This window comes from Zingiber officinale, chromosome 3A, assembly GCF_018446385.1.
Source record: "Zingiber officinale cultivar Zhangliang chromosome 3A, Zo_v1.1, whole genome shotgun sequence".
Lineage (NCBI taxonomy): Eukaryota > Viridiplantae > Streptophyta > Magnoliopsida > Zingiberales > Zingiberaceae > Zingiber > Zingiber officinale.
The window spans coordinates 139,149,313-139,293,491 of NC_055990.1; the positions used below are offsets into that span (position 1 = coordinate 139,149,313).

Consider the following 144,179-nt stretch of genomic DNA (forward strand, 5'->3'; position numbering starts at 1 on the left):
TAGGACTTTCAACTTAGAATTTTCTTATTATTTCAATTTCCAGAGCACAATCTCATATAAATAAGGATATATCAATATTGGAGCAGAAAAATGTAGTATTGTTCAGGAAAAAGAGATAGTCATAAAGTTCGACAATTTAGTAAGAGAAACCATGAATTATAATGTATAATTTAATTTTCATATTGATAAACACAAAATTAGAGCAAACAAAGTACCGACAACCGATCAAGGAGGGAAGGGCACACCTGTGAGGCTTCGTGGCGGCCAAGAACCGAGGCACGGGGAGAGAGAAGGAGGGGAATTGAGCTGCGACGAGAGAGGTGACGAGGGAAGGAGGTCACGACGTTCGTATGTGAGAGAGGGAGGTGCAGCTGGCTGATATATCGCGGCCAGAGGGAGGTGATGGAGAGGAACTAAGCTGTAGCAAGGAACTGCGGCGAGAGAGGCGACGAGAGAAGGAAGTGCGGCTGGCTGATTGCGGCTAGGGATTTTTGGGAGAGCGGCGCTAGGGTTGAAGTAGAGGCAGGAAGGAGAGAGAAAGTGGATGCACTTGTTTTTTAAGACTTTGAAGCTTATTCTCACGATGTTGTGGAATCCAACTCAGCTGCACTACACCAAATCACAGCAAACGCACGGCAGGAGAGTGTTTATATATATATAAAAAGGAAAGAAATAGAGAAAAAAAACGAGAGTTTTTCTTTCTTCTCCTCTTTCTCTCTCGGTTTTCTCTCTTCCTCTCGCGTAGCCGACCAAGAGAGCATTCTCGCCCTTCTTCGTGTGTGCCGACACCAACGAGAAGCGCTGCCCAAGAAGAATTCGCCGTGGGTGGATGCCAACGCCGCCGACCAAGAAGTTGCTCCCTTCGGTGAGTACTCCATGTGAACAGTTGTTCCCAATTGCTTTGCTCTATGTGCTACCGGTTGTTGAGTTGCCGGCGTGTCAAGCAACACGCGTTGCTGTAAGTAACGTGTTGCTTTGAGTCAGCAACTCAACGTGAGAAGCAACTCATGTTGCTTTGTTGTCAACATGAGAAGCAACTCACGTTGGCCGTGCGTTTGTGAGTTGATCTCACATGAACGGCAACTCAAGCAATATATGTTCAAAATAGGGAGCTTTCCGATCTCCAAACAGTGGCAACAAAAGTTGTTGTTACCTATTGATTTATGTCACTTGGTTGTAATTATTGCCGGATATAAATCAGATTATGATCCTTCTTTCGGATCAAACCATCTTCCGCCTTTAGCTAGTACCGAAGTGGAGACACGATTGATTTGGACTTACTGAAGTTGTCTCGAAGATAGCTCGGCGTGAATACAAATAGAGGCAAGATTTTAAAGTATCGCTTGGTTGATCTCCTTCCCACTCCGAATCATCGGATAAAATCTTCTACGCATCATCCGACAGGTATACCTAGCGTAAATTTACTTCCCGTAAAATTTTTATTATGTGATCATGTCTGGCATGTTGTATCCTTGTATGCGTGTGGTGTGTGTGATGTAATAATTAGGAATTGTTATTGTTTTTATTTTCCGCTGCGCATGTTTACAAAACGTGTTCTAGCATGCACTTTTATCGGGCATATCCCAACAGATGACATACTGATAAAATCCCTCCGAGCTACTGATATTTGTGTAGTTATAGAAGAGATGTGCTGAACCTTGAGGAAGTATGGAGTCAAGCTCAACCCTAGCAAATGATTATTTGGGGATAGAAGCGGGCGCTTCCTCGGCTACATCGTGACCGAGTGGGGGATTGAAGCTAACTCCAGCAAGATGAAAGCGCTCTAAGACATGCCCCCGCCACACAATTTAAAGGAGGTTCAATGTCTGACCAAAAGAATTATAGCCTATCAAGATTCATCTCAAAGTCGTCCGATCGGACCCTTTCGTTTTTCAAAATTTTACACTGAGCCACCAAGTTTCAATGGGGCACTGAATCCGACAAGGCACTGGAGAAACTCAAAAATTATTTATCTTCTTTACCTGTACTTGCAACGCCCATCACCAACGAATCGCTCTGGATCTACTTGTCTCCTACAGAGCGGGTAGTCGGATCGGTGTTGGTGTCATAGGACGACAATGAACAACAACACGTTTACTTCTTGAGCCATTTATTGAAAGATATTAAATGTCGTTATAACTGTCTCGAGAAGTTGGCGTACGAACTAGTTTTGGCCGCTTGGAGGTCAAGTCCTTATTTTCTATTTACATCCTATAATTATGTTAACTAATAGTATGTTAGTCCGAGTTCTCCTCAACCCAGAGGCGTCGAGACGGCTAATCAAGTGGACCACGGAGTTAAGCGAATTTGATATACAATACTAACCAAATCGGCCATCAAAGCCTAAGTCTTAGTCGATTTTATGACAGAAATACATAATCCTAAGCTAGAGGAAACCTAGAAAGTCTATGTGGATGGATCATCTACTCAGCTGGGCAGTGAAGTGGGGATCTTCTTAATATCGCCACTCGAATATAAAATACAATTATTCGTTCGGCTAGATTATAGGGCTACCAATAATGAAGCAGAGTATGAAGTTTTGATCATTGGTTTGCAGGCAGCCAAGCACGTGAGAGACGTATAAGTTTTTATTTATTTGAATTCACAACTGGCGGCCCAACAACTCTCAGACAATTTTGAAATAAATAATGCTAGGTTGAAATTATATGTTGAGGCTTTTGAAAAATTAAAGGTGGGATTCCAAGAAGTAACAGTGCAAAAAATCTCTCAAGTGGACAATCGATATGCAGACAAGATTGTTGGAGTGTATACTGAAAGCCTAAGCTTTGTAAACATTCATTTTGAATAAAGAACCACATTTGGTCAAATTGTCTACATTTAGTTGTAGTTGTTCAATTAATTTATACTGTAGATAACATAGTATGTGGTGTCACATACAGAAGATAATGTTATCAGTACCTTATAAATTATAAATAGTAGCTCACGACCAAAATGGAAAGGAACAAACCATTAGAAGGTCGTAGTGTAATTAGATATCAGTTTATCTTGACTGTATAATTACACTAGTACACTTAGAGTGTATTGAGTAGGACCATTTGAGGTCGTTTCTTTTATACTGACTTTATAAAGAAACAAAGACCTCGGTTATTATGGAAGTGTGTGCTCTTAATCCTGATATAATAACAAGCACATATATTTGATATTTATTTCTTTAATTTATCAATGGGTGAGATTTAGTTCGATGAATCAATAAGCCCGATAAGTTGGGAAATGGTATCACTTATAGTGTGTGTTGTTGATTATAGAAGGAAACTGTGTCCTAGAGATACTAGGTTGATAATGTCCTCAAGAGGAGCTCAAAAAGATTGTCATGTTAAACCCTGCAGGTGGACTTAGTCCGACATGATAATAAGGTTGAGTGGTACTACTCTTGGACTTAGATATTAATTAAATGAGTTGTCAGTAACTCACTTAATTAGTGGACATTCGATATCTTAAACACAGGGAGACTAACACACTCATAATAAGAAGGAGCCCAAAAATATAATTTAGGATTGGTGCGGTAGTTCAATGATAGTTCTCTAGTGGAATGAATTATCATTGATAAAATTAAGTTGTGTGTTCGGGGCGAACACGGGATGCTTAATTTTATCGGGAGAGCAAAACCAATTCCTCCTCTCGGTCCCTATCGTAGCCTCATATGTATAGAGTTCTATACCAACCTATGCCCACCTTGTATACCAACCTAATAGGGGCCGCCAAGCTAGCTTGGGAACAAGCTAGGGCCGGCCTAGGTATAATATTGGCCTAGCTTGAACCCAAGCTAGTAGGGCCGGCCAAATTAAATTAAAAAAGAAATTTAATTTTAATTTTTATTATTATGTGGAAGATATAATTTAAAGAGAATTAAAATTAAAATATCTCTCTTGTAAAAGATCTACAAAAGATTAAAGAAAGAGATTAGATCTCTTTCCTTATTTGTAGATTGGAGAGATGTTTTATTTTCTCTTTTAAAATTATTCACATGTTGATAAAATTAAAATTATAGAAATTTCCTTTTATCAACCATGAAGAGATTTTAAAGAGAAATTTTATTTTTTAAAATTTCCGGAAACAAATTAGGAAGTTTTAATTGTTGATTAAAACTTGTCTAATTTTTTCCTTCATTGATGTGGCCGGCCATTGGTTTTAATTTGGGAAATTTTATTTTATTTTTCTCAATAAAATCATGTCAAGGAAATTGAGGAAATTTTATTGTAATTAAATTTCCTAATTTGCCTAGGCCAAGGAATATAAAAGAAGGGGTGAGGGTGTCTTCATGAGACACAACATCTATTATTCCTCTCCCTCTTTTGTTCCTTGGTGTGGCCGGCCATCCTCTCCCTCTCTTCCTCTTGTGGTGGCCGAACCTCTCTCCCTTCCTTGGAGCTCTTGTGGTGGCCGGATACTACTTGGAGAAGAAGAAGAAGAAGGAGAGAAAGCTAGCATCTCTTGGAGCTTGGTTAGTATTTTGGTTTTTCTCCTTGGTGAAGTTTTCCTTTTGTGGCCGAACCTTGCTTGGAGGAGAAGAAGGTGGTTGGTGGTTTTTCATCTCGGTAGATCGTTGCCCACACAACGTCCGAGGTTAGAAGAGGAATACGGTAGAAGATCAAGAGGTTTTTCTACAAGGTATAATTAGTAATTTTTATTTCCGCATCATGCTAATTATTTATGGAAATAATACCAAATACAAGAGGCTTACGTTCTAGAATTTCGAATATGTTTTTTCAATGCTGTGTTCTTTTATTTTTTCTTTTCCTTATGATTTGATTGTTCTCTTTGGTTAACCTAAAGTTATTTTAGGAAATTAAATATTAACTTTCTATAAAAGGTTTTGTCTAGTCGGTGGTGGTTGCTCCCATATCCAAGAAGGCCATGTGCCTGGCCACGTCAGTACTGGGAACCAATTATGGAAATTAATATTTAATGGAATTAATAACTTAAGGAGACTTGGGTCGAACGTGTAAAGTTCCGCAGGAGATCCAAGTCAAAACCTAAAAGAACAAATAGATTAAGTTTTGGATCAAACGTGTTAAGTTCCGCAGGCGATCCAAAATTTAATTTAAAAGAACACATGGTAGCTAGGAAAAGGTTCAGACCTTTGTACAAAATTTTTGTACAGTGGAACCTATAGGTTTTCCGAGTAGCAACCAACAAAGATGACCAAGTTAACTAGTTCTTTAAGTCTGTTGGCACTAGACAAGTCGATTGAGCAGACATTATTAGTGGCCCACATTGAAAGACCAGTTGAAGAAGCATTGCTGAGTGATTGGAGAACGCTAATGACAGAGTTTCTCTTATCAGGAACCATACCCATCGACCGAGAGCAAGCTTGCTTGATAAAGAAGAGAGTCGGTTGATTCACATTAATCGGAGATCATCTATACAAGACAACCTTTTCAAGGCCCCTTGCTTAAATACATCAGGGCGGAGGACATTAAATACATTTTACAAGAAGTGCAACAAGGTTCATGTGGAAGTCACCCGTGCAGCCAATCGCTCGCCCGGAAAATCCTACTCGCTAGATATTTTTTGCCTACTCTATAGGAAGAAGCAGCCCGGATCATTGCTACTTGCCTGTTATGCCAGAGACACCAAAATATACTGCACCAACCCACAGAAGAATTGAAGACATCGATTGTTTCATGTCTGTTCGACCTATGGGGTATGGATATCGTAAGACATTTCCCCATGGCGACTGGTCAGAGAAAATTCTTACTCGTGGTGGTAGAGTACTACTTCTCTAAATGTGTGGAAGACAAGCTGCTCGCCAAAATAACGAAATATATGGTATTAAATTTCTATGGTAAAATATGTATGCCAATTTGGCATCCCTCACAAGCTTTTTCTAATAATGAGAGACAATTTCAAGGGAAGATGATTAAAGAGTGATGCGTAAGCTAAGGCATCCTACAACCCTTCACTTCTATGCCTTATCCTCAAAGCAACGGCCAAGTGGAAGTCACCAATAGAGAAATTATCAGAGGACTCAGGACTCAGCTCAACCACCTTAGAGGAAGCTAGGTCGATGTGTTAGTATTAGCCCTAGTACCAATTATGAGATGATTGTAAAGGGCTCATTTTGTATCATATATCATTATTAATAAAAAGCAAAGTTGGTTATTATATTTATTTCAGTTCAGTGCCAATTGAATAAGTATAATAATGTCCTTGGATAGTAGGTTCTTATCTATAGTATATCAATTGGCTGAATTGATAGTGAGATATTATAGAGAACACTACTCTTAACTGTTCCTAGTCGAGCATTAATATACAAGGATAATATTAATGCGTTGAGATTAGCATATAGGTCAACGCATGACTTGATCTCACAAGTCATGGATATGAGATATCAGGTTGACACATTGGTATATATTAGAGAATATATACTGAATGGCCCGCCATGAGAATGTTTCATGGATCGTTATATGAGTGTCATAAACATTCTCATGTGACTATTGGTATGAATAGTCCTTAGACCTAAAGTCGCTATGGTTCCCTACATAAGGAGTTGTGTACTTTGGTATCAGCAAACGTCACATGTAACAAGGTGGACAATAAAGTCAATCACTGGGTATGCAATGAATTATGTGGAGGGATGTGAGGGATATAGATGGGGTATATCCCTTCTATATGACGAAAGCGATATCTGTGGGCCCCTTGATTAATAGGACACAAGAAACCATGGTCATGCGCAACTGAGTCAATATGAGATATTGAGCTTATTTGATTGAGTGTGTCTACTTAGAGATCAAGAAACATAAAGGTTAATAAGAAGATGACATGGTCTATACCTCATTGATCAACCTAGATATCAAGGATAGAGGGACCAAGTCATACAAGATAATAGCCACGGACATGTTAGGTTGGATCTTGACCTTTTCGTCACTTGGGTAGCAATGATGCCTTGCTAGATGCCACTCATTGCTTATGTATCTAAATGTTGATTTGGGTACATTGCCAATGTTACGAGAACTTATTGAGTCTCATACAAAGAACAAGTATATTTGGAGATGAGTTCATATGATGAATCATTGGATTAAGTCTAATCCTAATTGGACTTATTGAGTTGGACTCAATTGGATCTAATTATTGAATTAAGTCCAATTCAAATTAGACTCAAGGAGTCAATTTGAATTAATGAAATAGTGATTCATTGAATTTGAATTGCATGAGGATTAATTGAGTAAGACTCGATTGAATTAGACTTGAGTTAGACTCAAGTGAATTAGACTTGAGTTAGACTCAAGTGAGGAGGCTTGAGTTAGACTCAAGTGAGGAGACTTGAGTTAGACTCAAGTGAGGATTAATGGAGATAATTATTGAATTTTGAAATTTAACTATTCATTTCATTCAATTTTCGAAATTGAATTTGAAATGAGGAGTTACACTCATTTGAAATGAGGAGTTACAAGTGTGATCCTTAATGGAGTGTAAATATTCATTAAGGTCATTAATGCTAATTAAGTGTTTTCATTGGATGAAAATACTTAAGCAATTTTCTCTTCATTTTGGGTAGATCTTCATTCTCATTGCTCCTCTCCTCTCTTGGTTGAAATCCACTCCATAGGTTGCTAGCACAACCTTTCTCCATTTTGTGAGTTTGTGAGACAAACGAACGCTTGTTCATGTGGATACCGTAGGGGCGCGAACATGAGATCGTGCTGTGATCCGAGCTGTCGGGAGTCAGTGAGCACGCACCAAAGGTATAATCTCTCATGCTATGTTAGAAAACTTAGTATATGTTGGAATTTCTCTTTCCCTTCGCATGGATCTTCTAGAGGAACTAGTGGTTTCCGCTGCGCGTTTGCGTGTTTAGCACATCTAGTTCCTTACACGATGAGCTACTGAGTGTGCTATGGGCTTATCGCACCATACCCCGAGAAGTCACTGGCTTGACCCCATTACACTTAGTGTATGGGGAAGAAGCTATGGCGCCGATCAAGGTCAGTGTTGACTCCGATTAGAGACAATTATATGATTAGCAAGAATTTCAATTGGACTTAGTAGAAGAAATTCGATTGGACTTAGTAGAAGAAATCATAGATAAAGCAACTGCTCGGATGATGGCGTACCGACAAAGGATGAAGTAGAATTATAACAAGAGGGTTATCCCAAGATATTTTCAGGTCAGTAACCTAGTGTGAAAAAGAGTTAAGTCAGTTAACGATGTCAGCAAGCTAGAGCCATAGTTGGGTGGATCGTATAAAGTGGCAAAAAGGCTCATCTCGAGATCTTACTACCTACAAGATAAAATGGGAAGGACTTAGATCAACTTTGAAGCACAAATCATCTACAACCCTATCAGGCTTGATAGTAAGTTTGTGTTGAATTCATATAATTTGTAAAAATATACATTCAATGAATGTAGGTCGATTCAAGTATAAAACACCTAAGTATTCAAACTCTCGTGTCATTCAGCCAAGTTATAAGTGGACTTGCTCTCACGCCTCCAAAATCTTGTGTCGTTCGACCGAGTTATAAGTGAGCTTGCTCTCATGCCTCCAGAATCTCGTACCATTCAGTTGAGTTATAAGTGAGCTTGCTCTCATGCCTCCAGACTCTCGTGTCATTCGGCTGAGTTATAATTGAGCTTGCTCTCACTCTTAAGCATCTAGACTCTTGTGTTGCTCAGTTGAGTTATAAGTGAGCTTGCTCTCATGTCTCTAGACTCTTGCACCATTCTACAGAGTTATAAGTGTTGGAATCTCATGGTAGTTTTGATGTGATCAACCAAGTCAGGTTATGTCCTGTTGTGTTTGATCCTTGTGTCTAAGTGTGCAGGAACTCAGGAACACAAGAAGTCAAGCGGAAGATGTAGCTAGTGAGAAGGATGGCACGGGAAGGGAGCCGACGGGCTCGGTGCATCCGAAGGACGAGATGCTATGGAAGAGTACACCGGTGGACGAGAAGGGCATGTGCGGAGAAGTCGGAGTGGAAGTCTTCTCGAGGAGAAGGCTGGAAAATGGGTTCAGGTGAGCCCTATTCCGGTTGGCCTAAATCACCCGAGTGAGAGGAGCAGCAAAAGAGCAAGAGAAGAAGCTTGGAGCTCAGCAGCTACTAAAACCTTCTACTGGAAGGCGCCTTCAAGCACTTGAAAGCGCCTTCAAGTTTTCATGGAAGGTGCCTTCAAGCACTTGAAGGCGCCTTCAAACCCTTCATAGAAGGCACCTTCAATGTGCATGGAAGGCGCCTTCGACAAGGCAAATTTTGCCATTGAAAATGGATAAAATTTTATCCAATGGTGCTTTGCTGGAGGCGCCTTTCACCATGTTGAAGGCACCTTCCAACCCCAGATAAGGTTTCTCAAGGGCTATAAAAAGACCTCTAGGCCTAGGGAATAGAAGTCAACTCATGTATTCTTTTCCTTGCGCATTTCTGAGCGTTCAACGACTATAATATGCTTCTCTACCTACACGAAGGAGATCTTTTAAGTGCTTTCTTCTATCTTAGATTAACAACCACGTAGGTTATAACCAAGTAACTCCTTTATATCTTTTACTTATTAGTTACTTAATTTTCTATTTATAAGTGTGATACTAATTTGAGTTCAAAGATCGAAAAGGGTTTTTGTTTATACTTTTTCACAGACAATTCACCCCCTCTTGCTGGTCCCACTGCGCCAACAAGTGGTATCAAAGCCCAATTACCTCATAAGGATTAATCGCCAACTGAAGCATTGAAACGATGGCTGGACCGACAATCTTTCCATCGAAGTTTGAGAGAGAATTTGCATCATAGAAGAAATGCATGGAGGTATTTTTTAAAACTGATTTTGAAATTTTATTAATAATTAAATATGATTTTGTAGCTCCTAAAGACCCCCAAGGAAATGAAAAAGAATAGTACCAATGGACCAAGAAGGAGTAACCAAATTTCGTAGCAAACGGATGAGCTGAGTTCCATCTACTCAGCATACTTTCACCTCAGGAAGTAAATCAGATTGGAGATTATGAATCCGTAAAGGAACTTTGGGAGAAGTTCCTGGAGCTACACGAAGGAACTTATGAAGCAAAGCTCGTGAGACAGGACCTACTCCGGAACCAACTGACAAACCTCCGAATGGAAGAAAGCGAAACAGTTTCACATCTACACTTGAGGATTAAAGAACTCATCACCAGACTCATGAATCTCGGAGAAAAGGTAACGAACCGAGATTCATTAAGGTATGCTTTCAACACATTTCCTAGGACACCTAAGTGAACATCTTTAGTCGATTCATTTTACATATCTAAAGACCTCGAAGTTAGTTCATTAGAAAGTCTTTTTTTCCACTTTTGAACTTTATGAATCAAGATGTGCAGACTTGTGAAACAAAGGAGAAAAGACAGCTCACAACATAGCACTAAAAATCAACCAAAATGACGAACCAGATTCAGACTCTGAAACATCCATCGACGCAAATGAAGCGACACTATTAGTAAGGAATTTTAATAAATTTATTCGATCTAATAAATTTAAGTCGCAGATAAAAAGGGACTATCAGAATAAAAGGAAAGTCCGATGCTACAACTGCAATGAAGAAGGACACATCAAGGATGACTGCCCCAAACTAAAGAAAAAGGAGAATGGCAAGGGCAACAGACCAAAGCACAAGAATTTGAAGGCCACATTAGATGAATTGTCATCCTCCGAGTCTGAGATCAAAGCTTACACTGGACTAGCTCTACTGGCTCACCACTAAGAAGAAGACGAAAGTAGCTAAGAAATGAGCATCGATGAAGGGGAGGATCATCAGAGGAAAGCTCCGATGAAGGGGGAACATCAGTTCACGAGATAAATGAGGTACGTGCTCTTTCACCCGAACAATCTTTCTAATTTATCAAAATACTTTCTAAAAATTTATGCAAATTAGAAAGTGAGAATACTGATTTGAAAAAATAATTAGCCAAGGCATGCCCATTAGATTATTTGATAGTTTAAAGTTAGAAAATGAAAAATTAAAAGAAAAAATAAAAGTATTCAAACAAAATTCTGCATGCACAAATACCTATAATCATTCAAATGTTAGACCTATCAGTGGCCTAAACTGGTATTTACAATTTCATAGGAGTCAACTTAAAAAAAACCACAGAAGTTATATACCCCCAAATTTTTAATTAACCCAGTAGGAAGCAACCTATATTGGGTTCCAAAATCATATTTGGATTGAATTTTCTTTTGAGTTTTCAGAGAGAAAATTAAATGTTTAATTTCTTTAAGAGACTTTGTCTAGAAAGTGGTTGTTGCTCCAATAACCAAGAAGGCCTAGTACCTCTCCATAACCTGGAAGCTAATTAATGAAATGAATGTTTTATTGACTAACTGTTAAATATTTAAATTAACTAATGCTTTCAATGTTTGTTAAAAATTCTATCAGAAATTATTTAGAAATTTCATCACTTATATTTTTTTAATAGTTAGAAAAATTTTCAAAGTGTTTTCTTTTAACTCAATTTTTTGGGCTTACACCTTAATATCTGATCCTGTCTAAGAAGCTTGACAAAATGGAAAGTTGGGGAGAGAACTTACTCCTGATGAAGAAGAATACCTGAGGACGCTTGATCCGAGAAAACCAAAGTGGATCAGAAAGAATAAAGTCACAGAACACCTCCTTGTGTAAAGACCCAAGGACAGAAGGAAGGATCCTGTGAAAAATACCAAGATCTAGAGCTCCGATGACTTCCTGTGCACAAGAGATCAACCAACACTATCGTCAGTGACCTAGGACCGGGGTGGGAATCCCTGGCTAGGCCCTCTGACGCTCAAGTCAGTAATCTCTCTTAGTGTGGAAGGAAGAAGATGAAGAAGATGAACAGTGATTGAAATTAGGGTTTGTAATGGATGGTTGTAAGTGTGGTGAGCGTGAGCATACCTGGCCAACGAAGATGATTCCCCTTTTTATACCACTTCATATAACCTTCGTAGTCATGAAGTGGACCCCGGTTTGTTAGAGTTTATTATGAGATGACGTAAGCCATATACTTACATAAAATAACTTTTAAGGAATCTTTTCTGTACTCTAGATGTACCTTCTTTGTTGCCTAGTACCTGCAGAAGAGTCTAGAAACATTCTTCCCACCAAATTAGAAAACCTGTTATACAATCACATACTACAGATATCTTCATTAAGCTATTTATAAATATTCTTGAAATATTTGTTCTTGCCCTGTCTTATAAGCTATATGGAGATATATTTATTGTCCATACTTACTTACCCTGTTTTTATTATGTTACAGACAGTCCGATCTTATACTATGATTTGTATCGGACGGAATTGAACCTAAGTTATGTCCGGGCGTGTTACTACTATTGTTCAACATACGTCCTAATCATCCAATAATCTACTATAGATCTTGTAAGGCCTTGTATCTTTTCACATCCAGGTGATCATATAAGTCCGCCCAATGCCAATATACATCCAGATGTACTAGTTCAAACAATCTTAGTTTATCTATCTTAAACGTGTAAACCCGGTCGATACTTGACCCATCTTTCTTAAGGTCTTATACTGGCCGATATTGACCTATTTTCCTTAAGCGTATTATCTCGGTCGATATTGACCTATATTTTCTTAAGCATGTTACCCTGGTCGATATTGACCTATATTTTCTTAAGTTTGTTACCTCGGCCGATATTGGCCTATATTTTCTTAAGCATGTTACCCCGGCCGATATTGGCCTATATTTTCTTAAGCATGTTACCCTAGCCGATATTGACCTATATTTTCTTAAGCATGTTATCCCGGCCGATATTGACCTATATTTTCTTAAGCCTGTTACCCCGGCCGATATTAACCTATATTTTCTTAAGCCCGTTACCCCGACCGATATTGACCTATATTTTCTTAAGCCCGTTACCCCGGTTGATATTGACCTATATTTTCTTAAGCATGTTACCCCGGCCGATATTGGCCTATATTTTCTTAAGCATGTTACCCCGGCCGATATTGGCCTATATTTTCTTAAGCATGTTATCCCAGTCGATATTCATACTTGCTTAATTCTGCTATCTCTTTTCCCCTTTTCATCGGGGACCTACTAAACCTAACCCATATCAATATCTATCTGAAATTTTTTCCTTAGACTTTTTAATGACCCCTATTTTTTTAACGTGATCAAAAAGGGGAGAAGTGAAGAACAAGTCTAGCGGGAGGGTACTTGCAAAGTTTTTTGCTCAGATTTTTTTTTTACTTGTAAATTTTTTACTTGCAAATTTTTACTTGTAAAATTTTTTTTACAAAAATTAAAACTATTTCTTTTTGTGGTTTACCCTAACTTAACTTGGGTTTGATCACATCAAAAAGGGAGAGATTATTGGAACCCCGTGGTAGTTTTGATGTGATCAACCAAGTCAGGTTAGGTCCTGTTGTGTTTGATTCTTGTGTCTAACTGTGCAAGAGCTTAGGAACATAAGAAGTCGAGCGGAAGATGCAGCTAGCGAGAATGATGGCACGAGAAGGGAGCCAACGGGCTCGGTGCATCCGATGGATGAGATGATGTGGAAGAGTACACCGGTGGACGAGAAGAACATGCATGACGTTCCGAGGGACAAGAAGTCGGAGTGGAAGTCTACTCAAGGAGAATGACAGAAAATGGGTTCGGGTGAAAGAGCAAGAGAAGAAGCTTGGAGCTTGGCAGCTGCTGAAGCCTTCTACCGGAAGGCGCCTTCAAATGTAGATCTGCTACATTAACGACCCCCCTAGTGCCGATCCCATGTATATGGAGGGAGGTGCATGCAGGTGCACATGCGTCAGGCACATGGTGGGGTAAACCCCAAGTCATCAGTTCCTGAGAATCGACCCCTAACCATTACGCTGGAGATGTCATGCGCCCACCGTCTGTGCTACGTCCTAGGGGCGCTTGAAGGCACCTTCAAGCTTTCATAGAAGGCGCCTTTAAGCACTTGAAGGCGCCTTCAACCAGGTAAATTTTGTCACTGGCAGTGGATAAATTTTCTATCATGCCTCGAGGGAGTCCCTACCAGAGGAAATTTCGACAGCATCTCCCCTGTACGGGTGACAATCTGAATCTTATCTACAAAGCCCTCAGGGCCCCTCAATCCATGGCCAACACGGCCAGAACATATACAATAAAATATTATAAGAATTCTACGCAGTTTATATACTTCAGCGTCCGGCTGACACAACCACGCAGTTATAATGGTAAAAACCTACTCCACTACAACAAGGAAAAACACAATCCAATGAAAAACCTTCGCAGCGAAAAATATGGGCATCATACCCGACGCACAACATAGAATCCATAAGTACAAGAACTATACATCATAAGTATGTAGACATAACAAAACAAGGAAACAACGAAAGTCCGAAACCAGAAAGTCATCTCGACACCTAGTGGTGGACTAGCGACTGGAACCTCCTGATAGCTTCAACCTGAAATAGAAAATATATCAACGGTGTGAGTCCAACACTCAGCGGGTATCAAGCTGACATACATAGTACAATATATCCAATAATAGTAATTATGTCGTACAGTCTCCTGGACAATAGTTGGAAATGCAAAACTGAAAAGACAGGAGAAAACTATACTCACCTGTGCCTCCTATCCTGACATAAAGGTCATCAGACCCAACTCATCATGTCTCCTGTATGCATGTCAATCATATGCAACCCCAGAAATGCAGCATCCAATTTGCAGCAATCACAAGCAATAAATGCAATCCATGCATATGATGCAAAATGTCCTGGTCACTCCTGACGCCAGTCAGCCATCTCACATGCGATGGTGAGACCGAGTGGATAGGGCTATGACAACTGTACACTCTGCCATCACTACTCCTGAGTGACCGAGTGAATATGATGTTGTCAGAGTACACCTATCCTCCTATCTCAAATCATAAGTGGGGGAGCTCAATGCTCTCATCTCCCTGAGACAATCTAGAGGAGGGATCCCTGTCCTGCTACCACGTTGCATCACCACTACCCATGAGTGGGCCAGCGGAGCTCTTGATAAAGCAACCTGTTGCAACACACCCTGCCTGATATACCACTAACCCATGAGTGGTTGTGTGTGCAGATCCATAAAATTAAAGTGATGTGCTCAACAATAATGGAACCGACAATCGCTCAGTATGCAATCATGCAAAATGATGCATGTTACTAAGCATGTAAATCATGACACCTCCATAATATATACCAAAAGGTAAAGAAATCCAACAAGGATCTAAGCATTATGAACCTAGGTACATATGTCAGATATGTCTAGTAACTAGTCTTATACACAATAAGGCAATGCGTGTCACTACTTATATGCTTATAAGTACACATGGCAAGGACAAAAGAATATAAGTCTAAATGCATACAGATAATAACAAACAAAGGCATGCTATATGTATCAAGTAGTGACATACCAAAATAAAGATAAACATAATTATTACTAGTGGCTATAACCTACTACGCATATCAAAATGACATTATCAAAAGAGATAAGTCAAGGTACCCGCCGCAAAAAGAAGATCGAATCAAACCAATCTGACGTCAAGACGTTTGTCTCGAATCAGAGTCCTGCATCAATATATATATATATATATATATATATATATATATATATATATATATATATATATATATATATATATATATATATATATATATATATATATATATATATATATATTATTTAGCTAAATTCAAATGAATTAAATAGCTAAATAAAATTCCCAAAACAAATTAGGGAAAACCCTAATCGATATAATCATGTAACCACTCTACTAATCCTCAATCCATATAAACCTTTCCACACATGAACAACCAATTACAATATCCAACTCAATCCATAATCTACAGTAGAGATCCAATTCTCTACACCTTACCTAAATCTCACAGCCACTCTTGATCGATCCATAGCCCGGGCAAGGAAGAGTAGCTGCCAGAAAATGCTAACAGAAGGCGCCTGCTGCCGGAGCTCTGTGGCTAGAATTACTACGAAGCCACCAAATATAGATACTCCCCTGTTGATTCACTGTCGAAGGAGATGGCAGGGATGAATCACAAAGTAAGGGGTCTGGTGATGCAATCGGAAGAGGGGCAGTGGATCCAAGCTAGGGCACGATGGTGTCGTCCTTTTTGCATGTCACGTGGCACCCTAAATTGATAAAGATTGAAACTCATTAAAATTAAGACAAGTGTTGTAGTAACGAGTCCCAAGTCATATTTTTTTCCCAAGGGTAACTAATAAATGTGTGAGTTCTCTAGAAGCGATTCAAATGAAATTATCCCATTCACAATTCAATCACAGCATATGCAATCACCAATCAACTTGTAGATACCAAATTTACATTCCATTCTCATTTGTAATCAAAGTCAACAATTAAACTCAATTGTTCATTCACAATAACATTGTACAAAGATAAACAATCAAATCATCAGGTTAAGCTTTCAACCAGTAAACTAAATTACAGCAACAATTAATCTCAAGAGCTCAACCACAAAAATGTTAAACAAAGACAACACTCAAGAGCTCAAGTTTAATATCCAACATACAAGCAAGTTAACCATCACAAGATCGATTGTATTGAGCAAGAAATTGCCAAACTAAGTAACCAAACTAACAAGTTAGCAGTAACTAATCTACAATTCCAAAGTGAACATAAATTGCAAATTAATAAGATGTAGAAACAAGATTTGGATTTCAGAAATTCAAATAAAAACTGAATTGCAAAAGTAAAAATCAGATCATAGGATCTAAGCATATTCAAGAACAAATCAAGGACAAAAATGAAGAAAACTAAACCCTAAATATTCCACAAACCAAATCCGGATCAGATCTTCTTCATTCTGCCAGAAAAACAGAGTCACCTTTGAGAATGCCCTTCGGGTAACCACTGGCAATGAATCAAGCTTCCAACTAGTGCAACCTTTCAATCACAGCTTCTGGGAAATGCCCTTCGAGCTTCGTTGGCTAATGGAGATCGCAGATCTTGGGGAAACACCCTCTGCCTGGATCGCAGACGGGAATCAGAATCGAACTCACGGATTGGGGAAACGCCCTCCGCCGCGATCTGACCTCGAACGATGAACGCTGGTAGCTCAATGATCGCCGACGATGAAGAAGGTAAGCTCTCGTATCTGAAGGTGGAATGGGAACTCGGTCGTCACTGTGAAGAAGAAGAAGCTACTGTAGAAGAAATCACGAAGCCGAGCCCAGGAAGCACTGTAGCTTCTCAAAGCTTTTATATCCCTTTCAAATTTGATCCAATGGTCCAAAATGTTTCGGGCTGGATCAACGGCTGGATGAACTTAGATCTGGATCAAAACCTCTGGATCTTCATCTACGGTCTAGATCTACTCCTCATTAGGTTGGATGAGCCAGATCTTCAATGGATGGTGTTGATCTGCTTTAATCTTGAATGAACGATTACGATTGTTCTAGAGCTTGATCGTCTCGTTAAAACTCCGATCCGAGCACAAATTTTGTTCAAATTCATCCTAATCCAAGAACCTTTGATGCCTACAAAATAAGAAACAAATATTAGCATCAAATAAAGTCATAATATAATAATTTATAATTAAGCCCAAAATCGACACATTGCATAAAATATGATGTAAATATGGGTTCTATCTATAAAAACTATATCAAACCATGATTATATGAATGAAAATAGTGTAGTAAAATCATGGTTATCACACGACGTTGACAGGGGTGGTGGCGCACAAGGATCAGATCTAGGGCACGGGGAAAGAAACTAGGGGTTGACCACAGTGAGAAAGATTACCCAATCAAGAACATCCGCTCATCGTTAGGGCATGGATCATCGGTGTTGGTGAGGAGAACCTCGGCAATCGTCGGTGTCGAGTCGTCTGCGTGAGAGGAAGGGAAAACAGGAACAGAGGTGAGAAGAAATCGAGAGCTTCGGGAGAGGATGGCTCGGGTTTCCCTTGGCCGACGGTTTTTTATGCGCGGGAGGGGGAGGAGAGGCATCGCGAGCGACTGCGGCGACGACACATCAGTTGGGGAAGAGAAGGAGAGTCGGCGTCGCGAGAGGGGAGGAGGAGAGGGATCGGCTCGGGAGAGAAAAGAAAATACTTATATAAATATATACTTAGGTTTTGCTTAATCAAACCCTAAGTACATTCCTCAATGAACTCCTACTTATTGCTATTCCAAAATGCATCCCCTCTAAATACATCATGCAAGCTCTAATTAAATCCCAGAAAATTCCAAAAAATTCCATTAAAGTTATTCCTCAAATAACCTTATTATTTTATTATTATTTGAGTGTCATATTTTATATTTTTATTCAATGGTGCTTTGCTGGAGGCGCCTTCCACCATGTTGAAGGCACCTTCCAGCCCCAAATAAGATTTCCCATGGACTATAAAAAAACCCCTGGACCTAAGAAATAGAAATCAACTCCTGTATTCTTTTCCTAGCACATTTTTTAGTGTTCAATGATTGTAATAGGCTTCTCCGCCTACACGAAGGAGATCTTTTTAGCGCTTTCTTTTGTCTTGGATTAACAATTGCCTAAATTGCAACCAAGTAACTCCTTTGTATCTTTTACTTATTAGTTGCTTAATTTTCTGTTTATAAGTGTGCTACTAATTTGAGTTCAAAGATCGAGAAGGGTTTTTATTTTTATTTTTTCACAAACAATTCACCCCCTCTTGCCGGTCCCGCTGCGCCAATAATAAGTAAGCTTGCTCTCACATATCCGGATTCTCATGTCGCTCGGTCGAGTTATAAGTGAGCTTGCTCTCATGCCTCCAGATTCTCGTGCTATTTGACTGAGTTATAAGTAAGCTTGCTCTCATGCTTAAGTATCCAGACTCTCGCATCACTTGACCTAGTTATAAGTGAGTTTGCTTTCATGGCTCCAAACTCTCACACCATTCGACCGAGTTATAAGTGAGCTTGCTCTTATGCCTCTAGACTCTCACGTTGTTCAGTCGAGTTATAAGTGAGCTTGCTCTCACACCTCCAGACTCTTATGTCATTCGACTGACTTATAAGTGAGCTTGCTCTCATGTCTAAGTATCCAAACTCTCATGCCATCAGCCAAGTTATAAGTGAGCTTATTCTCACGTCTAAGTATCTAGACTCTCATGTAATTAGATTGAGTTATAAGTGAGCTTGCCCTCACGCCTAAGTATCCAAACTTTTATGTCGTTCAACCGAGTAATAAGTGAGTTTGCTCTCATGCATCTAGACTCTTATGTCATTCGGTCAAGTTATAAGTGAGCTTGCTCTCACGCCTCTAGACTCTCGCGCTGCTCGACCTAGTTATATGCACCATTTAGCTTAGTTATAAGTGATCTTGCTCTCATGCCTCCAGACTCTCGTACAATTTGACGATGTTATAAGTGAGCTTGCTCTCATGCCTTCAGACTCTTGCACTGTTCGATCGAGTTATAAGTGAGCTTGCTCTCATGCCTCCAGACTCTCATGCCGTTCGACTGAGTTATAAGTGAGCTTGCTCTCACACCTAAGTATCTAGACTCTGGTTGTCATTCGACCGAGTTATAAATGAGTTTGCTCTCATGCCTAAGTATCCAGACTCTTGTGCCATTTGGCCGAGTTATAAGTGAGCTTGCTCTTATGCCTCCAGACTCTCAAGTTGTTTAACTGAGTTATAAGTGAGCTTAGTCTCACTCCTCCAAATTCTCGCGCCATTTGGCCGATTTATAATTGAGCTTACTCTCATGCCTCTAGAATCTCATGTTGATCAGCCAAGTTATAAGTGAGCATGCTCTTATGCTTGAAATCCTAATAAGCGAGTTGATCAACCATCTTATAATAAGGCTTGTTTCATGACTAAGTCTTAAAGATTCAGTCGAATGGCTGGCTTACAAGTAAATTTGCTCTCACCACTAAGTGTTTATTCTCCTTGAATTTAGGGAAACCAAGACTATAAAGGTTCTTTATAGTATTGCTCAAGTAAACCAAGAAAGAAAGGTCTAAGAAATGAAATAACACTAAAGGGTAAGTCATTAAAAGGAAGAAAGTTTTTTAGCCAGAGAGTAGACATACATAGCATTAAAACTTGAAAAAAGTTGTTCAACTTTTACAAACTTAAAAGGAACGCTATGCAAAGTTAACTACAACATCATCTGAGATCACCTCTAAGATTTTCTACTTCCTGATAAAAGTTGGGGGAACCTCAGACGAGAGATAACCGCCCTCCTTCAGCAGCATGAGGGTTCCCTCAATGCCATAGCCGAACATTTTGATAGTCCGATCGGTTAGCATCTGGTTAAAGTCTCTCAAGTGAAGATACTCGACTTTGTGAGCTTCTAACTGAACAGGCTCCTCCTCCTTGAATTTAACAAGTTGGGCCTTTGAGGCCTCCAGCTCGGCCCTTAGGGTTTACAGCTCAGCGTCTTTTTCAGCTACTAATATTTGACGCTCCTCGAGCTAAAGTTCATGACTCGCCTGCTCTGTGACCAGTGATGCTTCCACTTTCTCCAGCTTCTTGGTTAGAACCCAAGCTTCTTTGTTCTAGAGGTCCAAATCTTCAATGGATTTGAGCTTCTGAGCATTCTTCGAGTTGATCTTCAACTCGAAGTTTTGGGCCTACTTCTTTAACTATTCGAGTTGAACGACTTAATCATGATTTATGTCTTTCTCCAACATCTGTGCATGCTCGAACCCAAGAAGTTGCTTCGACTGCTTCTCCAAGTCTTCCTTTAATTAAGTTACCTCAACAGTTAATCGATCGACCAAGACTTGGGATGTGCCCGCTCCTCTGATCGGGGCTTTTGTCTGTTTAAGATCATGATTTAGCTGAGCCAACCATTGGCACATGGCTAGGTCCTCAATCCAAAACTATTAAAATAAGTGAGAAGTTAAGTAGGTTCGATCGGGAAAGGTAAAAAGCAAACACGCTTACCCCTGTGGAATTTAAAATAAAGCGATCGACCAGTTCTTCGGGTGGAATAGTCACCGCTCTGGCCTTGGCATCCGACCAGGTCTGGGCCAAGGGTCCCTGGATCCTAATTTTGTGCTTAGGGGCATGTGCCTCGTCCAGGTTAGGTTAACACGATTCATTGATGGGCAATCTGAGTATGGCCATAATGTGCTTGTGCGAGCCCGTACTAGTGGGCTCCGAGCTGGATTTGCTCTTGGACTTGGACATTGGTGTGGAATAGATTATAGAAAGAGGAGGTGTTGGGTCGATCGGTGGAGGCGGCATGGAAGATATTGGTTGAGCAATAATAGTGCCAGCCTGCAGGTTGGACAAGGATGGCGTCTGGTCGGATGAAGAGAGGGTCGGTAGACCGGTCTTCCTCTCTAGAACCACCGACGTAGAGCTTTCACCCTGCTTGGATGGTGGTCGTGGGGCCAATGTAGCTGTAGAGGTTTGAGGAATAGAACTTGTCGAGTAGGTAGAGGCTTCTAGTTAGTGTCTTTTGCGGCACTGACGCTGGGCTAGTGGTTCGACTGAAGTGGACTCCGAGGGAACCGCTTTGGGTGCCAAGGAAGGACGCACTACAAAAAAAACACCCATATAGGAGCATTTTTTTTTTACTTTTAAAAGCGGTTTTCAAGCGCTCCTACACTTTTACCAACGGTTGTAAAACCACTCCTCTTGTTGTCGTCCCTATATCCTATAGTAGCGGTTTTTGTAACCGTTGGTACAAGGTGAAAAACCGCTCCTATTATTCTATGTAGGTACGGTTTGAAACCAATCTTACACATTGTGCATATAACAATGGTTTCAAACCACTTCTATAGGTATAAATCCAGGAGCGGTTTAAACTGCTCTACAACCCTTTAGGTGTAAGAACAATTTTAAACCGCTCCTACACGCCATGAATATAAGAGCAATTTCCAAATACTATTGATACTAGAAATTTAGGAGCGGTTCAAACCACTTCTAAATGCCATGGGTATAGGAGCACTTCAAAACGTTATTAAAGCTAGAAATATAGGAGTGGTTCAAATTGCTCTAGAACTCATAAGGTTTAATAACAGTTTTCACAATATATGAGTGATTTCAAACCACTTCTAAATGTCATGGATAAAGGAGTATTATTAAATTCTTTAAGAGCACTACAAACCACTCTTGAACCCGTGCTCTTACATGTTATGAAAATAAGAGTAATTTCAAAATTGATGTTAGAAATTTTAGATTTGTTTTAAACTATGCTTAAAAGTACAACCTATTGATTGATTAAAAGTGATCTAAATAATTTTACGGATTAAGCTACCTTATTAATTATATAAATCAAAATTATCATATTAATCGTGCCTAATGATGAATAAATCAATATGATTTAAGATTAGATACTTGCGAATACTACAATTAAAAGATGTTTTTAATTACAACTCTAAAGATTCTTTTACAATCAAAACATGAAGATGAACAAAAAAAAAAAGCCTAGAATTCTTGTGAGGGTGATCTGATCTTTGGTTTACTCTTCCCTCTGCCTTGCTTCTTGGACAGTAAAGCCCGATGGATGTTGGGCATGACCCATCATTGGAAATCGTCGCACACGCTAGAAGCCTGCCAAACTCCTCATTGTTTTTCATGAGCAATTGAATGTGCTTTGGGATGACGCGCCATTTTTGACCAACTCTAACACCTTGAACAATAAAGAAATGTAAATTTAGGTAGAGAAGGGGATCCCTAGTGAAAGAACAAAACAACGAAGCTTACGCCAACATCTATGTACTCGAGGACTATAGAGAGAGACCGGTGCACCGGAACCAACGTGCTAAGAGTATCGATCGACCCCAAGGTAGTGAGTGATGCACCCCATCGGAAACTAGAGGCCAGCCTTCTGCAACCAAGAAACAACCTTCGTCCCCTTGGCCTTGCTATGGCCACTCTTAGTCGTCGTCGCCCCCACTATCGTCAAACTCATCACAAGAGATCGAAGCTATTCGACGGGAACAAAAATAGCAGTAACGATGGATGCTAGATGGGTAGGATTTGCACATGATTTTATTGAATGGATCGTCACTCGGATTGCCAGCGTGGAACAACTAAAGGTGTTAGATGATGTGAGAAATTTAGATATGACTGTCACGATTAGCTTTCACATAATGATAATCCCCTTTCTAATTAAGTAAAACATGCTCCACAAATCTTCCATTATCAATAATGCAATAAATGACAATAGTACGATGTAATCAATCATTGATTTTTTTATTTTTTTATTTTTTAAATGTTTTTATTTTTTTAATATTTTTTACACGTATTCCCTTTTTTATTATTTACACGGTTTTCCTTTTTTATTTTTTTACACGCTATTCCTTTTTTTAAAATTTTTTACGCATTTTTCCTATTTTAAATTTTTACACGTTTTTCCTTTTATATTTTTAAATATATTTTATTTTTTATTATTTACACGATTTTTATTTTAAATTTTTTACACGTTTTTCTTTTTTAAAAAAAAAATTTACACGTTTTTCCTTTTTAATTTTTTACAAGTTTTTTTATATTATTTATTTATGCACTACTATAATTTAGACGAGTGCAGTTTGAAACATGTATAATTTGCAAATCAATTCTTATCCATTAGAAAAAAATAGATCCGCTAAGTCCCTCGTGTCGGCCCCATGAATATAAAAGAAGGTAAATGTAGATACACAGGTATTAAACGTATGGTGGGTGACCATAGGTCATCAGTTCCTGGTAATCAACTCCTGATCATTACACTAGAGATGTCATGCGTCCACCATCTATGTTATGCCATAGGAGCATTACCCATTAGAGGAGAGAATATAAGTGGTTTATTGCCGCACTAATTCTTATCCATTAGAAGAGAGAATGATTTATAGCAGCACTTTATATAAAATGTTGTTAGTGATTTGAAAATTATTCCTAGAAGTTAAGCAATAAAAACGGTGAGTAGCAGTATTTGACACAAAACCGTTACTACGTAGATAATTTCAATGTTTTGTGATCCACTGCACCATTTCCTCGGGATAGAGCTATCAATTTAAGTTAGGTCCGTTAAGTTGGGTTCGTCGGATTGATACACTTTAATTGTTATTTTTTAAAAATATTATTGATCAATATTAACTTCGATAAATTATTAACTAAATTTATCTGGTAAAAATATTTAATTAGTAATTAATTCATTTTTAGCATCCAGATAAAAAAAATATTTATAACAATTAGTGGATAAATGAGAATATGAAAATAATAGTATAAAAATTGGTAACAAAAGATAGAAATTGTGAAAGAAATAAAATTTAAAGAGAAATAATCTATTTTAATATTAAATATATTTTTATTAAAAAAATTAAACATAAAAATGCTATGTCCAAATTTTTAAAAAAATTATAAAAAATTAATAATAAGTATAACCAATAAATATTTTAATTTATTAGTGAAACCTAACTTACACTAGTAAAAAAAATTGAATATTACCGTTCAAATCTAATTTTGATAAACAATAAATTAAATATTACCAAAAAAATAAATTTGGTTAGTAAAAAATTATATATTACATGTTAAATCTAACTTTGATTATAAAAATAAATTAAATATTACCGACCAAAGTTTAAATGATTTAATAGCGGTTTATAGCAACATTTTACACAAAACGATATTAAAAGTATTCAGTATGAATGATTTGATAATTGTTCTTAGAAGTTAGAGCAATAAAAATGATTAGTAGCAACATTTGACATAGAACCATTAGTAAAATTATCCAATATAAGTAGTTTCAAGATTATTTATAATATTTATATCATTAAGAGCGGTTTACAATGATGGTTTATTCAAATTGATGTTAAAACTATATAATAGGAGAACTTTGAAAATTAATTCTAAAACAATGGAGCAATAGAAGCCTTTTATAATGGCACTTTACACAAAATGATGTTAAAAGTATTTAGTAGGAATAGTTTGATGATTGTTCTTAGAAGTTAGAGCAATAGAAACGGTTACTAGCAGTGTTTGACATAAAACCATTGTTAAAGATACCCAATATCAGTAGCTTCAAGATTGCTTCTAAAAGTTATATCATTAAGAGTGGTTTATAGCGGTGGTTTAATCAAATTAGTGCTAAAGTTATTCAACAAGAGTGATTGCAAAACCGTTCTGAAAATGTAAGACAGTAGAAACAGTTTAGTTCAAATTGATTCTGTTGTTGGATTTCCAAGAGCGGTGTTACAACCACTCCTAATAAACCGCTTCTATATGGGTGTTTTTTTTGTAGTGACGCTCGGGTAGCAGCTCCCCTGTGTTAGCAGCAACATCTCTCCCCACCACCTGGCTTGCTTCTTCTTCACCGGTCTGCTCTTCAGAGGGCCTAACCTGCAGGAGCCCATGACTTTCTAGCTCGGCAGCTCCACGAGCCTCCACTTCTTCATCAATTAATTTGGTGGATCCATTGAGCAGGGCCTTAAACACCACTGTAGCTGTAAAAAAGAAAATGAAATCAATTAGATTCAAAAATGACAGAAGGAAAAATGGCTCACCAAAAGGGCCGAGTAGTTGGGTGCAGATAGGACTCAACTCGAATATGTACAAAACGTCTTCTAGCAGCAACTTGTGGATGTGGTATTTCAGGTCGGTCAGTTGTGCAACGGCTTGAAGGTAAACTAGGTCCAACCTATATTTGCCCAGCTCCGGAGAGTGGGGTAGTTCCATCTACTAGCCGATTGAGAAGAATGCCTAATCGGGAAGTCTGAGATAGAAATAGTGTGACTTCCAATGCTTATTGGATGAGGGCGTCTTGTCAAAATATATAGCGCCCACTCGGGCTTGAAAGAGGAAGATTACCAGCTTGGATAATTTAGGATAAAAAAGTAATGGGAAATATGCAGATGCAAAAGGATTTTGTACAATTTGAGGAGCACTATGACTCTACACAGTAACCTAAATGAGTTTGGTACTAGTTGTTGTATAGGAATATGAAAATATCTACAGACCTCTGAGAAAAATGATGTATCGAAAAGCGAAGGTCAACATAGACTTGGTCCTTAAAAAAAGTCAGAAAGCCCTAAGGAGGGGTGTGGAGATGATCGTAGGTAGAAGGTATGACAAGTTGGTGATTGGAGGGGATATGGTAGGTAAGTTTCATTTGATCCACCTTATTACCGTTGAAATCTGACAAGGTGGAGGTATACCACAGTCCAAGGACAGGCGGAGGAGGAGAAGGGGAAACAACCATGGAAAAAGACGTTTGAAAGCCAAGAAGGAAGATTAAATTTACTAGAACTCGGATCGTTGGCGGCAGTGAGCAGAGGATGAAGAGGAAGAAGAAAAAGCAAGAAGGAAGAAGACGAAGGCAAACTTGAAAGTAATACAGTGTCGATAAAAACAAAGGTCGTAAAAACTCTATCACCGGTTGTCCATGGTCGTCCGATCAATGGTTTAGGGAAATGGGATGTGATTTAGTCTGTAAAATTTGAAAAGGCAGCTATCACATCGAATCCTAACAGTCATCTGTCACATTGAACATTCGGCAGCAGGAAAGTGTGACACATGGCAGTCAATCACAGACGCATTTATGATGAATGGAGGTAATCAATAGGCTCATGATGAAAAAACATGCTCGGCATGCTTTGCATTAATGGCAAGGGATTTAGACATTTAGTTGATTTCCAAGAAATTAAGATAGCATTAGCTGTAAGCCCAAGGTATTAGGTAGAGTTAAGGTCCGCTCGGGAAAGATGGGTCGAATGGTCGTACACTAAGAGAGTTGATGTCTTCTTGGGGAAAAGAGGCCGAATGGCCATGTACTATGAATTCTCTAGTTAGGTAGACAAACATTCACAGAGCAACTACCACTAAGGGCAGCGTTCATTGTATCTAAGCGGTTGCCAAGTAAGCAAAGCCCCCATTGAAAATGAGAGCTGAAGATAATACTAAGTGTCCAGTCGGTCAGGCTTGTAGCCTCCTTTGAATAGACTTGAAGGGGAAACTTATGATATGGTGATAAAGATGCCCCCCCCCCTAAAAGCATGTCAAAGTAAGGAGGACCAGCTAACGTGGAAGTCAAAGTCACATGGTTAGACGGGCGGACTTGGAACTGCTAACCAAGATAGGTTGGCCGAGTGGACCTCACCTCGCCAGTCGGACATGAGAGACCGACCAGACCTTCCGGGCGGCCCTTCCGAGAGGCCCTTTCAGGTGGCCATCCTTTGCAACTTACAGATAGGGTTTTGAAACTAAGTAATAATTTACCTGGTCCACCGCTCTATCCAATCAAACCTAAGGGCCAATCGGATATATTGTGCCTCCTTGATAAAATGAAGGGCCGAATAAAGAACAAGTTGCTGACTGCATTCCGTGAGGCCTGTTGGCGCACCAGGGCAAACAAGAGGGGGGTGAATTGCCTGAAATAGAAAAATAAAACCCTTTCACGATCCTTGGACTTAGACTAGAAATGTAATTAAAAACAGAATTAACAACTTAAAGAAATAAGTAAAAGGATAATATTTACTTGGTTACAACCTAGTTGGTTGTTAATCCAAGGTGGTTGAAAAGCTCACTAAGAATCTCCTTCTCTGAAGACGGAGAAGCCTTTTACACACACTAAAAGCTCAAAAATAACTAGGAAAGTGATTACATAAGTTGTTGTACTATTTCCTAGCTTCAGGGGCCTTTTAATAGCTTCTGGAAATCCTATCCGTAGCTTGAGGGCACCTCCAAAGGACTTAGAGGCGCCTCCAGCGAGGTGCCAAGGGATAGAGTTTTATCCCTTGGCAACGATCAATTTTCTTGGTCGAAGGCACCTTCCATGCTCATGGAGGACGCCTTCCATGCATACGGAGGGTGTCTTCCATGCTCATGGGAGGCGCCTTCCGCCTAAAGGTGGCAGAGGCACGCGGGCACCTTGGAGGTGCCTTCAACTCCTGTTGAGGGCACCTCCAGCAGTCTTCATCAGCTTTTTTCACTTTTCTGCTGCTCCGATCGCCTGGGTTATTGCGGTCAACCGAAATAAGGCTCACCCGAACCCAATTTCCGACCTTCTTCTTGAGCAGGCTTCCGCTCCAGCTTCTCATTGCTCGAACGTTGTGTACGTTCTTCTCGTCCATCGGTGCACTCTTCCGCAGCACCTCATCCGTCGGATGCACCGAGCCCGTCAACTCCCTTCCTGTGCCATACTTCTTGCTAGCTGCGTCTTTCGCTTGACTTCCTATGCTCCTAAGCTCCTGCACACTTAGACATAAGGATCAAATCATAACAGGGTCTAACTTTAACTTAGTTAATCACACCAAAATAATCACGGGGTCCAACAATCTCTCTCTTTTTGATGTGCATCAACTCAAGTTCAAGTTAGGGTAATAACGAACAAGATGCAATAAAAGAATTTGCAAAACAAACATTTTAAGCATAAAGTTGCAAATAAAAGAAATGTCAACATCTGATAAAATAGAGTTAGTAGAATTCAAAAAATTCTAACTTCCTCTAAACTTAAAAATTCTAACTCTCCCTAAACTTGTACCTATTCCTCCTCCTTTGATCACATAAAAAAAACACGGGGTCCAAAAAAACATAATAGAGTTAGCAAAATTCAAAAAATTCTAACTCCTCCTAAACTTGTACCTATTCCTCCCCCTTTGATCACATAAAAAAATAGGATACAATAAGAAAATAACTAAAATTTAAAATAATTTCTAAGTTATGAAGTTTTCAAATAATTGACAAAGATTGCAAATATTTCATTAATTTCACAAGATTATCAGTTTGTCAATTAAATATTCAATTCAGTAATTGGCTTCCAAGCTGTGGCGAGACACTAAGTCTTCTTGGTTATTGGATCATCAACTACTTCTAGACAAAGCCTCTTAAAGAATTTAAACATTTAACTTTTCTGAAAGTCTTAGATTTAAAGAAAAAATATTAATCTAAGTATAATTTTGGAACCCAATATAGGTTCCTTCCTACTTGGTTAGCTAAGAATCTAGGGGGTACATATCATTTGGAAATTCTTCTAAGTTGTCCCTAATGTTTTTTAATGTACCAATTTAACCTTCCATAAATTCTAAGTTTTGATTTTTGAAAGTTATTTGGTTTTAAGCATGCACCTTTTTTTAAACTTTCGATTTGCATTTTCAATTTATCATTTTCTAACTTTAAATTGTTAAATAATTCTAAGGGGCATGTCTTATCTAAGTTCAATTTTAACTCAGCATTTTTCTTTTCTAACTTCACTAAATCTTTAGAAAGAATTTTGATAAAGTTAAAAGACTGCTTAAGAGATAGAGCATATACCTTACTTACCTCAATTTCTGATGCTCCTCATTCATCACTGCTTTCTTCTTATGACCCTCCCCCTTCATCGATGTTTATCTCTGAGCTGGTTTCATCTTCTACTTGATGGTTGACCATTAGGGCTAGTCCTGAGAAGACCTCAACCTTAGACTCAGAGGATGATGATTCATCCAATGTGACCTTCAGGTTCTTGTGTTTGGAGGATGTTGGTCGTTTGTACTTTTTCTTTTCCTTCTTTTTTAGTTTAGGGCATTCATCCTTGATGTGCCCTTCTTCAGTGTAGTTGTAACAGCGAACCTTCCTTTTACTTCGATAATCCTTATTCGTCTGCGATTTAAATTTATTATATCGAATAAACTTATTAAACTTTCTTACCATTAGGGTAGCTTCGTCTTCATCAATTAATTTTTCAGAGTCGGAATCGTTCTTTTTTGCATTTAGGGCAATGTTCTGGCTCGGTCTCTTTTGTCTTGCACATCGAGATTCGTGTAATTCGAAAATGAAAAAGAGATTGTCTAGTATACTTACCTCGAGATCCTTTGAGATATAGTAGGAGTCTACTATAGATGTCCATTCCAGTGTTCTTGAGAATGCATTTAATGCATACCTTTGTACATCTCGATTCGTTACCGTTTCTCCGAGGTTTGATAATATGATGATTAGCTCCTTAAGTCTTCCATGTAATTTTGCTACTGACTCTTCTTCTTCCATCCGGAGGTTTGTTAGTTAATTCCGGAGCACGTCCCGTCTTGCAAGCTTTGTTTCGGAAGTTCCTTCGTGCAGTTCCATGAACTTCTCCCAAAGTTCCTTTGTTGAGTCGTAATCTCCGATTCGATTTACTTCTTGGGGTAGAAGTACGCTGAGTAGGTGGAACTCAGCTCGTCTGTTTGCTCCGAATTCTGCTTGCCCCTCCTTGGTCTACTGATATTCTTCTTTTTCTTCTCCTTGGGGGGTTTTTGGAGCTACAAAACTGTATTTAATTATTAGTAGAATTTTGAAGTCAGTTTTGAAGAATACCTCCATGTGTTTCTTCCATGACGCAAATTCTCCTTCGAATTTTAGTGGATAGATTGTTGGTCAGGCCATCATCTTGATCTTGATGCTTCAATCGGCGGTTAGTCCTTCTAAGGCGGTTGAACTCTGATACCACTTGTTGGCGCGGTGGGCCGCAAGAGGGGGGGTGAATTGTCTGAAATAGAAAATAAAACCCCTTCTCGATCCTTGGACTTGACTAGAAAAACAATTTAAAATAGAATTAACGACTTAAAGAAATAAGTAAAAAAATATTATTTACTTGGTTACAACCTAGTTGGTTGTTAATCCAAGGAGGTTGAAAAGTTCACTAAGAATCTCCTTCGCTGAAGGTGGAGAAGCCTTTTACACACATTGAAAGCTCATAAATAACTAAACAAGTGATTACATAAGTTGTTGTACTATTTCCTAGCTTCAGGGGCCTTTTTATAGCTCCTGGAAATCTTATCCATATCTTGAGGGCGCCTCCAAAGGACTTAGAGGGCGCCTCCAGCGAGGCACTAAGGGATAGAGTTTTATCCCTTGGCAATGGCCAGTTTTCTTGGTCGAAGGCACATTCCATTCTCATGGAGGGTGCCTTCCATGCTTACGGAGGGCGCTTTTCATGCTTACGGAGGGCGCCTTCCATGCTCATGGGAGGCGCCTTCCGCCTTAAGGTGATAGAGGCGCACGGGCGCCTTAGAGGCGCCTTCAACTCTTGTTTAGGGCACCTCCAGCAGTCTTCATTAGCTTCTTTCGCTCTTCTGCTGCTCCGATCGCCTGGGTGATTACAGCCAACCGAAATAGTATCACGCCCCGAGGAGTCTCAACCAGATGAAAATCCAGCAGCATCTCCCCTGTATTAGTGACAATCTGAATCATTTTTACACCCACAGATATACATCAGCCATACATGGCTGAAATATATACACAACCACGTAGTTTATATTCAGCCCACTCTGCTATAATAACTAAAATACAACCATGTAGTTATATATATATCTAACAACCCACTCGGTTGTACTAAAAAGAAGAAACACAACGGAAATATGATAGAAACCATCACAAACAAAAAAATAAGGATTGCTAGCCGGCTAGGCTTACACAACACAACAAACAACACAAAATACCACATAACAATACTTCGAAACCAAAACATAAATTTACATTGATAAGTAAACCAAAAACATAGACCAAATAAAGTACAAATGAAAATCAGAAACAGGTCTTCGGATGTGACGTGGGAACCGGCAGACAGGATACTCCAAATGACTCCAAAAATCTACCTGCTACCTGAAATAGAAATAGCTCAACGGTGTGAGTTTAAAGAACTTAGCGAATATCAAGCTGGCATGCCTAGTGATCCAGTGGCAAAGGGGGGGGCCCGTTCGACAGGAGGTCAAGGTGGTCAACACCCTGTAGGTGCCCGACCGGGCAAATCACCTCCCCGATCGGTGGAAAGACGACCTAGCCCGACAGCTCGGATCGACTCGGGTTCGAGCTCCTGATGACCAGTGAGTGACTAGCATGGCTTAACAGCAGGGGGACGAAGGCTAAGCGGTTTTCGTCTCACCCGAATGAGAACCATGTCCACCGAGGTTCTCCCGTTCGTACGAGCAGCGCCAGGGCCGCCATATGATTGGCTGAGCAGATGCCCCGCTCGGCCAACCGCGACGTTAGCCGAACTGTTCTTCCGTCCGGCTTGGCATGAGATAAAAGGGGCAGGTAACTATATCTTCCTCGAGACAAGTGTCGCTGACAGGCAGCATGGTAGGCGGTCGGATCAGACAGAGAATCGTACGACAGAAGTTTCCACTGGCACGTCAGGGATATGCTTGCGCTATTGAGGTATGGTGCTAGGCATGCTTTTCTGACACACTCATTACAGGTATGCTTTGAGAAGCGTGCATGTCTTGGTAAGCATCCACACACCTTCAAGGAGCCCTATATAAGGAGCCCCAGACTCCAATGGAGGTATGCGCTATTCACCACTATAGCTATAGTTCTCGTCACTCTCTTTCGATTTCTTGCCGCTGGGAGCTGATTTGAGCGCCGGAGGGTCGTCGCCGAGATCCCCTTCCCTGCTCGATTTTGTGCTTGCAAGTTCTCGCCGGAGATCGGCGTCACTCAGAGGGCCACACAGAGTCAATGAGAGCGCCACGTCCCCAGCGACCATCGACTCAGCACTCGGACAGAATCAAATTGGCACCGTCTGTGGGAACGCACCTGAATCCAAGTCTAGTAGAAGATAGAGGAAGCTAGAAGACCTCACACCATGATGCTCTCTTAAGAAGAGCTCGATGCGCTCATCCAAGCACATGCGGTAAAAATCATAAAGAAGTAGCAACAAAGGGCATTAGCCGAACGAATGGCGCAACAAGCGACTTCAGTGTCGGGAGGCCGAGCGGCGCACGAGGACCGGCCAGAGCAACTCTCCATATGGGGGGCAAAACAAAGGCCCGACCGACACTCAGGCAAAAGCGTCGCCCGCCCCGATACCGTTCTATAGGGCTCTGTTCCAGACGCCCTCAGAAATTGCACAAGCCCATCAAGACCAAAGATCTTCGTTAGATGAAGCTTTAGCTCGGGATACAAGGAAGGGGAAAGCTCCCCAAGCTGACTTGTCACCCGAGCGGATCAACCGCCAATTCTTTGAAATAATTTTGCAAGATCCGCTACCCAGGCATTATGCTCCTCTGGCGATCGGGGAGTATAATGGATCGACGGACCCGGACGACCACTTGGGCAAGTTCAATAATGCGGCAACTCTTCATCAATACACGGATAGAGTCAAATGCAGGGTCTTCCTCACAACGTTATCGGGCTCGGCACAATGCTGGTTCCGAAGGCTGCCGGACAGATCTATCAAAAGCTTCAAGGACTTCCGACCGGCCTTCCTCCACCACTTCGCTAGCAGCTGACGTTATCAGAAGACAAGTGTTAGCCTATTTTCTATGAAGCAAGGGCCGAGAGAGACCCTTCGAGCCTACATTCAGCGCTTCAACTAGGTTGCAATGGGCATCCCCACGGCCTCCTCCGAAACCATGATGCATACCTTCACCCAAGGGCTTACCGATGGTGACTTCTTCCGTTCGCTCATCTGGAAACCACCTCGCGATTATGATCATATGCTGAAGAAGGCGAGCAAGTATATCAATGTGGAGGAGGCCCAGGTGGCCCGAAGGAAGGAGGTTCCGACCGAGCCTGCTGCGCCGACCGAGCGAAGGTCGCCGATTAATCATCAACCACCCAGAGGACCCCGAACTGAAGGGATAAGGCCCCATCAAGAAGCCAGGCCACACGTCATTCAACAGGTGACTTCTGAGCGACCAAAGCCAAGGGGAAAGGTATGGACTCCCATGTTTTGTTCTTTCCACCAGTCTGCTAGCCACAATACACGAGACTGTCGGGGGTTCGCCACGGGCGTCCAGCCAGCCCCGAGGAACTATCGTCGCTGATCACCCTCGCCCGAGCAGCGACATCCAGATATCGGGCGGCGATCGGTTAGACGGTCGCCCGATCGGAAGCACCATCGTTCGCCCAGGAGTGGTGATTTGTTAGTTAGAGACCTAGAGCCAATCATATGATAATTGTTGTTTAGACTCGTTGTATCATATTCCTATATATTAATAAAGGTATTTCTTTATGATTATTATACTTACTTGTATTGGTGCCAAATAACTAAGTATAATAGCGTCCTTGAGTAGAAGGTTCTTATCTATATCAATCAATTGGTTGAATTGATAGTGAGATGATATAGAGAACACTACTCTTAATCATTCCTAGTCAAGTATTAACATTCAGGGGCAATGTTAATGCGTTGAGACTAGCATGTAGGTCGACTCGATGACTTGATCTCACAAGTCATGGATATAGAGATATCAAGTTGACACATGGGTATGCATTGGAGAATGTATACTGAATGACCCGCCATGAGAAAGTATCATGGATCGTTATATGAGTGTCATATACTTTCTCATGTGACTATTAGTATAACTATCAGTCCTTGGACCTGAAGTCACCATGGTTCCCTACATAAGGAGTTGCATACTTTGGCTTCGTCAAACGTCACCCGTAACTGGGTGGACTATAAAGGCAATTACTGGGTATGTAACAAATTATGCGAATGGATGTGAGTGATGGAGATGGGATCTATCCCTCCTATATGACGGGAGTGACATCATGATTCTTGATAAAGTGAGACCACTAAGTGCATGACCATGCCCAAATGAGTCAATATGAGATATTGAGCTCATTTGATTAGAGTGAGTCTACTTGGAGTTCAAGACATAGATTGATTAGAGGATGACACGGTCTATGCCTCAATTGATTAATCTAGATGTCAATGATAGAAGGACATTGTCACATATTGTGAGAGTCACAATTAGTAGTCACAAAGGTGATGTTGGATCTCAATATTCTTGTAACTGGGTAGTAATGATGTGTTGCTAGATACCGCTCATTACTTATGCTTCTAAATGAATTTAGGAGCATTGCCAACGTTGCAAGAACCTATAGGGTCACACACAAAGGACAATTAGATGGAGATTAGGTTCATATGATGAACCAAGAGGATTAGTTCATATAATGAACCAAATTGGATTAAGAGTAATCCAAATTAGATTAATTGAGTAAGACTCGATTAAGTTAGACTTGAGTTAGACTCAAGTGAGGCTAGACTTGAGTTAGACTCAAGTGAGGCTTAATGATGATATTCATTGAATTTTGAATTCAATGATAAATGATGACATTCATTGAATTATGAATTCAATTTGAATATTAGATTCAAATTTCGATTCAAATTATGAAGAGAAGAGGAGTTTCAAAATGGTCATTTAATGAAGAATGAATATTCATTAAATACTCATTAAGACTCATTAATGAGGCTCATTAATGGAGTTAATGAGCATTAAGTATTTTCATTAGATGAAAATACTTAAGCCATTTTTACTCTTATTTTTCATGATGAACGGATCATCATTATTCTTCCTCTCTTCTAGCTCTCTCTCCCTCTCCTCTATTGCCGAGCCACCCAAGAGTGCTAGCACACTCTAAGTGGTTCTTCTCTACCTATTGTCGGTGTGAATACATATAGAGGAGTGTACGCTTGACACTCTCGAGATCCGGCATCCTTTTGGACGAGCGGGATAAGTGAAGGGCTTCTCAACAAGGGTAACACTTCTTATTCATGTAGATCTAAGGTAGATCTAGGTCAGAAACATGTACATGATTTATTTTTATATCGTCGCACGGATCCGTGGCAAGACTTCGAGATTTTCGCAACGCAAAAAGTGATTTTTGCGGCTCGAAAGTCCCAACAGTGGTATCAGAGCCACGTGCGAAGCATGTACAAGTTTGTATTTTATTTTTATGAAAATATTTCAGATCTGTAAGTTTCTGTAAGTTTTCTATTTTTATAGATTTTTTAAGTATTTTTCTCGTAGAAGCGAAGCAACAAGTGCTTGGACACTTATAGGCTTCGACTACCGAGAAAAACCTTCCGAAACGGTAAGATCTCACCCAAATCATTTTGGGACAGTGACTTAAGGCGCTATTAGATCAAGATGGGGCACTCGCGATATTCATTTCGCAAGAAGGGGTGTTGTCCCTAACCCCGCAAGGGCCATTGTCCCACGATCGCGCCCGAAAACGGCTAAACGGGACTGCCGGCAATTTGTGACTCATAAAATCAATAAAATCAGTAGTAAAATTATAGAAATTTATATAAAATACATAATTTAGAATTATATATGATTTTTTGATGGTCATGGCCCAAAACCCCAGTATGATTGATTAAAATGTGTTGTAATTCATAATATGGCCTACGCGTCATTTTTGTGTTGTGCGTGTTGTATTGATATGCGACCTGCACGTTGTACCTTCTCTTTTATATTCTTGTTGTAAATAGAATTTAGACTCGAATGTAACTCGAGTTTCAAATTTGTAATGTATAAAAATGAAACGGTGGAAAGTCCACTCAAGAAGGAGTTACGAGAAGGGTGATTTCAACGCATAGCGGTCAAAGGGAGGCGCTTGAAGAAGTCGTTGAACCTAGGTTGACCATCCGATCTTTTCATTGGCTTGAAAAGATCGTAGTAGGGTCATGACCTCATCACAAAATAATTAGTTATCTATCATTGCTTGTGTATGTGATGCATGATAATGTAGGATAATTAGTGCCTTGATGCGTATAAGATACGAATCCACAATTAGATTAGATCTTAATCAAGTCAACTCGATATGCCTACCAAGTTTTGATACCCATCACTACCTCAATCATTTGTTGTTGTTGAATCTGCCAAAGTAGAGCAACACATATTATCTTGGTAGGGTGCGGAGGCACAACCTTGGTCCCGCCTATCAAAGCTTGGGTGAGTACAAACATTAGATTGAGCATAACTAGTTAACTCAATTGGATTGGGTAAAACTATAGGCATTTTCCAACGGTTGGACGATAGGATAAAAATCACATTTATACTAAATTTTGGGTGATTTAGCTAAAGCTAACTCAAGTTTTAATATAAATGAGATTTTTGATCCTATAAACAAGAGTTGCATAGAGATGTAATTGATAATTAGTTATCTACCCATCATACTAAGTCTTGGGTGTTTTAGCCAAAGCTAACTCAAGTCATAGTATGATATGGATCTTGTCCCACGAAAATTATAGCTAATTGGTAAGAATCTAGTAGTGTAGTTTGACCACATCCATGACTTGATTCTACAAAAGCTCTATAATTCAGTGGGAGCATCATTTAGTTAAAGGCCTAATTAAATGATTAAAGGAATATGATATTTACTTTCTGCATTATTTCTGTTGTAGATTGTCATGTCGACAAACACGAACACCTTCTCCCTACGTTCTGTCCTTGACAAGGACAAGCTCAATGTAGCTAATTTCCTGGACTGGTACAGGAATTTGAGAATTATTCTCACACAAGAAAGAAAATTGTATATCCTGGAGTAACCCATTCCGAAGGCACCTCCTGCCACAGCCACGCGAGCTGACCGAGATGCTTATAAGAAGCATCAAGATAATGTATTAGATGTGGCATGCCTCATGCTCGCAACCATGAACTCTGAGCTTCAAAAGCAACACGAGTTGATGACTGCTTATGACATGGTTGAACATCTTCATCAACTATATCAAGGACAAGCAGGGCACTGGAAGAGGAACTGTAAAAGATACCTAGAAGATCTTAAGAAGAAGAGAAATAAGATTTCTACTTCAGGTATACATGTTATAGAAGTCAATCTCTCTATTTCTTCATCGTGGGTATTAGATACCGGATGTGCTTCTCACATTTGTACTAATGTACAGGCGCTGAGAAATAGCAGGGCATTGACGAAGGGCGAGATAGACCTACGAGTAGGCAATGGAGCATGGGTTGCTGTTGTTGCTGTAGGAACTTGCTTTCTATCTCTGCCTTTGGGCTTGTACTAGAATTAGATGAATGTTGTTATGTGTCTGCTCTTACAAAGAACATCATTTCAGTCTCTTGTTTGGACAAGAAAGGCTTTTCTTTTGTAATAAAGAACAAATATTGTTCTGTTTATTTAAAAGATATGTTCTATTGTAGTGCACCTCTGATGAACGGACTCTATATTCTAGACTTAGAGAACCTCATCTATAACATAAGTACCAAAAGGTTCAAGTCAAATGAAATAAACTAAACTTATCTCTGACATTGTCGCTTAGGTCATATAAATGAGAATCGCTTATCCCAGCTCCATAAAGATGGTTTGCTGGACTCATTTGATTTTGAATCATATGAGACATGCGAGTCATGCCTACTTGGCAAGATGACCAAGACTCCCTTTAGTGGACACGACGAAAGAGCGACTGACTTGTTAGGACTTATACATAGTGATGTATGTGGCCCTTTCAATGTCGCTGCCAGAGGTGGTTATAGGTACTTCATTACATTTACTGATGACTTCAATAGATATGGTTATGTGTATCTGATGACACATAAGTCACAATCCTTTGAAAAGTTCAAAGAATTCAAGAATGAAGTACAAAACCAGCTTGGCAAGAGTATTAAGATACTTCGATCAGATCGAGGTGGTGAATACCTTAGCCATGAGTTTCATGACTATCTAGCTGAGTGTGGGATTCTATCCCAACTCACACCTCCTGGAACACCACAGTTGAATGGTGTATCCGAAAGGAGGAATCGTACCCTATTAGATATGGTACGATCTATGATGAGTCACGCAGATCTTCCTATATCCTTTTGGGGATATGCTCTAGACACAGCAACCTTCACACTTAACCGTGTTCCATCTAAGACTGTGATAAAGACACCATATAGGATATGGACTGGGAGAGATGCCCAGGTGTCTTTTATGAGGATTTGGGGTTGTGAGGCTTACGTTTGACGTCAAGTCTCGGACAAACTGGGACCCAAATTTGATAAGTGCTATTTTATAGGATATCCCAAGGAAACGAAGGGATATTAGTTCTACATTCCCAGTCAACACAAAGTGTTTGTGGCTAAGACTGGGGTATTTCTAGAAAGGGACTTTGTTTCTAGAAAAACTAGTGGGAGTACGTTCGATCTTGAAGAAGTTCAAGATATGGACCATAGCACTGAAGCCTTGATGGAAGTTGAACTGGAACTACAAATTGTTGTGGATGATGAGATTGTTCCACAAGGAGTTAAGGAACAACAACCAGTTCAAGTAGACCTACCTCTTCGTAGGTCTGATAGGGTACGTCGTCAGCCTGAGAGATACTCATTTCTCTTGTCTGACCATGATGACGTTATGCTCATTAAGAATGAGCCTGCCTCCTATCAGGAAGCTGTGATAAGACTAGATTCTGAGTCATGGCTAGAGGCCATGAGATCCGAGATGGAATCCATGTACACCAACCAAGTATGGACTTTGGTTGATCCACCTGAAGGGGTAAAACCCATTGGGTGTAAGTGGATCTTTAAGAAAAAGACTAACATGGATGGACTTATTACCTATATGGGTCGCTTGTAGCTAAAGGTTTCAAGTAAATTCATGGTATTGACTATGATGAAACTTTTTCTCCAGTAGCGATGTTTAAGTTCATTCGGATCATGCTTGCTATTGCAGCATACCACGATTATGAGATCTGGCAAATGGATGTCAAAACCGCGTTTCTGAATGGAAACTTGCTCGAGGATGTGTGCATGACACAACCTGAGGGTTTTGTAGATCCACTGCATACTGGCAGAGTATGCAAGCTGCATAAGTCCATTTATGGACTAAAGCAAACTTCTCGGAGATGGAATCTTCGATTCGATGATGCGATCAAACAGTTTGGTTTCATGAAGAATGAAGATGAACCTTGTGTCTACAAAAAGGTTGTTGGGAACACAGTTGTCTTTCTTGTATTGTATGTGGATGACATACTACTCATTGAGAACGACATCCCTTTGTTGCAGTCTGTAAAGACTTGGCTAGAGAATTGTTTCTCAATGAAGGACTTAGGTGAAGCAGCCTGTATTCTAGGCATAAAGATCTATAGAGATAGATCTAAGAGATTGCTTGGCCTAAGTCAAAGTACATATATTGCACGGTTTTACTACGGTTTGCTATGCAGAATTCCAAGAAAGGATTTCTGCCAATGTCATGTGGTGTGAGTCTTTCGAAGACTCAAAGTCCTTCTTCTATAGAGGAGAGAGACCGCATGGATAAGATCTCTTATGCTTCAGTCATAGGATCTATCATGTACGCCATGCTATGTACTCGTCCTGATGTTTCGTATGCTTTGAGCATGACGAGCAGATACCAATCAGATCCAGGTGAGCGTCACTGGATAGCGGTCAAGAATATTCTTAAGTACCTGAGAAGGACTAAAGACTATTTCTTGATATTTAGAGGCGATGACGAGCTAGCTGTAAAGGGTTACAATGATGCCAGCTTCCAAACTAACTAGGATGATTATAGATCGCAGTTTGGGTTCGTGTTTTGCTTAAATGGTGGTGCTGTGAGCTGGAAGAGTTCACAGAGGCTAACGTCACTGATCCCTTGACCAAGGCTTTGGCACAGAGAAAGCATGATGGTCACACTAGGTCATTGGGCTTAGAGCCTACACTGATTGGCACTAGTGCTAATGGGAGATTGTTAGTTAGAGCCCTAGAGCCAATCATATGATGATTGTTGTATGGACTCGTTGTATCATATTCCTATATATTAATAAAGTAATTTCTTTATGGTTATTATACTTGCTTGTATTGGTGCCAAATAACTAAGTATAATAGCGTCCTTGAGTAGAAGGTTCTTATCTATATCAATCAATTGGTTGAATTGATAGTGAAATGATATAGAGAACACTACTCTTAATCATTCCTAGTCAAGTATTAACATTCAGGGTCAATGTTAATGCGTTGAGACTAGCATGTAGGTCGACTCGATGACTTGATCTCACAAGTCATGGATATAGAGATATCAAGTTGACACATGGGTATGCATTGGAGAATGTATACTGAATGACCCGCACTACAACAAAATCGCTCATAGACATCAGTGGAACAACATCGGTTTTAGGCTAAAACCGAAGTCTTTGAGTATTTTATACCGGTTTTTCTAAAAACCGGTGTCTATGAGCGCAGATTTTAGCTCATAGACATCGGTTTTTTAGGCGATGTCTATGAGTGCCCCTTTTTTGGTTAATAGACACCAATTTTAACATCGGTTTTTAAAATCCGATATTAATAAACCCCTTCTTAAATAATTTAATTTTTTCACCGGCCAAAATTTACAAGACTTCACAAAATTCCCTCCAAACCTAAACCAATATCGTGCCCCTTCTCTCAACATAAACCTAAACCTAAACCTCAGCCTCATCTCCCTCTTCCCCTTCCGCCGTCTCGCCCTCGGAGATCTCGCCGTCGCCGTCCCCTTCGTCTGCAAGTCCTGGTACTGCGCCTCCCTCGACCCTAGCTACTGGCGCCGCCTCAACTTCCGCTCCCTCAATTTCTCGCCGTTGTCGTCCCCTTTGAACAGTGGGTTCATTTCCTCGTCACATCTCCCCGCCCGATTCCGCCGACCCTTCTCTTCTTTCCATTTTTCCCGAGTCGACAGAGCCATTTCGCTGCCTAGCTGAGCTTCGCAGGCGGCGCCACAGCTGACGGGGCACAACGCGAGGACGAGTGGAGGCGAGACGAAGAAGAAAGAGGCAAGTGTATCTACCTGTGATAACTCGAAATCCATGAGGTATAGTGGGGTGGAAAACCTATAGAAAGTGAGGATTTGGTATGGATTTCGACTGGTTTTCTTCTGGTAAAGGCTTTGATTGTTCTTCCTGGAGATGTTTTGATTTACTTCTTTTGTAGACGCTTTCGATATGTTTTCCTCTTCTGTGGATGTGTTTGATTGGTTTTTCTTTGTATACGATTCGGGTTGGATTCTTCTCGGTGGGATGTGTTCTTGTTGGAGGTTTCGGTTGAAGGTTACTGCTTGGTTTGCATATGTTACCCAAAATTGTTTGACAGTGATTTCTGATGTGTTCACAGTAGGTTTTCCTAGAGATTTTGGCTGGTGTTCGATGATTTGAGGTTGAGTTGTGTTGTGTTTTCCATGATGAACAAGTTGTAGAGAGTTGCACGTTACCTGTTTGTTAGAATGGGTCACAGAGAGGTCAGAAGTGATTCGAGCTTTCCTTGAAGTTTTGGTTCCTAATTGGAGGGTTTCGGAATGATTTAGAGTCGAATTTGTGTCTTCGTGAGAAGTTGATTTGAAATCTTTGGGTAATTTCCACTCAATGAATTTTCCCCTGCAGCATCGTTTACGGATTTCTTTTGATTTGGTTTCTGGTTTAGCTCACTTAGAATGTGATAGCAGATCAGGAAAATTAATGATGCATTGTCAGGACTGGTGGGTGGAAGACCTTTCTATGCTAAAAATTGATCTTTATCAACGAGTTATTGCTGCAATGAGGAGAGCTGGTGACTACGTATATTCTTGATGTTTATTTGTTCCCATTCTATAACCTCTGCTGGTTCTTAGGCAGTATTTTGTTACTTTCTCCTATAAACATGATGTCTTGAGTTTGTGAGTCAGTGATTATATGCAGCCTTAGCATTTCTTTATCTATGATCATATTTTTTCTCAGGTTTGTTGATAAGTCTGTGCATATGTTTGATCAACGTAACCTAACTTCTGGTGGTGTTGGTGCACCAGTACACAAACTTGATGGTCACAAGGTTGTTGTTCTCTATGTTCAGGCATGCTATATTACTATATTATTAGCATTGGAATACTTCTGTTAAGTGCTGCTATAACTTACTGTCCTTTTAACTTTATTCCAGTGGTTTCTTGACAAAGCATCAATTTTTAGAAGAGCTGCTGAGGATGGCTTCCTCAATATATGGGATTATGAAGGTATTTGTTTATCTATAATGAAGGTTATGGAAAGTCATTTTCCCATATATTTTTTTGAAGCGAGTCTTTAAAGACAATAGAGGACCACACTCGTCTTCTGTCCATGTGATGATGCCATTCATGCCCAACACTAAAGGCATTTTTTTTTGGTGAAATAAGCATCACTGCAATCTTCCATCGCCTTGAGCAAGATTGAAGAAATCTCTGGTAGGATCTTCTTTGTGTTGTGTTTTCACAATTGGTAATTAGGGTTTCGAGAGGACGGAGGGCGCGAAAGGTGTGGTTTTGGTTCATCCGGGGCAGTTTTGTGGTTGTTCGAATTGCTCTTTGTGTTGGGATCCGGGCTTTTGAGGTGTTTGATTGTTAATCTTCTTTCTTGGTTTCATATTTTCCTTTTTCCCTGAGATAGATAGTAAGTCTGCGTTATAAACTTTTGTTTTGTATTGTTCGATCTCTCAGCTTTTCTAAGTTTCATCAGTGCTTTAGTCTTTTGTTTTCTTGTCTCATACCCTTCGCAGATTGTCAAGGTTGCAAAGTTTTCTATGGTAAATTAAGCCAAAAGTTGAATTCTTGGATAGGTCCCTAACACTGGATTCATCATGCGTTTTGAGTGTCTGTTTGTGTGTGATATTCCATCTTTTATTTTGTCTGTTTATGAGGAATTTCACAACAGTTCAATGGAGTTCGAATTGATTTGCTTGCTGTCAGTTGGGATACCACTCATCAGTGGTTCTTTAACACTCCTTCCTTTTCTGTATATGCTAGGTATCTCTCAAAAGTAGATGGTACAGAGTCTTCTTCAAGCTGCGTGAATGATTAGAAATGAATGAAGAGGAGAGGTTCCTTCTCTGTCCTTATGAGGAACACAATGAACTGCTTGTGTTCTGGTGAACAAATGCAAGTCAACGAAATGACCCAATCAACTGAGTTCTTGTCCACAAAGGATGTCTCGGTAGACCAATATACTCAACAAAATAGTGAGATTGAACAAAGGGTTGACATTGGAAACATTGAAGAAGCGGAGTCATCTCTTCGTGAAGGTCTCTGCTTGAATTATGAGGTTGGTGTCAGTCTTTTTAGGCACCAGTTTATGGTGGCGATGAGCCCTTCATAAAGTTCTGATGCACATGCATGTCTATATACTTTCAATTCTAGAATTAGGATTGTCTTTATGATATTAAGAAACAATACATGCAATTCTCTGTTACTTTGTGAGCTTATTTTGCCATGCTGCTGTGCATGAGGGTATACATAGTCAAGCTCAAGACATGGACAGTGATGCTTAGATCATTCCTCTATGAGTTCAAGATTACTTTTTTTTTAACACCGATCAGAAATAAATCTACATATTTCCCAGAAAATAGAGAGGTTTCATCTTTCTAAGTGATATGAACTTGTTATCTCTGATAGTTTTTGTGATCATAACATAGACCAAGGAAGAAATCTTCAAGAAATGAGTTTTTCTTTTATTTAATGGATCATGCAAATAATTGTTTTGATATCTGAAATTATTTTCTTCTTGTCCAATTGATTTACATAGATTTTTTCTTCTTTTAATAATTGATAGAAGATTGATTTTTCAAACCTTTGATAATGTGATATTCCATAATGAAACTCATAAAAGAGGAGCTCAGAGATTATAGTCTTCATTTCCATGTGTTATTTATGTTTCCTAGTATTGTTATGTTCTTTGGAAATCTCCTTGTAAGAGTTTGCAAAAGTGTTCTGTTTGTCCATCCCTGAAGCCTTGTCCCTTTGAAGCCTAATGTCTAGCAATGGGTTCATCAAGGCCTCATATAATGTCATTGTGCATAAGAGAGATGCAAGTTCTTCTACAGTGTATTTCGATACCTTGCTCAGATACACTAGTTTTGAATAGCATATATAAATTTATGAAGAAATAGTGAAGCAAAATTTGTATAAGCTAAATAGCCTTACCGCGACATCTACATGTGTCAGGATGGGGAACTAATGAGAAGACACTGATCAACATTTTAGCGCATAGAAATGCCACCCAAAGAAAGCAGATTCAGTTGGCTTACGAGGAATTGTACAACGAGAGTCTCACCAAAAAGCTCGAATCAGAACTGAAAGGAAACTTTGAGGTGGTTATTTTTCTCAACCTTTATTGTCCAATGAATGTTTTTATCTGTAGGGGCAACATCATTTGCAGAAGCTAATATTAATTATTTGAAAAATTTATAAATGTGAAGAGATCGACATGAACTTAGATATGACTTGAACCAATACTATGAATGTAAGTACATAATTAATGGTAGATTGATAGGACTTGTGGCTTGTTATGCGTGATATGCTTATGTACACTATCACATTGTAGCGGTGTATCTGATTATGTTTGATTCTTCAGAAAGCTGTATACCGCTGGAAACATCCACACTTCCAATCAAAACTTGACACTCTTAATTTGATAGCATGTAAACGTTTACAAAAAGCATTAGATGTTTTGTTTCACAAGAGTGAAAACTAGTTGCTTCTACTTAATATGTACATGGTTTATGCATATGGCTTAGGTGAAAAGGAGAAAAGAACCCACACAAATTGGGACGAATTTAGCTCTGACATAGCATGTACAGTAGCTTAGGGATGACCTTAAGCAATTCACACAACATAAAACACATGAATTAAACAACCCATATTAATTGACCTACATCCCATTAAAGAAAATTTATATGTTGACTTAAGCAATCCTTATGCAACCATTAATGAGTGTAGCATTCTCTCATTTCATAAGCTTATATGGTTGCTTTATTTGCCTAAAATAAGTTACAAACCGGATGCTATGCTTTTGTTACAAACCAGATACTAGTTGGAGACTAAATGATTGCCTAAGAAGAAAGGAATTAGAGATTAGGAGCTGCAGTGAGTAGAGTGGCTGGATAAGCTATCTTAAATGGTAACCTTAGGATTAAAGTATTGATTACATTTTTAACCTGCTCAACTTCCTCTAAATATCTAACACATTGATACTCGAATTTAACCTAACCTATTAAGATAAATGGGTAATCAAACTTAAAGGGTACCCATTACCATATTTAGCTATACCAATGAATTTCAAGTTCAACTAGAAGTAAGAGTGAGTGTCAATATGCCTGTGGGTACCTCAAGAATAGGGAACTCTTTGTTTTTATGATTTAACCCCTCTTCATTATTTTACTCACCTCTTTTATTTTTACCTATATTCATGTTTTTCATTAATCAGATAGAGACCCCTAACTACATTATTTAGGCTACAAGCTCGACCTCTACCACATGGCTATAGGGAGGAAATGATCATGTTGATCCCTAATCTTATCCCTAGCCGATCATTAAACATTAAATGTGTGGGAATTTACTAGAATCTACTCCTACATGAAGCAAATGAATAAAAACTACAAGTAAAGTTTACCTACCTTGTTATGACTTCAGAAGAACATGCTGAATTTTCCATGTATGCTGGCCTTTAATATAGAGGGCTACAAGAGGATTATATCTTAGGTCAAGACACTCCAAATCCATCATAAACCAAAGGGAAAATAGTTTCTACTTACTAGAGGATTGAATGGACCCAAAAGGAAGCTCTAACTTGCTGTTTTGGGTGCTGAACTAAGGAGGCAGCTGCCTTCTTGCCGCATTCCTTGCTGCTGTGGTTGGTAGCAGAAATCACAGAAAATAGGGGGCTTAGTGCAGGATATTCAGGATACCAAGATGGCATCAGAGGTAGTACAATAAATAGTATATCTCTTCATCAGAGGTAGCTTTGTTCTTCTATGCTTCCTTCACTGGATTTGTTGTGTAGTCATATTTCTTTGTTCAACCATTATCATGCCTAGTAAGTTGTTGTATGATGCTGTCGGTTCTTATCAATCTGTACACTTGAATTAGAAGGAGCAAATTATCTATGTTATATTCTAAGCAGCATATACTAAGTGTCATATATGAAAGTTTTAGATTCTATGTTATCTTGCACAGCAGCCTTTAAAAACTCAGTATTCTATTTTATTTGATACATGTACACATTTGTTTTAGTTATTTGACATATGGTGGATTTATGTGTTTTTACAGTTTACAAATCTCAAGTACTCCAGAGTTGAAATTGATGAAGTGCGGTTCGAGTGGGCTGAATGCATGCTAGATTACATTTGAAGTGCGGTTCTACCTTGATGTGTTAAAAGAATATTCTACCTTGATTTTGATATTTATTAGCTAGCTTTTGATGTAAAAAGAATGTTTGGGTATTTTATGGATATTGTTGTAAGAAGATTATTTATATAATTTGTGAATATTTGTGTATTTTATTGATATTATTGAATGAAGAATATTTGTACAATTTGTGAATATTTGTGTATTTTTTTTGTTATTGTCGGTTTTAAAATCAAATCTGTGCTGTTAGAAAAAATACATATTACATCGGTTTTCCACCGATGTAAAACCGGTGTTATAAAGTAATATTACATCGGTCATTTACCGCTGCCAAAACTGGTGTTATTAACATACAATATTACATCGGTTTTACACCGTGTATGAAATGGTGTCGTTAAGTGATACTACACCGGTTAATAACCGATTCGAAAAACTACACCGGTTTTAACCCGATGTCTAAAATGACAGACTTTTAACATCGGCTTCATAGACATCGGTCGAAAATCAAATAGACACCGGTGGAAAACCGATGTCTATGAGCGATTTTGTTGTAGTGCCGCCATGAGAAAGTATCATGGATCGTTATATGAGTGTCATATACTTTCTCATGTGACTATTAGTATGACTATTAGTCTTTTGACCTGAAGTCACCATGGTTCCCTACACAAGGAGTTGCATACTTTGGCTTCGTCAAACGTCACCCGTAATTGGGTGGACTATAAAGGCGATTACTGGGTATGTAACAAATTATGTGGAGGGATGTGAGTGATGTAGATGAGATCTATCCCTCCTATATGACGGGAGTGACATCATGATTCTTGATAGAGTGAGACCACTAAGTGCATGGTCATGCCCAAATGAGTCAATATGAGATATTGAGCTCATTTGATTAGAGTGACTCTACTTGGAATTCAAGACATAGATTGATTAGAGGATGACACGGCCTATGCCTCAATTGATTAATCTAGATGTCAAGGATAGAAGGACATTGTCACATATTGTGAGAGTCACAATTAGTAGTCACAAAGGTGATGTTGGATCTCAACATTCTTGTAACTTGGGTAGTAATGATGTGTTGCTAGATACCGCTCATTACTTATGCTTCTAAATGAGTTTAGGAGCATTGCCAACGTTACAAGAACCTATAGGGTCACACACAAAGGATAATTAGATGGAGATTAGGTTCATATGATGAACCAAGAGGATTAATTCATATGATGAACCAAATTAGATTAAGAGTAATCCAAATTAGATTAATTGAGTAAGACTCGATTGAGTTAGACTTGAGTTAGACTCAAGTGAGGCTAGACTTGAGTTAGACTCAAGTGAGGCTTAATGATGATATTCATTGAATTTTGAATTCAATGATAAATGATGACATTCATTGAATTATGAATTCAATTTGAATATTAGATTCAAATTTCGATTCAAATTATGAAGAGAAGAGGAGTTTCAAAATGATCATTTAATGAAGAATGAATATTCATTAAATACTTATTAAGACTCATTAATGAGGCTCATTAATGGAGTTAATGAGCATTAAGTATTTTCATTAGATGAAAATACTTAAGTCATTTTTACTCTTATTTTTCATGATGAGCAGATCATCATTATTCTTCCTCTCTTCTAGCTCTCTCCCTCTCCTCCATTGCCGAGCCACCCAAGAGTGCTAGCACACTCTAAGTGGTTCTTCTCTACCTATTGTCGGTGTGAATACATATAGAGGAGTGTACGCTTGACACTCTCGAGATCCGACATCCTTTTGGATGAGCGGGATAAGCGAAGGGCTTCGCAATAAGGGTAACGCTTCTTATTCATGTAGATCTAAGGTAGATCTAGGTGAGAAACATGTACATGATTTATTTTTATATCGTTGCACGGATCCGTGGCAAGACTTCGAGGTTTCCGCAACGCAAAAAGCGATTTTTGCGGCTCGAAAGTCTCAATACGATTGACCCCGGGCCTCGCACAAGCGAGCTAGACCCTCCACTTAGGAAGAAGAAAACAGGAGCAATGCCGCTCGAGGGGAGATTAACATCATAGTGGGTGGGCCGACCAGCGGGGACTTCAATTGAGCCCGCAAGTCACATGCCCGGCGGCTGGAGATCCATGCCATCAGTTGCAGTAAGGAGAAGGCGAGTGGGCCCGAGATCAGTTTCGGCCCTAGGGATCTCAAGGGAGTCGAAGTGCCGCACGACGATGCCCTCATCATCTGAGCGGTAATAGCGAATTATACTATTTATCGCATCTTCATTGACACAGGGAGTTCGGTTAACATCATCTTCAAGAAGGCGTTCGACCAACTCCAGATCGACTGCACCGGGCTGCTGCCAATGACAACCCCCCCTGTACGGGTTCACGGGCAACGAGGTCCAGCCGCTCGGCCAGATCAAATTGGTCGTGTCGCTCGGAGAGGATCCCTTTCGGAGGACAAGAGTAACTAACTTCATCGTAGTGGAGGCTCTCTCAGCATTCAATGTCATTTTGGGCTAACCGGCCCTCAATGAGTTCCGCGTGGTCATCTCGACTTTTTGCTAGAAGATCAAATTCTCGGTCGAGGATCGAGTAGGAGAAGTGAAGGGGGACCAGCTGACGGCTCGGCGATGCTATGTTGAGATGGTCAGGACGGAAGGTAGGTCTGCCCGGAAGACCTCGCGAATTGAGGTAAACGTCATAACTGAGAAGCCCCCTACTTTTGTTTATGAAGAAAAGGAGGAAGTGCAGATACATCCTTGCCGACCAGAGGCGACGACTTTCATAGCATCTGATCTAGGAGTCGATCAGAAAGTCGAGACGATCATATGCCTCCAGCATAACCATGATGTCTTTGCGTGGTCAACACACGAGCTGCCTAGCATCTCCCCCAGCGTCGCGCAGCATGAGCTTCATGTCCGCTCAGATGCTTGGCCAGTAAAGCAAAGAAAAAGAGAATTCAGCGCCGAGCAGAATCAGATTATCCGGGCAGAAGTCGAGAAGTTCCTGGAGGCCGGCTACATACGGGAGGTCCAATTCCCGAGCTGGTTAGCGAACGTAGTACTCGTCTCTAAGCCGAGCAACAAGTGGACGGTCTGTATCGACTTTCGAGACTTGAACAAAGCGTGCCCGAAGGACTTCTATCCCTTGCCCAGAATCGATAAGATGGTAGACTCAACCGCTGGGTGCGAGCTGATATGCATGCTGGATTCATACCAGGGATACCATCAGGTGCCACTCGCCCAGGAGGATCAGGAGAAGGTGAGTTTCAATGGGACGAACAATGTGATCGGGCGTTCGAAGAACTCAAGTCTTATCTCAATTCTTTGCCTGTGCTTGCCAAGCCGGTTGCTGGTGAACCCCTAAGGATCTACCTATCCTCAACCGAGCATGCGGTCGACTCGGCTCTTGTAAGGTCGAACGGCGAGGAGCAGCCTGTATACTTCTTGAGTCATATATTGAAAGACACTGAATCTCTCTACACCAGCCTCGAAAAGCTCGCATTCGCGTTAATACTGGCCGCTCAGAGGCTTCGCCCATACTTCCTCGCGCACACTATCATTGTGAGGACCAACCGCCCCCTAGGACGAGTCCTCCTCAATCCGGAAGCGTTCGGATGGTTGATCAAGTGGACAGTAGAGCTTAGCGAATTCGACATCCAGTATCAACCCCAAACTGCTATTAAGGCGTAATCTTTGGCAGATTTCGTCACCGAAGTGCAGAACCCCGAGCCTGAGGCCACGTGGCGGATATATGTGGATGGATCATCCACTCGGTGAGGTGGTGGAATTGGTGTACTGCTAGTTTCTCCTTAGGATGAATGGATGCATCTGGCCGTCCGGCTGGACTATCAGGCCACCAATAATAAGGCCGAGTATGAGGCCCTCATAGCCGGCTTACAGGCCGCTCGACATGTGGGAGCAGTCAAGGTTTTGATCTATTCAGATTCTCATCTAGCTGCTCAGCAACTTGCCGGAAACTTTGAGATAAGCAACCCAAGGCTCAAACTCTACGCCGAGGCATTTGAGAGGCTAAAGGGCAATTTCGAGGAAGTGATCATACAGAAGATTCCCCGATCAGAAAATCAAGCTGCTGATGATTTAGCCAAGCTCGCCAGTTCCATATCACCAGTCGTCATTCAGCAACCGGTCGAATAGGATGGAAGGGCTCAACTTTCCCCATTACTGGTGGACGGTCATAACGGAATTCTTGAAGTCCGGGGCCACACCCTCTGATCGGTAGGAAGCGCATCTGCTTCAAAGAAGGGCTGGTCATTTCGTCCTGATCGGAGAACAGCTTTATAAGAAAGCATTCTCTAGGCCTTTACTTAAGTGTGTCGGTCCGGAAGACATCGACTATATACTACAAGAGGTGCATTAAGGGTCCTGCGGAGGACATCTGGGTGGCCGCTCATTAGCAAGAAATGTCCTTTTAGCCGGGTATTTTTGGCCGACACTCCAGGAAGACGCCGCTCGGATAGTCTGCATGTGCCTATCCTGCCAAAATACCATAGCTTCTCGCATCGCCTGACGGAAGAGATGAAGTCCTCCACCGTGTCTTGCTCGTTCGACCAATGGGGGATGGACATTGTGGGGTCATTTCCTATGGCACTCGAGCAGCGAAAATTCTTATTGGTGGCAGTTAACTATTTCTCCAAGTGGGTTAAGGCCGAGCCGTTAGCGAAGATAACGGAGTAGATGGTCATGAAGTTCATCTAGCAGCATATCATCTGTCGGTTCGGCATTCCCCGTCGGCTCATTTCAGACAACGGGAAGCAGTTCTCAGGTCAACAACTGAAGGAATGGTGCGAAGGGTACGACATCCAATAAGCCTTCATCTCTGTGGCATACCCGCAGAGTAACGGGCAAGCCGAGGTAGTGAATCGGGAAATCTTACGGATTCTTCGAGCTCGGCTCGATCATGAAGGAGGAAGATGGGTGGACGAGCTGCTGGGTGTATTGTGGGTGATTCGCACAACGCCTAAGGAAGGAACGGGGGTCACCCCGTTCCACTTGGTATACAGAGGAGTAGCCGTCGTTCCGGTCGAAGTCGGAATAGAGTCCGACCGAATCCAATGCTACAACGAGGACAACGCCGAACGGAGGCAATTGGAGCTAGACCTGATGGACGAGACGCGAGCCAAGGCAGCATCCGGCTGATGGCGTATTGACAAAGAATGAAACAGAACTACAACAGGCGAGTGGTACCCAGATCATTTCAGGTCGACGACTTCGTTTGGAAGAAAGTCAAGTCGGTCGGCGACATCACCAAGCTGGAGGCCCCATGGGCTGGGCCATTCAAGGTTGTGGAAAAACTCCGCTCGGGGGCATATTATCTGGAAGACAAGAACGGGCGACGATTGGAGCGCCCGTGGAGCGCCAAACACCTGCAGCCATACCGAGGTGGATGAAAGGTGAGATAATGTAACTAATATTATGTACCTTTGCATTCCCCCTCGCCTTTTCATTATAGGCTGAAAACCAAAAGCGGTGTTCGTTGAATTTATCGCCAAACGGTCAGTCCTCAAGACCTCACCAGACCGTCGAGCGATGACATTAAACTCAAGAGTCGAGCGACGACGTTAAACCCCAGGGTCGGAGCGGCGACCATAAATACTCCACCTTGAAGACCGTCGAGCGGCGACGTTAAACCCCAGGGTCGGAGCGGCGACCATAAATACTCCGCCTTGAAGACCGTCAGCGGCAACGTTAAACCCTAGGGTCGGAGTGGCGACTATAAATACTCCGCCTTGAAGACCGTCGAGCGGCGACGTTAAACCCTAGAGTCGACGCGACGACTATAAAAACCCCGCTCGGAATACCGTCGAGCGACGACATTAAACCCAAGAGTCGAGCGGCGACGTTAAACCCCAGGGTCGGAGCGGCGACCATAAATACTCCACTTTGAAGACCGTCGAGCGGCGACATTAAACCTCAGGGTCGGAGCGACGACCATAAATACTCCGCCTTGAAAACTGTCAAGCGACGACGTTAAACTCCACGGTTGGAGTGGCGACCATAAATACTCGGCCTTGAAGACCGTCGAGCGGCGACGTTAAACCCAAGAGTCGACGTGGCGACTATAAAAACTCCGCTCGGAAGACCGTCGAGCGGCGACCATAAATACTCCGCCTTGAAGACCGTCAAGCGGCGATGTTAAACCCCAGGGTTGGAGCGGCGACCATAAATACTCCGCCTTGAAGACCGTCGAGCGGCAACGTTAAACCCCAGGGTCGGAGCGGTGACCATAAATACTCCGCCTTGAAGACCGTCGAGCGGTGATGTTAAACCCCAGAGTCGACGCAACGACTATAAAAACCGCGCTCAGAAGACCGTTGAGCGGCGACGTTAAACCCAATAGTCAAGCGGTGACTATAAACCTCAGGGTTGGAGCGGCGACCATAAATACTCCGCCTTGAAGACCGTCGTGTAGCGACGTTAAACCCCAGAGTCGACGCGGCGACTATAAAAACCCCGCTCGAAAGACCATCGAGCGGCGACGTTAAACCCTAGAGTCAACGCGGCGACTATAAATACCTCGCCTAGAAGATCGTCTAGCGACGACGTTAAACCCCGGTCTTGAAAAATCTCCTAACACAAACACTAAAGCTGAAGTCAGACAGCGATTCTAAACCCCGGAGGTATAATCCTAAGAGAATCTTTCAGTAATATCCTGGGCGTCATTGCCGATTGGGACTACGCGACCACATACACAGCAAACTGACAACATATCAAAGAGATAAGATTTCATTCATAGACATTACCGAACGACAGGAAAGCCATTAGGGCTTACAAAAAACAAGGCTTTTAAAAAATAGTGACTCCTTGCTCACTCGATATATTCAAATGCCTCGTTAGGGATACCCTCCAGGAGCTAGACTCGGTTGACATCCCTGTCAGAAAAACCTTTAGAGAGGTGGTCGTTCATCTTCAGTTGGGTGAGCGTGGCGGTAATGGTCAGCTCGAATGAATGGACGATACGGTCTGTCGCCTTCTCCAGAAAGGGCTCCGAGCGAAGGTATTAATGCTTCATGGCGGCAAAGCGAACTGCTCAGCCTCCTGGTAGGTCTTCAAAGCAGCACGCGACGCCGGCAGCTCATCTTCAAGGCGCTTCACGTGGCCTTGTAGTTCAGTCTCCTTGGCCGAGTGGCTCTCCCGCTCAGCAATCAGGGAGTTCTCCGCTGCCTTCAGCTTCTTGGCCAGTCGCCTCGCTTCCTTGTTCTTTTCTTCTAAGTCGGCGGCGGCCTGTTGCTTCCTCGTGGAGGCCAACTCCAACATCCTATCGTAGGTCTTCAATTGAGCCTCGATCTGACTCAGCCTATTGGCCTATTCAGCCGACTTCTGTTGCTCCTCCGTCAGAAGTTGTTGGGCCTTCTCCAGCTCTGCCTTTAGCCGAGCGGGTGATGGCCCCCGAGAGGAAGAGCCTTGTCCTGAAAGTTTGAGCTTCTTCAGCTCATCCTCCACCTGTGCAAGCCGTTGGCACATGGCGATGCTTTCCACCCAGTACTGCAAAATGAATATTAGTACCAATCAGAGGTAAGTTATAACCAAAAGTACTAACCCCGGTGGACATCTCCAGGCGACTGTCGGCCAGCGCGCCCAGGGGTTTCATGGCCGCTTGAGCCCTCGCCTCTTCCCATACACGGCCGAGCAGACCCCGGATGTAGACTTGCTGTTGGGGAGATTCAGCCTGATCGCCTGGCGAGCAAAGATCCTCGGTCTACAGACGAAGGATGGCGGTGACGAATTGTCTCCCGCCTGCATTGATTGGGCAGAGGCAGACGGACTGGAGGACTGGGCAGGACAAATGGGATGAATGGCTGAGCGAGTTATCCTCCTCCCAGCCAGAGGAAGGGAGGTAAGTGGCTGCACGGGAAGTGGCTCCTACTACTCATCCACAGATGGGGTCCGATCGGAGGAGGTAGCCTCCACTGTTGTGGGGGTTGTAGATGGGACACCTCCCGCAGAAGTTTGCACAACGGACGTGGCAGACCGGGAGGGCACGTCGGCTCGGTGCCTCTTGCGGGAGAGCGGAACTTCATCGCCCGAGGATCCTGATCCCTCGGCGGGAATGACTGGAGGCACCTCTGGTGCCACTCCTGGGTCAGTAGTCCCTCCCACTCTTGGCGTTTGTTCGGCGGTCCCCTCGTCCACAGCTGTAGTTTCTCCAGCTGTGCCCTCCTATGAGCCGACAGGGGTCAAGCCAAGCCGTTCCAACTCCTTGGCTGCAGCTGCCTCAATCTCGGCCTGCTTGGCCTTCATTATACTGGCAGCTCGGGCTCGCATCATAATGTCAGCTGCAAAAGAAGAACAGAATCAGTTAAATTCAAAGGAAGAAGGTTTAAGAATTTTTTACCTAGGCTGCTCGGAAGCTTCACTCGGCTCGTACTCAACCCGAAGATGTACATTGCTCCCTCTGGAAGCAATTTGTGGATATTGAACTTCAGACCGGCCAACATGTTAGTGGCATGGAGATAATCTGGCTGGGTCTTGTACCTCTTCAGTTCGGGCGGAGGTGGCAGAGTGGTCTGCCATCGAGTGCGGAAGTATGGCTGCTCGGGGAGTCTGATGTAGAAGAAATGCTCCTTCCAATGCTTGTTGGAGGAAGGCATCCTATCGAAAAACACTAAGCCGATCCAGGAGTGGAAGAGATACGTGGCCATCTCAGATTGTTTGGGATAGTAAAAGTAGTGGAAGACCCGAGGGGTCAGTGGGATGTTGTGCACTCGGAACAACACCACCACGCCGCACAGCAGGCGGAAAGAATTAGGGACGAGCTGGGTGAGTGGGATTCAGAAAAAATTGCAAACTTCAGTTATAAATGGATGGAAAGGGAACCGGAGACCGGCCACGAACTGGTCTCGAAAGAAACAAATAGTGTCGGTCAGGGGGTTGTGTGGTCGATCTGTTGGTCAGACCAGGACAAGCTCGTGGTCGAACGGGAGGTTAAAGGCATTTATGAGATGTGTCGCGTCACCGGCATCAAACCTGGTCTCCATGGTTGTGTACCAAGGACCAGGGGTCGTGTCGGCCGATTGGGAGGAACTGGCCATAGTCGGAAAACAAAGAGGCGGAAGAATTTGCTAAGAGAGTTGATGGAAGAATAAGGCAGGATCGACAAGGGGTTCACTAAACAGAATAAAGGAATGTCGAAGGACGATGAAGGCCAAAAGAAAAGAAACGGAAGTTAGAGCTTATAAGAAAATGAAGCGCCGAAGGAGAAAGCTGGGAGTCGCGGAGCACTAGAAGCAAGCAAAGTCGCCGGAGCAAACGGGGGAGAAGCGGAAATAGAGTGCCAAGGAAGCAACGACGCCAAAGCTTTATAAAGATGGGCACGGCTGAGCTGAGCCGTCCGATCTAGGGCACAAGGATCGAAGTGCACATCTGGTCGTTGAATTTAAACCGTCAAACGTCACATCAGCAGCTATCACCTCGGACGTGTGGCGGTTGCACCAGCGACACGTGGCATCCCCCCACGGGTCAACATTTAATGGGCGCGTGCTCGACCTTAATGGAAGCGATCTACACGTATCACGAGGAGATTCGGACGATGTCAGCAGTAGCTGACCGACCCGCGCCCCCTCAACAGCGGTGAGGAAAAGTATCCAAAAATGACCAAGTATAAAGGCATGAAGCACCGACTGAGAGAAAAAGGTTGATCCTACAGGAACCGACGGGATCCAGCTCATCTGCTGCCCGACCAGCCAATTTCTCACCAGGCTACTTGTCTAGTCAGTCGGACTTTCAGCCTCCTTCGACTAGACTTGAAGGGAAGACATGTGATCTGGTGGTAAAGGGGGGCCCGCCCGGCAGGAGGTCAAGGTGGTCAACACCCTGTAGGCGCCCGACCAGGCGAATCACCTCCCCGATCGGCGGAAAGCCAACCCGGCATCCCGACAGCTCGGCTCGACTCGGGTCCGAGCTCCTGACGACTAGCGAGTGACTAGCACGGCTTAACAGCAGGGGACGAAGGCTGAGCGATTTTCATCTCGACCGAACGAGAACCGTGGTCACCGAGGTTCTCCCGTTCGTACGAGCAGCGCTAGGGTCGCCGTATGATTGGCTGAGCAGATGTCCCGCTCGGCCAACCATGACGTTAGCCGAGCGATTCTTCCATCCGGCTTGGCATGAGACAAAAGGGGCAGGTAACTATATCTTCCTCGAGACAAGTGTCGCTGACAGGTAGTATGGTAGGTGGCCAGATCAGACAGAGAATCGTACAACGGAAGTTTTCACTAGCACGTCAGGGATATACTCACGCTATTGAGGTATGACGTCAGACATGCTTTTCTTACACACTCATTACAGGTATGCTTTGAGAAGCGTGTACATCTCGGTAAGCTTGCACACGCCTTCAGGGAACCCTATATAAGGACCCCCGGACTCCTACGGATGTATGCGCTATACACCACTGTAGCTATAGTTCTCGTCACTCTCTTTCGATTTCTTGCCGCCGGGAGCTGACTTGAGCATCAGAGGGTTGTCGTCGGGATCCCCTTCCCGACTCGGTTTTGTGCTTGCAGGTTCTCGCCGAAGATCGGCGTCACTCAGAGGGCCACACGGAGTCAACGAGAGTGCCACGTCCCCAGCGACCATCGACTCAGCACTCGGGCAGGATCACCTAGTAAGATATAACTAACAGAAATAATCATGAGGTACAGTTTCCTGAACAAAAGTAGGAAATACAGACTTAAAAGGCTGAAGAAATTGTACTCACCATGGCCTCCTGTTCGGAACATACGATCGTTAGACCAAATATCTCATGTCTCCTGTATGCATGTCAATCATATATAAATACCAAAATACAGCAACCAATATGCAGCAATCACAAGCAATAAATGCAATCATGCAATATAATGCAAAATGACATATGTCACCCCTAACTCCAGTCAGCCATCTCACACGCGATGGTGAGACCTAGTGGGTAGGGCTATGACAACTATGCACTCTGCCATCACTGTTCCTAAGTGACCGAGTGGACAGGATGATGTAGGAGTACACCTATCCTCCTACCCCAAATAGAGTGGGGGAGCGCAATGCTCTCATCTCCCTAAGACAATTCAGAGGAGGGATCCCTGCTGGCTACCATGCTGCGTCACCACCACCCATGAGCAGACCAGCGGAGCCTAACAGAGCAAAACTGCCACACACCCTGCCTGATATACCACTAACCCATGAGTGGTTGTGTGTGCGCAGGTCATGTAACTGGCGATGTGCTCAACAATAATGGAGCCGACAATCGCACAACATGCAATCATGCAAGATGGTGCATGACACTAAGCATGTAAATCCTAACCATAATCACCTCCACATAATATGTACCAAACAGGAAAATAAATCATACCATGACCTACGTATCACAGATCTAAGTACACATGCCCGATAATAAAATCTAGAAAACTAGTCCTATACTCAGTGAAGCCTAGTATGTCACTTCCTCTAGGAACTAAAGTACACATGGTAATAATCAAGAGATATAAACATGGATACATAACAGGCAACAAACAGAACATACTATAGGTATCAAATAATGACGTACCAAGGATAATTCTAAACATGATCATTGCTACTAGCTATAAATTACTATGCATATCAAAGTGACAATATCATAAAAGATAAGTCAAGATATATCCGTCTTTATCTGTCGATCATACTAGATAATCTCTTGTTGAGACGCTCGTCTCGAGTCAAAGTCCTGTAAATCACATACTGATCATAGCCCCAATCAATTGCTAACCAACCTAGAATCAACATAATTCAAAGCACAACTTACCCAAGTTCAGAATCCCAGGCGCTCGGTGAAGAACTCGGATAAATCTGTGACGAAGTGGAGCTCCTCTTCCTCGGTGGCCGATCATTGCTCCAGCAGTAGATCGACAGGCGACAGAGAGCCGACAACAGTGGCCCATCAGATGAAACAACGACCAAAGAGGGTTGCTACAACTGGGAGGTCACACAACAAGCCTTCTACTCGGACCAATGTCGCGGGAGGAGAGGGAGGATCGACTACTGTGATGCCGATCTAGGGTAGAGATGGGGTGGCGATGCAACGCCGTGGGACAAGTCTCGCCGAAAGCACAACTGACTGCAACGGAAGTATGACCAACCGAGGTCGGATGAGGAACGACAATGCCCTCGTGATGCTGGTATCAACCAAGGCTGGCGATCGCAGGCGTTGGGTGGTTGCGCGACCATGGATCTAGCAAATGGAGACATGACAGCGGTTCTCCCCTGGCCAATGACATTGCTGTCCAAGCCTCCCGCAGAGAGGTGGCGTCGACCTCTCCTTTTGCCGACGGCTGCACCGGAGGGAAGAGCACCGGAAAGGCACCATTCGGGTGGCCCTCGATCATTGGCGATGGTGGATCGAGACAGCAACGAGAAGAGGAGAAGAGGTGATGCGGCGGTGGATCAATGGCTAGATCGAGAGAGGAGAAGAGGAAAGGAATCGAGAGACACAATGAATCGGGAGAGGGGGTTGGCGAATTGTCTTGGGGTGATGGTAGGGGAAGAGGAAGGCGTCGGGAGATGAAGAGAAGGAGAGGTCGGCGTAGCGGAGAGGAAGAGGGTGTCGGGAGGTTTAGGGCGCAGGGAGGAAAAAGAAAAAGAATAAATAAATAAATTTACGAAACTTAGATTTGGTTTAATCAAAGCCTAAGTATTTTCCTAAATCAACTCCTATCTTTGGGTATTTCTAAACAGACTTTTCTCATACCTATTATTTCATCCCAGCAAACTATCTCATACGAGCTCCGAAAACCCCCAAAAAAATTTCTAAAATTTTTTAAAAATTCCGTTAAGGTTAACCGTCCTTTAAACCTTATTATTTTATTATCATTTTGTTTGACATTTTACAAATAGAGTTAACTAGAATCCAATTTCTGGCCTTCTCCTCGAGCAGACTTCCGCTCTGGCTTCTCATTCCTCGAACATCGCGTACATTCTTCTCATCCACCGGTGTACTCTTCCGCAGTACCTCATCCTTCGAATGCACTGAGCCCATCAGCTCCCTTTCCGTGTCATCCTTGTCACTAGCTACCTCTTCCGCTCGACTTCCTGTACTCCTAAGCTCCTACACACTTAGACATAAGGATCAAACCAAAACAAGATCTAACTTAACTTGATTGATGGCATCAAAACAACCATGGGGTTCAACAAGGCTAAGCTAGTGATCCCCTGGTCGCCAACCGACCCATAGCGAGTCCTATACACCTATCATATCATACTCTTTTGAAATTTTCTGCTATAAAGGATAGAGAATATCCCACCGATAAATCATGATTTAGAAGCTTCCAGTTTGTCAAATCACAGAGATTTGTGTGCTCGTTTAATGAAAGATGTCAGAGACACTTTATGATCTGTCCTTTCTTAGGAATGCTTTGGGAAGTGTGATAATGCCTTGAGATTCATGCTTAAGCACAACAATAACACTATAAAAGGGGTCTCCATTTACAGGCGAAGGTATGTGATGCTCTATTTTTTCATTCGTTCATTGCTACAGTGTTCTTCTGCCATTTTCTTCTCCCAAATCGTGTACTGACTTGAGCGTCGGAGGGCCAACGCCCGCGAACCCCTTCCTTAACCTGGCACTAACGCTCCTTGTGTTGCAGGACAACGCAAAGTCTTCGTCAAGTCAATAGTAGAGTCACCTTCCCAACTAACTGTCTTCATTGCTTTCAGACAGGATCAATATTTATTATATAATTTGAGACAAACTTATGATAGATTTAAAACAAAATTAGAGACGAAATTTATATACAAATTTATAAACAAGATTGAAAATAGATTAAAATTATATTTATTATGTAATTTAAGACAGACTAATAACATATTTAAAATAAAATTAGAGATGAAATTTGTATTCTAAATTAATTTCATTTGGTCTAATTAAAAATAAATTTATAAATGATTTTCCAATCTATTTATGAAATTAGAGACAGAATAGTTCTATTTCAAAATTAGCAACGGGACTTTCAATAATGAAATTTTGAGATGAAATATTTTATTTCAAACATGTTTCAGAAACAAAATATTTCGTTTCTAATATCCTGTTTTCTAGAAGTGATTTGAACGCAAGTTATTTGGTATATGGATAAAAACAGTACAACCAAATACCTTTAATGACAAATCAGAAATGATTATATTTTCAGGAAAAAATATTTTTTAGACTCTGTAGAGGTGTTTTATAATTTAAGATATGTGTTGGCATCTTATTAATTAGATAACTTGCTATTAGAATTGTATCCCTCCATAAATATTTTAGAACATATATAGAAAATATTATTGCTCGGGCAACTTCAAGTAAATGTTGATTTTTTTCAGCTAATTCATTTTGTTGAGGAGTAACCTGACAAGTAGATTGGTGTTCAATGTCTTTCCCTTTTAAAAAGGTCCCAAAACATTTGTTAAAGTATTTAGTACCATTATCAATTTGAAGAATGCTTATTTTGATTTGAAACTTATTTTCAACCATAGTGTGGAAATCTTTGAATAATTTTTCAACTTCAGATTTTTCACTTATCAAAATCTAACAAAGTCAAGTATAATCGTTAATAAAAGTGACAAACTATTTTTTTCCAGTTGAAATAGTAATTTTTTAGGGACCCCAAACATCACTTTGAATCAGATAAATTGGTCTTGATGCACGATAAGGCCTTGACTTATATGAAACTCGATGACTTTTTTGATAAATGACAAACATCACAATTAAAGGAATTGCAAACTAACTTCTTAAATAATTTAGGAAACAAATGTTTTAAATACGGAAACTTGGATGTCCTAGTCTATGATACCAAAGTGTACTTTTTTCACAAATAGAGGTAGAATTAGAACTACCAGTCCCCTTTTTGCCCAACTTGATATTCTGACGACTTTCCTCATGCTATACTTCAGAAAATACCTTTCCAATGGATGGAAGGGGTTGTCTGCAAATATTCTACCCCTTCATCAAAGACAACATTCAATCTTACCAAAACTTTATAAATCTTATTATTCTTCACCATTTTCCAATGACGAATATAATTTTCAATACTTTTTCATTCATAATCATCAATAAACAGATCCAAGTGTTGTCATAGGCCTTTTAGGATATTGAAGTATCTCATCATACTATCTTCCTTTGCCAAATCTCTCTAAGATACAATTACAACTCATAAACTTGTGATTGATTGCTAAGATCTGAATACATCTGACATATATTATCCCAAAGCTTTTTAGCAGTGAAGTAATGTATGTAGTTGACACTAATGTCTTCCTCCATAGAATTGACCAACCAAGCCATTACCTTGCCACCATGAAATTCTCTGCATCCCACGTTGCAAAGGCTGAACCTATTTTTGTAGGTGCTTTGGTTTCACCAATGAGATATCCAATCTTTCCCCTCCCTTAGGGGCGTAACTACTGTGGGGCGGGAGCGGGGGGGGGGGGGGGGGGGGGTGGTGCGATCGCACCCCCTCAAATTTAGAGAAAAAAATTTTAATATGATTAAAAATAAAATAAAAAATATTTATTTATAAATCTAAAAGTATGTGGACTTTTATGTAAGACTCCAATCAAAAGTCAAAACCTTGCATTGTGTTTTAATTTCTCTCTCTCTTGTCCAAAAAAGTTATCTCTCTATTTCTCTTGATTTTTCTCTCCGCCGTCGAAGCTTTTATTTTTCCCTTTTCACTATTTTTTCCCTATCGGTGAAGCTTCTTCCCACACAACCTTATTTTTTTCCTCTTCCATTTTCTTCTCCCTCCACTATTACCCTTTCCTTTTTCCTCTATCCCATGTTCTTCTTCCTCCCCTAATTCTCATCTTATTTTTCCCTAATCTTAATTTTGCCCTCAAAATCCTCCATCGCACATTGTCGTTGCCATCCACGTCATTGTCGGCCTGTCATCACACGCCGCTGCCAACGCCGTTATCGTTTGCTGCCAACACTGCCATAATTGCTTTGCTGCTATTGCTACTATCGTTTGCTGACAACGCTACCGACGCTCCACAATAAATGTCTTTTGATTGAGGTAAAATTTTCTTACTTGATTTCTTTCGATTACGAATTTAAGTATTGAAAAAAAAATGTAGTGCTAATTTTGCATATATTCATGTTTTTGTTTGTTATTTAAGTATGTTAAATGTTTACACATATTGAGGTGATAAGTACATTTGATGTTTGATTTGTTATATGAATGTGAGGAATGTCATTAATGATCATTCAAAAATTTGATCAATTGAATCACATTATTTATTCCATGAATAGACTTATCATAGAATTTGCACCAATATTTTATAATAACAATATGCATATAAAACAAATCATCTTTATGATAAGAATTAAAATTAGATAGTCATATAATTAGAAAAATATGTTTTTATAATGTAAACATGTGACTTTATATCTCTACCAATATGTGTGAAAAATAAGGGATCATTAACTCTCTATCAATTTCGTTTATTATTTGTTTTTGAATATAAATTGTTGAAAACAAATAGTCATTAATTAGATGATTATGTTTCTGAAATATTATGTTGATGATAAATTAGGTGAAATAACAATGTTGAGGTATTTTAAGAAAATACGAGATGAACCAACTTCAAACAAGTCATCTCCCTCTCCACCACCTCCTCCTCCTCCGCCTCCTCCACCAGCTCCTCTTGATGCTGACTCAAATGAGTATCCTAGTGATCTTGGGCTAAGAAAGCACATTCTTGAGTATAATGTTAATGAAAGGGAGATTGTTCGACGTTACTATTTGCAAAAGGTCCTTTTCAACCTAAAAATCATGAATTTCCTTGGCGTTCTTGTCCCAAAGAGAAACGAAGATTTCGAGCTATATGGTTTAGTCTTCATCCTAATTGGCTAGAATACAGCATTGCAAAAGATGCGGCTTTATGTCTTTATTGCTATTTATTCAAAGCGGATCATGGTGGTCAAAGTGGTGGTGATTCTTTTGTTACTGAGGGATTTAAAAATTGGAGAAAGAAAGAAAGAAAAATTTAATGAACATGTTGGAAATCAGAGCAACATGATGGCGACTTATGATTTAATGAATCAAAAACAACATATTGAAACTTGTTTGGTCAATCAGTCTAGTCAAGTAGCTATTGATTATCATGTTCATTTGACAACATCAATTGATTGCATAAGATTTCTTGTGCGTCAAGGATTAGCATTTCGTGGTCATGATGAATCAACAAACTCACTCAATCATGGTAATGTTCTTGAATTGTTAAGATTTCTTGCTGACCATAATGAGGATATCAATAGAGTTGCACTAGACAATGCTCCCTTAAATCTCAAATTGATATCGCCTGATATTCAGAAAGATATTATCAGATCCATTGCTTATTTAACCACTAATTCTATTCTTGGAGATCTCGGTGATGAATTATTTACTATATTGGTTGATGAGGCTCGTGATATATCTGTTAAAGAACAAATGACAGTTGCTTTACGGTTTGTAGATGAAAGGGGAAATATTGTTGAGCGCTTTCTAGGCCTTGTACATGTAAGCGACACTACTGCCTTATCACTTAAAACTGCTATTGATTCTTTGTTGTGCCAATATGGATTATCTATATCTAATTTGCGGGGGTAAGGATACGATGGAGCTAGCAATATGAGAGGAGAATTCAATGACTTAAAAAGCTTAATTATGATGGAGAGCCCTTCTGCTTATTATGTTCATTGTTTTGCTCATCAACTGCAGCTTACGCTTGTAGTTGTTGCTGAAAATCATATAAGAATTTCTACTTTTTTTGATGTAGTTGCACAATTGAACAATATTGTTGGAGCGTCATGCAAGCGAAGAGATATACTTCGTGAGAAACAATTTGAAAAAGTTATTAAAGGAATTTGCAATGGTGATATCTTCACTGGACAAGGTATGAATCAAGAGATGACATTAAAAAGAGCTGGGAGCACACGTTGGGGTTCACATTATAATACATTGTTAAGTTTGATACATTTGTATCCTTCAATTATTGATGTTCTTTTATTTGTTGAAGAGGAGGGAAAAGATCACAAGCAAAGGACACAAACAAATAATCTGTTGGAATTGATTGGAAAATATGAATTTATATTTCAGATGCACTTAATGAAGAATATCTTGGGAGTCACGAATGATTTGTCGCAAGCTTTACAAAGAAAAGATCAAGACATTGTAAATGCCATGATTCTTGTAAGATCAAGCAAACATCAACTGCAAACTATGAGAGATGATGGTTGGGATTTGTTACTGAATGAAGTTTCTTTATTTTGTGTTAAGTATGAGGTAGTCACCCCGCACATGGAAGACTTGTTCGTCTTTCATGGGAGATCACGACAAAATATTGTAGGAAGGACAAATCTTCACTATTATCGTGTTGAAACATTTTATGAAGTGATAGATTTGCAACTTTAGGAGTTGAACAGTCGCTTTAACGAGGTGAACGGAGTTGTTGTTGTGTATGAGTTGCCTTGATCCATCAAATTCATTCTCTGCTTATGATAAGAGAAAATTACTTCAGTTTACTCAGTTTTATCCATCCGATTTTTCCCCAATGGAGTTAATGCATCTTGAGTCCCAACTTGATAATTTTATTTTTGATATGCGGAGTAGCAATCAATTCTCTGAGGTTGTGGGGATTAGCCAGCTTGTTAAAAGGATGGTTCAATTGAAAAAACATCGTCTGTATCCTTTGGTATATTTACTTTTGAAGTTAGCATTGCTATTACCTGTTGCAACTGCAACTGTAGAGAGAGTGTTTTCAGCAATGAAAATAATCAAAACCTCACTTCGAAATCGGTTGGGAGATGATATGGTAAATGATTATTTGATACCATATATTGAGTGAGATGTGTTTGATACCATTGATAATGAAGCTATTATTCAGCATTTTCAAAATATGAAATCTCGAAGAGTGATATTGTAAAAAACATATGAAGTTCATATATAACTTTTATTATACATTTTATGTGTTGTATTACTTTTTTAAATTTGTTGAATTCGCCCCCCTAATTGAAAATCCTAACTACGCCACTGCCCTCCCTTGAATGTATATCCTAATTGATTGAGATCACCTCAAAAAATTATCTTCATTGAGTCGGATTGTGATGATTTCAATATGATGAGACTTAATATGGGAATTCTTGGTTTCAGTGATTTTAGAAGTTATAATAAGAGAAGAATCGAGAACTTCAAGCATGGTGAAAGAAAGAAAATAAATTGACTACTAGGATTTTAAAAGAAGATGAGAAATAGCTCTGATACTAACAAGATTATTGTACCTTTTTATTTATTCAAATCATTTTATATGTCTTGTATTTAAAGATATACAAATGATACTAAAAAGATTATTGTATCTTTTTATTTATTCAAATCATTTTATATGTCTTGTATTTAAAGATATACAAAGGAACTAAAAAGGAAAATAGCTAATTACAATTAATAAACTTATCTAAAAGCTACATATTTGTACCATTAATATTCCAAGATTATATCAATATCTTGACTACTGATTAGTTTTATTTTCAACCCTTTCCAACAAAGATGTCTTCCATTGTTAATATCTAGACCATAAAGAAAATTTATAGAAGTTGATTTATATAAATTTACACATTCAAAATTAAAAAATTTGATTATTATATAATTTTTAGACATGGCAAATAAAATTTTAATATTTTGTATAATTAAAAAAACGTATTATGATAAGACTTCAACTGTAAGTTGATTTATAGATTCAAATTAGAGGGTTTTTTTAATAAAAGATGATTAATGGGATTTCCCCGTAAGAATGACCATTTAGGAAATTGCCATAGTCAAGAACAAAAAAACAAAAATATTTGTATAAAATTGTCATATTTTATTTATTTATAATATTTAATATTTCTTTAGCCCCAAACAATTGTACTCTCTTTAAAAAGGCGGTAGACTTACCCGAAACCGCTGCGCTGGTTCAACCGAGTTTCGACATCGTTTTCTATTCCACGCTGCTCCTCCTCCTGGACCTCCACCGCGGACCCTGTCCCCATCGTTCCCTCCCCCCGTTGCCTCTCATGTGGTTTCCCCGGAGATGCTTCGCTTTCAATGATTTCTCTTCCGCTGGAGCCGGCTTCCGGCATTGACGCCAGTTCGTCTTCAATTGATCCGTCTCAGGGCGTAATCTTGAAGTTATCATCTGCATCTTTTGGGGCCCTTCTTGCCTTGGCGGTTGAATTCTTGTCTATTAGTCGCATCGGCGACCATGGAAGGAAGGAGAGGGGAAAGAGGGTGTTTGTGGAGTGTGGCGGTGCTCGTGGTGTTGCTTGGTCTGGTTAGACCCTTGATGGCTCTGAGGCCTCTGAAACAAAGGGGTTTTGTGTCTGATGGAGATTGGGGCGAAGAGGTTTGTTTTTTTTTTATTTCGCTTTTTCTCGACTTTTTTTTTTTTAAATTTTTTGCTTGACGTTGGAACTTTAAATTGGGTTTTGTGTGCGGGATAACGGGAAGAGAAGGTCTTTTGAATGGGGAGCTGAGACTTGTGTCGAAATGCTGTGGCTTGAAGGTGGATTAGTAGTCAAGCCATTACGTGATAATGGAGCAATTATGCTGATATTTTTTGTTTGTTTTGTACTAGAATATAGAAAGTCACATAAAAGGTAGTAAAATCAATTGGTCAAAGATTTTCCCTATTTGTGATAGTAAAGTTCATATTTGCATTGTGTGTTTATATGATCTTGCCTGAAGTGACAGGCAAAACATCAATTATTAACAAGAATGTTGTTATTACATTCGTGAGATAAAAGTTGAGTGGTTAAAATTAAAAGTTTTTGGAATAAGTATCGCCATTTGAGGTTAAAAGATGATTTATAAGATCGCAATACGAAGAACCATTCACTTTAGTTTGAATCTTGGGTGGTTAGGAAGTGACAATGTAGAGAGTACTAAATCAAGAGAGGGATTTGATGCCCAAGCCCATCTCATATTTCTAAATGAAAGATACACAATTACAAATTTGGGTAACTATCTTTTAATGGCATACCTTTGCAGACGTGTGAATGACAATAATGTTTCTAAGGTTCTCCATAAGCTCAGTCATGTCCATGAGCCTTGTAGATAACATCATGACGTGCATCATTGCATCCAAATGACTTTCACAGGGAACATCTTGGAATTAGGTCACTTCACTTACTGCAAACTTAATGTCTATCCTTGATGAGGAACTCTTAGTCAATAAATTGATATGTGAGTCTTCTGAATCATTTTTGAACAAGCACTTAATGTACTTCTGTGTTCTGCATACTTGGTTTTGTTGACATTCCTATTTTATTATCATTTGGATTAACATTTAACCTTTTTATATTTATGATTTTTCAATATAGCAGCTTTTCCTTAAGAGAGATGACAGCTACAGTCCGTTTTCTCAGTGGAATATTACAGGGACATATACAGGTTAGTTCATGTTCTTAGTTTTCACTCTGTAGTTTCTTTCTGATTGGGTGTCTTAAGGAGAAGTACCAAATCATATTGAAATATCAAATTTTATTTCTCAGTAGAGTATTCAGCTCAACATCTTCAATTGTCATTTTTCTGCTGAATTCTCTTATTTGGATTAATTTAATGGTAAATATTTAATAGTATAAATAATCAGAATATGTGATTTTTCTTTATTTATCTTGTTTCCTCTCTGGTGATATAGCTTTCAATGATGGATAAAATTCATGTAGTTGACTCCTACTAATTGAGACAATCACGGCTTGTCGTTTTTTTTTCTCTAGATGACGATGCTGATGATGTCGTTTTTTTTTCTCTAGATGACGATGCTGATGATGTCATTTTTTTTTCTCTAGAACTACTACAGTGTTCTATAGGGGCTTTTGAAGTTGTTGCCAATGTCTTGAGTTTGCATTCCTTCTCCATTTCTTAGGGTGGCTTTCCTACTTTTTTTTTTTTAACAAGAATATGGTGGTCTATAGTTTATTACTCATAATAGTTTTCACTATGTAACTTATGTGTGAAGAAGACTAAGATGTGGTTTTTTTAGAAGAGTGAAGGTATAGATTAAGTACACGTATAATAAAATATGGACTTAGAATTATCTTTTAGTCTGTGTTTGCTAGCTAGTCATACCTTCATCATGGTTTAAAGGTTCTTTCTATGTCGGTCTTCGGGCGAAACATGTCATTCCACTTGCTAATTGACACAAAAAACAATCTGACATTCATGAATTGTCAGAACCTTCGCACGCATGACATGTGACTCCTCTACTCCCTCTTCTCCTCCTTTGAACACTGACTTCAACTCATTGTCTTCCTCCTTCTCCATGCATGCACCTTTGAAACGTTCCTTGTTATGTGAATATTGTCGGCATCGTGTTGCAATCTATGGAATTGCTACCTCACTAGCACGTGTGTTGGCTCCTCTTCCTCCCTCCATGTGCCAACTCTGCGTTGAAATCATGCAAAACTCTAGCTGGACATGATAAGAAAGTAACCATAGGCAATTTTGTAGTATATGCTTTAATTGAACAAATAATGCAAGACAATCCTTACTGAAATATGTTGCACCAGACTAAATATTTCATTCTTGTGACGTGTTTAACTTTTTGGGATGCAGGACACTGGAGCTTTTTAGATGTAACAAATGGTTCTTCTAGGTTCCTAGATTTTGGGAAATCTAGCGGTGTATCAGTTCTAGAATTGGTGACTACTCAAACCAAGATTCGTGGAGTACACAATGTTCAGGTGTGAAAGAAGTTCCTTCTCCAAGCCTGCATAAATTACAATCAATTTTTTTCTTCATTAATAAAGTTTTTATTTTAATTTCTGTACAATATTAACATTTTCAATCAAATATTAGATTCAAAGTAAATTTATATGCATTTCTCAAGCTCATTTTACTTTTTGTTGAAGTGCTCAGTGTTATTTCATGCATATGGTTTTAGTATTTGTCCAGTAGATTTATAGTGAAAATTTCAACACAATGGATACATGGATTCAGGGAACAACCTGGAACAAATTCTACAGATATTACTATTTTTTTTCATTTTAATATTCTGAGGAATAGGGCTGCATAGAGAAGGAAGCGATACTGTTTTGGTTATTTTCAAAGAATTGATTTCAAGACAATAAATCAGAGTACTTACCATGGAAAACCATTTTACCGATTATGAGATCTGTGTTGTTGTTCAAAAAGAAAAATCCACTTCCCATTTTGTTTTACTTTACGTGGTACACACTACACAATGTATTAGCACTCGAGAGAAGTTCTAACAGATGATGAAATAATGGGAAATAAAGAAAAGATGATTTGATTATGTTGAAAGATAACCCACAAATTCTATAGTCAGCTATATAATTATACAAGTTGAATAAGTACAATTTAATGTTGTTGAATGTGATTTAGAGCTACAAATTATTATAATGCAATCCAGAAATCAAATTACATTATCTAGTAATCTACTTTTGAACAACCAACCATCCCCACTGTGCATAACTTATCCATTGACGATGTAGAATCCACTTGTAATTCATCAAATCATGGATTAAAATCTTGTGCTATACCGGGTGAAATTTTTCGTTTTGTTTGCCGACCGACACGCCCGATAGGCTTTGCGTGAGCCTGACCACGACACTAGAGCGACGTGCACGGAGGGGGGGGGGGGGGGCGAGAAGGTCAGATATGCTTGTGAGACATGGGGGAAGTCGTGATCCGCTTGCATGATGCGGGGGAAGTTGCGATTCGCCTGCGCGACTCAAGGGAGGTCGCGATTCGCCTGCGCGATGCTGGGGAGGTTTAATTTATTAAATTTATTAAACTTATATTAATAATTTTAATTAACTCCTTGTTATAGTAGGAATAATCTTAATAGGCTTAATTAAACCCTAATAAAAATATCTTATTAATTATATATTTTATTAATTTTAATTCTAAAAATATATAATAACATTTTTATTTATTTATTTACTTAACATATGGGGGTGCCGCGTAGACCTGACCCCAGTTTGGAACTGAGGATTCGACGGTTCCTGGGGTTGACCCTTAACCTTAACTGTCAAGACGGTTATGGTTTGGAATCGTTGGTTCACGGTTCGCCACAATTTGCCACTGTTCAAGGTTCGACACAATTCAAGATTATTATATTAAAAAAATTAAAATTGTAAAAAAAAAAAGGGCAACCCGGTGCACGAAGCTCCCGCCATGCGGGGTCCTGGGGAAGGATCTATTGTATGCAGCCTTACCCTGTTTTTTGCAAGAGGCTGTTTCTAGGATTCGAACCCGTGACCTTTTGGTCACATGACAACAACTTTACCGTTGCGCCAAGGCTCCCAAAAAATTAAAATTGTAAATTTATAATAAAAAAGGCTTGCACTTATTTAAGTTGTCTACGTATCCCGGGTATAGGGAATCAAAGCCCATGTAGTTTTCTTACCTTTTTACCCTTTTACCTTTTTACTCTTTTTACCTGATAAAGTCATGTTGTTACTCAGTTCCATTTTCACTTCCGGTAGTATTTGTTCTTTCGGTATCAAATTTTTCGACTTTGTCATCTGAAAGTTGCATTCCTTGGATTATGTTTTTGGCTCTTGTCCAATCATCAGGTAATGCTTGGGCTTCCAGTGAGTCGGAGATAAAGTCGACTATTGTTCATCTAATATGTTACCGCTGGCATTGAACGTCTGTTCCACAGCAATTGACACTGGACATGCTAAAATTTCTTTGGCGATCATGGAGAGGACGGGAAAATTTTGAGCCTTATGTGACCTTCATTTCATTGAAATCTACTTCGTTATCTGCTCCATTAAAATCAAAAGAAGTCATAAAATAATTCTCAACTTCCTGTGTAGAACTTGAGGTTTCTCGTGGATGTTTCATCCATTCTTTTAATAAAATTTATGTTTTTGTAAGTTTTAAATTACGACTAGTATTTTGTGTTTTAAAAATATTATGTTTTATTCCAGATTTTATACCATATTCTTTATAAATATCATATAAGTAATTTCTAATATTATAATATTATTTGGATAAGGAGAAGAATAATTTTTAAATAGAATTAAAGCGTCATACTACAAATCTAACATTTTTTGTAAAACTTCTAATTTATATCTAGGGTCTAAAGCAAATGCAACTAAATAAATTTTAGGAATATGAAAAAATATTTTTCACATTTTTTTTCATTACTAATACACAAGAAGATAAAAATTCATTTGTACTATTTTCATTTAAAACTAATACTATATTAGAAAAATTTCCTTGAAGTAGGATAATAAAAATTAGAAAGTTATTCAGTTACATCATTAATACTTTTAAAATTTCACAAATACTACCACAAATATTACATTGTCGTGAAAATAAATATATATTAGCATTATTAATATTTTGTGCAAAAAATAAACATAATAATTCTCTATATTGAAATGAATCTTGTAATAATTAGTATGTTGAATTTCAACGTGTTGGTACATCACGTGGAAATTTTTTAGGTCTCATTTCATTGTTTTTATAAAATTTATCTCATTTTTTCATTATAGATGAATACGACCATAAATAGGAAATAACATTTCTAATTTGTTCAATATGATTTGTTAAAGTTCTTAATGCATATTCAATACATAAATTTAAAATATGACAAACACACTGAATATGAATAAATAAATCACCAATAATAGGTTGACATATAAATTTTAGTTCTTCGATACTAGCAATATTATAACTAGCATTATAAAAAGATATTGAAAATATTTTGAATTAATCCATATTCTTTTAAAATTAAATATAATAATTGTGAGATGTTGTGCACTATGCTATTTATCAAAAGTTCAATAAGCTAACAATCTTTTTTGGATATTCCAGGAGTTATTGATCCGATGACAAGTCACACCCATATATGAATGTGTCTGCTAATGATCACTTCAAATATCGGAACATAAAGAAACTTTAGCTTTTTATCGAACCACGCAGGTGAGTCTCTGAAATTACCAAATCGCATAGGGTAGCTTTAAAATTATCAAATCATGTATCCATTTCTCGTTTTACCCCATTCACTTGATTGATTTTTTTGATCAATCGAATCGATTTTGCAACGTCAAATTTTGAGCAAATCAGTAAATCAGTCGATTGATTTATTGATTTTTTTTTATCAAAGTCAATTTTAGATAAAATTGGTTGATGGACCAAACGATTTCAGATTAACATGAAACTAATTTTTATATGTTTGACTACCTCTTCTAATTATATCCATGCCTTCAAATGTCAATTGACCCAATATATTAAGAGCAATGATTTTTTGAACACGAATGTGTTTGAAAAATTCAATTTGTGTTCAAAAATCATTGTTCTCAGTATATTGAGTCAAATTGACATTTGAGGGCATAAATATAATCAGGAGAGAGGCAAAATCGGCTGATGTACCAAATGACCTTGGATTGACTGGAAACTAGTCCTATGTGTTCGTCTACCTCTCCTGATTATATCTATGCACTCAAATATCCCTCAAATGTCAATTTGACTCAATATATTGAGAGCAATAATTTTTTATACACATATTGAATTTTTCAAACGCATTCGTATTCAAAAAATCACTGCTCTTAATGTATTGAGTCAAATTGACGTTTGAGGGCATGAATATAATCAAGAGAAGTAGCCGAACACATAAGAACTAATTTCATGTCAATCCGAGGTAATTTGATCCATCAACCAGTTTTGGGTAAAATCGGCTGATGGACCAAATGACCTCGGATTGACATGAAACTAGTTCTTATGCGTCCGTCTATCTCTCCTGATTATATCCATGCCCTCAGATACCAATTTGACTTAATATATTGAGAGCAATGATTTTTTGAACAAGAATTGCGTTTTTCAAACATATTCGTGTTCAAAAAATCACTACTCTTAATATATTTAGTCAAATTGACGTTTGAGGGCATAAATATAATCAGGAGAGATAGCCGAAAACATAAAAATTAGTTTTATGTCAATTCGAGGTCATTTGGTCTATCAACCGATTTTACCTAAAATCGACTTTGATAAAAAAAAGTTAATTAGTCGACTGATTTAAAAAAATTAGTCGACTGGTTTGTTCAAAATTTTGACATTTTAGCATAGAGCAAAATCGATTCGATTGATAAAAAAAATCAATATAAGGGTAAAATGGGAAATGAGTACGTGATTTGGTAATTTTGAAGCAACCTTACGCAATTTGGTAATTTCGGAAACTTACCTACATGGTTCTGAAGAAACTTTATTATTTAATTTACTAAATTCTTCAATTAATTTTTTTTCTCTTGTTTTACTTATTTTTTTAATTTTACGAGTAATTGTAGATCTAAAAATACGTTTAGTAGATGAATTAAGAGATTCTTTACAAAAATCTTCAAAAGTGCATTTATATCTTAAACTAAATGAAAGATATTCTATGAAAACAAATCCATCTAATGATTCTTTTAATTTATTATCAGAATATAAAAATAAACTAGAATCATTACTTCCACTAGTGGAAAATCTATATAATTGTGCTTGAGGATGGTTAATTCCATATTCTGTCGGTTGCTTCACTTCTACATGTCGTTTCAACGACCCACTGCTGGTTTGGAATTTGTAGGAAGCATTGCAGTGCTTATATTTTGCATGTAATTCTCCCGACGGAAGAGTGACCTTATCAAAATGTTTAGTTAAAATAGAAGATTTTAAAGGAGGAACTTCCTAAACCTTAGAAGTAATTGCATTGATACTTGTGTTTTGAGTGTCGCAGTCGGATTCGGAATTTGCTCGGTCTCATCATCGGTGGATTGAATGTTTAGATTCACTATTTCCTTGCCTCTCCGAGATCGAGATGATGAAGATGAACCTCTTCTCGCTCGGCCTCCTTCCATTGTAGTCGGAACTCGGAAGAGGAAGTTGTGTAGAATTGGAGTCAAAAGCGTGTAGAGATTACGGAATCGAGAATAGAATAAATAGAGAAGATGTGAGTTAAAATAATAAAATGAGGTATATATTTATAGAGTTTGGAGAGTAACGAACAATAAATCGTAGTCATTGATAAAAAAATGATCAAATGATCTTAACCGTTGAAAAAATAAAAAAACCCTCTTTTTCATCCTGATGGCCAGAATTGGCAGTTCCAACAGTCAGAAATGGTCCAATACAAAAAGAAAAAAAATACAATTGAACCAACGATTAACCACCGGTTGGCAGTTTTTGGAGAGGTGGAACTGTAACTTGCCTGACACTTGATCAAGCCGATTACGGTTTTTGAACCAGAACCGGGTCAACGGGTACTCGGTCCATTGACCGGGTCCCGGCCCGTTGATCGGGTCCCGGTCCGTTGTCAATGTTTTGATCTCCAATTGGTTTAGCCAAGACAAACTAGTTTTTTAGTTCAACCCAATTTAATATCTTTAGGAATAGGTTGGATATGAGAACAACGAATTTTGTAGTTTATTTTTAAGGCAACACAATATAATCAATTAAAAGAAATGATAAGCGAAGAGATCCCTTCTATGTCCATTGACCGGGTACTTGGTCCGTTGACCGGGTCCTAGTCCGTTGTCGATGTTTTGATCTCCAATTGGTTTAGCCAAGACAAACTAGTTTTTGAGTTCAACCCAACTTAATATCTTTAGGAATAGGTTGGATATGAGAACAACGAATTTTGTAGTTTATTTTCAAGGCAACACAATATAATCAATTAAAAGAAATGATAAGCGAAGAGATTCCTTTTGTGAATAAATGAATGTTGTGTGCTGGTTGACTTTACTATAAATCAGGTTGTACATGGACCCAATTTGTTGACATTTTGTCGGAAAGTTTTGAGATCTAAGGAGCTATATCAAATAGGGAACTTTGTATTCATTAATAGCTGTAGTATAATCAAAGTTAATCTTGTTCTGGTGTTGGATTTCAGTGGCCAGCCATAACAAAGTTGATTTGATGCTGATTGGTGCAGTGTGTGTCAGTACTGGATAGAAGAAGATATAAGAGGAATGACTTACGTGCTGTCATCTGTTATGACCAATAAACCTTAAGCCATTATTTTCAAAGTAGATGGTACCGACCCTGCCCCCATTCTGAGCTCACACAGCAAATCTTCTTTGATGCTTGCTCATTTGGATTGTTGTCCATCAAATGCCTTCCAACATGGTTCCAACTATGGTTCCGATCTATGTATGCAGGAGGTGGCGGGGTGGTCAGTGACCACTTACCGCCTCAGGCGGTTGAATATTTTTTTATTTTTTATACATAATATTATAAATAATCATTATTCTTTATTATATTTACTTTTAATCAAATATATTAACTAAAATTAAATATTTAATCTAAATATTTTAAAATAAAAAATACAATTATATATATATATATAGGATAAGTTTATTAGGTTTTAATTAAGTCTATTTAAATTATCCCAATCATAGGGGTTGATTAAAATTATTAATATAAAGTAAGTTAATTAAACCCTAACTTACAACTTACTCGCGTAAGCGACGAGTTTGACACGTTGTGGACCGCGCGACGAGTTTGGACGCATCACTGGCCTGAGCAACGTGTCAAGGCCTATCGTTGGGCTCGAGTGACGATTTTGGGCTTGTCGCCAAGCTCGGGTGACATGTCCGGGCTTTCACGACGCGTCTAGACGCGTTGCAAGGCCCAAACACCTCACGTGATGCATCCGAACTCATCGTTAGGCCCAAGCCATGCATCCAGACGTGTCACGATGGCAAAATGATAGCAGCGACAACTTGAGGCATTGCGGTGCTGGTGGTTGAAGAAGGTGAGTTATCGCCTAAAGCACTGCCTCATCCTAAGGCGGTGCGGTTGATGCCCGCCTCTCTCCTAGGCGGTGCCTAGGCAACCACCTCGACTGCTATTTAGAACAACTGTATTGGTCAAATTGAAATTGGATTTAAAACCTTGGAAAGATCTATGGTTTGAAATCTCATATCGTGCCGGGCAAAACGGTCAAACGTATTGTTCCAATAAGTTACTGAAACTCAACTATTCGACATAGATAAGTTCTCCTTTTCTCCTTCCCCCTTCAACCTCCAATTCACCACTGACACCATGCATTAGAATATCGACATGATACTAAAACAGTATCGTTCCTGTCAAATATTAAAACTTTGGTACGGCTTGAGATTTTGAACCTTGGTATGAATGAATAAATCACTTGGTCCCAATAAGAGAATAAAGAGGATGAATGTGGTGAGTTAAGAAAATGATGATTATGTGAAAAGTTTTGGGCATATAATTAATTTCATCGATATATAATATTACTAATATTGTGTCACAAATTTTGAAGCCTTTTTATATGCACTGCTTGTTTTGCCTGCTGATCAGTCTGATAAATTAAGATTTTTTTTTTTTTTTTGCGTTCTGTCATCTATTTTGCAGTAGGAATAAACTATGATTTTACAGATTGCAGACAATTTTTTACTTGTACTTTTATGATAATTTGATACAATTAATATTAGATGATTTCTTAATAATATTTAAGGACTGCTTTTGCATCTGTATTTTGCATGCCTTGTGTGCTGATTCTACTACATGAGGAAGCAGTGTGGTGATTCTACCACTTATCGCCTCCATACTATGTGGTAATTCTACCACTTTCAGCTTCCATATGTTTATGAAATTTTGATTACTGTGCACCTTACATGTGGTAGTGGTAAAAAAAGAGGACATTTAAAATTAGAAAATTGGTTGAGAAGATCTTTTTGGTTAGGATAAAGTCTGAGACTTGACAGTTCCAGAACTATTGTTGCTTTAGAAACCTGGTGTAAAGTTTAGAAAATCGACTTTTTTTGGAGAATAACTTTGACCATTTTGTAATAGCTTAGTCTTATTTTGTAGTTCTACTTAACAATCACATTATTGCTGTAGAAACCTGGTGTAAAATTTAGAAAATGGGCTTTTTTGGGGAGAATGATTTTGATCATTTTTTAACAACTTATTCTTATTTTGTAGATAGAATTAAATTATTGCAAGCAATAGCAAATATCAATTATCTGATTACAAGCCTGCAATAAGTCTGTATTTCTAAAGCTGTGCTATTAGTTAAGCTTGAGGAATTATTTCCACTGTCACTGTTTTAGTGCATAAGTCTGCGAGGAAGTTCAAACTTCAAATTGATAGGTTACCACTTGATGCTATTTTCTGACTTATTTCAGATTCTTAATAAATATTGACAACTTATGTCTGGACAGGGATCCATTACTTTCCATGATGTTTTTGACAATGAACATGATCATGAAATTGCTCAAATGAGACTAGAAGGAGTGTATATTTGGCCTTTCCAAAAACTTCGGATGGTAGCAAACAGGTAACAATTCTTACTAGCTCCCTTACTTTATTTATCCAAGCATGTTATTTTTCTTTGTATATTTTAATGTCATTCAATATATTGGTTTATTTATGATGATATTTGATCTGTATGTGTGACATAGGGATTAGGATAATAGAAAAATATGTATATTCACAATTGTTGTTGTTATTGTCTATTTTATTTGCTGATTTTACTTTTATAGAAATAACTGAACAGTCTTCTGTGATGAAAATTTGTTAAAACATGTGTTTCTGGAACTGTTATGTTTCAGTATCTTTGTCCTCATGCGCACTTGTTTCTAAGGTTGTAACCTCACCTTGGGTGGTTTCACTTTCAGGTTATTCATTTTTTCTCAAACTCAGGATAATGCACTATCAATACTAGAAAGATAAAAAGAGAGCAAAAACAAATATGATAAAAGATAGTGCTTGACACTGCATGAGTTACAAACTCTGTCAAAAGTATTGGAATTTGGTTCTTTCCCTTGTTATCATGTATGAAGTGATAACAATCTGCTAGCATTTATAAGAATTATGTTCATGACTTCATGGTAACGACTAGCCAACATAGTGTTAATTTGCCTTTAGCATTGATGGAGGTTTAAAATTTCATTTTGCGTTGGTGTTTCATTGGCTGGTCTAAATGAGATGATACTAGCGACTACCACCATAATGCATTGGCACGACGTGGTGCCTCTTGTCACTGATTAAGATGAGAGGGAGAGAGTGGAAGAAGAGGGGTAATATAACAAGAAGAAGCAGAGGAGAAAGAAGAGATTGCAATTTATGACTCTATTATGTCTAGAGAAGGTCACTTGACTGACCTTCCAGCTTCTTTTGTTGCTTTCTTGATCCCACTGAGATCCAAACTCTTGGGTCCTTATCTGGTGCAGCAATGGTGTGTTTGACTGGTGCAGTTGTCTCAATGCTGGTTTTGGTCTGATGTGCTAATGGGATGGTACTTGCTATCCGAGCATTTTCAAACCATCTCATTCAAACTGATTAGAGTGCCACTAAATGGCACAGGCTTCCACTTGAGTCAATGTGTAAATGCTATAGAGATACAGAAAGATGTTTGCATTTAGAGAAATCCAAAACATACCAGTGCCGCATTTCCTTATGTTACTATTACCTCTGCTGACATTACCAGATTTCATATATAGTTCCATGGATATATGATTAACAGTCTTAAATTTTGTTAAGGATGTCAAGAATAACTTCTTTTATTTATTCATATCTCTAATCTTTGCTGTGGTTAACATGGAATATGATTAATATTGAGTTGTTTGAACTTTACCACTTGTTGATTCTTGGATTCAAGGGTTGTCAAACTTGCCAATGAAAATAAACTTTATAAAACCATAAAATTTGATTCACAAATGAGATTAGTGCTGCCAACCAAAAGATACATGATGTGATTTTTTTTGTCAACTTGTCATTTTGTGATTCGCGAGCAGCAATTATTCAACAGACTTATGTCTGTGTATGCATAATTCAGTTATATTAAGTTAGATACATACCCTGTCAAGTTGTTCCAGGCTTTAACTTCCTGTTTTCTTCTGTATGTTTCATGGATTATCATGGTAACATACGTGTATGTTAGTTAATTCATATTTGTTTTTATTCCCATTCCTGTGTGAATGTAAGTGATGATCACTGTTTTACCTTATCCAATTGTAGTGTTCTGAATGATGAGCCACTTCAACAAGAGTATTTCTCCAATCCTTATCATTTGGTAAGTGGTTAGAAATGTAAATAGGTAACCTTGGTCTGACTTCTTTTAATTAAGTTGTTTTGTATTCCTTGAAATTATTTCTATATTTCCATTTGTATATTCCATGCTTTATCAAAGACTGATTTCCTCTTGTCAATGGCCTAATTGTGTTCAAGGTAAAAAATTCCTTCCATGAAAAGTATGAAACTACCAATCTAACATTCTTTATGTCGATGTAAATTATGACCTCTTATCATGATGTTTAATGGAGTGATGATATGCATAACTTGGAGACCTGAGATATGTTTCTTAGTTCTTACTCAATACTCTCTATTTAGAATTGTAATACTGGCCTTTCAATAAAAAATTGCTAAGTGTTGGCATCCCTCATATACCTGTAGGTTTCTCTTTCTGATTACGTGTCTAATGTATATTAGAAATTTAGAAATGTTTATCTGGCAGACACTTGTTTAGGAGTTTAGGTGGGTAGTTCTCAAATTAGTAATTATCTTATCAGGAATGTAGGATGATTCTGGTGGAAATTTGATTTAATGTGTATATTTCTTGATTGCGATTTGGATTATTTCCCATTGTGATTGAGCCATTTTAGGTATAAGATTATTCTTTCCTAGAATATTAGTTTCAGTGCTTTGATTGTAGTGTTTAAAAGATTACATAATTTTGATTTATTTCATATAATAATTTACATTAATCTAATTTATGTGCAATTATTGCATAATTTTAATTTATTTACAGTTATGATAATTATGTAATTGTCATAATTCATGTAATTATGACAATTTCATTCTTTTCTAGCATTAATTGATAGATTCAGTTTAAGTTTAGGCAAGTTAAATTAATTAGAGATTAAAGAAAGCTTCACTTAACATAATTTAAAAGGTCTAAATAACCATGGTATATGATTCAAGATTAAATAGACTGTATGGCTTGTTACGCCCTCAGGAATTAGGAATTAGTAACATTATAGCAAGAGCATCTTGTTATTTATTAAATCTATAATATGACATCCTACTTTAGTTCCACATGGAAAGTTGTGTTAGTGAAGATATTTAATAGGGTTAAATGAGTGTGCTATTGGTGACTTTGGATTAAGCATTTTGGCAAGCGATTGGTCCTAAAAAGTTTATGGGCCACATCTCTCATTGGATGGGCTGTTACAATTATTAGACCTCGTTGAAATCCTAAGCATGATGAGATGATTGGACTTCATATGTTGCCGATTGAATGAATGACTCAGTTTCTAGCTGGACTTTCTGCCTCAATTGGGCATCAAATCTTAAATGGGGAGAGTTGGACACCTTATTTTAATTTGACATGGAGAGTTGTGATCTAATGGAGTTTTATATGCTGATAGTGGTTTGACATGTGTCTGACAAGTTAATGGATAACTCTCTTTTACGGTCTCTTTGACAGAAGGAGGTGAGGGAAGGTAACTTTTAACCTTGTTTGGGAAGGAGGGTGAGGGGAGGGAAGGGGAACTTTTACCCTCCTTTATCCCTCAAATGACTTATTTCCTTACACCTCGATTTGGAGTGTAAGGAAGTTACCCTCCCTTCCCTTCCCTTTCCTTCGCTTTCCATCAATAAACCTTCCCTCACCCCATCCAAATAGAGGGTTAGAGAAGTACATGTAAACCTATATATCCCAATAACAACAAGACGTGAAAATCCTATAGAAAAAAGTAAGGTGATTCTTTTAATCATATTACTTGCATTCTTGGTAGTGGGAGTATACAACACGCTTCTCATATTATTTTTTTTCTTTTGTATCTGTTTTTTTGAGTTTTTCTTCAACTTCTGAACACCGTTGCATTTTAATGAGTTGTAGTCTTGCATGCTTCCCAGTAGCATATGTACGCTCTACAGGCAAGGTAAAAATAATTCTCTGTAGAAAAGAAAATAATTCTACAACTAGAACAGACTTTTTTCAAGCTATGTATTTTTAGGACTACCTTGCTAAGTATTATAATATTTGTTATCATATTATCTCTATATATTAGGTAATATATATAAGTCAATTAGGCAAATTTGTCAATTAACCTAATTATAATTTTCTAAGATAGATTTTAGTTTGTATATAAATATGTCTACTCTTCAATAAAGTATAGATACTTATTCTCTCAATTAACATGGTATCAAAGCCCTTAGAAATTTAAAATTAGGGTTATCTTTTGCTATTCTCCTTTTTAACACCGCCGCTCTCTGTTCGTGCATAGCCTTCCTCCAGCAGCACTTCGCACTCATGTGTTCTCAACCACGACTTCGTCCCACTGCCTTCCTCCAGCAGCGTGCGTGTGACTCTAAGGTCCTCCAGTAGGGCACACCTTCCTCCAGCACGCGTGTCCTCACGGTTCCTCACTGGCACAACTCCGAAGGAGCCTTCCGAGGCACACAATAGTGCGACACATCTTCCACCCTTGCAATCTAGGTTAGCCCCTTCATCTCTTCCCTCATATCGCAATTTGCACATAGATCTAACTCAATACCGTGGATTAGGGTTTGTGAACAAGGCGAGCATAACATCCCTTTGCTTCTCAAACCCTACTTTTGGTTTTAGATTGGGTGCTTCGACGCCCAACTCCAGCTTCAGTTTGTTTTCGTTGCTTTGTGGCTGTTTGCTTTGCCAGCCCATGCGAGACCTCTGTGCAGGCAATGCCTGTCACGCCCCAGGTAGTCCCGGCCAGAAGAAATTTCGGTAGCATCTCCTCTGTACGGGTGACAATCTGAAGCATTACTACATACAAAATATACATCAGCCACACACGGCTGGAATATATACACAACCATACAGTTTATATATCAGCCCACTAGGCTAGAACAAAATAAACACAACCACGCAGTTTTATATATATATATATATATATATATATATATATATATATATATATATAACAATCACTCGGCTGTACTAAAAACTAACACAACAGAAAAACGATAAAGAAAAAATCATACAAACTAAAAACAACAACTGCTAGCCGGCTAGGTTTTACACAACAACCACAACAACACAAAACACAATAACAATACTAAATACCAAATACACGGAAAGCGTAAACAAAACTCGAAGCGATCTTCGGATGTGACGTGGGAACCGACAGACAGGATATTTCAAGCGAAATGCAGCAAACAAAGTGCAACAATCGTCAGACCCAGTACTCACCAGGGCCTCCTATCCAGAATATACAATCGTCAGATCCAATACCTCATGTCTCTTGGATGTATGTCAATCATATGCAACCACCAAAATGCAGCAAACAAAGTGCAACAATCACAAACCATAAATGCAATCAATACATATGATGCAAAAATGACATGTGTCACCCCTGACGCCAGTCAGCCATCTCACACGCGATGGTGAGACCGAGTGGGTAGAGCTATGACAGCTGTGAACTCTGCTCCTGAGTGACCGAGTAAAGAGGATGCTGTCGGAGTACACCTATCCTCCTACCCCAAACAGAGTGGGGGAGCTCAATGTTCTCATCTCCCTAAGTCAGAGCAGAGGAGAGATCCCTGCCCGTTACACGCTGCAGTCATCGCTACCCATGAGCAGACCAGCGAAGCCCTGATAGAGCAAACTGCAACACACACCCTGTCTGAAATACCACTAACCCATGAGTGGTTGTGTGTGCGCAGGTCATGTAACTGGCGATGTGCTCAACAATAACGTAGCCGACAATCACACAGCATGCAATCATGCAAGATGGTGCATGACACTAAGCATGTAAATCCTAACCATAATCACCTCCACATAATATATAACAAACAGGAAAATAAATCAAACCATGACCTAGGTATCATAGATTTAAGTACACATGACAGATAATAAAATCCAGAAAACTAGTGTTATACTCAGTGAAGTCTAGTATGTCACTTACTCTAGGAACTAATGTACACATGGCAATAGTCAAGAGATATAAATATGGATATATAATAGGCAACAAACAAAACAAACTATAGGTATCAAATACTGACATACCAAGGACAAATCTAAGTATGATCATTGCTACTAGCTATAAATTACTATGCATATCAAAGTGACAATATCATAAAAGATAAGTCAAGAGATACCCGCCTCCAAAAAGAAGATCGTATCAACCCATCCGACGTCGAGACGCTCGTCTCGAATCAGAGTCCTGCATCAATCAATACATTTATTTTATTTAGCTAAATTCATATGAATTAAATAACTAAATAAAATACCCAAACCTAATTAGGGAAAATCCTAATCGATCGTAGACATTAACCCTAACTATATTTAATCCACGGGTCAACTAGGGTTAGCTCTATTATCCCTAACCATTCCACTGTTCAATTTGATAAAGATCTATACATAATCAACTTAATACGAACTAACCAACTTGTACAATCCGTTACCACTAATGCAATCCAATGTAAGAATGGAATCACCTCTAAAACTCAACTGAGTTGAATGCCTCAGCCGATAACTCACTGCCGGAGAAGATCTGCTATTGGAGCAAAGTAGCTGGCCCTAGGAGAAGTTGCTGCCAGAGACAACTACCCAATTAGCACAACATCCCATATCAAAATCAAAACCTAGACATATATAAAACCACCAAAAGCCTAAAATACCTTATCCTCCTACCTTACTGTCGGTCGCCCCCTCCCAATAGAACCACAACCAGCGGCTGTTGGGTTTCGAGAAGAGGAAACCGACAGTGGAATTCTAGGGCACGGAAAGACCATTATGAGCTTGGATCCCTGCTCCTGGCTGAAGCCCTAATTGTGCAGAGAATGGTGCCTCAGACCGGGAAGATGAGCTCTCGATCGACGATGGATCGGAAACTAGGGCAGAGGAGGTGGTCGACACTAGGGCAAGGGGAAAAAGACGACCGACGCTAGGGCTGAGGAGGAGGAAACGAGTGGAGACCTTACTGGTGGTAGCCTCGCCCCCTTGCGCTGGCTCCTTCCTCTCTGGCAATGCTGCCATCGAGCTATGGTGGTGCAGTGGTGGCAATCGGCAGTGCGCAAGTGTCGGCGATGGAGAGACAGCAGGGGTCGGCGACGCTAGCTCAACGAAGAAGAAGAGAAGATCGGGCCGCGATGAGTTGAGGAGGAAGAATTGGGGCGGCGTGGGGCTCGAGAGAGAAGAAGATCGCGGGATGAAGAGGAGAAGAGAAGAGGCAACGACGAGGGAAGAAAATAAGGCACGGGAGAAAAATAAAAGGAAAATAAATTAATTTAGGAAACTTAGGTTTTAGTTTAATCAAACCCTAAGTACTTTCCTAAATCAACTCCTACTTTTGAGTATTTCTAAACAGGTTTTTCCCTAGCCCAATAATTTATTCCCTTAACGTACGTCATACGAGTTCCGAAAAATTCCCAGAAAATTTCTAAAACTTTCTAAAAATTTCGTTAAGGTTAACCGTCTCTTAAACCTTATTATTTTATTATCCTTTTGTTCGATATTTTACATTCTCTCCTAATAATAAAAATTTGGTCCCCAAATTTGGTTATTTACTATCAGCAAGTAGCAATAGATAAACAATATACCTCAAGTAAACAAATGGGGGTATCGAGCTCGAATGGTATCCTCGAGCTCCCAGGTAGTCTTCTCGTAGGTAACGTTAGGCTGAATTGGAACTGAGATATCAGACAGACCATGTGCTGGATCGGATACATATCTCCTCAGCATGAACACATGAAATATATCATAAATGCTTGCTAGAGACCGTGGTAGCGCCAGACGATATACTACCGCTCCAATCCTCTCCAAGATCTGGAAAGGCTCAATATATCGTGGAGCTAGTTTACCTCGGAGGCCAAATCTCTTCACCCCTTTCGTGGGTGAAACTCTCAGGAATACATGGTCGCTAGTGGAGAACTCCAAGGGTCTCCGTCTCCGATCAGCATAACTCTTCTTACGGTCCTGCGTCTCTAATATCCTCCGTTTGATAATGCGGACCAACTCTGCCTCCTGCTGAGCTCTCTGAGGTTCAAGCAGCTGGGCCTCCCCAACCTCTTCCCAGAGGGTGGGTGTCCGACAAGGTCTACAGTACAACTCTTCAAACGGTATCATCTGGATAGCCGAATGATAGCTGTTGTTGTAGGCGAACTCTACTAATGGCAAGTTGTCCTCCCAGCTACCTCGGAAATCTTTAACGCAAGATCTCAGCAGTTCTCTAAAGTCCGGATGGTCCGCTCTGACTGTCCATTTGTCTGTGGATGGAATGTTGTACTAAAACGAAGCTGTGTGCCCAAACTTGCTGCAAACTCTGCCAGAACCGGGAGATGAACCATGAGTCTCTATCCGATATAATGTTCAAAGGAACACCATGCAATCTGATAACCTCTTGACAATACAACTTTGCCAATCGATCCAGAGAATTGGTCTTCCGAATCGCTAAGAAGTGTGCAAATTTGGTTAATTGATTAACGATCACCTAAATTGCGTCATGACCTCGTTGTGTCCTAGGCAATCCTACCACAAAATCCATAGTCAAACTAGACATCTAGCTACAAACTCCGCTATATCTTCTTTCATGTTGTTCCACCAATAGGAACGCCTCAAATCTCGATACATACGGATTCCACCTCGGTGGATGGCAAATCGAGAGCGATGAGCCTCTTGAAGTAACTCCTTCAAGATCGGATGAGCTTGATGTACGCATAATCTACCTCGGAAATAAGTAATACCCTCATCATCTCGAGTGATCTCGGTCTGCTGTCCAGAAGCTATCTGGCTACTAACGGACTGTAAGTGTTGATCACCGGCCTAGGCCTCTCGGATCCTTGTCTTGATCGACGACTGAGCAACCATGGTAATAAGGATACTCTGCTTTGTTCGTCCCTGCTCCTCAAGGCCCAATTCGGAGAAAACCCTAAATCAAGTTCGTGACTCAAACTCGGTGGCAAGCTAAAATCCCTCTGGGCTTTCGGCTAAGCACATCGTCAACCACAACATTAGCTTTCTCCGGGTAGTAGCTAATGGTACAATCATAATCCTTCAGACACTCCATCCATCTCCTCTGTCGGAGATTGAGTTCCTTCTGGGTGAAAAGACATTTGAGACTCTTTTGATCCTTCAGAATCCCAAATGTATACCCTATAGATGATGTCACCATTTTTTTTTTCAAAGCAAAGTTAATAGCGACCAACACTAAATCGTGTACTGGGTATTTCTTCTCATGTTCCTTCTACTGATGAGAAGCATAGAAGACTGCCTTGCCGTGTTGCATCAAAACAAAGCCCAAACCTTGTAGAGAAATGTCGGTATAGAGTACGAACTCGTCCTCTTCAGAGGCAAAATCAGAACTGGTGCCGACACTGATCTCCAATGCAGTTCCTGGAAGCTGGTCTTGCCGGCTTCTAGCCACGTGAACTTCACACCCTTCTTGGTTAAGCGTGTCAGCATAGCAGCGTGAGGAAAACCCTCAACGAACCTCTGGTAATAACTAGTTCGACTAAGGAAGTTGCGAGTCTCCTGTATAGACTACGACAACTCCTAACTGGTAACAACCTCTATCTCCTGTGGATCCACGGTATACCCCTACTAGTGACCATGTGTCTCAATCATCTCACAGAAGACAATCAAAAGACGTACTACTAAATTTCACATATAAATGTTCCCGTTGAACATCCTTAGAACTATGCGAAGATGGTGTACGTGATACACCTCAGATCGGGAATAGATCACCACATAGTCAATAAAGATAACGGATACTGATCCAATATCCTAGGGATACCCAAATTGTAACGACCACCCTTTTTACTACTACTACTATTCTCTAAGGGTGACCGTTACTTAACTACTAACTCTACTTAACCGGTATGATCGAAATCACAAGGAGTCTCTACCGAAAAATTTCGGCAGAGTCTCCCCTGTACCGGTGACCTTAAACTGAGATACAAATATAATATACATCAGCCACAGGTGGCTGGAACATATATTAAACACACAAAAGAAATAACATCACCATGCAATTTAATAAAATCAAATCATGCAAGTAATGAATAGCGGAAACAAAATAAAATACAGCTTCTTACTCCAACACTTTCTTATCAACCTATATACAGAATTAATCTAACAAATTCTTAAACTAAGTCCCAAGACTTCCATAGTCCTGGTATCACACACCATCCGCGCCACCTTGTCGCCTTCCTTTGCTAAATCTTTTCCTTTCCTTTATCTGCAGTAAGAGGAAATGCAAACTAGAAGCGAATGCTTAGTAAGCGCTATCTAACTCACAAAAACTCGATATGCACATGAACATACTGAAAACTAAAACTGAATGCTCAAAAGGAAAACTACTCATGCTCATCTACTAGTAAAAGAAACAAACATACTGAAATGATAAACATGTAAAGCTACTCATGCTCTTCTAATAGCAAAGAACAGTAAGCTAGTCTAAATAACATGCTAGCATAAAAAAAAACTCAACTTGCTGATTTTAAACCAAAGTGAAACTTAATTCATTTGTTCTAAACTTATTCTCTTATCTCACTTGTTTAAAACTTATCCTTTAATACTTTTATACTTATGTAAAAACTTAATTTTACTTGTTCAAAAGCTTATACTTATAATACTTCAAAATAATAATCAACTTCTCTTGGGCCCAGGCTTAGTACCATCTTATGCGCGTTCCCTAATAGTTTGGGGTAGCGAGCCACCAATCCTAAAAGAGCAGACCTCGGTCTGCCAGGGCCAAGACCTCGGAATTGGACACATGGATTTGTGTAACGACAACCTCGGAAATCGGGTACTAGCCTCTTCAAAGTAAAATATCTTATTATCTTAATTACTTCTTCTTTAAATGCCTTGGCATTTTAATAAGCACCTTGTGTGCCAAAATCCCTAAAGTCTTGACTTTGGAATCTACTTAAGGTCTTGACATTTTCTTTCTTTTCTTTATCTTTCTTATACTTGTTAATACTTCTAATAAAAGAATATCCCATACAAAACTGCACTAAAATACTTATTAACACTGCGCTGAAATGCTTAACAGAATTGTATGAAAACACTTAATAAAACTGTACTGGATTGCTCAATAAAACTGCATACTATGCTAATCAAAATTCTGCATATTAAGTTAACATAAATCTGCATACTGTGCTAAACAGATTCTGAAATGCTAAACAAATAAAAATCTGCATGCAATACTTATCAAATTCTACAAGCAATACTTATGAAAATCTGCGTACAATACTTATAAAGAAAATCTGCACTATAAATACATGGCTACTCATGTTTATTAAAATAGCAAGGAAAACTAACTGTATGCTCCTATTTAAAGAGCTATTAGAAGCAAATGGACACATATATGCATTTATATCAAAATCCGGAACATGAACAAGGACTATCCTGCTCACGGCAGCCACAAAAGAAAGGACACCAAACTGCAGCTAAGGGAAAAATGAAACTTCGTGCTTACTGGAATAACCAACAGAATCCATAAGGGTTAATATTAGTTCACAGCAGTAACTAAGACTCTAAACAAAAAAACAAAATCTAATAAAATTGTTCTTATCAATTTTAAGCTATCAGAGACTTGGTTCAGATGGTACCAATTGGTCGAACCTTACTTGTTCACTATCAGAAATTATATTTGCTTACTAGTCTCTAAATATCAGAACGTTACTTCTAAATAATTAAGTGCTTACTGAAATTATATTTGCTTACTAGTCTCTAAACTTATAGGTAATACCAATTCTTGTTCACTATCAAACACTTACCAATCACTCAGAACTAAAAGTGGAAAGCGAGTTAGAAATTAGCGTTACTCAGATGTTAGTGAGCCCAGCTTAAACTATACCAAACCTCTAAAGGTATTTTAAGTTAAAATTTCAACACAACTAAAAGGGCACTATCAGAGCATCACGCCAGGGGTTACTGTCTAAGGCTGTTACCCTGAGCTACTTCGTGTGTTAATAATTACAAGTTGGTAGGCAGTTCGGGTTTTGTACAGCAGCAAAGAAAACGAAAGGGAAATAAAAGCATCAAATCCGAATTCTGCTGCAACCACAAGCTAAACAAGCAAACAAACAAACCCTATCTCAACTTCCTACAAGAACTCACGGTAGCAACATGGCAGCAAGTTCACAACATGCTTCAAAAATCAAAAGACACAAGGGAACATCAATCAAATTCGGAACCACTCTTACCGTAGGTGAGTAAGTGACTTACCTTTGCGTTCTTGCACTCACAGCCGGGAAGAAGGCAGCTAGGGCTTGGGGAAGACTCGAGCTCTTGACCTCTCCTCGCGCCCGCAAACCCTCCTCGACGAGAGGTTCACCCCCGCGTGAAAAATCCCTCGGAGAACACTCCCGCCGGCCGCCGGAACCGTGCCCTAGCTCGGCTTCGTTTGGTTCTCGCTCGGGCAGAAACGGCGCACGAAGAAGGGGAGAAAGAATTCGGGAGTTAGGGTTAATACCTAAGTTCCCCTTTTTATAACTAGGTGTTCTGTTAACTTGTTAAATAATTTTGCTACCTATTCTAAACAGAACCTACGGCCTGAACACTTGGTTAGCCGCGGCTTGGCTCGTGGTTGGAGTCGCGGGTTCGAATCCTGCCGAACCCCCTTTTTATTTCAATTAGGTATCTTTGGTTTCAATTATAACTTATATATATCTCGTTCCATATTTGTTCACAAAACGCTTGCAGAACAGTTGGCTAGCTGGATTCGATCAAGGTTTGGTTTGGTCGGAGGTCTCGGGTTCGAATCTTGGCTTGAACATTATTTTTGTTGAAACTTCTTTCGTTTAGTAAAATACTAAACGACCTCCAAAAATTGCATAAAAATACTCTAAAAATTTCTAAAAATCTCTAGAATTTTTCTATAGCATTTTTAAATATTTTTAAATTACTTTTAGAACTCTAATTGAGGAAATTGGGGTGTTACACAAATCATCGAGTCTGTGATAACATCTAGGCACTATAAGCCTAAATGATAAACCAAGAACTTATAATGTTCGTATGTTAGCCCCTTAGACTCGACGGCATGGCTGGGCGCAAGGATTGGCTCGTTGCTCCTTGGATCCAGCATAGTGGGCATGTGCGCAAGACATGCCAAGCAGCGGGTGGATTTGTGGCAGTGCGCGGGCGTTGTCCAAGCACAAGTCGAGCGGGAGGTCGATTTGGCGGTGGTAAACAGATGCGAAGAGCGGACACGCGGAATCGGAGCATTTGGCCAAGCATGGCTTGCAGAATTCGTGAGCCATGACATGCAGCGGATGCATGCAATGCAGCATGAGGAAAGATACATCAAAGGGGCTACTTCGACCCAAGCCTATGAAGCAGAACCATGGGCCAAGCATAGGGGTGTATGCCAACCTTTGACATGACGCCAAGGCAGCAATGAGGTGGCTGGCGGTTTGGGACATGTGGCATGGCAGTTGAGTCAACTGCCATGCAACTGCTTGTAAACTGCCAAACCAACCCTGCCTATGGATTATAAATAGGCATGGGTGTGGCAAAGGCAAGACACAAGAGAGATTGTATGAGCATTCTGCCAAGAGAGTCACTTGTAATTCTTTTGAGTGTTAATACAAAAAGGTTGGGAGTTTTCCTGTACGTTGGCTTGTCTTGTTCATGCTTGTCTTGTGCATTCTCTAGCACATTGGTGGTGCATCTCGGAGGCTGAATCAAGTGGGGTGCTTGGTCGCCGCGCAGGAAATTTCTAAGATTGAAATTACCCCTGTGACAACTGGTATCAGAGCACAGATTCATGGCTGGTGGCAACCACAAGATTAGAGAAAGACTTTCTTCTGTGGAAGCCTTGCTCGGTGCGGTACCGGATGGGGAGGATGTTTGCAATCTGGTTGCAAGGATCCTCAACTTGGAGGCAAATATGGAGCAGATCCAAGAATCTCTTCTAGAGGAGATGGAGCAAATGCGGAAGAATAATGAGGATCTTTGCTACGAAATCATTGTTCTGCGAAGAGCAATGACTTCTAGTGTAGAAACGGTGCCTCAACGTCCATTGGTAAGAGTTCCTGAACCGAAATGGTGGTGGTGGACAGATTCTCAAAGTATGCTATATTCATTGCGGCTCTTTCGGCTTGTCCCTCGGATGTTGCTGCGGAATTGTTCTATCGTCATGTGATAAAGTTCTTTGGCTTGCCTAATGACATTGTGAGTGATAGGGATACTCAGTTCACGGGGAGATTTTGGACAACCTTGTTCAATATGATGGGGATCGATCTAAAATTTTCTACAGCAAATCATCCGCAGACGGACGGACAAACCGAAAGAATCAACCATGTACTCGAAGAATACTTGCGGCATTATGTGACAACAAGTCAAAATAACTGGTTGGGGTTGCTGGACAGTACACAATTCTGCTACAATTTGCACAAGTCCTTAGCCACGGAAAAGAGCCCCTTTGAAATAGTACTGGGCGAGCAGCCAACAACTCCTATGGAGATAGCCAAGCAAAAATCTAGAGGAAAGTGCCCTGCAGCCTATAGATATGCCAGGGAAAAACAGGAGTTGCTCGAGGAAGCCCAAGACAGTCTAAGAAAAGTGGCTAGAAGGATGAAGAAGTATGTTGATAAGAAACGAAGGCCTTTGGAATTCTCTGTTGGGGACGAGGTATTACTGAAACTTACTCCTCAAATTTGGAAGAGAATAAGCAGCAAGAATGCTCACCGGGGGCTAATTGCCAAGTATGACGGACCCTTCGAAATTGTGGAGAAGGTTGGGAATGTGGCTTACAGGCTGAACTTGCCTGAAAGGCTAAAGATACATCCTACATTCCATGTAAGTTTCTTGAAGAAGTATCATGCAGATACATGGATCCATTAAGAAGTTGTGCCAAGAGAGCTCCGCCGGTTGTAAGAAAGTAATTCAGTGATGATGTTGCGGAGATCCTGAACCATAGAACATTTGGCATGAGCAAAAAGAACAGAAGAACAGAATTCTTGGTTCTGTGGAAGGGAAAACCCATATTTGAGGCTACATGGGAAAGAGGTGTTACTCTATGGCAATTCGAGAAGCAGATTCAAGCATACTTACAGAAGCAATCGACGAGGGCGTCAACTTCTTTTGGTGGGGGCGGTTTGTTAGCCCCTTAGACTCGACGGCATGGCTGGGCGCAAGGATTGGCTTGTTGCTCCTTGGATCCAGTATAGTGGGCATGTGCGCAAGACATGCCAAGCAGCGGGTGGATTTGTGGCAGTGCGCGGGCGCTGTCCAAGCACAAGTCGAGCATTTGGCCAAGCATGGCTTGCAGAATTCGTGAGCCATGGCATGTAGCGGGTGCATGCAATGCAGCATAAGGAAAGATGCAGCAAAGGGGCTACTTCGGCCCAAGCCTATGAAGCAGAACCATAGGCCAAGCACAGGGGTGCATGCTGGCCTTTGACATGGCGCTAAGGCAGCAATGAGGTGGCTGACGGTTTAGGACATGTGGCATGGCAGTTGAGGCAACTGCCATGCAACTGCTTGTAAACTGCCAAACCATCCCTGCCTATGGATTATAAATAGGCATGGGTGTGGCAAAGGCAAGACACGAGAAATTGTATGAGCATTCTGTCAAGAGAGTCACTTGTAATCCTTTTAGTGTTAATACAAAAAGGTTGGGAGTTTTCCTGTACGTTGGCTTGTCTTGTTCGTGCTTGTCTTGTGCATTCTCTAGCATATTGGTGGTGCATCTCGGAGGCTGAATCAAGTGGGGTGCTTGGTCGCCGCGCAGGAAATTTCTAAAACAGAAATTCCTACATCATACATCCTCAACCATAAGATCCCCGACAATAAACTCCAAGGAATAGATCATCAAATGTGAGAGTAACGCTCTATCATAAGAAAAACATATGTGGGAGCAACGCTCTACCACAAGTAATCCTCAATATGTGGGAGCAACGCTCCACCACATAATATGTGGGAGCAATGCTCCATCACAACAATCTATAATATATGGGAGCTACGCTCCACCACAAACAATCCATAAGTGATCAAGACATCTAACTATCTAGCTAGAGAATGCACGAGATTGCTCTACCACAGGTCACTGTGGGCAGCCAAGGGTATAACAACCTAGTAAACATATCAAATCTATTGTCAACTCTCTCAACATCATAGTGGGTCACTCACTAGTAGAAGAATTTAATTGACAAGGTATACAGCCAAAGACATAATGGTAGGCACTCAACATAGGTAGAATCATCATGATACTATCAATAATACACCCGACATACGTGCATACACTACATCGGTATGATCGACATAATCCTCCAATTAGTACACACAAAAACACACTCATAACACATGTATAGATCAGCATGATACCTCCAACAATATATACTGAACCCGTGTGCATATATCGACGTAGGTATAATCGATAATACTCACCTAACATTTTTACACATACGCCAAGAGTATAATCAACGTAATACTTCCAACAAATCATAATAAACATGGGTGTACACACAGAACAGATATAACCAACAAGATATCTCGAATAATATACTAAATCACATGTACACCTACCACGGCACAGATTTAATCGACAAGATACCTCCATCATAACACCCAAATACATGTGCACATATCACTACCTAGATTCAATCGACAAGATACCTCCAATAAAACAATCAGACACGTACACCTAACCACATAGGTATAATTCACAAGAACCCTACAATAACCCTAACTGGACATGTATACACACACCACCTACAAATGGACAATCTAACATAGGACTCCTACAACACATACCCATCATATGTATACATAACCGAGATATGCATAATCAGCATATTTAACCCAATCAACCAGACAATCCCTATACTACCTACTCTACAAGGGTATATACAATAGAGTTCAGGAATTAAGACACGAGACTGTACAGAACATAAACCTAAAAAAAATCAAGTATAAGTACCATACAGGAAAACAACAATCATAGACAATCTAAGATATAGCAGCCTAACCATCCAGTATTAACCATGCTCTAAGTTCAAAAGAACTAATAGAGAAAAGAAGAAATACCCGCCATGGTTCAACATTGCACGCCCATGTTGTACCACTACAGAGACTATACCTAATGAGGAAAGTTTATTATCATATTCCTTTAGTGAAACAACCAGCCATGTTCTCACATATTTAACTCCTAGTGACTCACTCTCATCATGGAGTACTAGCAAGATATAGAAATATATTACCATCCTACCAAAAGTGTATCACAACTGAAATCCAAGGTATCTCTTGATTTTCGAATCGATAATCAATAACATTCAAAATAGTAGAGATACAATCAATCCATGAGATATGTGTATAAAACCCTACTAATCCCAAGGTACATCGAGGATATCTAATCATCTCTGATCAGTCCATGAGTCAGGATCCCCCATGGAATAACCTTAGGTGAGTCGACTGGTTATCGTCTTATTAACCATCTTGCTACCAAAAGGGGTAGAGGATTACTCTCTCTCCAAACACCTCAAAGTAATCCCAAATGATGCCTGTATCTCTAGTATCATCATCTGCTTCCTTCACGTGGTACCTGATCACGTAAAGGTTAAGCAACTATCTGCAACTTTCTCATGCCAGTATAAATCATGTATCTGAATGTACTCTCGCAGTTATTCTCATAAGTGTTAAGCAGGTAGCTCTACACTCTTCCACATCAGTGGAGTCACCTATCCGAATATACCATTTAAGTCATCCGACCAGGTACAGACAGTTCATGGTCAAAGTCTCCATGGAATAGGATACATCGATCCTTTATAAACTGACCAAGCCGACAATGGTATACGGCTAATTCAATCTTTTCCACGTCGGTACAAGCCATGTACTCAAATGTGCTCAAGATATCTAACTAAGCACGAATAACCCAAAGATCAGAACCTCTAAAAATAGAGTATGACGATCCCTTACTGATCGGACCAACAAAATAAATCGATCATCTACTTAACTAATCCAATAAAAATACATTAATCCTCCACAAAGCGACTAAGGTAAATCGATCCACGACTACCCAAGTCAACAAGTGTAAATCAGTCTTCTACCGACCGATCTAACAAGAGTAAATTAATTATCTGACGAAACTAACTAAGTTAAATCGGTACTCTACTTCCATTACTCAGCTAATAATAGCAGGGATTGGTATGTGACTCCAACTCCTAACCAACTAGTAGTAAAAGAAGCTAAAACTACCGATGGTATGATATGAAAAATCACCCGAGACTGTAATCCTTGATCTCTATTAAGGTCGACCATGATCGGTGGTTGACCCAATACATGTAATATATGCTATAACAACTAGACAGGTACTAACAAAGAGTACTAACACATGTCATAACTATCATAGTCAACAATGCATATACTAACAGACATGTATGATAACAATATACCAACATACCTCCTATAGCTTGGAGATGTCTTGCTGCTGCCAGGTCCCAAAATCCGAAAAAGTCACATCGAGAAAACCAAAACATGCAATCCAAAACAGAGGAAATAAGACTCGTAAACTTGTAGCTTTGATACCAAATAAATTATCACTCCCCAGGTAGTCTCTGCCAGAAGAAATTTTGACAGCATCTCACGAATGACAATTTGAAGCATTACTACATACAAAATATACATTAGCCACACACGGCTGAAATATATACACAACCACGCAATTTATATCATCAGCCAACTCAGTTGGAACAAAATAAAAACAACCACGCAGTTATATATATATATATATATTTAACAACCACTCGGCTGTACTAAAAACCAACACAGCGGAAAAACGATAAAGAAAAACCATACAAACTAAAAACAACAACTGCTAGTCGGCTAGGCTTTACACAACAACCACAACAACACAAAACACAATAGCAACACTAAATACCAAATACACGGAAAGCGTAAACAAAACTCGAAGCGTCTTCGGATGTGACGTGGGAACCGGCAGACAGGATACTCCAAGCGACTCCAAAAATCTACTTGCTACCTGAAATAAAAATAGCTCAACGGTGTGAGTTCAAAGAACTTAGCGGATATCAAGCTGACATGCTTAGTAAGATATAACTAACAGAAATAATCATGTAGCACAGTTTCCTGAACAAAGTAGGAAATGCACACTGCAAAGGCTGAAGAAACGGTACTCACTAGGGCCTTCTATCTGGAACATACGATTATCAGACCCAATACCTCATGTCTCCTAGATGCATGTCAATCATATGCAACTACCAAAATGCAACAAACAAATTGCAACAATCACAAACCATAAATGCAATTGATGCATATGATGCAAAAATGACATGTGTCACCCTGACGCCAGTCAGCCATCTTACACGCGATGGTGAGACCGAGTGGGTAGAGCTATGACAGCTGTGCACTCTGCTATCACTGCTCCTGAGTGACCGAGTGGACAGGATATTGTCGGAGTACACCTATCCTCCTACCCTAAACAGAGTGGGGGAACTCAATGCTCTCATCTCCTTGAGTCAGACCAGAGGAGGGATCCTTGCTCGCTACACGCTGCAGTTATCGCTACCTATGAGCGTACCAACGGAGCTTTAACAGACAAAACTACAACACACACCCTGCTTGAAATACCACTAACCCATGAGTGGTTGTGTGTGCGCAGGTCATGTAACTGGCGATGTGCTCAACAATAACGGAGCCGACAATCACACAACATACAATCATGCAAGATGGTGCATGACACTAAGCATGTAAATCCTAATCATAATCACCTCCACATAATATATAGCAAACAGGAAGATAAGTCAAACCATGACCTAGGTATCACAGATCTAAGTACACATGACAGATAATAAAATCCAGAAAACTAGTCCTATACTCAGTGAATCCTAGTATATCACTTACTCTAGGAACTAATGTACACATGACCATAGTCAAGAGATATAAACATGGATACATAACAGGCAACAAACAGAATAAATTATAGGCATCAAATAGTGACATATCAAGGGCAAATCTAAGCATGATCGTTGCTACTAGCTATAAATTACTATGCATATCAAAGTGACAATATCATAAAAAATAAGTCAAGAGATACCTGCCTCCAAAAAGAAGATCGTATCAACCCATCCGACGTCGAGACGCTCATCTCGAATCAGAGTCCTGCATCAATCAATACATTTATTTTATTTAGCTAAATTCATATGAATTAAATAACTAAATAAAATACCCAAACCTAATTAGGGAAAATCCTAATCGATCGTAGACATTAACCCTAACTATATTTAATTCACGGGTCAACTAGGGTTAGCTCTATTATCCCTAACCATTCCACTGTTCAATTTGATAAAGAGTATATATAATCAACTTAATACAAACTAACCAACTTGTACAATCCGTTACCACTAATGCAATCCAATGTAAGAATGGAATCACCTCTAAAACTCACCTGAGTTGAATGCCTCAACCGATAACTCACTGCCGGAGAAGATCTGCTGTTGGAGCAAAGTAGCTGGCCTTAGGAGAAGTTGCTGCCAGAGACAACTACCCCAATTAGCACAACATCCCATATCAAAATCAAAACCTAGACATATATAAAACCACCAAAAGCCTAAAATACCTTATCCTACCTTAGTGTCGGTCTTCCCCTCCTAACAGAACCACAACCAGCGGCTGTTGGGTTTCAAGAAGAGGAAACCGATAGTGGAATTCTAGGGCATGGAAAGAACACTATGAGTTTGGATCCCTGCTCTTGGCTGAAGCCCTAATTGTGCAGAGAATGGCGCCTCAGACCGGGAAGATGAGCTCTCGATCGACGGTGGATCGGAAACTAGGGCAGAGGAAGCGGTCGGCGCTAGGGCAAGGGGAAAAAGACAACCGACGCTAGGGCTAAGGAGGAGGAAACGAGTGGAGACCTTACTGGTGGTAGCCTCGCCCCCTTACGTTGGCTCCTTCCTCTCCGGCAATGCTACCGCCGAGTTATGGTGGTGGCGATCGGCGGTGCGCAAGTGCCAGCGATGGAGAGACAGCAAGGTCGGCGGCGCTAGCTCAACGAAGAAGAGAAGATTGGGCAGCGATGAGTTGAGGAGGAAGAATTGGGGCGGCGTGGGGCTCGGGAGAGGAGAAGAGAAGAGGCAACGACGAGGGAAGAAAATAAGGCACGGGAGAAAAATAAAAGGAAAATAAATTAATTTAGGAAACTTAGGTTTTAGTTTAATCAAACCCTAAGTACTTTCCTAAATCAACTCCTACTTTTGAGTATTTCTAAACAGGCTTTTCCCTAGCCTACTAATTTATCCCCTTAACGTACGTCATATGAATTTCGAAAAATTCCCAGAAATTTTTTAAAATTTTTTAAAAATTCCGTTAAGGTTAACCGTCTCTTAAACCTTATTATTTTATTATCCTTTTGTTCGATATTTTACAATGCCTGTTCTAGCTCCATCCTTCATTTCTCCATTTTTTGTGTTATCTTGTGGTCTGAGCAGCATCTTATTTCATTTTCAGTGTTATCTCTGTTTGCTTTGGTTTGCTAGCTGTAGCCACATCTTGGTCTTCCTTCGGCCTTAGCTCCTTCCTTTGGCTCTTATTTCACAAACTTTGGGATAAAATCTTATGGCTGAAAATAAGCGTTCTATTGTAACGGATATTGTGCCTATGATGTCTAAAATCATGGACTATAAGCTAAATGATTCAAACTATTTGGATTAGAGTAAGACTGTTCATCTTTATCTATGAAGTATCGACAGAGATGGTCATTTGACTGATGACCCTCAAGATAATTCAAAGCAGACATGGATTAGAGAGGATGTTCACTTGTTCTTTCAAATTTAGAAGTGTATTGATAGTGAGGTAATTGATTTAATTAATCACTGTGAAGTTGTTAATGAACTAATGGATTACTTAGAATTTCTATACTGGAAAAGGGTATCTCTCTTGCATGTATGAAGCTTGCAAAACATTTTACCATGTAGAAAAATAAGATCAACCTCTGATTAATTATTTTATGGCATTCAAGAAGACATATGAGGAACTTAATATGTTGTTGCCCTTTAGCCCTGATGTGAAGGTTCAACAACACCAACGAGAGTAGATGACTATCATGAGCTTCCTCGCTAGCCTATCTCTTGACTTTGAGTCTGCTAAGTCACAGTTCCCTCTGGATCTAAGGTCTCCTCTTACATGATTTATTTAGTCGTATTCTCTGTTTAGAAAATACTACATCTGTTCCGCTTAGTGGTGCTTTGGTAAGTCGCAAGACAAATTATGAGTTTGGAAGATCAATTAGTCACAGTGGAAACAAAGGAGGTAGCTCACAAGACTTTGGAACTTGAACATCGAATTCGGATGGTATTATGTTCAACTACCGTCATAAGCCAGGCCATATGAAGTTTGAATGTAGAAAACTTCAGTATAAAAATTAACAAAAACACTTGGCCCATATTACATCCACTAATGATGCGTCTGATAAAATGACCCTTATCTCTATAGATAAATTTGCCAAATTCTCAAAATATTAGGAATCACTCAAGCTTTCATCTCCCTCTATTACTGCTATTGTTGATTCAGGTAAATAAAATGCATGTCTTCTTTTCTCATCCTCCAAATGGGTAATTGATTTTGGTGCCACAGATCATATGATAGGTAATTTCTAGTATTTTTTGTACTTTTCAATCCAAAACTAACACTTCTATGGTTACTTTAGTTGATGGTTCTCTAACTTGTGTTCGTGGCTCTGGCACAATTAATCTTACTCCTTTTCTTCTTCTGTCCTTTGTCTTACATTTACCAAATTTGTCCTTTAATTTGTTCTCTGTCTGTCAACTAACTCGTAATCTCAATTGTTGCATCTCATTTTTTCTTGATCATTGCTTATTTTAGGATCTTTTGACGAAGAAGATTATTGGTAAAGGACATGAGGCTAGAAGCCTCTATATTATTGATACATCGCTCCCAAATTCTTTTGCTTGCTTGAGTGTCACTTCTCCTTTTGAGGCTCATTGTAGGTTAAGACATCCATCTCTTCCTTTACTCAAAAAGCTTTGTCCACAATATGATAAGGTATCTTCATTAGATTGTAAGTCATGTCTGTTTGCAAAACGTCACCATCTTAGTTCGAGTCCTAGAATAAATAAACGAACTATTCTTTTTGAATTAGTTCATTTTGATATTTGGGATCCTTCTATTTTGTCTAAACTTGGTTTTAGGTATTTTGTTACTTTTGTCGATGATTATTTTCGTGTAACGTGGTTAAATTTAATGAAAAATCGTTCTGAGTTATTTTCTTTGTTTTGTATCTTTGCGAAGTGATAATTCCAAGGAATATACATCCGGTTCATTCGAGTCTTATATGAGTCAAAATGACATGCTTCATGAAATCTCGTGTTGATACTCTTTCCCAAAATGGTGTGGCTGAATGTAAAAATAGACATCTTCTTGAAATTGCATGAGCCCTCGGTTAATATTTTCTCATTAACCACATGCCATTCTCTGTTATTCATGGTGAAATCCCTTGCAAAATCTTTTTTCCCAATAAGTCATTTCATGTTAACCCTAGGATATTTGGTAGCACTTGTTTTGTTCGAGACATCAACTTGATATCAAGAATGGTTTTCTTCATGGAGCAACCTCCTGGGTTTTTTGCTAGGGGGAGTCGGGGCGAGTTTGTCGTCTTCGGAAAGCTTTGTATGGTTTGAAACAAAGTCCATGCTTGGTTTGGAAAATTTAGTCTCTAACCATTCTGTGTTCTATAACAATTTAGTTAGGATATTGTTATTACTGGAAGTGATACTATGAGAATCTCATATCTTAAATCTTTCATTCATACTCAGTTTCATACAAAAGACCTAGGGGTACTGAAGTATTTCTTAGGTGTTAAGGTTATGAAAGGTAAAAAAGGTATATTCCTATCTCAGAGAATTATGTTTTTAATGTATTAACTGAGATAGAAAAATTAGGAGCAAAGTCTTGTAGTGCTCCAATGACTCAGAACATGCATCTCACAGGAGAAGGTGAACTATTTGAACATCTTGAGAGATATCGAAGGTTGGTTGGAAAGTTGAATTATCTTACCGTAACTTGTCCGGATATTACATATTTGGTTAGTGTTGTTAGTCAATTTATGTCATCTCCAACCATTAATCATTGGACAGTGTTAGAACAAATTCTATATTACCTGAAGGGAGCACTCGAACAAGGTATCATATATAAAAATCATGGACACACTGATATTGAATGTTTTTCGGATGTAGATTGTGCAAGTTCCAAAATGGATAGAAAATCTACTTCAGGTTATTGTATTTTTTTTTTTTTGGGAGGAAATTTAATCTCATGGAAGAGTAAGAGGTAAAACGTTTTACGATCTAGTGCAGAGTTAGAATACAAGGCTATGACATATTTTGTGTGTGAGATAATGCGGATATATCAGTGCCGGTAAAATTGTGGTGTGATAACCAAGCTTCTCTTCATATTGTATCGAATCCTGTGTATCATGAGCGAACTAAGCACATTGAAATTGATTATCACTTTATTTGTGAGAAAATTCAACAAAATTTGATTTCTACGGGACATGTGAAGACTGAAGAACAACTCGGAGACATCTTCGCAAAAGCTTTAAGTGGGATTTGGGTTGATTATCTTTGTAACAAGTTGGGTATGATTAATATCTATGCTGCAACTTGAGGAGAGTATTATATATAATAGTTACCATATTTGTATCTAGGGATGCCAATTTTTTACCCGACATGAAAACATGACCCTAATCGAACACGAAAGAATCATGTTAAGGTCAGATAGTTTTGGGTTCGGGTCAAAATCGAGTCGATCCAATTGACTCGATTAATAAACAGGTCAGTTTCGGATCAACTTGAAGCGACCCAATTACAATCTATGAACCCGTTTGTAAATAATTATAAATTTAAACCCAGATTGCAAATCAAAAAGTTAAAAACCCTACCCCTATATATAGTATTTTACTAATTTTCACATCAAGTCCTTAGGAAATTGGAACTCCTCATCTTCCAATCGGCGGCCGACGCTCCACCAGTGGGAATTCGGGTCGGGTTTGGGTTTAGGTCAGGTTGGGTTTGGGTCAAATGGGTCAAACAGGTCGGGTTTGGGTCAACTGCAAATAAACATATCAGGTTCAGGTTGAATAATTTGACTCGAATTAATAATCAGGTGGGTTCAGGTTGTCGTTCGCCAACCTGCTAATCTGAATCCGCCAACCCGAATCTGGACTAAATTGTCACCCCTATTTGTATACAATATTTGTTACCATATTATCTCTATATATTAGGTAATATATATAAGTCAATTAGGTAAATTTGTCAATTAGCCTAATTATAATATTCGAAGATAGATTCTAGTTTGTATAATAAATATGTCTACTCTTTAATAAAGTATAGATACTTTTTCTCTCAATTAACACTAATCTTTATTAAACAATAAGTTAATCAACTTCACCTTTAAAATTTGATCACATTATCCATTCTCAGTCTGCTACAATGGATTTCTGCACATTTCGAAATAATTAATTGGATTATTTTTCTGGGTAAATCTTAGCATTGTAGTTGTAGCAATTCTTTTAATATTTATCTTTTTTCTGTATGATCAATGTTTTTCTTTTTGTCGCTTTATGCTGTCTGGAAAAGGAAAAATGTGACTATTCCATGAGATGATGACTTCTAGCCCACAACATAGGAGCGTGGAAATGAAACGTAGATTATAATTATTGTATACTTTCTTGCTGAAAGTATGGAAATCGAATTAAATTTAATGTGTTTTCTTGCATCACTGAATATTGTTGATAGTTGTACATGCCAGTTATCTGAGATAAAAACTGGACTATTTATTGTTTTTTTCCTAACAGATTAGACTTTTCTCCTCCCAAGTTCTTCAAGAATCAATTCAAGATCGACTACCAAGAAAAAAATGTAGGACCTTCTTTCCTGTTTGGATTCTAATTTTGGATTCATGTTTCTTTCTCACTCTGTTAATGTATATTGTCAGCTGTGACTTATGACATCGATAAACATTGTCACATAGAGATTGCTGCTCAAGTTTTGCGAGTTCCATCTAGACAAAATGGTACTTGACTTCGTAGATTTCTTCTTACTAGCAATTATATAGTAGCTGATGACGTCTTGCCTAATTATTTCCTGTGAAGTTAATATTCCAGATTTATTTGTGAGCATAAAGTTATTTTCTAATGCTTATCCACTAAATTATAATTCATATGTTTTAGTACCTCTTTTGTCTTTGGAATGGATGAAGCATATTGTGCAGAGCATACTTAGAAGTGGAGAGTTAACCATAAGGGAAACTAAAAATTGTTAGGAATCCGAATCATTCATGAAAAAAATGCTCTTGGTAATCAGGAAGTCACCTAATGATTTCAGTTGAATTTTTCTATGCAACCTTGATTGAGCAAAATCACTTGAAACATTTCAAGCAGAATGCACTAACAGAGAATATGGGCATTGTCTAATAATTAGTGGTTGGGTCATTTTAAATTTTTTATTTTGCTTATTTGCTAGATCATATCATCCTAAGGACTCTCAATCCAATAATAAACAGTGACTTCAAATTTTTGAAGTAGACTAACTGTTTCCATGTCCTTTAAGAAACTCCCTTTGATGTACTAAAAAAAAATTGAGGCATGGTATTCTCATCATAACCAATTTATGATTTTCAAGAAACTACAGTTTCTATGTCCTTCTGAAGCATGTGCTTCTCCCAATCATTGCCACTGCAACTAGGACTCTACCTCCTACTATATTAGTTGAATGACAATGTTTTCTTTTCTCTTATCATCCAATAATACTAAAGAGGTATACCGGCTTCCATTTTCTAATATATCTTTTTATTAATAGATGGAAATCATGAGCTTTACCATTTAGAGGGGTTAATGGAGGGTCCAGCAATAGATAGCGATGGAGAGTGCTTTTCCTCAATCTCGTTGAATGCAACTTCTTTGAATACTGAAGCCTATTACAACAAAGCAGTTAACTATACATTGATGGTCACTTTTGTATCCTTCATCAAATAGCTCGCATCTTTTAAATCTTCTGTTGCACTGTTTGGAATCCTTCATTTGTTATTATAGATATCTTTTCTTCAAGTTCTTCTGTTGATTAGACAAATGGAGCATAGCAATACTCAATCTGTGAGTAATTTGTTTTGTCCATATTTTGTAGCTGTCTTATTGCAACTATAGATATACGAACTACAATTCATATAATCGTTTGTTTTTATTCTAGTTATTTTGGTTTCTTCTACTTGATAGGGTGCTGCTAAGGTTTCTATTCTGATGATTGGTCAACAAGCTCTTATGGATGCATATGTGTGCCTCTTGAATTTGACTTCTGGAATTTTAGTAGGTATGTAGATCTTCTTATTATTTGGTTTTTCATTTATTATTTGGAAGACCAAGGGGCAGCACTTCTGTGGCACAGTTCTCATGCTTCAAGTTAGATTGAATCATGACCGGCACCATTCTCTGTAATTCTTTAAAAACCCTATGCTGTTAATTTCTTTTTCCATCTGACATCGATGATGTTGAGGGGAAGAGCCGCTAAGCCTTAGTTGATTTTTTCACTTGCTTAGGGTAGTCTTACCTCAAAAAACTAAAGATGTAATGGCCTATTTGTTGACTTATTGTTAAACAACCCTTATGGTTAAGCCAAACTAAGTTGAATCGCACAGCAATTGATCGCACAATAGGAGAATAGGTAAATGACACATAGGAAAAGAGTGGGATGAATTTATGTCTTAATGGTCGTTTAGATGTTATAGTTTTCTTGTTTACTGGTCTTGAATGCTAAGGGACCCCCCATCTACTGGGAAGCATTTTAAGATCCACATGGAATTGAGTGTCATTCACAGTGTGATACAACAAACTCTTATCAGCGGTGCCTATGTATTGGTCCCATGCTAGAATAGAAAGACAATGTTTTCTCATGAACACATAAGACTTGCTTATTTTTGAAATTTAGATGATACTTGCTTAGCTGGATGGGTAGTGGATGCTTATTAATTATTTGAATAGTTGAAGACTTCAGAACAGAGTAGTAGAGAATTAATTATCCGCCCATTATGTTCTCAGTTAATTGATATTTATGGTTTTCTCATTACTCTCTTCCTTCCACCAATAGCATGCCTGAATTTTCTGAAGCTATTGCTATAATGCCACAGACTTATTTGGGAAACTGTGTTGATTTTTGATTGCAGAGTCCCTATTCAATGCTTTTGCAACAGCAGCTTTCTTCAAGTTTGTTGTTTTTTCAATTTTCGAGATGAGATATCTTCTTTCTATATGGAAAGCAAGAAGACCTTTGCAAAATGGTGAAAGCTGGGAAACTATGAGGCGCGAATTATCTGTTCTGTATAGCTGTTTCTGTGAGTAGTTATTCCTGCTAAAGAAACTATATTTCAGATTTCATTGTGTTCACAAGATGCTTGCCTATAAAGGCATATCAATTAATTTCTCCTCTTGTTGTACGCACGAAAATTTGTTAGGATTAATTTAATCAGCATGTACTACTGTTTCACCTCATATTAATTTCTCTCTTGTACATACTGAAGATTGTTGGAGAAATAATTCAATTAGCTTGTACTAAGGTTTCACTTCATCTTATTATAGAAAAATTTGATCGGTAACTCATTGGGAATGCCTGCAATCACTTGAGTTGAAATTAAACGTTTCTTGTACTAATCAGCAATGAGATTCCACCCATGTGTTTATAATACCCAAGCCTGATATATCAGAAACTTGTTATAATTAGGGAAATAAGAAACTATGGAACATAACAAACTTTGTCTAAGATTAACTGTGTGTGAAGAATCTTTTCATTTAACGGAGATATGTGATCCATCAATTATGGAAGATAGGAGGCACATAACAAAGATGAATAATGTAGAACAACTCATGGTAGCCTGCCATATAAGAAAACACACACAAATCAATCCATCATGGAGCCTTGGACTTTACCCTAAAACAAACCAGAAGTGAAGCAGCTAATGGAATACTGTAGTAAAAGCTTAAGCTATTTAAATAGGTTAACTAACAGTAATAGTAGAAAATGCAGGAGCATAATTAGGATGATGAAATCAATAGGGTGTATAAACAGTCTTTCAATACAAGTTTGCTATGATGGATGGTTGGTGATGTCAAAGTGAACCCATGATGCAGATGAACTATGACAACACCCACAACCTCCAAGACCTCATCCACTAACATGAACAATAATTTCAGATGGAGTTGTGGAGGCTGTAGCTGCATGAACAATACAATCACAAAATTCAAATCTTTCGTTGGAGAAAGATGGTATTATGACATCTGCACATAGGCATCACTGAGATTCATCACAATTAATAAAAAAATTTTGCCACATGAAATTCTTCATTCTTGCAGCCTAGAACTTTGACACTAGGTCAGATGACTTTTGTGGCTATTAGTTTTTGATGCAAGGAATTGCTGGTACAGCAGTGGCAGTCAATGGAGGTGAATTAGCTTCAGTTGGAGTCCCAGCTAAAAGTAGGATTTTCTTGTACTGATCAGTATTGAGATAATGTATATATAATATCTGAAACTCAAAATTTGGTAAAAACTACTACTGTAGGGACTAAACTCATTTATTCCGATTGTCTTTCAAAATTATCCAGACTACTCAATTTGAACTTCATGGAAATATTATGACACTAATTACTTCCTCCTGGATGGCACCTGAACAATTATTGTGATATTTTAGATAGATTGATTACTTAAATGATACAGTAGTGTATGACATATGCATTTCTTGTACGTACACCTGGGCTAACCTTGTTGCTTCAAGAGTGTCTTAACTTATTTTTTTCTCAATCTAGTGTATTTTTAATATGAAGATGTCAATTACTTGGTTTTGACACAAATTTAAAAGTTTGTGTCTTTATTCTTAAACTAAAATTTTAGCTGCATTCTTTTAGTTAATTACATTTTGTAATTTTGATCCCTAGGTTTTCCACTGTTCCAGATATTTTCTATTTACTCAACTTAACTTTTGTATCTTACTAAATCAAGTTATGCTACTTTGCAGATGGGATTTTGTTAGGTGGTATCCTGCTAATATATCATCTACAGAATTTCTTGCGCTCTGTTATTTTCATTATGTACTCATTTTGGATACCCCAGATAGTGACTAATGTCATTTGGGATACAAGAAAACCCCTGCACCCATATTATATAATCGGGATGTCTGTTAGTCGCCTCGCCATACCATTTTACATATTTGGCTGTCCAAGCAACTTTTTGCGTATAGAGGTGGATAACTATTGGTGCATATATTTGGGAGTATTTATGGGATTGCAAGTAATGGTTCTCTTACTTCAGCATTATCTTGGATCCCGATGGTTCATTCCTCATCAGGTTTGAGTTCTTTGTTCATATAGTCAGGAAACCATGGTAACACATGTGTTTTTTCTGCAACAATAGTGTAGATATTCTGACGATTTGAATTTGTCTATTCCTGCCCAAAGAAATCCCAATATCATGTTCGATACTATTAGCCAGTTGATATCAGTCAGTATAATCTGGAACCTCCTGGAATCAGCACTGACTGTCTTCTTGCTCATCTCTAAATGTAATCTAAAAAGCTTTTCTTATCCTGTCTTTTTGCTCATATTTTGCTCTAGCGCTTGGGGAATGAGTAAGTTACATGCCTCGTGCATAATTTGATGTTTGGATATTCTCCTAGAGTTCAAGGATTTGAGAATGACATAAACTAGTATGCCTAGAATTCATGTTGGATGATGGCACAAATACAAATATGTTAATCTTCATAAGAACATTATGAGTCTCAAGATGGGTGGTTACATATCTAAAGTTTTAACGGTTGTGGTTATTGGCAGATGCTTCCTGAAAAGTACTGCTATTACAGGAAGTTTGAAAGTTATGCATCTCAAGCAGCAGATTGTGTCATTTGCATGGCTACCATTGACTTCTCGGAAAACTCAAATCGCTATATGGTAAAATAAGTCTTCCAACAAGAATTTAGCTTTGTGCATCATTCTTATCTACTCCCTTGCTGATCGAGAATATATATCAATCATGTTTTGGGCATGCAGGTGACACCTTGTGATCATTGCTTCCACTCTGAATGCTTACAGAGATGGATGGATATTAAGATGGAATGCCCGACATGCAGGCGTGCTCTTTCCCCAGCATAGATCACCGTGACCTTGCTCTTTATCATATGGTTGCTTTGTACAGGCAGTGAACAAGCCAGGTTTCGTTGTTCTAAACATTAGACCGGAAAATTTCACTATTGCTTGAAAGAAAACAGCTTGTAACTCTCAAGTCTTGAATTATATTGCAGACTGACTCTTTCTTAATGTACTATAATTTCACACGTCACACCAAAATAATAACTGTACATATTTCTTGTATTTAACAATTACAAATTGGTGAGAAAAGCTTGGCCGAGTAAAGGAAAACACTGAAAATATAATATTCGTAATTGTAATGGAGAAGATAGCTATCTAGGAAGTGGTTTTGGTTACCTAAATAATGCCTCAATATGCTCATTAATTGCTTGTGGCAGTAGGCTTCTTCAACTGCTTTCGGGTGGAGGCCTCTTGTCTATTAACATGAGCGTGGGTTGACGTGCCCTCTTAGAATGGTCTAAGGGTTAGTGCACGAGTTATTTTTATTATGAGGTCTAAGGTTCGAATTTTAGTATAGTCAAGATAAATGTCTCTTTCATGCGTCAATCATTATTCTAAAAGCTAGTAATCATCTGTGATTTATCTCTTTTGTGTTGGTAATGAGTTAGTGGGGGCGTTAGAGGCAATTGCAATTGTCTTTTGCCACCATGAGTATGGGTTGACATGATTTCGGGTGGAGGCATCCTTGTCTATTAATATGATCATGGATAAGTGTGGATAAGGGTTTACTTTAATAGATTTTAGAGTTAATTTTTAGTAAGTATAAAATATTTTATTGGGTGCTTGACCTTTTCATATAAAAGGTCAGTGCGTTAGGATAAAATGTCCTCTTATGATTTATCTATCTATATTTTATCACGGAGCTAGTGAAACTTATTGGTTGGGGTGAATGATATCACTTTTACTTTAATGACTGAAATTATATGATCTAGGTATAACTGAGTTGATATTTAGGTAGTAGATTATCATATGAGAATAGAGATTGAATAACCTCCCTATGTAAAGGGTCGTTGCACTAGGATAAAATATCTTCCATGATTTATCTGTTTATATCTTGTTGTGAGGTTGATGATACTGACTGCTTGGGGTGAGTGATATTATTTTTACTCCAATGATTGAAATTATATGGCCTGGGCAAAACCGAGTTGGTGGTACATACGTGGTAGATTATCATATGAGAGTAGGGATTGAATTCTTAAGAACAATTTCTTGGGGAATAAAATTCCTCCCATCTAAAGAGGTCACTCAGTCACACTATGATTTACTCCTTTTGTCTCACTGTGTGGTCAACAATAAGGGACGCTTGTGGTGAGCAAGTCACCTTTTATCACATGATTAAAGTTATATGCCTCCACGGACATAGTTGAGTTGATATTTATATGATTGATTGCTGTATGAGAGCATAGCTCATGAGGAAATAATTTTTTAAGAAATAAAATCTCTCTCATCTAGATAGACCGTTCAATTATCATGATTTAATCCCATAAATTTTTCTTCTGTTATATAATCTGCACATCAACAGTGAAAACCCGCCACACAAACATAATCTTTGTTTTTACTGCAATTTATTCATGTGTACCAAACACAAATCTCCAACATAAAATCTTTTCCCAGTAACTTTGTTACCCACGTCACATGTCGTTTATGATTAGCTAGCTCCTCATGGATTCTCGCCATGATCTCAGGACTTCTTCCACCCCAACAAGGATTATTACAAACTTGATGAAAAATGCTCCCGGTGCAACGGTAAGATATTTTCTTAATTTCTTAAGTATTTAATGATTGAATTTTAATTTTGATAAATTATCAGATGAATTTCTTTTAATGAGCGGTTGATCTAAAAACGTTGGATTGATGGGCCATTTTTTATGAGTATTTTTTAATTTATCCTGGTGACATGTATAAAACTTTTGTAGGACTGAGTTGGACATCCGCAGGATTAATCGGCGTAAAATAGATATCTCATACCAGCTAAAAAACAAGACAAAAAAAAAAAAATCTATCATTAAGAAAGTTTTGATGAAATACCTTGCCTATCATAATCATAATAGGCTTGAATTCTTTGCAGTCCAATAATTTGATCATAAATATCCAGTGTCCTTTGAATTGACTTATCCTATACCGCTTTAATTTGTCTAAAGTTAGCTCTATAGCTACCCATGACAACTACTTGTGCTGTGACCTCACTAACTCTCAACCTCATCATGCTCATTTCAAAACTAAAAACTCTCATGTAATCAATTAGGGGTCTAAAACAAATTCATGGTACACACTCACACGATTCAATCTCATCGCATGATCGATCAATATGCATTTCATATCTTTCGCAACCTTGTAGACAATTGCTTAAATCGCTTAAAGTTTTGTTGCCTTCAATATATATAATCTTGGCATAGCAATAGCCATGTACTTAACTCGGAGACCGATCGAGGTTAATTATATATTGAAGTGGGTGGCTCATATATAGCCAGCCACTCAACGACCCTCAACTTGCACCTCTCCAACTGTACGTACATGGCTTTACTAAATATTAAGCTCCCAATTATCAATATCAATTCCCACACGCAAAGCTAGCTAGCTAGCTGTGTAACAAATGCCCTAATAAAACAGTAGTTGTAAGCATGCATAGATGCCATTGACATCCCTAAAGGCTGTGGCCATATCCTAACCAATCCATCAATCACGTTCCTCAACTTTGGCTGTGTGCATGAGCAGCTCATCAACTCGAATATTAGTTTTTACAGAGGAATCCTACCATTTTCAATTGCCAAAATCATACATGTAGATGCTAGCTACTAAATCATAAGAAATCAATCAAGAACTTCAAGGTTTGGTTTGTGTACGTATACTATAAATTCTTCATTTTAAAATTCAGACGTAAATAAAATAAAGAGACGTACGTTCTTTAATTCGTATAATTAATTATGTATAAATTAGCGTTCTATGTCGTCTAAACACTATCATAAATACATATGTTGGAGCAAGCACATGTGGGTTTGTCTAAGGTGGAAGGTAAGGAATAGAATGGAATGGTTGATGGAAGAGATTCCTGCCAGCTAAAAAGAGAGGAGGAAGAATGATGAGTTTCCTTGTCCATCACTTCACAGCTTCAGCTGCACTTTGACACAAAAGGGCAGAGGCGTGTGGTGTAGTATTAGAGTACTCAGAAGAAGAATAAAAGAATCAAAATTTAAATATTAAATGGAATGAATATCTTAATGGTCAGTAGGAAAAACCATCTACTTTTAAAAAATAATTGAGTAAAATTTAGGCATCTGAATTATCAGAAGTTTGTGGGGTGGGTGGGTTATGCCAACTGACTAGCTCAATTTAGTTTGATTCTTGTTTAAAAATTATAAAAAAAATCAAATGTATGAGGATTATGGGCGCAGAAGGAGATGCTTATCAGAAATTTCTAAAAGTGAATTGAATCGAGCTGCATGCTAGCTCATTTTAAGCAATTTTATCGACTAATGGTAGTTCATTTTCTTTGTGAATTATATGTTGTAGCTGTTACTAATATATTAGTTAAACCATCCATTGTCCATGGAAGTGTAAAAGTAGTTAGAAGAGACATAGTTGAATTGGTATCTAAGTAGTAGACTTTAGTTATTGGATAAGAATGTAAGTTGTGAATGCAGCAAATAACCTTTTTATTTAGGGGCCGCTCAATATCTAATTTATCTCTCTTCATTTTAACCATGGATCTGATGATGAGAGACACTTAGCATGAGTGTCATTAAGGGTGTCAAAAATAAATCTGACCTACCAACCCGACTTGAGTCAATTCAAAAATATTGGATTAGAGTTGGAGGTTTTTGGGTTCAAGTTGGATTCATTTCTTGGATTGTGTTAGGATCAGGTTGGGTTCAGGTTGATCTGAATTTAGAATTTATTTTTTTTTGTTGAGATTAAATCAAATTTTATTTTAAAAATTAACATGATAGTGCATAATAGTAGAAGGTTAGTATGATAATAATAAAATATTAAACTAAAAGTAAAAAAATTATAGAAAAAATAGTAAAAAAAAATTTAATTGGGTTGGTCGGATTATTTGAGTTGGTCGGATTGTTCGGATTCGAGTTCAGATTTCGAATTTCAAATTGCATTCAAGTTCGAGTTAGATTTGAATTGAGATTTTTTTGTAATATATTATTTCGACTTGATCTGATTGAACCGATTCGATCTATTCGAATTGACATTTGTAAGTGTTATCATGTAAAAGTAAGTCGAAGTAGAAGGGTGCTACGTTATCACCTGGGCACTCGTAATTTAATCCCTAACTACAATCTATTTGTAGATATTTTTTTAATAAGATGTGCAATAATAAAATACTGAATTTCTGAATCTTTCATCACGAATACTTTTTAATTTATTTTTACGATTTATAAAATTTTTTATAAGAATAAATCAGCCACCTGATCACTATTATCTGATTCATTATTTTATTTTTAATGCAAAAGTAAGAAGAAGAAAAAAATTAACAACCTTTAACTGCCTCGACTATCAATGTGATGAAAATAGGACAAATTATTAGTTGGCGAAAGCAATTGTCATTATAGTTTACCTCGTGTCCTCTTCAAAGCCTATAAATAAATAAAGACTTTATACAATTCTCTCACTTTAGCTTAAGTTTTTGTCAAAAAAAAAAAAAAATGCTTCAACTAATAATATATGTATATATATATATATATAATATTTTATCAAGTCAATATATACCTTATTGTACACAATTAAGTTTTGATTAAAATATACAACTTTTCAATAGTTCGTATATCTTTATGCACCAAAATATATAATTATATATATTTTTTATTTATTATCTTTTTATTTTTATATACTCGAATTCAAATAATTCAATATATTATAATATTTTGTGTCTATATAAACAATTTTGTGCTTCTCTGCTTTCTATTCCTTTCCGAACTCCACGAAACGATCGGAACATGTGCCACTCCAAGATTAGATCATCCGATGCCGCATCGCCGGCGATCGACGGCAGGCAAGTTCTTCAGCCGCCCTCCAACCGCATCTCTCCTCTGGAATCTCCCCGCCCGGTCAAGCACACTCTGCAGAAATCGACTTCTCTCCCCACCTCATTCGCCAACGCTGCAGCCGCCGGCGTCTTTTCCATTGACCACCCATCGCCGCCGATACCGTATACGAAGATTACGGCAACGGCCCTTCTCAAGCGGAGGGGCGAGCCCATCGGCCTCGACTCTAGCACCGAGAAGCTCCGCACGCCGAAGGCCTCGACCTGGTCACCTCCGGCGGCGGCGAGGAAGGAGAAGAAGAACAAGAAGCCAGAGAAGGTGAGTGGAGAAATCCGGTTGGCGGACTTCTCTTCGGGACTGCTGCGCAACAGGGTTGCCGGAAGTGTCGCCGCTGCGCAGAGGGAGCACGCCGCGCTCGTGCAAGCCCAGAGGAAGCTTCGGATCGCCCACTACGGGAGGACTCCGGCCAAGATCGAGGAGTTGGCGGGTTCTATTGAGTGTCCCGACATTGCCATGAGCGCCTCCCAAGAAGAGAAGAAGTGCAGCTTCATAACACCGAGTTCAGGTACCAAAAGAGGGCTTTTACAAATTACAATAAACTCAAAGAAAAATTAGGGCAAATTACTAATTGTTCCATCCTCTTACTGATGTATACACAGATCCTGTGTATGCTGCTTATCATGATGAGGAATGGGGAGTTCCAGTTCATGATGACAGGTGATTACTTCCACAAATTTCTTCATCTTATCTGCACAAATTTCAACTAAATTTACATGTTGACAAGATTCAGATGGATAAACTTGCAGGATGTTGTTTGAGTTGCTTGTTCTAGCAGGAGCTCAAGTGGGGATGGACTGGACTACTATACTGAAGAAGAGGAATGAATTCAGGTTAGATGAATGCTACAAACAGTTTGTATTCAGAGGAAAGTACTTGTCTCAAACAATTTAGAATCTTGAAAGAAATGTTGTGTGGCAGGGTGGCATTTGCTGAATTTGATGCAGAGTCTGTCTCCAAGTTCACAGAGAAGCAGATGGTTTCCATCAGTGTGGAACTGAAGCTGGATTTAGGAAGAGTTCGAGGAATTATCGAAAATTCTAAGAGAATTTTAGAGGTAGATATATATATACATTTCTTCATGGTAGAGTTTCTGTGCTACATCCAGCTTTCCTTTCTTCTTCTCTTCCAGATATTATGTGTTAGAAAGTATATGCATGAGAAAAATATGATATCATGTCTGAAGTCAACTATATCATAATCATGAATTGATAGCTGAATGAAGAGATAGCTTTAGTTTTTCTCACCCTAACTCCATTAAAAGCTGAAAAGGAGAGCTAACTTTAATCATGCAACACATTTGATTGGAATGGGGCAGGTCAAGAGAAACTTTGGCTCCTTGGATAAGTATCTGTGGGTCTTCGTCAACCACAAGCCCATCTCAACAAACTACAAGTCCTGCAGAAAAATCCCAGTCAAGACCTCCAAGTCGGAATCCATCAGCAAGGACATGGTTCGCCGTGGCTTCCGCTTCGTCGGTTCGACAATTGTTCATTCCTTCATGCAGGCTGCTGGCCTGACCAACGACCACACCATCTCCTGCCCTCGCCACCTCCATTGCTCTCGTTTTGCCAACTGATCCATAAGTATACTCTAATTTAGTTGATCATATCTGTCACATCCTCTAGATATATTTGTGAGGAGAATGCTAAAGGTTGTGTGTAGATAGATAGGCATATGGGTGTGTGGTTTGTGGAGTGATAGGAATTAATGCATGAGCCAATTGCTTCTTGTGAAGGAGGAGGAGCATGGCATGTGAAGGTGGACAGCAGATGCAAGTGTAGTTGTTATAATGGATAATTTCTTTTCTCCATGTGATACATGATCACTGCATGCCTCACTATTCCATGATTTCTCATCCTCCTCTTCAGCAAAACTAGTCCATGTCTTAACCCTAAATGTGTTGCTGAATTAGGACCTTGTAAAAGTTTACAATTGCAAATTGAGTAGTGCATTGAAGATAGTAGTAGGTCATACAGTGATGTGCATGTGGCTATGTACTTTGCGTGAGGAATAGTGTATAGTGTTTCTTTCATTCTTTCTTTCTTTCTTTTTCTTTCTCTCTTGGTGCCATATGCATGTGCAAGAGAATCTTATTAACGTGAGGCTCCTTTTATTTTAGCATACCTTTTCTATTTTGTTTGTTAGACTGAGTATACAATAGAATGTGCTAATGTTAATTGGATGATAAAGAGATGACTGTTGCTGTACCAGCTACAAAAGTGCTAAGAAAATTTGATGGCAACAGGCAGGCACATGGTGCATATATAAAGAGGTGCATTTCATTAATAATATGTTGCATTTAATTTTTGTATCACATGATTTTTTTTTTTTTTTTTGGTGTAGTTGACATCATGTACCTAACTTACCCCAACTAATTTTGAGATAATGGATCTGATTCTATGAAAATTTTTCATCGATTATCAAAGTAAATTAGGAAGCACTTGAAGCGGACAACCCATCAGCCAACATTTTTAGGTCAATTATATGAATTTTTTTCTCCCAAGCAATCATCATTCTCTATGACGATGTAAACAAAAGGTTAGGGAAGAGCAAATTATTAAAAGCTTTAGTTGAAGCCTTGAACCTTTTGCCAAACATTGAAATCTTTTGAGGACTTTGATTACAAGAGATTCAGGACTATTTTTTTCTGAAGTCTTATGCCCAAAAGCTCTCAAAGAGTTTTTATAAAAGGCTCCAACGACTCAATTCTAATGCCTATAGTGAATCACCATTCCAAACTATAGTCGTTGGATGTCAATAGCTCTGTATCCATGAGCAAAAACTTTATGTTCACTCAAAAATCATATCCAATGAACTTTCACTTGTCTTACAATTGCCCTAAACCTATGCAAAGGCTGTGAACTGAGTTGGTAAAAAACTAAGACTTGTAAGACCTGTTGGTACTGGGGACGTGGGATTTCTATTATTTAGGCAAAGAAAGAGAGCATCCATAAACAGAGCATCCATAAACTAATTGCAGGGATTTAGTTTATGAACTAGCAAGAACTTTCAGATTTTGTAGATGTGATTGCTCTTCCCTCCAACATTCTCTCCTCTCCGAATTCCTCTATTATACCGTAATTGTCGAATTTCCTCGTCATAATTCCTACCGGAGCCAGGCTCGTGTCATGGAGGTATGTCGGCGACGGAGCCGGCGAAGGCATCCCGACTGGCCGGCGATGCGTCAGTGGCCGGGGCGCGCTGAAAAGCGCTAAAAATCGCCTCTCGCAGTGGCCGACGATGCGTCGTGGCTGGGGCGCGATGCGTCAGAGGCTGCCGGCGATGTGTCAGTGGCCGACGAAGGCATCCACGGCTGGCCGTCGTAGCCGACAACCGCATCTGTCGCGGTTGATGTGGTAAAGGCGGCGGAGATCGTGGCGAAGAAAGCAGCTAAAAAAAACGTGAATATAGTGTTTGAGAAACAGTTTAATTTTTATAAATCAAACAAAAATTAAAAAAAAAACAAAAACGAAAGAAAATATTCTATCGTGAATGAGAGAAATAAAAAAAACAACAAAAAATTCTAGTTAATTTTTTTTCTCTCTCCTGAAACATAGAAAGAAAAATTAAGGGGACATTTGGTTTAGGGGAATAGGAGTGGTGAATGGGAATGAGAATCATTGATTGTCATTGTTAATGTTTGGATTATAGAATAGGAATGCAAATAAGGAAATGAATCCTTGAAATTGGGTAATAACTCATTCCCATGTACCTTCCCTTCAATGAGTCATTACTCTATTTTCATCAATCAAAATATTCTCTTATTCCAAAAATACCCTTAACCTAAAACTAAAATTTTCTCCCTTAATATCAAATATCAAAATATGTTTATTTATTTTTTCTTTCATATCACTTCTCTCTCCTTGTTCTCTTTCATCATATTTTCTCTCTCATCATTTTATCACATACTTTCTCTCTCCTATCACACTCTCTTTCCTTTTTTTCTCATTATACTTTCTCTCTCATCATATTTTCTCTCTCCTCAATCTCTTCCATCGCACTCTCTTCCTTCTTTTTTCTCATCATACTTTCTCTCCTCAATCTCTCTCATCACACTCCATTTTCTCTTTTTTTCTCATTACACTTTCGCTCTCATCACACTTTCTCTCTCCTCAATCTCTCTTATCACTCCCTCCTTTTTTTTCCTCAACATACTTTTTCTCTTATCATACTTTCTCTCTCCTCAATCTCTCCCATCATACTCAATGTTCTCTTTTTTTCATCACACTTTCTCTCTTATCTTACTTTATCTCTCACCATACATTCTCTCTCCTCAATTTCTCTCATCACACTCTCTCTCCTTATTTTTTCTCATTACATTTTCTCTCTTCATCCTCTCCCATCGTACTTTCTCTCACATCATATTTTCTCTCTCATCTACTCTCATCATGCTCTCTCCTATCACACTCTCTTTTCTCATTTTCTCTCATCACACTTTCTCTCTTTTCATTCTTTCACATCACACTTTCTCTCTCTTCATCCTTTCTCATCATACTTTCTCTCTCATCATATTTTTCTCTCACATTCATCTTTCTCTCACATCTAATTTTTTCTCTTATTTTTCTTTAAGGGTAAAAAAGAAAATTTTGATTTATTCCGATAGAAAATATGCAACTAACCAAACATTGCTTTTAAGAGTGATATTCATGCTCATACCCATTCTCATTCCACAATACAATTATTCCCATTCCGATTCCTATTCCTAGGAAAAAACCAAACGCCCCCTAAGTTGAGTTTTTTTCCTTCAATTTTTATCTGTCTGATTTCAAACTAAATTAGTTGGAATCAGTTTAACACAAATTACACTCTGGGCTAGTTTAAATTATTAGTTAATTTAATTAGATTAGATTAGTTAATCAAGTAAGATTTAATGATCATTAGTTAATTTAACCAGATCATTTAAATTCAATTAGATTTAGTCTTCTTTAAATTATTAGTTAGTTAGTTGGTTTAATCGAACCAGTTTGATCCAAATTAGAATCAATTTAGATTGATTTGATTAATTAGATTTAGATTAGATATGATCAAATGGTCAAATTTGTTCTATTGGATCAAATTTGATCAAATATATTAGATTTATTTTAATGGGTCAGATTTAATCCAATAGGCATTGGTTTGATCAAACGGATCTGAGTTTGATCAATAAGTCTGAGATTGACTTAAATAGACTTAGATTAAATAATAATAAAATATTGGTACAGAAGATCCTTGTCCAATTAAATTAGTTCTAACGGGGACAATGGACCAAGCTTAGGATTTGGATTCCCAATCAACTGGTCCAATAGGTCAGTCGACTTAGACTCTTGAAAATCGAGAAGATTTATTTTTCTTGATTAATAATGTTGGTTCTATGCTTATATAAATTGAATTAAACCGATTTTGTATTGGTTAGTTAGTTTTATACTGATTTATTTAATTTCAATTTATAGATGACACAGACGATTACCACCTTGACTCGTCGCGAAGTGTGACGGAACCAGCTGAGGGAGGAAATTCAGGAGATAGAGTATAATTTTGTTTATGGAGTCAGTGGACACATTGGACGGCTTGATAAATTATTCTAGAAACTCGAGCGGGAAGAGTTTCAAGTCTTGGACAATTACAAGATCTAAGCTTTGATGCGTTCATTGCTGGTGTATCCCAAGGTGGTAGCAGACTATGTATGGGGGCACCATGAAGGACGCGTCACATATTCAGAGTTATGTGAGGAATTGCTTCACTATATACATGAAGAGGATTTTGAAAAGTCCGAAGAGGACCCTAAAGAGTTTGAGGAAGATCCAGAAGAGAATTCGATTGCCAATCCATTGGAAAATCTTGAAGTTGTCCTACCTGAGATTGCCCTAAATGATTCTGTTGGCCAGCGGGGTGGTAAGAGGGGATGAATTGCCTATATAACAAAAATTAACCTTTCCCGATCTTTCAACTTAGATTAGTAGCACAATTATAACAAAAGAAAATGAACAACTAAAAATAAAAGAGACTAAGAAATTACTTAGTTACAACATAGGTAGTTGTAATCCAAGGCAAAAAAAAAAAAGCACTAAAAAGTTGCCTTCGTTAAAAGCGGAGAAGCCTCTTATACTCTTTGAATGCTCAGAAGTAAGCTAGGAAATGAATACAGGAGTTGTTGATTATTTCCTAAGTTCAGGGGGTCTTTTTATAGTTCCTAAAAAACTCTATCCGTAGCTTGAAGATGCCTCCAAGATGGTCCAAGACACCTTCCATCAGATAAGTTTTATCCACTGCAGATAAAGCTCTATCTGCGTCTAACGACTATCAGAACACTCCTTCAAAGGCTAGAAGGGGCCTTCATACTGTTCATCTAAGGCGCCTTCCACAGGGCAACTCAGCTCAAAGATGATCTCTTCGAGTAGTTCTTCGCGTAGGTGATTCTCCGGCTAACCGGAGTTGAGCTCACCTGAACCCAATTTCGACCTTCTCTTTGAGCAGACTTCGTTCCTGGCTTCTCGTCCCTTGAATGTCGTGCACGCCCTTCTCATCCACTAGTGTACTCTTCCGCGGCATCTCGTCCTTCGGATATACCAAGCCCGTCGACTCCCTTCCCGTGTCATCCTTCTCGCTAGCTGCGTCTTCCGCTTGACTTCTTGTATTCCTAAGCTCCTACACACTTAGACATAAGGATCAAACATAACAGGACCTACCTGAACTTAGTTGACCATATCAAAACTACCCCATGGTACTAACAGATTCCAAGTTGAAAGGGATTATATTGGTCACTACACTAGTATCTGTCCTAATGGGAGTGGTGTTAGCCTATCTAGTTTATTAGAGTTCTGTTGTTGTTACTGTCGTTATGTACGAACGATAATAAATCCATTTAGTTCATGTAAGTGGTTGTGTGAGTTTGTTATATATTAACAATATGCAGCATGTTTATGTTAATGATATATTCATTCATATGTTTATTATGTCAATTATTCTACATGATAAATGTTCAATACATATACTCTTTGATTAGTTCATTATGAATATAATTATAAATGATTTGTTTATTTAATTAAAAAAAGGTAAACAATGATGAAGTTCACTAGATGGCGTGTATGTAATATAATCTATCAATGTCGGTCAGATTAAAAGATACAAATGATGAGTGAAAATATAGTTCACTTAGTTTTATAAACTAAATCAGATTTATATTGAGTTGATAAGATATTACATACATACAATACACACTGAATATCTAAATAATTTATTTATTTATGGTAGATTATGAAAACTAAGAACATTATAACTAAACTCAACAAGGGAGAAAAATTTAATGGGGAAAACTATAAAATCTGGCACATTAGGATACAGTATGTACTTGAGGAACAAGAAGTTTTGAAAATTATAAATCAGGTTATGGTAGAACTTGTAGATGGTCCCACTATATAAAACAGACGAGATCTTGATGCCTATAAGACGTGGAAGAAAAAGAACTCCACTGCAAAGGGCATATTGATTAGTTCAATGGTAGATGACTTAGTTTTTGAGTATGAGTCGTATCTTAAGGCTCATACAGTCTGGGTAGTCTTTAAGGATAAATACAATGGCGTAAGTCTGAGCAAGCTTTGATAGCTGACGATCAAATTTGACAGCTATAAGAAATGTCTAAATATTTCAATGGTTCAAGACCTCAAGGAGATGTCGAATATGATTCGAGAGCTTAAAACTACTGGTCATGAGTTGACTGATGAACAATAGGTTCAAGAAGTTATTCGTTTCCTTCCAGATTCTTATGAAATCATGAATTAGGCTCTAACTTAAAGTGAGAATATTAAGACTTTCACTGATGTCTCACACCATGTAGAATTGGAGGTAGAGAGAATAGAATCCGTAAGGATTTTTAGACTGGCATATGTGGTTGTCGGTTCTGTTGGATCATTTAGATCCAAGAAAAAGAAATGGTTCAAGAAGGGGAAGGGAAAGAAGAAAGGAGCTGCTACTATGGGACAAGGCCCAATCAAGAAGAAAGGAAAGAAGACTTGAGTGAAACTTAAAAGTAAGTTGACTTGCTTTAATTGCTGTAAGAAGGGTCAGTTTTCCCAGGAGTGCACTAAACCGAAAAAGGTAAATCCAAGTGTGTCTTATTTTCTTGATCATTTTATTGCTAGTTCAGTGTTATTAGCTGAGTTTTATCATATGTGGATTATAGAGTCGGGAGCAACCAACCCTATAGTTTGGGAGCAAGTTACATTTGCAGAGTATCGTCGGGTACCAATTATCAACAAATGGATCTATGTAGGAAACAATGCAAGAGTTGAAGTCAAAGGAGTTAGCACTTGCAAACTCAACGCCCATGGTGATAGTATTTTGTTTCTACATGATATCCTATATACTCCTGAAATTCTACGGAATCTTGCTTCCATTACATGTCGATTTAGGGTATTGTATTAATTTTTACAGCCGGTATATTAAACTTAAGATTGACTCAGTATCAATTGGATATAGATTTTAACAAATGATTTATGGTTCTTAATGTAGAACTAGATGCCAATTGTACAATTGAAGGTTGTTTTTCGAACATTGCTTTAACTAGTGATGCAGGTATAACTGATAGGTTTGACATGCTAGATTAAGATACATAGGACAAGAACGTATGAATTGGTTAGCTAGAGAGGGTCTATTGGGCACTCGGGCTAAGATTCAATTGTCTATATGTGAGCATTGTCTTGTTGAAAAAATAACTAGGAAATCATTTGGTAAGACTATTAGAGCTGGATCACCATTGTAATTAATTTATTCGGATATTTGTGGTCCAATAAATGTGAAGGTTAGACATGGAGTTTAATATTTCATTACATTTATAGATGATTTCTCTCATTTTGGTTATGTGTATTTGATTTCTTATAAATATGAAACATTAAATTGCTTCATTCGTTATATGAACGAAGTTGGAAATCGAATGAAATGAAAGGTTAAGACTTTACGCATAGACTATGGAGGGAAATATTTTTTTGATATGTTCAAAACAATATGTAATGATAGAGGGATTATAAAATAGCTAACAATCCCTGGAAAACCATAGTAAAATGGGGTACCTGAAAAAAGAAATAAGACATTTCTTAAAATGGTTAGGTCTATGATGGCGTAGGCTAATTTACTGATTTTCTATTGGGGAGATACATTATTAACTGTGGCCTAAATATTTAACAAAGTACCTTCAAAGTCAATTCCATCTATCCTATATGAATGTTGGACAGGTAGAAAACCATATTTGAGTAATCTGAAACCCTGGGGATTAGTTGTTTATGTTCATGATAGTTCTCACAAGTATGGAAAAATAGGATCTAGGGGTTAGAAATATATTTTTATTAGATATCATGAGACCTCAAAAGGTTATGTTTTTATAGGTGAGCAACTAGATGGAACCATCTCCGAAATAGATTCGAGAGATGCGACTGTTCTCGAAATAGAGTTCCTAACCAGAGGTGATGTTGATAAAAGTGTTCCTCTATTTGAGGAGGATGAGATAAGAGAGGTGTCAAAAGGGATGTTTGAGTCGAGTCAACCGAGTGGGAGTGATATGCCAAGTCATGAGTTGACTTCTCAACAGCCCAACTTAAGAAGAAGTGTTTGTCAAATCAAACCTAAAAAAGAGGTTTGATATTGAGAATGAGACATTGATGATACTCCCAGTATATCATGATAAACCTCAATCTATTGAGGAAGCATTAGGATATAGAGTTAGAGAAAAGTGGAAAGCTGCAATGGTTGAAGAGATGGAGTCTATCAATCATAATCATGTTTGGGACTTAGTTGATCTTCCTCCGGGCCGAAAGACTATTGGAAATAAGTGGATTCTCAAGATAAAGAGGAAAACTGATGGATCAATTAACATATACAAAACTTGTTTGGTTGCAAAAGGATATACCCAAATGGAAAGTATTAACTTTGAAAAGACACTTTCTCCTATAATAAAATTTATGTCAATACGAGTTATTTTGACCTTTGTAGCATATTATGACTTGGAATTACATCAAATGAATGTAAAATCACTTTTCTTAATGGTGAGCTTGACGAGGAAATTTTTATGATTCAGCTAGAAGGTTTCATTGCTAAAGGCTAGGAGGAGAAAGTATGTAGACTTAAAATGTCTATTTATGAGCTAAAGCAAACATCAAGACAATGGAACATAAGATTTAACGAAGTTATTTTATCTTATAGTTTCAAGATGATTAATGAAGATCATTATGTTTTCATGAAAAGGAAAAAGGAAAGTATATTATTATATCATTATATGTTGATGATATGCCAATAACTGGAAATGACATAGGATATGTGAATGAAGTCAAGAAGTGATTGTCATCATAATTTGATACAATGGATATGGGAGAAGTTGAGTACATTTTAGAAGTAAAGATCATTAGAGATAGTTCTAAAAGACTTTTGAGTCTGTCACAAGAGTTTTATATAAATAAGATGTTACATCATTTTAGCATGTCTGATTGCAACATAGAACATGCACATATTATGAAAGGTACTGTTTTGAACAATAGTATGTGTTCCAAAACTCCTGAGAAAATAAATGAGATGAATAAAAAATCATTTGTCAATACTATTGATAGTTTGATATAAACTATGTTATGTACACGTCCCGATGTCAGCTATGATGTTGGTTTAGTTAGTCACTTCCAATCAAACTCAGGACTGAGACACTAAAAGGCTATAAAAAGGATGTTCAGATATCTGAAGGCAACAACATATTATTATCTTCATTTTCAAGGATCACATATGAGTCTAAAAGGCTATTTAGATGTAGATTAGGCTGGGGACCTGGATGATAGAAAATCTGTTAGGGTTGATTTGTAGCTAAAAGGGGGGGGGTGAATAGCTCGTCACGCTTCGTTGACTTGCTTCGTTATTGTTGATATGCAACGAAAAGACTCGAAACAAGACTCACAACGCTAACACGAGGATTTACTTAGTATCCACCTCAAGAAGAGGTGACTAATCCAATGATCCACGCACGACACACTCATCCACTTTGAAAACACTCCTTTACGGTAATTACCGAAGGTAGAGAAGGCCTATACAAACTTTACATACAAGAAGAAAGGAGAGAGAATCAAATACAAGTAAAATCTTACAAGATTTACAATATGAAATCGAAACCCTAGCTTCTTCTTCTCCTTATGGAATGTCTCTTGACCTTGGAAGTGCAGCAACACTTTTCTCCAAGAAGCTTCAAGAACTGGCGGAGAGTTGTGGAGAAGCTCGTGTGAAGATCGGGAAGAAGCTCGCGAAGGACTACTGAAGAGATCGCTCGTCAACGGCTTTAATCCTGCACAACTGTCACAACCCAGTTGATCGACCAATAGATTGGGGAGGCTTAAATCGATTGGTTGATCAATTCAAAGCACCTCTGTGCTCGCTGGAAGTTGCCTGAATCAATCGATTGATAGATTCAGGCTTTCTCGCGATTGCGCTAGAAAACCAGCTGTCAATCGATCTGCCGATCGATTGGAGGTGCCCGATCGATTGACTAATAGATTGGGTAGCTCTCTATGCTCACGACACTTGCACCCAATCGATTGGTTGATCGATTGGGTCACCATCGCAGCACTCTCCCAATCGATCGGCTGATCGATTGGGCTTGGGACAATCGATCAGTCGATCGATTACCCCAACCTTGACTTGCATAAACTTAAGTCCAAGGTTCCCAAATCCAATATCTGGTTAACCGTGACCTATTAGAACTCCTTCTGCCTAGCATCTGGTCAACCTTGACCTGTTGGGATTTCTTCACCAAATATCCGGTCAATTCTTTAACCCACTTGGACTTTTCTCCTAATGTTGAGTGTCCGGTCAACCTTGACCCACTTGGACTTACCGTCTCGTGCCAAGTGTCTGGTCCTCCATGATCCACTTGGACGTCCACCAGATGTCCGATCACCCTTGACCCATCTAGATTTCCTTATGCTAAGTATCCGGTCAATCCTTTGACCTATTTGGGCTTCCCAACACCGGGTGTCTGGTCAACTTTAACTCACCTGGATCTCCACGTGCCTAACTTCACTCACCAGATCTTTCCATCTGCCTAGCATCACTCACTAGCACTTTATATCTGCCTGGTTTCACTCACTAGGAGTTTCATCGAGCTTCACTCACTAGGGTTTTCACCTGGCTTCACTCACTAAGATTTTCCCAACTGCCTAGCTTCACTAACTAGATCTTTCACTTTCCTAGCTTCACTTACTAGGTCTTTCACCTGACTTCACTTACCAGGATTTTCTAACTGTCTAGCTTCACTCACTAGGACTTTCACCTGGCTTCACTCACCAGGATTTTTCCTTACCTAACCTCCAGTTTGGACTTCCCTAGTCAAGTATTCGATTAACCTTGACCTACTTGACTCTTCTTTATATCAAACTGGTCATCCCTTGATCAAAGGGGAATTGTATCAACAATTTCCCCAAACAGACGATTACATCTGTAATCTCCATGTATTGTCAAACATCGAAACCCAAACATCAAGACTCAAGCTTAGTCAACCTAGTTAACCTGACCCAAGGGATATTTCATCAATAAAATACACATTAGGCTATGCATTCTTACTGAATGGTGACACCATCTCATAGAACAACAAGAAATAGACTTGTGTAACTTTGTTAACTATGGAAGCTAAATATGTGGTATGTTTAGCAGTTGTGCAAGAAGCAGTCTGATTAAGAAGGTTCCTGATGCATCTGAAGATTACTAAGGATAGTGAGATTCCAATAACTATCTACTGTGATAGTCAAGCTGCAATGACTTTCTCGAAGGATTCCAAATATCATAACAAGGGTAAGCATATAGCTATAATATATAACTTTGTTAGGGATATTGTGACTAAAAGGAAGGTAATTCTTGAATATGTCCCTACATGTACTATGCTTACAGATCCTTTTAATAAGCCAATGATTAGCGAGTCATTTAAATAATATGTAAAATCTTTGAGACTTTATAGAATGTAATAATATTGTAATAACAATAAGATATTGTGATTTAATTATGTGATTTGTCATAATTTATTTAGTGTATATGTTATTTTTGTTATATTCATATAAGATCTCGATGAGCATATTAGCAGATTGAGATTGGTCCACTTACATAAACAATTATCTTTGTTTGTTAAGTACAAATAGAGATAAGATAGTTACTTATGGGATAACTTAAGTAGTTGTGAACAGAGACATATCCATAAGTTAAGGTCGATCACCTTGATAATTATGTCAAGATGAGATCATTTATGTGTTAATAATGATTGAAGTAAGTTAACCCACCATTTACTAAACCTATTGAAGGCTAGATTGGAATTCATGTGTTGAATTCATGATTAGACATTATGTATATCTAGATCAAACTTTATACGATGTTAATTTTTGAGAAAAAACATCGTAGCATGTGATTCATATCTATTTGCTATAACTATAATAAAGGTAGTAGGAGAATAGATCTCTGCTTCTTTACTATATGAGACCCTTGAGATTATAATTTAATCTTATTTTTATTCTTAGTGACTATTTACTTGTTTACTTAAAGTTTTAATCAATATATGCTACATTAGCATGTATCCTATGACTATGTATGATTTGATCTATAGAGCATAAATAAGAAAACGACTTATTAAAATGAATAGATTCTAGTTAAAAGGAAGATTAAATAGATTTATATCTTTTGATATTATTAACTGGTCGACCCATTTCTATTATGTATAGAAATAGTTGTGAATATTGAATATGGAATTTGTTCTTGACATTATAATTATTATAAGGGATTAGAGATATTCATATTAATGTAAATGAAGATTATTTAATTTGGGTAAATAGTAAGACATGAATATCTCTAAGATAATAGTTGTGTGCCACCGAGAGATTAGATGTTTCCTGGATAATGGATATGTACTACTAGAAGGGAGACTATGTGCCATTATGAGAGTGTATCTGATTCATTTGGAAGAGTGGATTAAGTATAGTGTAACAACTTTATTAGCAATGATTGCTCAGAGAACGGCTATGTAAGGTATACCAATCTTCTTAGCTTCAATTGCTCGGTATGCTTGCTGTTGCACGAACTATTTTTCCTAATATATAAAATGGATGATTCTTGTATAGTCTTTGTGACTTGATTCTTGTATAGTCTTTGTGACTAATTAGCCTTGGAGAATTGACTTGGATGAGTGGAAGATGTTGGTAATGGGAACGTGGGCTACCCATGATATCCACGTTGGCCATATTTCCTTGGGATAATTTACCGATATACCCCTTCATGGGATTTATATTATTTAAGCATCCAATCTATTCATCCAAAAGATGTGTCCGTGAAAACAAAGAAGGAGAACATCTATAAACGCAGAGATTTGGTTTGTGAACTTGCAAGGGCTTTCCAATTTCGTATCTGTAATCGCTCTTTCGATAACAAGAGGTGGCTTCCTCCACCCAACATTCTCTTCTCTCCGAATTCCACCGCAATGAGGTATGGTTTAATTATTTTGTACAATTTTATTATAATTCCTACAAGATCATCTCATAGTCGAAGGTTTCACCTACTACGTAAACAATCACAATATGATGCATAACATTGTATGCCCGAAGACAAAATTCAAAAGATGACATTCACATTGCAATCTCTTACAACTCTTATGCCTTCAGATCTTCAGCACGTTGAGTTCACCAATCTCCTTGCCGAGTCTAGTGTAGCAACTCAATCCAGAGCAACACCTTGATTCAAGCCTCAACTCTTAAGTCCATTAGGCTTCTCCCCAAACTCTAGTGAATTAATCCAATCCAAGGCAACAAAGTCCATGAGCTCCACACCAAAACTCGATTCAAGACTCCATCTGTTAGTCTACTGAGCTCCTCCTTGAGCGTACCAATTCTATCCAAGCTAAGCTCTCAAGCAACGAGCTCTTTGTTGAGCTCTATGAACTCCACAATTGTCATATTCACAACTCCATCTCATTCAGTCCATCGAATTTCATGCTCCACTAGCTTTATATGCACAATGCCGGTCCTCGCACAATCATGCACGTATAAACCATTGGACACACCAAATTATGTTACCAACATATCAAAACAATGTGATTAAGACAACCACAAAATAGAGTCATTTCCCCAACAAGTTTGACACTTGAGAGCAAAAAGCACAAGAAATCTTATCGAATAATGCCCAACAAAGCTTCACAAGAGCTTATATACTCGCTCCCGGTGCATATATTGGTGCAGTGGCGGAGCGTCTTTTTATTAGTTTCTAAGGTATTTAAGGATCCTAATTTTGATGAATTAATTGATGAATTTCTTTTAATGGAAAGTTGACCTAAAAACACTAGGCTGATGGACCGCCGTGTCACACCCCACGACCGGGACCAACCGAGGGCTGACATCGACGTTGCTTTCAACCCAAAGTTCAAAAACAACCAGCCTCAGTAGTATAGTAATTGCCACATAAAGTCAGTCTTTACATGCCTAACACAAACGTATGTTGTTTTCATTGCTCAACAAATTAAATTGCATCCCCCTAACTAAATTAAGAAATTCGTAGCTGCAACAGATTTCTAGTCTTCCTGTCCGAAATTTGAGCCGGTTCACCATCCCTAGAACTCGACTTATTCTCTATCCTCGATCTCATTCTCGGCGCCTCTTTCGTCTTTATCTGTAATGGTTTGTAAAGGGGTGAGCGATTTGAGAATCACTCAGCAAATGGGGGACACAACACAAATATTGAAATTCTTGAGAGGCAGTAGTAAAATAACAGAATTTAGAAACAGATTTTCATATGGGCACTTAAATTGGTTCATGTTTCGAATGGCTTAACTGATATCAGCCCTCTAGAATTATCCCTCCTAGAGGAGAGGTCGGAGATCAGAAATATCACAGAAGTCAGAAATCAGATGTCAGACATGTTCGGAATACGTATTCCTACCATTTAGTTCATGATCAACCTAGTGCCCAAAATTACGAAAATAACGGAAATCAGTAATCAGAAATGTTCAGAAGTGAAACAAATTAATTGCAGGGAATAAAAGACCATTGCTTTGAAAAAAATACAAAATTTGCGTAATAGGTCCACTTACACTTTCCTTGGAAGTTGCTACAGTGATGACCTCTTCTTCCTTGCACAACACGAATCTGCCGAGGTTCTATCTTATCTTACGATCCAACTTTCCCTCCGATAGGTGTGAGGTTATTTATAGTGGTGGGGGTGAAGACTTGGTCCCCCACTAACCCCACTACTTCCACCTTCCATTATCCCACTACTCCATTATAGTGGTGGGGGTGAGGATTTGATCCCCCACTAACCCCACTGCTTTCACCTTCCATTATCCGGATGGTCTTCATATTTCTCTCTCTTTATGTGAAATTTCATCCTCGAAACTTGGCTTGCCTTAAATCTCAAAAGGATGTGGGTATATTACACGCATTTCCTCTTCCCGTTCCCAAGTAGCTTCCCTGGTAGTATGGTTGGACCATTGGATTTTAACATACGGAATAGTCCTTCGCGTCAACACCTAATCCTTTGAATCCACGACTCAAATCGGGATCTCTTCATACCTCAGGTTTTCCCTTAAGTTTCCTTGAGTCACCAACGGTTCCTCCTTTAGGATATGACTTGGGTCTCCTACATATCTTCTCAATTGAGAGACATGGAAGACATTGTGGATTCTTGATAACGCCGGGGGTAAGGCTAGTCTGTATGCTAGGGAATTGACCCTTCCTAAGACTTCAAATGGTCCTACGTATCTAGGACTCAGCTTTCCTGATTTTCCAAATCTCGTCACACCTTTCTTCGGCAATATCTTTATGTGTACTTTCTCATTGATATCAAATTCTAAGGGTTTTCGTTTTACGTCAGCCCAACTTTTTTGACGATCTAGGGATATCTTTAGTTGCTCTCGAATAATTTCCACCTTATGCACGATGTCTTGTATAAGCTCGGGCCCCATAAGAGTTTTCTCTCCTATTTTGTCCAAGTATAAGGGTGATCGACATTTTCGTCCATATAGTGCCTCATAGGGTGCCATCTCGATACTGCTGTGGTAGCTATTATTATAAGCAAACTCGATTAAAGGCAGCAGATCGACCCAATTTGAACTAAAATCTAGTGTACATGCCTATAGCATATTGTCGAGTGTTTGGATGGTCCTTTCCGTCTGCCCATCCGTTTGTGGATGGTAAGCGGTGCTAAGAGTTACTCTGGAGCCCATTGCTTGTTGGAAGCTTTTTCAAAATCTAGACGCAAATCTTGGATCCCTGTCAGACAAGATACTCACTGGTACTCCGTGCAGTCGCACTATGTTATTTATATAAAGGTTTGCTAGCTTGTCGAGATTATAATTTATGTGGACTGGTATGAAGTGAGCGGACTTGGTGAGTTTGTCCACTATTACCTATATAGTGTCATGACTCTACCGCAATCTCAGTAACCCTACCACGAAGTCCATTGCGATGTGTTCCCATTTCCATTTTGGAATTTCTAATAGTTGTAAGAATCTCCCAGGTCACTAGTGTTCGGCCTTCACTTGTTGACACACCAAACACTTAGCTACGAAGTCTGCTACGTCTCGCTTCATTCCACTCCACCAGAAGCTTTTCTTCAAGTCTCTATACATTTTTGTGCTCCTGGGGTGAATCGAGAATTTAGATTTGTGTGCCTCAGATAGTACTTCCTTTCGAAGGTTATCAATATATGGTACCCATAGTCGTTCCCTCATCCAAACTGTGTCATTACCATCTATCTTAAGTTTTGAAGCTTTTCCATCCTGTACTTAGGCTTTGAGTCTACTCCAATTTTGTCTTGGTTCTGGCTCGTCTTTGAGTTGTTTCTTGACGGTTGGTGATATAAAGGCAAGATCATGTTTGCTCGGAGGTGGTCGGTTAATCCTTAAAATTCGGTCTTCACCTGTCGTTCGTATGCTAAGGTCATTTTCAGTTCCTCGATCTCTCTCTCTAACTGCCTGGTTGCATTAGTTGTATTGGCCATCGTCCTACACCCTATACGGTCAGGAAATTTCTTCACTTAGGATGACTAATGGTTCGATTGCTAAATGTATTCTACATCTCTCTATATATATACCTATAAAGCTTTGGAATTTTATCCAAAATTTCATAACGTTGAAAGAAAGAAAAATATATACATAACGGTAGAACTTGAATGTTTATTAGATGTTGCGTATGGTCAACACACAATTAGGAATAAATTTCATAAACTTACATGAAAAGAGAGAAACAAAATTGCTAACGACAAGTAGATAAAATTTCGTAACATAGCGTGAAAATAGGTAAGTTGCTAAAAGGTCAAAATTTGTTCACGTGAACATGCAAATAGGAGTTCAATAATTCCAAAAATCAATAAGGGTTCACTTAATGTCTAACAGATGGTAAAAATACTAAGAATGACCAGGCATATTCTAAACCCCTTTGATCTTTCTGTACGAGGAGTTAATGGTAACTTGACCAAGGGATAGACCATCATCTAACACCTCGGACCTAATGGGGTAATAACTCTTTCACGTATCCCTTGAGTTCAGGAGTGGACCGACATCGACATTTTGAGCTAGCCCCTGATTTAGCAATCAATATAGAACTTGGCTCTGATACCACTAAAATATCACACCCCACGATCGGGACCGACCGAGGGCTGACATCGGCGTTGCTTTCAACCCAAAGTTCGAAAACAACCAACCTCAGTAGTATAGTAATTGCCACATAAAGTCAGTCTTTACATACCTAACATAAACATACGTTATTTTCACTGCTCAACAAATTAAATTACATCCCCTTAACTAAATTAAGAAATTCGTAGCTGCAGTAGATTTCTAGTCCTCCCGTCCAAAATTTGAGCCAGTTCACCATCCCTAGAACTTGGCTTGTTCTCTATCCTCGATCTCATTCTTGGCACCCCTTTCATCTTTATCTATAATGGTTTATAAGGGGGTGAGCGATTTGGGAATCACTCAACAAGTGGGGGACACAACACAAATACTGAAATTCTTGAGAGACAGTAGTAAAATAATAGAATTTAGATATAGATTTTCACGGAAATAGGTACATATGTATAAAAACAGGTTTGAGAGGAAAAGACTCTCAAACCGAATGTCAAACACATACATCATAGCTAGGAGTTTATCCTCTATAATCGAGGTAAACCCCTTGATCATTACTCAATTCACTTACATGGTAATGCACTCAAAGCAACTCACACCATCACAAACAAAGTCAAACCAACAACCAATCACTCACTCACAACATATCACATAACACCATGACCATAAAACAAAGTCAAACTAGCCTCCAATCACTTACTCACACAACACCATGGCATGCAATTAAAATGGCAATCAAACAATGAGAGCAAGCATAACCAAAGTGAGGAGCAAGTGGTGATCGACCATGGAAAAACACGGGCAAGAACATTTGCACAAGCTGTGGCTTCAAAACACGAACAACAAACAGAAAGCATCACTTCATAGAACGTCGTCCCACTTTTAGCAAATGGTCCGCTATCAACGAATTTGTCATGTCTTTACCGTGAGCCATTTGCTGCGGACTAGATAGATCCTTATGGTAGATCTATGAACCCACTTGGACTTTTTGGCAAAGCCCCAGCCATCAACGAATTTGGTGTTATCTTTATCGCGAGCCCTTTGCTGCGGACTAGATAGATCATTATGGTGGATCTATTCACCCTCTTGGGCTTTTTGGCAAAGCCCCAACCATCAACGGATTTGGTACTATCTTTACCGCGAGCTATTTGCTGCGGACTAGATAGATCAATAACGGTGGATTTATTCACCATCCTTTCTCATGTCTTACCTAGTATACCAATCACCATGTGCCACCTACCAACATCATGTGTCTCCAATGTTAAAAAATTCCAAGCATGCTTGAGCCCCCACGCCACATCAGCTTAAGCCTCCCACTGAATTAATATATGCACTCTTGGTCAATGAAAGACAGTTGTCAAAGAAAGCAAATATTTAAATTGTATCATTCTCTTCTTTCACCCATAAATTCCTTTCGCCGAGGAAATTCATTCGCCGTCGAAATCAGTATCTGCACCATTCTTAAAAGTTGTTCCATCCATGCTTTTGCAAGGCGAATCATTTCAATTTCTGGATAAGTCCACAAAACGATAAATATGAATTTAGACTTTACGCAATATTCTATCAATATCAGGAACCATCCTCTCATAGCGACATCTGTTATGGGTTTCCCACAGAAAATATATCATACTAGAAATTCCAAGATACCAAGCTTTCATTTTCCGACTTGCACCTTTGTAATATTGACTAAGAATGTGAAATAGCTCCACCACTGAGTTGACATCATGATTTATCTCTAGCTAACTTCTCACCTTGTTCCAAAGAACACGTGTGACAGGGCAATCAAAGAACAAGTGATCATTCGACTCGTCTTGACCGTGGCAAAACACACATGTCTTGTTTCCCTCATATGACAATCTATCCGTTGTTTGTAGCCTCTCATGGGCAAGTAACCAAAGAAAGAATCGATGCTTCGACATAATCTCCGACCTCCAAACCAATGATGCCCACGTCATTTTAGGACCTCTCAGCATAAAGAAGTCATATGCATTTACAGTCTCATTTTTCCCCATTGCAAACCACTCAACCATCAATCTGTTCGCCTCTCCACTTCAATTTGTAGCCCCTTGGATTTTGTTCCGAATGTCCACATGTCTTTTGATAAGCTGAGAGTCCGAGGCTTTGATCTCCCATTGCCAAAAATTAACCCCTTTGAGATAATGATGGTGCACCCATCTTACCCATAGCGAATCTACATTAGTTTGGATCTCCCATAGTGTTTTGCTAAGAAGAGCCTCATTCCATGCATGAAGGTCGCGAAGTCCATAACCACCATCTTGTTTCGAAAGACATAAAGTGGCCCAAGAAATAGGAGGATGCTTTGAAGACCACACAAATGCACGAAATATAATTTTGATCTTATCAATGACACCGCCGGGAATGGGGAGCATAGAAAGCCAATAACACTCCACTCCTTGAAGCACCATCTTCACCAACTCCAAGTGCCTCGCATAAGATAAGGTATGCTTAGGCCACGAATTAATCTTCTTTGTAATAGTATCAAGTAATGGTCCATAGTTCGCAATCTGCAACTTCTCCGCCGCTAGTGGAATTCCCAAGTACCGGAATGGAAATGTACCCTCTTGGAACCCAATAAGTTGGAGCAATCGGTCCTTCATTGTATCATCAATCCCCTCCATATACATATGAGACTTCAATGAATTAGCCCGAAGTCCTGCTTCATTGCCGAAAACCTCCAAACAATCTGCCAATACTTTTATTGATGACTCATCAGCCCGTGCAAACAACATCAAATCATTGGCATAAGCAAGATGTGTGATGCCGACCTCTTTACACATAGGGTGAAAGTGAAAAGAAGGCATCAAGGAAGCGACCTACAACCTGCGAGATGATACTTCTATGCACAAACCAAAAAGTAGAGGAGATAGGGGGGTCACCTTGCCTTAGACCTCGACACCCACTAAAAAATCCATAGATACCACCATTTAGGGAAATAGAGTAAGAGGTCATAGTTACACACTTCCTAGTCCATCCACAATATCGTTGGGGAAAACCAAAATCAACGAGAGTCGCTATAAGAAAATCTCAATCTACTGTATCAAAAGTCTTCTGTAAATCAACCTTGATCATACATCTTGGGGATATTCTTTTGCGCGCATACTTCCGTAGCAACTCCTGAGTGAGATTAATGTTATCACCAATAGAACGTCCTTTGACAAAAGCAGCTTGCGCCGGATCCAACAAGTCCCCCAAAACTCCTGCTAACCAGCCAGCCTATACCTTTGCAATAACCTTGTAGAACACATTGCAACAGGAGATAGGCCGATAATCCATAACCCTCGGGGCATGGTCCACCTTTGGCACCAAGGATATCAATGAGTGATTCCACTATTTGAGGAGCTCTCCACTCAGAAAAAATTCTTGAACAGCTGCGATAAAATTTGGCCTAACAATATCCCAAGATGAAGTGAAAAACTTCTCTCCATATCCACCCGGGTCCGGTGCCTTGTCGCTCCCGATGTCATATAAGGCGGCTTTAATTTCCTCCACCTCCACCGGCCTGATTAAGTCCACAGATTGGCCATGAGTGAGTTTTCTTCCAGGAAGTCCACCGCTGTCCATAGGGTTACATGCTACCTTTTGCCCAAGTAGATCATGAAAGAAGCCCACAAATTCATCTGCCACTTCACCCAAGCTTGATGTTTGCTCCCCATTCTGCTTTGTGAGTGTAATAATTGTATTTCTCTTGTTATAGCGCTTCACCACATCATGGAAGAATTTAATACACTTATCAGAACTTCTTAGGTAAATATTTTTCGCACGTTGCTGATAAAACTGTTTCTCCACTTCCACAAGTAGAGTGGCATTCCTCCGTATATGATCATAGTCAATGGGAATTGTTCCTCCTGCTAAGACCCCTTTCTCTATCTCTTCTAAATCTACAGTTGCTCTTCTCACCTTCTCTGAAATGTGCCCAAAATGATTTTTATTTAACTCCAGCAACTTGCTCTTTAAACGGGTCAACTTTGCTTTAAGAATATATTGAGCATTCCCAAAAATTGATGTCGACCAAGAGTCCAACACAAGCTCAGTGAAACCTTCTTTGAGTGACCACATATTAAGAAACTTGAAAGGTCGGTTTGGGGGTCAATCTTTTGCTAGAATATGCACGATGGTACAAGAGTGGTCCAAGAATCAACCATGGCTCAGATATAGATCCTCCAAGGTCTGTAAGAGCCTCCCATAATGCCCTCCGAGCAACAATAGAATAAAGTCCATAAACAAATGCCACTAAGAAATCCCTCTCGGAGACTCGACACCGAACACGACAATGAATGAATTGTTAGGTTATCGAGAGAATATCCATATCAATTCTGTGTAAGTCCCAAAGAAGCAGCATACGACCATGATTAGATATATCAAAATTATGTTCATGTCCCATATCTGAAAATTGCCGATGCATAATAGGATCAAGAGAGGCCCCATCGAGCTTCGTCTCCAATAATGCCATCACTTGAATATCTTTTTGCTTGAGGAGGTGGTGCATCCCTCCATGTTTTAGGGACTTGTGAAAACCCCTAATGTTCTAAGTAGCTATCTTCATTTGACACCTTCCGCTCGGGCTGCTCGAACTCGTAGTTGTCATCCACTTTGTAGGGGTGCTGTACTTCCAGTCACTTCCTCGCTCTTCCCTTTATGTCTCACAGAATCAACCTGAGAGGATGCTGAAGAAGTCGATCCCAGTGTCACGGATGCAGCCGAGGATGATGGTGCCAAAGATGATGGTGCCGAAGATCGAGTTGCGCCACTACTATCTGTTTGGGACCGATGATCCACTGAAAAGGAAGAGGCCTCCTTGTTACTTGAAACCTCCGGTATAGTAGATAACTCCTCAGCATTCGCTGTCTCTTCATGATGCACATCCTGTGCATCCACCTCATCATGATCTAAGGGATATACAACTGCCACAGGCTTTAGGACTAGGCACCACCACAATTGCTAAATCATTCTATGCCACTGGATTCTCCATATTTTGCGATTGCTGTCTTGGTCGCCATGCCCAACTTCTGGATCTTGGTTTTGATCTCCTTCTCCCCCAGTAACCTGCTGATTTAGATCTTGCCCTCCTTGTGCGAGGCAGACCGTCACAATCTTCTTTCCGGTGACCAATCTTCTTACAAGTCTCACAATATTCGGGCACCATTTCATAAATGATTCTGAGATCAAGCTGCACTCCGGTAGGTAATGTGATTTGAACCTCATAAATTCTATCCCCAATGACCGTAACCTCCACCAAAAGATGAGCATACTCTAATCGCTCCCTTGATTATGTCAAGCTATCCGTGTATAAAGGCTTGCCTACCTCCGAACCAATCATACTCAAGACCTTCTGTGACCAACAATCCAGGGGTAAACCATGGATTTGTATCCAAGCTGGAACCAGCCGGCCATCCTCATGGAAGAGAAAACACCTTGGTATAATCTTCAGAAAAATGGAGACTCCAAAAGCAAAGTAAGGCCCTCCCTGTAAGACCTTATCGCGATCCTCTTTTGTATCAAAACGATAGGCCACCCACCCACTTTTATGCATAAAGAATTTGTAGTAAACTTTCCACTAGTTGGCTATCGCATAGACTCCATTTATTCCTGGATGTTGCCCCATGAAACAACCAACGAGACAAAAGTACAGGGCATCTTCAATGTCATCGATATCATCAAAATCGATAGATATCCTCTTGCCTTTAGCTTCATATTGCTCCAGAGACACACCTAACGTTGGCTTTCGATTGTTTCTAAATAAACTTGCCCAAGTCTTCGTCTTTTGCGTCGCCTGTGCCGGTTGGGTAGATGGAACAACATCTAGCATCCCATCCTTCTGATTATCACTATCTCGAGCCATCGGTATCGGATCCGCCATCACTCCCTCCCCTGGTACAACCCCCTGCACGTTGGTTGTCTCACCAGCAATATCCTTCACATTTTTTCCTTGCTCATCCACCTCAGCACCACTTTGGAGATTAGAAGCCTTCACATTTTTTTCCTTGCTCATCCACCTCAGCACCGCTTTGGGTTTGGAGATTAGAAGCCTTCACGTTTTTCCTTGCCCATCCACCTCAGCACCGCTTTGGAGATTTGAAGCTTGATCTGCATGCACGTCCTTCATAGCTTGGTCCACCTCAAACGCATGGTCCATCTCAAGAAATTCATTGGTTGCCAAGTTGATCGCTTTAATGTGATTAAATCTTTGCTCTTCATATGAATCAATTTGCAACACACATGCTTGACTCAAGGGAGAATATTTGAATCCCTTCTTTTTTTTTTTCCCATTGTGGAAAGTGGACACCTAAGCATACTTCAATGAAATTAGAATCCAAACAAAAGCCACCAAATAAGTTTATGCCGTCCAAGAATTGCCAATCAAGAAAATTTGGCAAGTAATTAATGCAATGAAATGTCGTCCAAGATTTGCCAATCAAAGGGGAATATATTTGGCAAGTAATTAATGCAAATTAATGAAAATTTGTGGCGTTGAAGACTTTCCTTCCTTAGCAAGACTTGACCAGAGATGAAGACTTTCCTTCCTTGGAAAAACTTGGCCGGAGATGACCGAATAATGAAAATATTTGGCGATGAAAACTTTCCTTCTTTGGCAAAACTTGGTCGCAGATGACCGCCACCTGAGTTCACCGCCGGAAAAAGGTGCTCCTCCAGAAACCACCAACCACTTTAAACAATGGCTGTAGAATTTAGAGAGGCCAACGGAACCAGAAAGAGAAAACCAAAAAGAGAAAAACAAGGAGAGGAAAAAAATTTAATGGACAGAAAAACCTCCACCTTGCACTGGTGATGAAAAAGGGAAAGAGAAGGGAGAGGAGGGGGGAATGAAAGCGCTCACACAGATCGCCAAAGAGTATCCATTCTTAATTGGTGGAGCGATTTGTCTAGTTAATTCCGTTAATGAACGAGACCTCAGCCTGCTAACTAGCTACGCGGATGCATCCTTTCGCGACCAGCTTCTTAGAGGGACTATGGCCGTGTAGGTCACGGAAGTTTTGACTGAGAGCTCTTTCACGATTTAGATATAGATTTTCACGTGGGCACTTAAATTGGTTCATGTTCCGCATGGTTTAACTGATATCATCCCTCTAGAATTATCCCTCCTAGAGGAGAGGTCGGAGATCAAAAATATCACAGAAGTCATAAATCAGATGTCAGACATGTTCGGAATACGTATTCCTACCATTTAGTTCATGATCAGCCTAGTGCCCAAAATTACGAAAATAACGGAAATTAGTAATCAGATATGTTCAGAAGTGAAACAAATTAATTGCAGGGAATAAAAGACCATTGCTTTCAAAATAATACAGAATTTGTGTAATAGGTCCACTTACACTTTCCTTGGAAGTTGCTAGAGCAGTGACCTCTTCTTCCTTGCACAACATAAATTTGTCAGGGTTCCGTCTTCTCTTACGATCCAACATTCCCTCTGATAGATCTGAGGTTATTTATAGTAGTGGGGGTGAAGATTTAGTCCCCCACTAACCCCACTACTTCCACCTTCCATTATCCCACCACTCCATTATAGTAGTGGGGTTGAGGATTTGATCCCCCATTAACCCCACTACTTTTACCTTCCATTATCCTATTGGTCTTCACATGTCGGCTACGAGTGCTTCCCAATTTATCCTAGTAGCCGATGAAAAATATTTGTGGAGTCGGACTGGTCACCTCTAGGATCAATAGGCGTAAAATGAAACAGAGCCTATATACTCAACTTTAACTTTCATCTCCAAAATGTTGAAAGTTACTCATCTAGTCCCCTAGAAATATGGTCAAATCTAGTAAATGTTAGAACCAACGACTTTTTATCAAAAGGAGCGGCCACTTATTTACCTAAAAGCATCCTAGTTTCAAAATTATCAAAAAGAGCACTAAAAATAATATTATTTCCTTTCTACCCCTCCTGCTAACATCCTAAATCCCCCCTCTCTCGTCGTTTTTCAATGCATCCCCTCTCTCTAAGATTAAAAAAGGCATGATATTTTTCCATATCAAGCCCAACGAAAATAATATTATTTCCTTTCTACCCCTCCTGCTAACATCCTAAATCCCCCCTCTCTCGTCGTTTTTCAATGCATCCCCTCTCTCTAAGATTAAAAAAGGCATGATATTTTTCCATATCAGGCCCAACGTTGGGCTTGATATGATCCCATATCAAGCTCACTCTGGGTATGATATGGAATATCAGGCCCAATGTGAGCTTGATATGTTCCAATATCAGGCCCAGCATGGGCCTGATATTCAGACCCAATGTGAGTCTGATATTTTCTCATATCAAGCTCACCAGGGGATGCATTGGAAAACAATGTCTGGAGAGAGGAGATTTAGGAGGTTGGCGGGAGGGTAGGAAGGGAATAACACTATTTTTAGTATTTTTTTTGGTACTTTTGAAGCTAGGGTGTTCATTTTGATAAATAAAAAAACGTGACTGCTCCTTTTCGTAGAAAGTCGTAGAACCAATGCTACTATTAATAATAGTGAGCTCACGGAGGATTTATACTTGAATGATTGTATTTGTTGGACTAATAAAGGATTCAAGTCAATTAAAGTTCAAATAGATCATGTTATATTATTACCCAAACCTTGAATTCAACTAGTTAATTCCAACCCAATCGACTAGCGTAGTTCGTGATGGTCGTTGTCGACTCATAATTGTATAATTTGCCCTAATGTCCAGGACTCGTTAACAAGACAAGTTGGGAAACCTCCCTAACACTTGACCATGCTATCGCTTGAGTTTTTAAAGTCGATCTTTGGTTCCCTACAAGAACGATTATAGACAATAGGAAATACTTTGAAATGAAAGTCCAAACGAGGACCCAATCAATGACATCATTAAATTACAAGGTTTAGAAATAAAGAAAATAATTCTAAGTAACTATGCTTTTAACCTAATACAATACAGGATAGGTTCGCATTATTTGATTGACTGGAGTGGTTAGAGGGAGATTGAATAGCCAAGAGCTAAAATCGCTTTATGCAACAGAAATACGAAAGTAAAAAATTAAAGAAGCAAGCAACGCTTGATTTTATATGACTCGAAAAATCTTGTTTTGTACTTTATAATAAGTTTGTGCTATATATCTGAAGGGGATGCGACTCACGTGCCCCAATTGTGTTGGATAGAAACAACATGAGCTGGGCGTAGCCCTAGGCTCCATTGCAACGGTAAAACTCAGTGCAATCAATCTTGAAACCAGGTATGAGTTCAGAGTTTGAATTTTAATATCTGATTAATATATTAGTAAGAAATTAAGTAGATTAAGATGATCGAATGTTTGACTATAAGAGGAAAGTTTAAATGGATCATAGAGTACCGAACACTTAATGATCGAAAGTCTAATAAAAAATTGATAAGAGAAAACTCCAAATGGGTTACGGAGAACGACACTTGGTAATTGAAAATTCAATAAAAAATTTAGCAAGAGAAAACCCTTACAGGTCATAAGGACGGATGCAAGGTAAAAAAGTTTAAGAAGATCGAAGACTGAATTCTTAGCGATATATGGAAGCGTGAACTGATAGTTTAATCAAATGAAAAGATAGTAATAGCAATGATTAGGAAGCAAATCAATTCAACTAGTTAGGAAAATCAATTAAATCTATTTGATTTAGAAGCAAATAGATGCAACTAACTGAGAAAATCAGTTGCATGGATTTGATCCAAAAGCAAATTGATTCAATTGATTGGGAAAATCAGTCGAATCAATTTGATCCAAAAACAAACAAAAGTAAATCAATTCGAATAATTTGGAAAATCAGTTGATTGATATGGTCAAATAGGTCAAAAGGAGTTGTTTTATATGTTTCAACTGTCGAATTCCTTAGATTAGTTGATTGATTGATAAAATTAGTTGATTAATATGTAAAAATTAGCTCGAGCAGCAACTTTTAAAAGGTGATTTCAAAAAGGATCGAAGGAGACTGTTCTGGAGAATTTGGAGACAAAGTGATGTTGTATTTTCCACCATTAAGAGGCAATCCAAAGTAACTAAAGAGCCAGCAAAACAAGATTTTCATTATAAAGTCGTTATCTCTTTCATTTGTATTTACATTATTGCTTCTTATTCTATTGTTGTGTTCTTGTAAAAAGAAGGTTGTAGAAGACTTTTGCGCCTTCGAAAGGTATCTGAAAAGGAGAAGTTTATAGTGGATGGAGATTATTAAGAGTAGATCTTGAATTAGTCGTCTAAGAGGTGGATACCAAATGAAATCCTAAAGTTGTGCATGTGGAGTCATATTTGAATCAAGATTTCTGCTGCACATTCAAATCACGACTATTAAATCGAGATAAGAAGTGATCAGAGTTATTCACCCCCTCTAACTTGCACGAGTCCTAATAGTTTTCATAGTTAATCAAGTATTCATGAATCAATTTCTAATTGCGATGCACTATAAAATTAATTAATTTTCATGGAAAGACAACCTTATAATGTTGGCTTAGGTGCGATGAGCCATTCATGCTTTTCGATTTATTCAGATGACTAGGAAAAAATTTACTTGAGATCAAAATTAATCTGATGGGAAAGCTTAATAATTAGATCATAATGTTGGTGCAATATTCTTAGGTCAAGGTTGACCTGATTGACTAAGCTTAAGTCTTGATGTTTGAGTTTCGATGTTTGGCAATACATTGAGACAATACATGAAGATTGCAGGTGCAATTGTTCATGTGGGGAGATTGTGAAGGAGAGTCAAGTAGGTCAATGTTGACTGGATACTTGACTGGAAAGTCCTGATGAGTGAAGCTAGACAGATGGAAAGTCCTAGTGAGTGGAGCTAGGCAGAAGAAAGTCCTGGTGAGTAAAGCCAGGCAGATGATAAGTCCTAGTGAGTGAAGCTAGGCAGAAGGGAAGCCTTGGTGAGTGAAGCCAGGCACAAGAAAATCCAGATGGGTCAAGGTTGACTAGACATCTGGTGAAAGTCCAAGTGGGTCATGGAGGACCGGACACTTGGCACGAGGAGAAAAGTCCAAGTGGGTCAAATGGATTAACCGGACACTTGGTGAGAGAGTCCTAGCAGGTCAAGGGTGGTCAGATGCTAGGCATGATATACCAACAGGTCATGGTTGACCGGATGTTGGTTTAGGAGACTTTGGACTTGGTTTTGGGTAAAAATAAGGAGCTGGATTGATCAGCCGATCGATTGGCTAATGTCCAATCGATCGGTTAATCGATTGGGTGAGTCCCCGCGACAAAGGCTTCCCCAATCGATCAACCGATCAATTGGGGAGAATTGTCGATCGCACAGAATGCCTCCCAATCGATCGGCCGATCGATTGGGAGCCTCCAATTGATCGGCTGATCGATTGGGAGCCTCCAATCGATCGGTTGATCGATTAGGAGCTGTGATTTTATTCGATAAGCCCTGGATCGATCAGCCGATCGATCCAGGCAATTCCCAGGAGCACAGAGGCGCTCTGGATCGATCGATCGATCGATCCAAAGCCTCCCCAATCGATTTGGAGTAATCCAATCGATTGGAATTCGACCGTTGACGTCGTATTTAGCTGTTGGTGAGTGTTTCTCTCGGTAGAACTCTCGGCTTTCTTCTCCAACGACAACAGCGAGTCCACAGCTTCTCCACAGAGTTCTCACCTCTAGTTCTTGAAGATTCTTGGAGGCTCGTGCTGGTGCACATCCAAGTCAAGAGGCAAGGAAGAAGTTAGGGTTAGGGTTTCTTGTGCAAACTTATAAGATCTTATTGTATTTTGTTTCCTTTTCCTTTCTTCTTGTACTGAGAGCTTGTAAGGCTTCTCCACCTTTGGTAGTTACCGAAAAGGAGTGTTTACATAGTGGAAGGTGCGTGAGTGTGTGGATCCTTGGACTAGTCACCTCTTCTTGAGGT

General features: G+C 39.1%; 3 protein-coding genes and 1 long non-coding RNA gene across 5 annotated transcripts; 3 read left to right on the plus strand and 1 right to left on the minus strand.

Moving 5' to 3' along the window:
• Positions 1-58,068: 58,068 nt before the first annotated feature.
• Positions 58,069-59,187, minus strand: LOC122054075. Its single transcript, XR_006132548.1, has 2 exons — positions 58,378-59,187; positions 58,069-58,299 (listed from the first exon to the last, which is right to left on the minus strand). It is a non-coding gene; the product is annotated as an uncharacterized LOC122054075 (long non-coding RNA).
• A 3,958-nt stretch (positions 59,188-63,145) lies between these two features.
• LOC122050704 lies at positions 63,146-65,053 on the plus strand. Its single transcript, XM_042611589.1, has 5 exons — positions 63,146-63,352; positions 63,455-64,099; positions 64,301-64,475; positions 64,599-64,864; positions 64,994-65,053. Exons 1-5 carry the CDS (start codon positions 63,146-63,148, stop codon positions 65,051-65,053), a joined length of 1,353 nt encoding a protein of 450 aa, XP_042467523.1.
• Positions 65,054-66,503: 1,450 nt separating this feature from the next.
• LOC122052536 (transmembrane E3 ubiquitin-protein ligase FLY2-like) lies at positions 66,504-108,869 on the plus strand. 2 transcript variants are annotated; one of them, XM_042614104.1, is made up of 14 exons: positions 66,504-66,956; positions 67,933-68,002; positions 69,167-69,294; positions 77,749-77,864; positions 79,547-79,601; positions 103,342-103,405; positions 103,482-103,559; positions 104,345-104,502; positions 104,578-104,637; positions 104,758-104,851; positions 105,702-105,869; positions 107,546-107,874; positions 108,357-108,473; positions 108,573-108,869. In XM_042614104.1, exons 1-14 carry the CDS (start codon positions 66,816-66,818, stop codon positions 108,672-108,674), a joined length of 1,680 nt encoding a protein of 559 aa, XP_042470038.1. In that variant the 5' UTR covers positions 66,504-66,815; the 3' UTR covers positions 108,675-108,869. The 2 variants fall into 2 exon arrangements, with proteins under 2 accessions (XP_042470038.1, XP_042470039.1); XM_042614105.1 differs by having other exon boundaries at positions 67,936-68,002.
• Positions 108,870-113,573: 4,704 nt separating this feature from the next.
• On the plus strand, positions 113,574-115,757 carry LOC122052537. The gene is made up of 5 exons (XM_042614106.1): positions 113,574-114,230; positions 114,325-114,382; positions 114,472-114,555; positions 114,644-114,779; positions 115,041-115,757. The coding sequence occupies exons 1-5, from the start codon at positions 113,618-113,620 to the stop codon at positions 115,299-115,301; spliced, it is 1,152 nt and encodes a 383-aa protein (XP_042470040.1). The 5' UTR covers positions 113,574-113,617; the 3' UTR covers positions 115,302-115,757.
• Positions 115,758-144,179: the final 28,422 nt, after the last annotated feature.

Excerpts from the sequence above, each read along its gene's own strand:
- LOC122052537 (XM_042614106.1), top strand. The coding sequence starts at position 113,618 with ATGTGCCACTCCAAGATTAGATCATCCGATGCCGCATCGCCGGCGATC. Across the intron at positions 114,383-114,471 it reads GTTCCAGTTCATGATGACAG|GATGTTGTTTGAGTTGCTTG; the intron begins GTGATTACTTCC and ends ATAAACTTGCAG. Across the intron at positions 114,780-115,040 it reads ATTCTAAGAGAATTTTAGAG|GTCAAGAGAAACTTTGGCTC; the intron begins GTAGATATATAT and ends GGAATGGGGCAG.
- LOC122052536 (XM_042614104.1), top strand. The coding sequence starts at position 66,816 with ATGGAAGGAAGGAGAGGGGAAAGAGGGTGTTTGTGGAGTGTGGCGGTG. Across the intron at positions 77,865-79,546 it reads CTTCGGATGGTAGCAAACAG|TGTTCTGAATGATGAGCCAC; the intron begins GTAACAATTCTT and ends ATCCAATTGTAG. Across the intron at positions 79,602-103,341 it reads TCTCCAATCCTTATCATTTG|ATTAGACTTTTCTCCTCCCA; the intron begins GTAAGTGGTTAG and ends TTTTCCTAACAG.
- LOC122050704 (XM_042611589.1), top strand. The coding sequence starts at position 63,146 with ATGTTGAGGTATTTTAAGAAAATACGAGATGAACCAACTTCAAACAAG. Across the intron at positions 64,100-64,300 it reads GCTTTCTAGGCCTTGTACAT|CTTACGCTTGTAGTTGTTGC; the intron begins GTAAGCGACACT and ends CATCAACTGCAG. Across the intron at positions 64,865-64,993 it reads TATTTTGTGTTAAGTATGAG|GAGTTGAACAGTCGCTTTAA; the intron begins GTAGTCACCCCG and ends TTGCAACTTTAG.